This window comes from Mastigoproctus giganteus, chromosome 12 (genome assembly GCF_048544385.1).
Source record: "Mastigoproctus giganteus isolate SK-2022 chromosome 12, ASM4854438v1, whole genome shotgun sequence".
Classification (NCBI taxonomy): Eukaryota; Metazoa; Arthropoda; class Arachnida; order Uropygi; family Thelyphonidae; genus Mastigoproctus; species Mastigoproctus giganteus.
In genome coordinates, this window is record NC_143586.1 from 94,412,660 (window position 1) to 94,556,838 (window position 144,179).

At 38.0% G+C, this 144,179-nt stretch overlaps 1 protein-coding gene across 3 annotated transcripts; it reads left to right on the top strand.

Annotated features, from left to right (window-relative positions):
• The first annotated feature begins 6,065 nt into the window (after positions 1 to 6,065).
• On the top strand, positions 6,066 to 118,377 carry LOC150077285 (FGFR1 oncogene partner 2 homolog). 3 transcript variants are annotated; one of them, XM_090386181.1, is made up of 4 exons: positions 6,066 to 6,130; positions 43,139 to 43,296; positions 66,422 to 66,670; positions 117,949 to 118,377. In XM_090386181.1, the coding sequence occupies exons 2-4, from the start codon at positions 43,162 to 43,164 to the stop codon at positions 118,177 to 118,179; spliced, it is 615 nt and encodes a 204-aa protein (XP_090242307.1). In that variant the 5' UTR covers positions 6,066 to 6,130; positions 43,139 to 43,161; the 3' UTR covers positions 118,180 to 118,377. The 3 variants fall into 3 exon arrangements, with proteins under 3 accessions (XP_090242307.1, XP_090242305.1, XP_090242306.1); XM_090386179.1 differs by lacking the exon at positions 6,066 to 6,130 and adding an exon at positions 6,310 to 6,393 and having other exon boundaries at positions 117,949 to 118,376; XM_090386180.1 differs by lacking the exon at positions 6,066 to 6,130 and adding an exon at positions 6,471 to 6,524.
• The last annotated feature ends 25,802 nt before the right edge of the window (positions 118,378 to 144,179 follow it).

The following is a 144,179-nucleotide window of genomic DNA, read 5'->3' on the forward strand; positions in this document are numbered from 1 at the left end:
GCAGTATTTAATAAAGTAGCCACCTCAGTGTATATGGTTAACAGTAATTGAAAATAAAGCTATTGAAAATTAATTTAAACTGTCATTATTTAATATACATTTAACAGGCATTGTCAAGAAACGAAAACTTAATATTATAAAATACAGTACAGTATATAGTATTTTCGCCTAGGGTTGTAAATGGACGTGAGAACGCTTCTCTGGTTTGTCGTACAGAATGGCGTTAGCTGCTGCCTGTTCTATTATTGTGATGGTGTTGAACATTTCGTTTCGCAATATTTTTCATTTAGAGTGCCTATTTTCAGGGGCACGTTATACACTCATGGGACCCAAGGCAAAATGGAATTTTGGGGCCCCATATAAAGAAAAAACTAATAAAGAACATTTTCAATTTCATTTTATGGTGACAAGAAAAAAAAATTATATGACATAAGAAAAATATCTAATCCAGAAGAATAATTCAGAAATAATACATACACTTCAACTAATAAGTATTTTTATACTACATTGTAGTCAATCCTGTTTGTGATATCATTCTCAATACAAATTATTGCCAAATTACTTAATTTTTCTTGTCCAAGTGCATTTCTAATATAATTCTTAACTCTTTTAAGCACAGAGAACGATTCTTCTGCTGATGCATTCGAAACAGGAATTGACAAAAATATTTTTAAAATTATGTTCACATTAGGAAAAGTTGATATTAATCCTCCTTGAATTGCTTCGTACATTAAAGGTGAACATAAATTTTCATTTTTTGCAAAATGTATAAAATGCGTTAATTCTTGAAAAACATTAGCGTCGATGTTGTTCGAATAAGTATTAATTAAATTACAATGACGGACAAAAAAAACTGCATCACTTGTGAATTTTGCAAATAATTTGTTTTACGCTGCATTGTGGGTTGCAGAAATGTTCGAAATGCATTTGTTAAATGGAATATATATATATATCTCTGTGAATGAAAAAAAAAATTACCCTAATATCATAATTTTTTTTTTTTTTTTTTTGCAGGTTGAATTTCGATTTGTCAGAAAAGATGACAGTGTCCCATTGCTGTTTTGTCCATGAAAGATGCGTTTTAGCCCAAGCAAGTCGCTTCTTCCTCATTTGTTGACTCAGCAGAGGCTTCTTCTTGGGCTGATTGGCATACAGACCACATTCCGAAAGCCGTCTCTGGATAGTTCGTGCACTTGTTTCAACACCGGCCAGTTTTAGATCAGGAGGCACTAGCATGGCGATTACGAAGGCATAGGCGTTTCAAATATCGATCTTGGGAAGACCTAGTCACTCTCTTACGGCCTGATCCAGGTCTTCTCTTCACATCACCGGTTTCACGCTTTAATTTCAGCACCGGGATACTGTTGACTGGTGGCAGCCTATTTTATCAGTGATATCACGAGTAGAAAGCCCTTCCTGGGACAGAGCAACAGCTACACTTTTTTTTTCTTAGTGTCAACTGAACGTATGGAGCCATGCTTACAAAACAGGATACTAATGAGCATGTACACCCTTCCAATGCCGTATTTATAGAAACGGCTGATGCAATACCTTGCCTGTCTGATGCAACAGAAGCTTTATCTGACGCAATACCTTTGCTGCTTTGAGACAAACAAGATGACTATAATCAAACAATATCTTATATATTCAATACAAATATTACTTTTTTTAAGGAGAGGCAGTTTTTTTGTCCACCACTGTATATAATGGTAATGATTTTAAAAGATTTACAGCATGTTGTAAATTCTAATTTTTATTTTGAAGATTTTCAAATTCATTCGCAAAAATGTTTTAATCTTCCACCTTCAATTATTATCATAGTCTGTGAGAAGCTTTAGCTGCATTTCGCTGCTAGTTCCAGATAAGCGGTCACCTGCGTTGTACGTGGAAACACCCTTAAGCATAAGGCTTTCAGAGGCGCTGGTTCCATACAAGGCAGTCTTTACCTTTTCAACGAATTGAACTATTTAAGGAAGAACTAAATATAGAATTTCACAAAAGTCGGTAAAACCATTTTTGAAGAAAAACGTAATTTTCAAATTGATCTTCAAGTTCATTGACCTTCAGGTAGAAACTCAGTTTCCGATAAAAATCACTTAAAAATATTAGTTAAAAACAGCAATGAGTTTTTCAAACAGTGATTTTTGGGTCCCCCTCTGATCGGAGACCCTATGTGTCTTTTTTGCCATTTGGATAATGCGCCCCTGCCTATTTGCTCCTGTTTGTATAGGTACTAGTGCGGGTCTGCACAGTGGTATCTTCACCGGCCTCCACACACCGAGTGGAAAAGGCCCGGGTTCGAGTCTCGTCGATGACGCGAGGAACTTTTATGGGCTTCTTTCACATTGAATTAGTTGGTCTCAGGCGTAGATAGCAAATTTTTTTTTCCGTAAAAACTGTTTTTTTCATCCAGCAAACCAGACAAATCAACTAGAGAACACACAATTTACAGTCACAATACTGTAAATGTATTGTGAATTTTTATTCCAGGTGACCTAATATAATAGTTAAAAATATATATATATGTGCGCCGAGCACGCATAGCGGAAGTTAAGTGAAACTTCTTTAGGCGAACATTTATCACTTGATTGAGTATTCCGTATTGATCGTATCAATGCCGCAGACTAATCTGCATGAATGGGAGCCTCGGAGAAATGAGACGTTCCGTTACCAAATCTAGTTTTGGCAAGTGCTGTGCCATCTGATGATAATTAAAACTATTTGACTTCAATAGCGCTTTAATCACTTTGTTCTTGAGAGAGCCACGACAGCTGTTACAAGTCAACATTTGACTTACTTCGTCATTTGGAAATGCTGCTTGAAAAGCGTGATCTCGACCTGCTACAATCTTCACCTCGTTCTTGAACCAAACCCGATCACACATAGAATAGACTGAACCGAAATCATTATCCAGGAATGTACGTTTAAACTGTGCGTGGATGCTTCGGTGTATCTTAAAATCCCGTTGCTGTTCCGGTTGTGCATAACGTGTTGAACGATTTGGTGGAGTACTGGCAGTCGGTTTAGGCTACTTCGCTCTTTGTTTACAACTTTGTTTCGAGGTTCATTTGCAGTATCAACATTCATGACTCCTTCCAAATTCACTTATAACATTTCTGGGGAGATGTAAGGCTCCGAAGATGTGGATGGATCTTCTCTTGGCTTCTTTGTTCAACTCCATCGCTCGCTGTAAATTCTTCCGCTGTCGAAATAGCTTAGATCTCTCCTTTGTGCTCAATGGAGATAGTTTCAGTGGTCGCATTGCACGTATACGTGCTCTGTACGCCTTTTAACGCACATTAGTCTTCGAGATTTTGAATTATACAATTTTTTTTGGCCGAAATTTTATATTAAATACGGTGGAGAACGATGCAATCTGTAGGGGTACTGATTGGGTCATGCGTCGCTCGTGCCTGGTACGGAGTGGTACAATGGTGGAGTTGGATGAATCATTTCGTGTCGCATTTTCTTGGACGTATTGCACGTGTACTATAGTGGACCCTCGCTTTACGATTGGTTCACTGTACGATCAAATCTATTTTCGATAGACACTCCATAACAAAATACCGTTCACTATACAACGTGTAGTAAGCGCCGGTCATCGTTATCACGTTTACGGATTGAATTTTAATTCTATTAACGGCGATTATAATAAGCTAAATTAGGGGGATATTATCCACAAAGGCATAAAAATAAATATATAAAGCACAGATTTACACTTATTACCTTATCAATTAACAAAATTAAATGATACGTGAAAATCGAAAGAATGTTTTCCACAGGTTAACAAGAGAAAAAAAAAAAACAGAAAGGAAGACAATACACCTCGTATTCCCAGTTAGTTACCCTCCCAGTTACTAACTGGGCTTAAGGTTACTTAATTTAACCACAGTGGCTCACATCTGGTGAGTATAGGCTTGGCACACCCAGGGTCCTGAGCTGGATATCATCATTCTTCTCTTTCTTGGTGATTTCCTTCTACTTTTCTCTCTCTCTCAGGGTAACTCAGAAATTTTTTTTGGCTGGTGCAGCATAAGCCCCAAGCTTCCTTGCACCATATGGATAATAATAATAATAATAATTTTGGCGATCGTACAAGAACCGTGGCATGGACCTAGTACAATAGTTGACTGTTCAGAGTGCCTGTAATGAGTTTACTTATGGCAACGGTCGCATTTCGTTGCATTTTTTGCCAATCCACAAACGCAAGTTACTCTCATCTGAAAACTGCCTGGAGCGCGCCTAAAGAAGTTGCATTTCAAAAATAGATACAACTAGGCCTCGCATAACGCGAGTTCGATTAACGCGATATTTAGTTAACGCTATTTGAAAAACTATACCACTTTTCACTTTACAAGATGCAAATTTCCAGTTAACGCGATCTTTTTTTTTTGTTTGTTGTTATACGATAGTTGAAAAAGATTTGAATCGCGCTTTAAGCTTACCGCGAGTCGTACGGTCAATAAACAAACGTTTGCCTGCTGCGGTGTGTTCCATCAGCCATCGGAAGAAGACGTGTTTGTCTCCTGCTAATAAAGTCAATGCAGACTTGCATTTAAAAATTCAAATTTTTAAATGAGCCAGATGAAAATGTTACCGCGAAGGAGATAACGGTAAAAGAATTAGATGAAATCTTTCGTATCGCATAGAACCCCAAACAAAAGGTTTGATGTTCTCTGCGATATTTATTTCGCCAGGGCCCAGAGAAGATTGTTGTCGGCTATCCGAAATTGATTGATGAAAAGAGAAAGTGAACACTGTTCAAATATTTCCGCAACAGTAATTTCTTCATTGTGTATTTTATGTCAGAGGTTCCCAAAGTTTCTCGGTTCACGGCGCCTTTAATGTCTCAGTAATTTTTTTCAAGGTGCACCCAGACCAAAAGAAATACCTAACAGTTTCGTTTAGTAGTTAGGTCCAAACAACTTAATAAGAAATGCTGAAACTGTGAACTACCTCGAGCTAGTAGTTCGCGCGGTGTCCGACAAACGAGTATCACTGTGCTTCCCTCGAAAATTTAAAATATTCTGCGGCGCACAGTTTAAGAACCGCAATAAACATTTAATTCCATAATTATTTTCATTATCTTTTACATTATATACAGTTAAAAAGTTCTTTTAAAGGTATTTTTAAAATTCTTTATGGACATTCCAGAAGGTCAAGGACCAATTATAATTTTTCCTATTGGTTAATATATTCGATTAATGCGTTTCCGCTTTGCGCGATACGCTCGCGGGACGAATTAATCGGGTTAATCAAGGCTCGCCTGTACTGTTAGGGTGGGTGGATTTCCTCCCCTCAAATTCCCAATGCCATTTTGAGTAGGGCACCGTCGGCATCCGTTAATTCCTTACCAGTAGCACACCCAGAAATTCTCTGTTTGAAGCGTTGGAGGTGGTGGGGGAGTGTTCTCATACGTTTTACTTAGTAGCTTTTACAAGTGTAAAGTGCATGATAATTATATAAATTAAAAACAGTTATATAAAAGGAAACGAAACGTTCAAAATGATCATAATCGCGCCCATGGGGATGTGAAGGATATCTGTCCCCCCCTTGGGTGCTCCTACGATCTTTATCAAATTTACCTGTTTCAAAGTAACTATTTGTTGAAACACCAGTGGCTGGGACTCTGCCATGACGTAAAAATTCATATACAGATTAAATAATGTCTGCTTAAATTTAGACTGTGTTATTTAATTTTCATTTTATACAGTTTAGTGCTTTTGTACATTATTTTTCAACCTTAACCAAAAATTTATACACTCTACCATTTTTCAACTTTATACTGTACTCTATGTTTGTATATTATTTTTTCAAGTTTGTGTACTGTAAACTGATGAATTCGCGTATGTACAGTAAACATATAGCTTGTTTTAATAAGAATTTCAGGCAAGAATGCGGTTCTGCAGTGAAATATTTACATAAAAATTACTGAATTTGAGTCACTCTTAATTTACGTGATACGTAAGTTTAGAAAGCGTGTGAAGCAAGTGAAAGTTTGATTTAACGATTCGAAAATTTGATTAAGTAGTCAGCTGTATGCCTACTGATTTGCTCGCTTGCCATAATTTACTAAGTTATCTACGGAAGGGTGAAAGACCGTGTATGACCTGCAGCTGATGTTTCTGAGGTGAGGTTCTATTTAAGAAATATACTTTGCGATTATGGGGTGTATATATTGCAATGTAATAACACCAATAAAGTGATGTACAAAGTGAAAGTGCAACGGATATATAAAGGCGAAAAAAGGCTAAAGTGCAAATTTATTTGCAGCACAAACTGTCACAAGAGGGTATGACTAATATAAACTTTAAGCCTAATGGTTCGGGAAGCGTCGCATCTTTATGTACAGGTCTGCTAAAGGCATGGAATTTTTATTCTTTTTGGCAAATAGTAAGTGTGCAGTGTAATACGCTGACCGATTGTGTTTGTAATAAAGTTCTTAAAATATATATTGACTTAAAATATATATTGAAAGTAAGAACTTATATTCCGGTCCTGAACGCAATTCAGCCGGTAGTAAGGTGAGGAACGATCCTTACTTCGTATGAGTTTTTTTTTTTTAATTATTAAAAAAATATATATATATTGTAAAAGAACGCCGTAATTTTTTTAATTCGAAAACTTTTTCTTTTTTTTTTTTTTCTTTTCCACATGTGCCCACCACAATTTGACTTTCTGGGGAATTATAAAATATTTCCGTACAAAGGAGTTTATTTAATTTATGTTTTACACAATGTAACCTTACTATATTTTGCAAGTAATCATCCAGTTTCTATTTTTGATTTCACTTCGTAAGATTAAGTTGACTTAGCATTAGCTTTAGTAGAGGCACATGATACAAGAAAGCAAGCTTATACAGCATCAGCCAAAAAAAAAAAAAAAAAAAAAAAACCAATTCCTATTTCATTGATCTATTCATTCTAAACGTTTGTCTAGTTGTGCCTTGAATTTATTTAAGCTATCAACTTCCACAACAGCAGATGGAAGTTTGTTCCAGCAATCAACTACCTGCTGGCTAAAGGCAAACTTCTGCACATCTGTTCTAAAACTGTCTTTCCTCACTTTGAATCTGTGCCCCTCACAGGTTTGCAATCCAAGCAAAAGGAAGAATCCCATCAGCATTGAGCCTGCTCAATCCGTTCAAGGCCTTATACAGCTCAATCAGATCGCCTTGCAGGTACCTAGTTTCCAGAAGCTGCAGTTTGCAGAATTTAAGCCTTTCTTCATAAGAATGGTTTTCCGTAGCCGAGTGGTCAGGAGCGGGAGTGCAGTAGCACACACTCTTTGAGTAGACCGGGGTTCAAGCCCCTGACTGCTGAATATGATCGATCTGCCAACCCGCACTGGACCAGCGTGGCAGATTATGGTCCATTTCCCTCAGCATGAATTGTTGAGGAGGCTTCCATCCTGCAGTGGGTTGATAATGGCTGCAATTTACTTTACTTTTTTTCATAAGAACACCCCTTTGTTCCCTTCACCAGTCTTGTTGCCCTTTTCTGTACTTGTTATAGCAACTCTGCATCCTTCCAAAAATGAGGCTTCCAAACCGGTACGCAGTACTCAAGGTGTGGCCTGACCATTGCATTATACAAAGAGATAATCACCTCCTTAACCCTGTTTGCAAGTCCTGAATATCATTGACCTACTTTGGCACCCTGTCTGCACTGATCAGAAAACTGCATCATCATCATCAGCCATTTTCAATCCACTGCAGGACGAAGGCCTCTCCAGCAACTTTCCAGTTCCCTCTGTTTTGAGCACTGGCCATCCATTTACTACTCAAAACCTCATGAATTTCATCTATCCATCACCGCCTTTGTCTTCCAGGTTTTCTTCTAGCTCCTCTTGGGTACTATTCTGTTATTTTCTTAGTCCATCTGTCATCATGTCTTCGAGCTATGTGTCCTGCCCAAGACCATTTTAGTTCTTTAGTTTTGATAAGAATGTCCTTTACTTGAGTTTGCTGCCTAATCCATGTGTTTCTCTTCTTATCTAACAGTCTGATTCCCAATATAATTCGTTCCATTCTTCGCTGTGTAGTTCTTAGCTTCTCTTCCATTCTTTTGGTGAGTGCCCAAGTTTCACTTCCATAAGTCCTGGTGGGGAGTATACATTGTTTCATTATTTTATGTTTCAGACAAACTGGGATATTGCTCTTCAGTATGTGACTATATTTCCTGAATGCTATCCATCCAAAATTTATTCTTCTCTTGACTTCCAGCTATTTATCATTATTACAGCTAATAACTTGTCCCAGATAAGTATATGACTCCACCTTTTCAATTACTGCTCCTTCAATCATTATTTCCCTTTCCGTGCCATACTTGTTCATCATTACTTTTGTTTTAGCCATATTCATCTTTAGTCCAAAATCCTTACTAACTGTGCATAACTGATTAAGATTTTCCTCTGATTCTTTGGGATCGTGGCTTATAACCACAATGTCATCTGCAAATCGTAAATGGTTTAGGTACTCTCCGTTCACATTGATTCCTTTCTGCGACCAGTCTAATCTTCTGAAAGCTTCCTCAAGGGCAGCAGTAAACAGCTTCGGAGATATTGTGTCTCCTTGTCGAACTCCTTTCTCGATTTTAAATTTGCTACTGTCTTTGTCTAGTCTAATAAAGGATGTAGCACTCTCATATATTTTCTTCAAAATCATAATATATGGAATATCTATGCCTTGTCTTTCCAGTGCCCGAAACATTGCCTTATGCTGTATGGAGTCAAATGCCTTTTCATAATCCACAAATGCCAGGCATAATGGTGTTTTGTATTCATTTGCTTTCTCCATTAGCTGTGATATTACGTGAAGGTGATCCATAGTTGAGAATCCTGTCCTAAAGCCAGCTTGCTCTTTCGGTTGATTCTCATCAAATATTCTTTCTAATCTGTTAGTAATGACCCTTGTGAACAACTTGTAGATGTGGGATAACAAGCTAATTGGTCTATAATTTCCAATTTCTGATTTATCTCCTTTCTTATGCAGCAAAACTATGATTGCATTATTCCACTGCTTAGGCACCACACCTTTTCTAATGCACTTTGTGAAGAGCCTTGCCAGTTTTTGTGTTATGTCTCTTCCTCCCAATTTTAACAACTCTACAGTAACTTCATCTTCCCTCGGGGCTTTCCGATTCTTCATTTTCTTCAATGCATGTTCTACCTCATCAGGAAGAATATCGGGTATGTCGTATGTGTTGCTACTTTGCAATCCATCTTCCCCACGGCTGGTATTATTCCCTCGCTCTTTGTATAATTCTCTATAGTAGTCTTCTGCTATTTGAATTATGCCTTCTCTGCTGTTTATAAGTACACCATCGCTATTCTTCAGTTTCAGTATCATTTGTCTTTCTGTATTACTGCTCATGGCTGCTGATTTAAATCCTTTGTTTTCCCTTAATGCTTGTTCTACTTTTCTTGTGTTAAATCTTCTTATGTCCTCTCTGAGTCTCTTTCTAATGGCTTTGCATAACTCAGTATACTCAATTTTCTCCCTGTCAGTGTTTTTCTTGCTCTTCATTTGTCGTCTTTGATTCATCATGACAAGTGTTTCTTGACTAATTTTTTTTTCTTTGGATTTCTGTTTCCCTATAGGTTTCTTGGGCTTTATCACTTTCAGAAAGTTGTAATATTCCTCGTCGATATCTTGGTCCTGAGCAGTCTGCAGAAGCTCAAACGTGTTCTTAAGTTCCAGTGCTTTTTCTCCTCCTCTGTTATTTCAAAGACCTTTGTATTATTTACTCGAGTCAGTTTTTTCCTTTCCTTTCCTACATCTATATCAAGTGTACATCTTACCATTCTGTGATCACTTCCAACATTTACCTTATTCAGGACGGTAACATCATTCACAATATATCTTCTGTTAGTGAGGATGAAGTCGATTTCATTAGTTGTTAATCCATTTGGACTCTTCCATGTCCACTTTCTGTTCACCCTTTTCTTGAAAAAAGTGTTCATTACTGACAGTCCTTGAGATTCTGCAAATTCCACAAGTCTTTCACCTCTTTTATATTTCTTTCACCAATTCCAAAATTTCCTATAGTTCCTCTTTTTGTGCTGTTTTGCCTTTTTCCAACCTTAGCATTGAAGTCCCCCATAATAATAGTGTAGTGGGTTTTCTGCTCATCTAGAAGACTCTCAATTTCAGTGTACATTTCTTCAACCTCTTCATCATCATGGCTCGATGTTGGTGCATAAATCATTATAATCTTTAGCTTGTACCTCTTAGAAATCTTGAATATTACTCTTGACACCCTTGGTGATGTACTTTTGAATTCCAAAATGTTGTTTTTAAAATTTTTATGGACCAGAAACCCAACTTCACCTTCACTCCTTTCACTGTTTCCATTGGTGTACAGCAGATTTCCACTTGATAAACTTATAAGTGATTCATTTCTTCTTCTTGTTTCAGCCAAACCGATGATATTCCAATTCACATTTTCTAATTCCTTTTCCAGCTCTAATATCCTGTCTTCACTGATGAGTGATCATACGTTATAACAGGCCAAGTTCAATTTCCGTGCATGGCAGCCTGGTCGTACCCAGAGATTCTTAGCACCCTCTGCTTCCACTCTGATCCTCTCGCTGCCGTAAGAGGGAGAGTGAAAGCTGCTGGGGACTGAGGGCCATTTGTATTGTTGTGCTCTCATTGCGGGAGGGTTTGGTCTCTTCCTCTTCATGCTGACCAGGTGTCTTGAAGAGAACCACTCTACACGTTCGTTGCCCCTAAGTGACGTAACAGGGCTTACCATCGAGAAGGTGTGCATGAGTGGATTTTAGGGAGGCAGGCCAACCGGACTTCTAAATCTTCTGTAATAGAGAAATATTGGATCCATCAGTGTTTTAGGCTGAGTGTCTGATAACACACAGGATACCTGTTCCCCTCTAAGCCCCGAAAACTGCATATCTTACTACAACACTTACTACACGATTACCCCCCGGGTTTCTTTCATTCTCCACTACCCGAGTGTAACACCATCAAGTTGGTACATTTCTCTGGGATTACTGCTACTCATATGCAGTACTTTGCATTTGTCAGTGTTAAATTTCAGTTGACACTTCTCAGCCCATCTACCCAACTTTTTCAGATCCTGTTGCAGCAGCAAACTGTCATTACTGTTATTAACAATCCTGCTAACCTTTGTATCATCTGCAAACTTGACATTAAGCCTGATATATCTTCATCAATATCATTGATAAATATGCAAAACAACAATGGGCCCAACACCGAGCCATGAGGGACACCACTAATAACATTATTCCACTTAGAGCAGTATCCATTGATTACCACTCTGTTTCTACCACTCAACCATTCTTTTATCCATGGTAGCAACTTGCCCTTAATGTGATACTCCAATTTGTACAGTAGTCTTCCATGTGCAACAGTATCAAAAGCTTTCCTGAAATCCAAGTATATCAAAATTATTTTTTGCATCCAGTTCCTTTGTGACCATGTCATAATATCCAATCAAACTGGTCAGACAACACTTTCCCTTAACAAACACAGTCTGTGTCAGAATTATTATTGCAGTCTTGTCTAAATGATCCTGCAATGCTTCTTTAACCAGTGACTCCGTTATTTTCCATGGAACAGAAGTCAAACCAACAGGTCTGTAATTATACGTGTCACCCTTTGATCACCCTTTGTGTATTGGAGATACATTTGCACATCTCCAGTCCATGGGGACCTCCCTTCCCCCCCAAGTCCAAGGATGCTCTCATAATTATGGCCAAGGTTTTGCTTACTTCCTTTAATATATCTGGATAGATCCCATCTACCCCAGGTTCCTTTCTGATGTTTAACTTCAACAACTTTGCTCTCAGTTATTACAAAATCATTTAACTTTCTGTTAGAGTTTGATAAACGTCTGGCCCTCTCCTCCTTGAATAATCCTCATGTGTGAATGTAAATGCAGAATGCTCGTTTAGTTCGACAGCTATCTGAGAATGATCATCTACAGTCAAACCACTGATATCAAGTGGACTAATCTGATTCATTCCCTTCCTCTTAGAGTTTATATAAGTAAAGAAGTCTGCTGTTTTTCTTTGCATCCTTTGCCAAAGATTTCTCATAATCTGCCTTTGCTTGCCTAACCTCCTTTGTGACTTGATTACAGACTAGCTTGTATCTACCATAGGCTTCTGTGTCACCTGACAATTTATGTGCATCCCATGTATTTCTCTTTTCTGCCAAGAGTCTTATTAGTTCACACGACATCCATTTGGGCCTGAGCCTAGAGCAGTATTTCTTAGTTGGAACAAAAAGCCTAGTAGCTTCCAAAATTACTTCCTTGAATGCTTCCCATTTAGAATTTGCTGTTGGTAACATCAGTTGGTCCCACTATATAGAACCTAAAAAAATTTCTGAGACTGCTGTAGTTGTCTCTACGAAAGCAAAAACCTTTCCCTTTACCCCTGATGGTAGCTACACCATTAAGTAAATCCCACAATAGTACATTATCATCACTGTCACCTAGTGGTTCTTTTATCTGTAAATTCTTAATCCATGAATAATCACTGCTGATTATCAGATCAAGAGTGTTACTCCCTCTTGTTGTCTCTCTGACATGCTGCTGTAGAAAACAATCATCCAAAAAAATCCACCAATGCCTTGTTAGTGTGTGAGTGACGTTCCAGTATATATATGGAAAGTTACAATTCCCCATTATAAGACACTGATTTACTGGCCCCCCTCTATTTCTTTGCATAATTGTTCATTGTACTCATCAGAGTCATTAGGCCTATAACAAACTCCTACCCTCATTTTTGCTTTCCCAGTGCTTATGTCACACCAAACTGACTCAACATTACACTGTCCATCTATGTCAACTGGATGCACTTCCTTAGATTGTGTGTTTCTTAACTAACAGCCTAACCCCTCCTCCGTCCTTTCTATACACATTGTACTCTCCAAATTCCAATTCTGCATCCCTTATATCTTAGTGGCACCACATCTCTAATATCCCAAAAATATCCACCTTGGATGTCTTAACCAGCACTTCAAATTCATCAGATTTATTTACTTTACTCCTAGCATTGGTGTACATGCAAGTATACATGCACCTGTTCTTACTCTTAGTTACTCCAACACAGTCCATGTATTTATTTGTTTCATGATTTACCAGCAGTTCCTGAAATCCCCAGCAACTGGGTTTCCGGGCTGCTGCTCATTCTAATAGAAGCAGTTCAAGAATCATTTCCACCTCTGCCTGCGGCTACTGTTAATCTATTAGTCTGGGAATCCACCCAAGCTAGCAGTTTTCTGACCCACCTAACATTGCCTCACTAGCATCAGGAAATATTCTTGCCCCCTTTCTATTTAAGTGTATCCCATCCCTGTAGAAGCAATCTCTCCTGTTAACAAGCACAGACCACGCTAAGAAAAATTCTACCCCATGAGCCCTGCACAATCTCTCCATGGCCAAATTGATTGACAAGGCTCTCATCATATACTCCCTCATATCGTGTCTGGACAGGATTGCAGACAGTTACAAATTTAACCCTAACTCGCAACTTTTTTTAAATATTGACCTGACTTCTAATAGATATGCTAGTTGATTTTGATATGCTGCATATGAGACATTGTTATAATTTACTAAGTTATCTATGGAAGGGAAAAAGCCCTTGTATGAACTATTGTACGCAGATTGAATACTGAGGAACAGCAGTACAGTGGTTATTATTATTAGCCGTATGGTGCAAGGAAGCCCGAGGCTTATGCTGCACCAGCCAAAAGAAAAAAAAAAAAAAAAAAAATTACTCCAAGAGAGAGAGTCAGAAGTAGAAGGGAATCACCAAGAAAGAGAAGGTTAAACATTGTTGGAAGGACTTTCTTCATGGATGATACGATAGTAATACATTCAAGGTGTTCTCTAAAGTAAAGTCTTAACATTTGTGGGTTGGGGATGGTAACTGGCTCTTATCTGGCAGTGAATACATTGACTTAATAAAATCTAGAGTTAATCCTTTGCCCATCTTAGCTAGCTCGTACTTCTTGTGGTTGGAAGGATGATAGGGATTTTAGGGCCATGTATCAGGCTGTAGAATCCCTAGCTCACATTACACAAAGATGTCATGTTCCCATGGAGCCAGAATAAAGTGACATGACGCCATAGTTAACGTTGTGACTGATCACTTTTCTCAAAAACAGTGGACAGTCCTCAAAGAGCTGCATTACTACACAATTGATGGAGTTAGAAAACCTGAAATGTATATAGAGTGATTGTGCTGTTATCTTAGAAAACCTGAAATGTATATAGAGTGATTGTGCTGTTATCTTAGTTGCTCAGGTTGTGGGCCATGGAAATGACGATATATCCTCATTGTCTTAAAGCCTGTATTACCAATGTCAGTTTAAAGGACTTAGTTAAAAGTGAAACAGGCCATCTTCCAGTTGTTTCATATATTATAGTTTCTTACAGGGGAGTATGGAGTTCTGCCTCAGCCTCCATTGTGCATACATTGGAACTAACAGCATATGATCTGAAGATCATCTCCATCCATGCGCTGCAAATAACTTAATGTGTTGGAGCATACGTCAGACCATGACCTCTGTACAATTAGTGATAGCTCTACTACATTCCTTCACTTGACCGCATTTGTAAGGCTGCCATAACTAGAATATGGGTATCTTGGAGGAAGAAAAAAAAACAAAAAACTAGATAGTCTATTAGAGGGTATGAATAGGTGATATGGGAAGTGTTTTTTTTTTTTTTTTTGCTGATACTGTATAAGGCTGCTTTCTTGCATCATTTGACACTACTAATACTAACTAACTCTTTCCATAAGATGCAGATATAAAATGCATCAAAATCTGTTTGGTGGAGTCAACTCTTTTTTTATATTCTTTTTATGAATCTAACTGATGTTTCCCTTGCTGGTTGTTTCTAATCACAGCTGACAACTGGGTATCTGTTTATTTATGATTGTAAATTATATACAATCAGAGAAACCTACCATAATCAGAGATGGTGATACATTCCTACCACTTCTTTATCAATTGCTACTGTTGTTACTTTACTGTTAATGAATGACAGAAGGACTTAAGGTTTAACATCTAAGGACTAAGGACAGAAAGACTAAGGTTTAATTTGCAATCTTTGAGATTGCATTTGTTAAATCTCTAAAGGGAGCTGCTAATGCCAAGGAAATGGGTGCTGAAGACATGCAGCAAGTTAGTTCTATGGGCCAAGATCACACTTGCCCTTTCCTCAAGGGTTTGACTGAGAGGTTTCTAGAGTGGTCTCAGATGACTAAAGGTGATTACTCATTACTGAAGTATGTAAAAGGGTGTGGTGGAAGAAAAGTATGACAGGCCAGTGATAGCACAACTTGCTTCAATAATTGCAAGAAGTGTATTAGAGAAATGTGAATGACAATAAAATATAAAGAGTAAACTGTTCATGTATATAGTATTGATGGAGGTGTCGTCAATAATATGGATGAATTTGGGCTACTGGTTAAGTCTACAGACGCTGATATAATAGTGTTAATTCAGACTTGTCACCCTGATGTAGAGGATGGCAAGTTTCATTTTGGAACATGCGTATAGAAAGGAACAGAGGGTGGGGGATTATGCCTTTTATCATACCATGATTTAGAACAGTTTCAGGAGAGTATAAAGTCTGTGTGTAATATACGAGGTGCAGGGCTAAAGTTTATGAACTAGCTGCATGGAGCATTAACCACACATAGTATAGCAGTGTATTTGTAGATACTGCTGAATTCATTATTATTAGCTGTATGGTGCAAGAAAGCCCGAGGCTTTAGCTGCACCAACCAAAAAAAAAACCATTCTGAGTTACACTTAGAGAGAGAGAGAGTCAGAAGTAGAAAGGAATCACCAAGATAGCGAAGAATGATGATATCTAGCTCAGGACCCTGGGTGTGCCAAGTCCATACTTGCCAGATGTGAGCCCCAGGTTTATTTCATGCCAACGTTAGAACGCTGTGCTTTTGTACAGTTGGTGTTTAAATGCGTTTCTGCTGTGTGTATCTTGCAATTTTTTTTGCCAAGTAAGATGGTGGACATTAAGGAACAACATATTTGCATAAAATTTTGTTATAGACTTGATAAAACAGCTTTAGAGATTTATGAAATGCTTAAACAAGCATTTAGTGATGATGCTATGGGTATAACAGAAACTTTTCAATGGTATTGGTGTTTCCAAGGTGACCAAACTTCAGCTGAGAATTTTGAGCTCTCTGATCATCTGTCGTTAAGTGGAACTGACTATAGTGATAGATGAAAATGTTGAAAAAGTGCATCAAGTCATCCATGAGGATGGACAGCATATGATTGACCATATTTGACATTCTAGTCAAATATAGTCAATCATGGTGCATGCAGATGCATTTTAACTGAAAATTTAAACATGAGGTGGATTGCTGCAAAATTTGTGCCCCGTTTGCTGCTTAGTGATGAACAGAAACAGACTTGGCTTTTTGTCTCTAGGGACCTGCAAGGTAGGCTGTAAAGGACAGAAAATTTTTTTTTCCGCATTCATAACAGGGGATGAAAGATGGGTTTATGGTTATGACCCAGAAACAAAGCAGCAGTCCTCCCACTGGAAAAGTCCATTATTTCCACATCCAAAAAAAAGGCAAGGCAGGTCAGATCAAGCATCAAGAGCATACTGATTGTTTTATTTGACAATGAGAGAATCGTTCATCAGGAGTTCCTTCCACCAGGCCAAACTGTAAATTACTAGTTCTGTTTGGTTTTAAGGCATTCAAAGAAGGATGTCAGGAGGAAATGTCCAGATAAGTGGTCCACTCAGGACTGGCTTCTGCATCACAACACTGTGCAAGTTGACATGATTTTGTCAGTTAGCAGTTTTCAGTGAAGAACAAAATGATGACAGCCACACACACACATACACACACTCCCTATTCCCCCAATCTGGCCACCTGTGACTCCATCTTTGAAATGAAAATCATATTAAAATAACAAAGATTTGAAGACATTGTGGCAATTGAAGCTGAATCTTAGAAAGTGTTGGACAGCATCATGAAACAAGAGTTCTAGAGGTGCTTCAAGCAATGGTAGAAGAAAATGAATCAATGTATAAATCTGGGTGTGAGAGGGGCTACTTTGAATGAGACAAGTTGAACATATAACTAACATAAGCCTAAATTAATTTTATTGCCCCAGTCTGAAAACTTTAGTTGTTGTAGTTAGTAGTGAAGAAAGGTTGTAAGTTGAGGTGTGCTACAGACTGCATAATAAAATGCATTGGGTACTATAAGATTGGGCAGGTAAACCTGAGTGCCTTATTATGGGAGATTCAACTTGCCACTCATTGATTGAAAATTGTGGACTGGCAGTTTGACCTATGGGAAAAATTTCTTGAATCAACTTGATGACTGTTATTTGTATTAATATACCATAGAGAGTACAAGGAGGCAGGAATATTTATAATTTGGTCATCACCAGTGATGTGAATGATATTGTTGGCAGTGTTAGGTGGGTCGAAAAACTGCTAGCTTGGGGGAATACAAGTACTAATAGCTTAACAGTAGTGATTCTTCATGCATTAAGAATCTACAGATAAAGGAACCACTAGGTGGCAGTGATCACAGTGTGCTGAAGTAGGATTTACTGAAAGAGGTAACTACCATTAGGGGTAAAGGGAAGGGTTTTTGCTTTCGTAAAGGTGACTATGGTGGTCTGAGACAGTATTTAAATTCTATACTGTGCGACAAACTGATGATGTTACCAACAACAAATTCAAAATGGGAAGCATTCAAAGAATTTTATTATTATTATTATTATTATTAGCCATATGGTGCAAGGAAGCCTGAGGCTTATGCTGCACCAGGCAAAAAAAAAAAAAAAATTCCCTATTACCCTGAGAGAGAAAGAGAGAGAGAAAAGAAAGGAATCACCAAGAAAGAGAAGAATGATGATATCCAGCTCAGGACCCTGGGTGTTCCAAGCCCATACTCACCAGATGTGAGCCCCTGGGGGTAAATTTTTATCTTGGAAGCTCTTAGGCTTTACATACCAACTGAGAAATATTGTTCAAGGTTTAGGCCTAAATGGATAGAATAGAATAGAATAGAATCTTTAATTGCAGCATGATATACATACAATTAGTCCAGTCACGGCATGGTGGTGCCAGGAGTTTACAAAACATATTTACAAAAGAGATACATGAGAAAAACATAAGTTACATCAGATTATTGGAAGGCAACAAAGCACAGTTTTACATTTTCGGTTCGGCGAGGATTCCCTTCCTGTATTTTTTATTATTGACCACTTCTTGGAGGTCCCTGTCGATGGCTTGCAGTGAGGGCAGCATTTGCTTTAGCAGAATCTGTCGGTTAGTACTAGCCGGTTATTACGGTTTGCTAGCAGCTGTGCTGAAGACCGGAGATAAGGGGGAGGAATGTGCCAAGAGCAGTGATCCCAGAAGTTTGGCTCTGTAATTTTTCCGGTGGCCATCTTGATGGTGAATAGCCGCCTTCTTTCTCCGATGTAGGATCAGAGCCTGCGTAGTTGAAGGGCTTCTGCTAACTGCATTGATCTGAGAGCTAGGGGAAGGTGGAGTTTGCTGTTGGCCCATTTTAGAAGCCAGAATTCGACAGAGAATATTCTTTTAATGTTGGATTCGGCAGCCGAGGCCCATATCTCTGAAGCATACAGTATTGTCGGGTAAAGGATTGATTCGATTTATCTTTTTACCAGTTGTGGGTCGGTGGTGTGGAGCAGCTGTTGTTTGGCGACTCAGCGTAGTGAATTCAGCCTCGACTGTATGAGGTTTACGTGATCGTTGAAAGATAGTTTGGAGTCGAAAATGACCCCCAGATTTTTGTGCGTTTGAACACTTGGAACTGAGGAGCCGTTAAGCACAGGCTCCAACGTTGTTGGGCTGCCCTTCAGTGAATAAATTATTTGTGCCGATTTTAGGGGGTTGATTTGGAGGTTGAAAGTATTGAGGTAGTCAGCCATGTCCTGCAGTTTGCTAGTGATTTGCTGAGTGGTTTCGGCTGCCGAGTTGGGTGGCGCTATCCTAGTAAGGAGCTTGACATCATCAGCATATGTGATCCAATTGCACTTGTTGGTCACAAACGGCACCATGATTGCTGAGAAGAGAATGCCAGGCAGGACCCCCCTTGAGGCACACCGGCAGTTATGTGACGCGTGAAGGTCTTTGTTCCGATCTTTAGAACAAGGGTTCTCTTTGATAGGAGAGATTCTAGGAACCAGAGAACATCGCGTGAAAATTGAAGTAGTTTTCTAAGAGACGTAGGAGATTAGGTATATAGATGGCATCAAATGCAGAATGGATGTCAAGATATATAACTGACAATTCCTGTCTTTGTTCAAAGGCTTCTAAGATGTGCAGAGTGGTTGTTGCAAGGTTAGTTATAGTTGACCTTCCTGATATCCCATAGTGTATTTGCTGAGGACTGTCACAGAGAATTTGATGGGTGACAGACGGTAGCAGTGCTTTCTCCAGAATTTTTAGCAATACAGAGGCGCAACCGATGCGCCTATATTGGCTTGGGAGCGTCGATTGTTGGTGCTTAGGAAGGGGCCAGACAGTACCTGTTCCACTGGGGTGGAAAGAAATGAACATAGAGGCATCTGTTGTATAGGTTGAGGAGTGAATCGATGATGAAGGCGCTTAAGCATTTGATTATGAACTGGGGAATGCCATCGTCACCGGTGGTTGCTGTGAGAGGGAGAGTATTAATGGCCTGCATCAGTTGTTGCTTGGAAATTCGGATCGTAGTGAGACTATCAGTGGGATGAGAGTGGTTGAGAAGTGGCAGATTAGGTAGAGCTGGAGGTTGATTAGAAAATCTGGCAACGTAGTTGAGCCAGTCAATTGGGTCGATGTTGTTTGAAGAACTAGCCTTTGTTCTGTAAAATGGTTTTCCCCTTTTTAGGGTTCTTTTGAGGTGCTTTTTAATTGCAGCTGATTTGTTTCTGTTGAATTCGGCCCTGGCTTTGGAGAATGAAATGAAGTCTTGGACATCGCTGGAAGCTTTCCACTTGGCGTGTAGTGATTGTTTGTGATGGAAACTTTGATTGAGCTGGGGAGTTCACCATGCTCTGGAGCACGGAGTAATGGTGACTGTCTTGGTAGCGGTGTGAAGGGCTATGGTATTGATCCATTTGGCCATTAAGTCGATTGCGAGGCTCAGTTCACATCCATCTAAGATGTTCCATGGGACTGTGTATGCAGCTTCAATGCAGAGTGCTGGATTCAGAAATTTTGGAGCCGTGACCTTTTTCACAGATTTGGTTTTGGGGTTATTGAAATATTTTTTTGGGTAGAAGAGCTGTAAATATGATTGGTTGGTGGTCTGACTGAAACATGTCGGCTGTGGTTTCTTCAAGTTGGCATATTGCAGAGGAACAGACAATGTTCAGTAGGTTTTGGTCTCTCGTTGGCTGGTAGTTAACTTGGAATATTTGGATTGATTGGAGAGATTCTGTGAGACGACTTTTGAGGTGTTGGGTAGATGGTGGAAGATTGAAGTCCCCACATACGATATGAGTGGCTGCTGGGTGGAGATTATTTATTAACCAGTTAGTGGCTTCGTCAATAGCCATCATAGTTGGCGTTGGAGGAAGGTCAGGGATGTGACGTCTATAGTGGTACCTTGATGTTCGAGAGTTATCATTAAGGCTTCCACATCTTGAGAGATACTTGAGACAGAGTGTACGATGGAGAACTTTATTGTATTGAAAATTATAGCAACTCCACCCCCTCTGTGGTTATCGTGAGAGGCAGCCAGTACATGAAAGCCTGCAGGAATGGAGCAGTTTATATCTGTCTGGTTCGCTTCTAACCACGTTTCAGCGAGGCACAAGATGTCTAGTGAGTTTGAGAGTAGAATCTCTTCCAGTGTATTAAGTTTATTTCTTAAGGACCTGATATTCTGGAACATTATGCGGATGGTAGGAGAGGTTGTAATGCTTATCCTCACGAAAGGGAACCTTGCTTCCCGGCTGCGAACAAGTAGAGGCTCTCGATAATGAGAGATCAGGACAGGGATGAGGCGACCTTGGGTTCTCTCGCGTTGGAGGACGGTATTACCAACCTTGGGCAGAGTTTGTTCCAGTATGTTAGTGTGGGAAGATTCTGGTGCTGGCATCCTTTCTGGCAGGCAATTATAATCGCCAAGTCAGCTGTGACTGCGGTGGGAGTACTTTTGTCAGATCTGAGTTGTCGCTTTAGGTTTCGAGGTTGATTGATATGAACAAATGGGCTGATCCTCGTTCCGTTTTGACAGGCCAAATGGCGACGCTTTCTATCAGGTCTATTTGGTGTCGGCTACAGTCAATTTTGAATGCAGCGTATTGTTGACTCCTAGTTTGTAGTTTGTGTACAGTTGGCCGTAGATTCAGCTCTTCGTATATAACCTGTTTGACTAGTTCAGGGGTTTGTGCATGGATCCAGTCGAGATACGAAAAGGCTGGTTGTACTGTTTCTGGTAATGTCTTGAGTCCTGAAAGCTCGCAGCTTGGAGTTTATTGCTGTGCCATACTTTGCAGAGTTTCTCTGAGTGCGGGTTTCTTGTCTTGTATCGCCTTTTAGTGAAGCTGCTACAGATTGGACAGTGCTGTTATCGTGCTTGTCATTCGTCTGATTTTGAATTGTGTCGATTGAGCTCGCTTGGGCGTCGACGTGGTTTGATGAGGTTGTCGGTATAGTTTCTTGACTGCGTTGGGAAGTCAGCGACGGGTTTAGGTCACAGTACGGGATTGAAGTTCGGAGGGAACTGTGCGATTTTATCGCAGTGCATATTAGAGCTTGACCTTTAATGGTTTTGCCCCTATTGCTCACCTCGGTGGCCAGGATTTCCGCGTATGACTTATCCCGGGGGGACTCTGAAGATTGCGCATCATGGGTGTTTCTTAGGGCTGTGCAGCCATGTTGGGGTGATGCTGTTGTATCAGCAAATTTGCAGGTCATGCTTTCCAGTGTGTGAGAGTTGGCTTGCAGACTGGCATTGATTTCGTGACTTGTTAGGCAACTAGTTATTTTCCCTATGAGATCATGCACTATTTTGTTGATTTTGCTGTCAATGATATGCTTTAGGGATGACTTTAAGTATTGAGTGTTAATTTCTGGTTCGGTTTGGCACCCTTCGGACCTCCACGCAGGTGCGCTTTGGCTATTTTCAGATATTGGCATAATATAAGCTGTCTGAGGGGTTGCTGAAGATGCATCGATGCTTGCATGCAATGCAGACAGGTTCAGGTGGCCTGGTGTTTGTCTGTAGGAGGCGTCAGTATGAGGCATTATATCTGTAATGATGGTGTCAGTCTCGTAGGTATTATCATTCATATTTTCTTGCAGTTTGGCATAGTGCTGAGTATTATCAAGATGTGACGCGACTTCCATGAAGTCTGCCCTGCTGGGCTGTTTCTGCTTTGCGCTTTGGGTTGTGCGTGGTGAGTTCTGTGAATTGTTGTTGGAAATTTTCGGGTTGTCCTTGTGGCATAATGAGCATAGCTTCTTGCAGCACGATCCCTTGAATTTCAGCCTGGCTGCCATGGAAAGTTTCTTCCAGCTGGATGGGGACAGGCCCGAACATCCTGGACAGATGGGGGTTATCACAGCTGGTACAGAGGATGACGTCACCAGCCAAATGATAGCAGAGGGCACATTTCTGTGTCGAGTTTAGGAGTTTTCCGTTTCTGCTCATATTTGGGAGGATATTCAATAGACGGCGTTTGCATAGTCTACGTGGATGTCTTGCTGTGAGTTTGCTTCGAGCTAGGGGTTGCGAACTTTCCGCACAGTTGAATAGTACGGCAAGCAGAGTCAGGGGAAGCTGAGTGAAAACAAAGGGCGCACTTAAGCTTAATGCTGTGATCGGAAAGTAAGGTTTTCAGCACCCGGGGCTATGGCTGGTGAACAAAGGCTGGCAGAATACAACATGCTATAGCATTTTGTATTCGTTTGCAGTGATATGAATATGGAAAAATACTACCTGAATCAGGTAAATACTATTTACCTGATTCAGGTGGCAGGATGAAAGCTTCGTCAGTGGATCAGTCGCTCGATAAGCATATAGGTGATGTGTACTTCATCCATAGGTTAAACATTAAAACCACTGTAATTAGTATTAAACCGAGGAGCACACAAACTACTGACTGACTCACACAGGCGCACGCACGTAGTGTCAGATGAACTAATGAGACATATGGCAGAGAAGAAAAATACATGGGATACATATAAATTAATGGGTGACATAGAAGCGTATGATAGATAAGCTGGTCTGTAATCAAGTCACAAAGGAGATTAGGCAGGCAAAGGCAGATTATGAGAAATCTTTGGCAAAGGATGCAAAGAAAAACAGCAAAGAGTTCTTTACCTATGTAAACTCTAGAAGGAAAGGGATGAATCAGATTGGTCCACTGGATATTGATGGTTCAACTGTTAATGATCCTACTCAGGTGGCTAACAAACTAAATGAGTATTTTGTATCTACATTCACACATGAGGAGTTATTCAGGGAGGGGAATGCCAGAGGTGAATTAAACTCTGGCAGTGAGCTAGATGATTTTGTAATAACTGAGAGGAAAGTGGAGGAGAAATTGTTGAAGATAAACATAAAAAAGGCACCCAGGATGTATGGGATCTATCCAGTTATATTAAAGGAGGCGCGAAGAAGTAAGCAAACCCTTAGTCATAATTATGAGAGCTTCTTTAGACTCAGGGGAGGTACCCATGGACTGAAGATGTGCAAATGTGACCCCAATTCACAAAGGAGGATCAAAGGGCGACACAAGTAATTATAGACCTTTTAGCTTAACTTCTTTTCCAGGAAAATTAATGGAGGCACTGGTTAAAGAAGCCCTGCAGGATTATCTAGACAAGACTTCAGTTATAGCTCGGACACAGCATGGTTTTGTTAAGGGAAAGTCTTGCCTGACCAATTTTGATTGGATACTGTGATGTGGTCACAAAGGAACTGGATGCAGGGAATAACTTTGATATCATATATTTGGATCTTAGAAAGGCTTTTGATACTGTTGCACATGGAAGACTGCTGAACAAATTGGAGCAGTGTGGCATTGGAGCAAATTGCTGCTATGGATAAAGGGATGGTTGAGTAGGAGAAGACAGAGTGGTAATCAATGGACACTGCTTATTGTGGACTAATGTTATTAGTGGTGTCCCTCAGGGTTCAATGTTGGGTCCGTTGTTGTTTTCTGTATTTATAAATGATATTGATGATGGTATATCAAGCTTAATGTCCAAGTTTGCAGACAATACAAAGGTTGGCAGCATTGTTAAAGACACTAATGACAGTGTGCTGCTGCTGCAACAGGATCTAGAAAAGTTGAGCAGATGGGCTGAGAGGTGGCAAATGAAGTTTAACATTGACAAATGTAAAGAACTACATATAGGAAGGAGTAACCCCAGAATAACGTATCAACTCTGTGGTACTACACTGTCAGTGGTGGGGAACGAAAAGGACCTGGGGGTAATGGTGTAGTCAGATATAAGTTTTCTGAGCAGTGCAGGCGGTCTGTAAGAGTATCTCATGGTGTCTTGTCAATGATATACAGGAATTTTTCTAGCAGGGATCAGGAGGTGATTATCCCCTTGTATAAGGTACTGTATACAGGTCTGGAGGTCTCATTTTGACAAGGATGTAGAGCTGTTGGAACGAGTACAGAGAAAGGCAACAAGATTAGTGAATGGAACAGAGGGTTGCCCTTACGAAGAAAGGCTTAAGTTTTGCAAATTACAATATCTGGAGACTGCAAGGTGATCTGATTGAGGTGTATAAAGGCTTGAATGGTTTGAGCATGCTCAGTGCTGATGGGATTATCCCTCTTTCTCAGAATAAATACCTGAGAGGGTATAAATTCAAATTGAGGAAATACAGATGTAGGCTAGATGTGCAGAAGGTTGCGTTTAGCTAGCAGGTAGTTGGTTGGTGGAACAGATTTCCATCCTTTGTTGTGGAAGTTGATAGCCTAAATAAATTTAAGTCTGAGCTGGACAGGTATTTGGAATGAACAGAGGGGTGAAATGTGATTGTTATTTATTTATTTATTTTTATTTTTTTGGTTGATGCTGCATAAGCTTGCTTTCTTGCATCATATACCTCTACTAGTATTAGTAATGGCCGCATGGTGCAAGAAAGCCTATGGCTTATGCTGCACCAGCCAAAAAAAAAAAAAAAAAAAATCCGAACAAAACAATGATAAAAACAAAAACAAAAAATTTTTTTTTAAAAAAATAAAATATACTAATGCTAATATAAGAAATGTGGCATTACAGATGGCATTACTACTACAGGAACTGTTAACATTGAGTGACCATAGGGTCCTAAAGTGGATGTTGAAAAGTAAGTTTTTGGTAGTCAAGGTAGTCAAGTAAGAGCAAGAATTTTTAATTTCAAGAAAGAGATTAATGTGGAACAAAGGATAATCTTGGACTGGATTGCTTTGGATGAAATAGATCAAGGATATTACAATTGGCCCATGGGATTATTTCAAGATATTTGTCAACTAAGTCAGAAGTGCATTCATTCTATTAAAGAAGTACCACACAAAGAGGATACCAAAATGGATGAAAAGTAAGCTTGATGCAACAGAAGAAGGCAGTGTGGAAAATTATAGTGACTGGCAGTTTAGATGTATATAATAATTATAGGCTGAACGGTTTCCGTAGCCAAGTGGTCAGGAGCGGGAGTGCAGTAGCACACGCTCTTTGAGTAGACCGGGGTTCAAGCCCCTGACTGCTGAATATGGTCGATCTGCCAACCCGCACTGGACCAGCGTGGCAGATTTATGGTCCATTTCCCTCAGCATGAATTGTTGAGGAGGCTTCCATCCTGTAGTGGGTTGATAATGGCTGCATTTTACTTTTTTTTTTTTTTTTTTTTTTATAACAAGACTACAGAAGTGGGAGAGGGGAGACAGGCAAGTAAAGTCTGAGTTTTGACTTTGCTTGCCTATAACTATGAAAAGGGAAAGAGTAAACCAGATAGTAGTACCCTTGCTCAAGGAAATGTCACAATTACAGATAATCCAGCAGATTTTGCTGGTAAGTTGAACAGCTGCTTTGCAACTGAGTGCTAAGATTTGATATTGATATTACAGTCACTATCAATCTTAGCAAACAGAAACATTGCTGAACTTAAATGAGGTTAAGGCCCCAGATACTGATGTTATTTATCTAGTCATAAAAAGAGGTTGCAAAGGAATGTAGAAGAAGTTTATGGTTAATCATGAGGTTATTTCCAGATTCAGGGTGTCCCCCCTTGAATTGAACAAGTGCCAATGGCTTGCCATTACACAAAAGTTGGGTTGAAGGTTGGATGGGTAAATTTGGAAGGTTGGATTTTATAGTAAACTCTGTAAATTTCAGCACTTTACAATACAGAAATATTAAGAAAATAATCTGGCATTGGAATTGATGATCTTATTTATCTTTAAGAATACCTTCAAAAAGAAAAAAAAAAAAGTAGAGTAACATTGTTTTATTTATAAGATGCTTTTAAACAAATTACCTTGGTATTAAACTAGTTTCAAACAGATTTCTCACCAATAAGTTAATTGGCCGTTTGTTTAAAAACTGGATCAAGAGGAAGATAGAATGATGACTTATCCAAAAACCAGTGAACAAAATGTGTAATGGGGTGAAGAAGAGAGGACTTAAACTATAAAATGCAATGGTCTTAATTTTCACAGCTGGAAAAAACTTGTCTTTTCAACAATTTTCTTTGTATTGCACTACAGTAAACCCCTGCTATTCGCAGGGGTTACGTTACTGAGAAATGCCGCGAATACTGAGTTGTGGCTCCCATAGTAATAAAGGGGTTCCGTTCCAAAGTATGAAATATATAAGAAAAACTAGTCTAAAATTTTGTCTATGTATGTAGGCCGACCCAGCTAGCCGGGTGGGTAAAGTGCCTGCCTGGCAACCCAAAGGTCGCGGGTTTGAATCCCGCCTCGGGCTTGGATCAAAGTACTGCAAAAACCTTGGGAGGTGCATTATGGCCACAGAAGCTGATGCACCAACAATTACCAAAAAAAAAAAACATAACTATGTATGTATTGTATGTACCTTCATAATATGACTATGTACATAGACAGTACATAGTGAAATGCAAGCATATGGCATCGAAATGAAAATAAAAAACAATTTAATATTAAACGTAATATTTATTAGAAATTTCAAACAAATCTTTCAAACCAGCGCCTTTGCTAGCAAAAAAACTTATCCCGCCAGTGCTATCACCAGTTTCGCTGAAGTGTTGATAAAGGAGTTTTGCCTTTTCACGAATGATGAGTGAACTTAACGGAATTTTATTTTGAGTTCGGTCTTCTATCCACAGATTTAAAGCTTTTTCCATTTTTTTATAATTTAACTTCACGAGTTACAGAGCAAGTTTTTGAAGCAATTAGCTCATTTTCACAGACACTACTGCGGATTTTTTCTTCCGATTTTTTGATTGATCATACCATTGACTCAATGATTTTATAGTTTTGCCACTGAGGAGACACTTTCACCATTAGAAATTTTGTCTAATAACTCAATTTTATTTGCTAATGTCATCACCTTCTTTGATCTTTTCACATTTCCCTTGTTATTCGTAGCCATATTTTTGTACGGGTTAGAAAGAACTTGTCCACAATAAAGTCACTTTCTTCCATTAACACACTCGAAAAAAAGTCTATTTTACACTGCAAAACGGTAGATTTATCACTTTTGTAAGCATATCAATTTATAAATTGATAAATTCATTCAATTTATAAGCATATAAATTAAAAGCAAACGACGAAACCTTCCACGACAAGCGCATAACACATACTGAACAAGGACTAGCGAGAAACATCCACGCTCGTGATTTTTTCACCCTTCTCCCCCATCAACTGAGCGCTGTTTTGACCAGGAAAGATAATTTTAGCCACACCCATGTTTTTTATGGCGGAAAATATTCACGGCACTTTAAAATTCACGTTTTTTTAGATTTCATTTTGTATTAAATCAGCGACCGCGAATAGCGGGGGTTTACTGTACTTTCAAACAGATGTCCTCTCAAATGGTTAACTGGTCATTTGTTTAAAAGAAGATTGCTATGACAGCCTGTTTCAGGACCAGTTGGTTCTCATTAGATAGGAAGTGGCTTCTAGTGACAACATGCAGGCAAAACAATTGTAAAGAAGTGTCTGATGTGAGCTGCCATATGGCATATGAAATCAGTTTTCAAAGTTGTAATATAGTTTCTGTTGAAAGTAGTGCAATACTAGGGCTACTCTTCTCACAGCAGAACAAACAAAGGAGGCAAGTTTATTCTGCTGTGACAATTAAGACCATTGCATTATATATGCAGTTTAAATCCTTTTGCTTGCAAAAACAGATAAAAGATAAATTCTTATAGATGTAAATAAGTTCAGCTGTTTGTGCTTAATGTTTATTAAAATGGGCTTCTGCATAATCACTAGGTATAGCTCTCAAAAATCTGTAAGATTTTAAAATCTGGCACCTCTCAATTCTTGATGGGGCCAAATTTTAAAGTGTTTACTGTATAAACTGCTCTTAAGTTCATTGAAAGATCATCTTGAACTATGATATCCCTAAGTGGGATATCATAGTTCAAGCAACTGTAATTCATTCAACAGCAGAGCCTACTATGAAATGGTCACACAAGCTGGTTGAAAGAAACAATTTTTACATCATATACTTAATTTTAGCAAAGTATGTGATGTGGTTTCATATGGGAGGGTGCTGTACAAGATGGAGTCTATTGGGGAATGAGCAATTGTCTGCAATTATTCTGCAGCCACTTTCAAAGATATGACAGGAAGAAGTATGAAGAGAGCCTTATCAATCAATTTGGCTCTGGAAAGACTATGCAAGATCCATGGGATAGAATTTTTCTCAGCATGGTGTGTGCTTGTAAACAGGAGAGATGGTTTTTACAGGGCTGGAATACACTTGAATAGAAGAGGGTGCAAGAATATTTGCTGATGATATCAAGGCAGTGTTAGGTGGGTCAGAAAGCTTCTAGCTTGGGGGGATACAAGATTAATAAATTAACTACAACCACAGGCAAAGGTGCAAGTGATTCTTGCACTGCTTCTATTGGGACAACAAGAAAATATATAGGCTGTGTTAGGGTTACTAAGAGCAAAAACAGGTGCATGTATATTTGGTTGTACACTTGTGCACAAAGTATAGCAAACAAATTGGATGAACTTTAAATACTGGTGAAGTCAGAAAATGTGGACATTTTATGACTATTGGAACACTGTGCTACTCAGTCTTAAGGAATGCAGAAATTGAATGCAGTGAGCGCAATGTGTACAGGAAAGATAACCAGAACAGAAATGGGAAAGCGGAAGTTTATGTTCTTGATTAAGAAAAGTACATATAGTCAAAGGCAGTACACTCAGTTAATATAGGCAGCCAGAGTAATGCTGAATCAGTCTGGAAAAACTAAAATGAGAGTAGGAGGCCCATAGGCTAAATGATTGTGATGAATACAATGAACAACTACGCAGAAAAGTATAATAATCTGTTAAATCAGAATGTCTTATAATGGAGGATTTTAACTTTTCGGATATTGACTGGAACTTGCGGGTTCGTCATGAAGGCCGAGCAGCACCATATTTCCTACATGCATCCGTCATGATGCATGTAGTAGTAGAAATTTTTTGGATTAATTGGATGACAGCATCAGCATGTTAGAGAGGCAACAAGAGAAAGCAATCTTGATCTGATTATCAGCAGTGATCCTTCATACATTAAGAATATTAATATTCAGATAAAAGAACCACTAGATGGCAGTGATCATAATGAATTGAACCAGGATCTATTCAAAGATAAAACTCTGTGAAGAATAAGAAGCGATTTTACTTTCCTAAAGGTTACAATGGTTTTAGACAATTTGTAAATCCCTTTCAGTAGGACCAATTTTCAGTTGAATTGAAACTGAAAGCTATTGTTGAAGGTTGAAACCTGTGCAGAAGTCAGATTAACTGACAAGTCTAATGGCAAAGAAGAAAAATTCATGGGAGAATTATGATTAGCAGGATAGTTAGTAGTGGACTCATAATCCTGCTTTAAATATAAACTAGTCTACAGTCAAGTTAGTAAGGGGATTAGTAAGCTAAGGCAGATTTCATGAGAATTTTTGGCTAAGTAAAGAATTTACTTGTGCTCACACTATATAAAAAAAGGATGAATCATGTTGGCTGGCCCACTAGTTATAAATGGTTCAAATATTCATGATCCTGTTCTGATTGCTGACAAATTTAATGAATAATATTTTGTATGTACTTTCATGCAAAAAGTTTTTAGGAATGAAAATACCAAAAGTACATGAAGTTATAACTGGGAGTTAAATGATTTTGTGATAACTGAGTAAACAGTGGAAGAGAATTGTTGAAACTTACTTGTAGCTTCAACAAAAGTAAATAAGACTTTTTTAATTTAAAATTGGGATCTATCGAATTTTAAATTAAAGAAGCATCAAAAAGAGGTAAGTAAACCTTTGGTCATAATTATGAGAGCATCATTGGATTCAGAGGAAGTCCCTATAGATTGAAGATGTGCAAATGTCTCTCCTGTTTACAAAGGAGGATCAAAGGCTGAAGTGAGTAATTTCAGACCTGTAAACTTGACTTCTGTTCCTGGGAAAATAATGAAATCAGTGGTTTAAGAAGTACTGTAGGATTATCTTGATAGGAATGGAGTTATACAAAAATTACAGTATGGATTTCTTAAAGGGTGAGCTTGTCTGACTAATCTGATTAGCTACTGTGATGTGGCAACAGAGAAACTGGTATACAAAGGAACTGACACCATATACTTAGATTTCAGAAAAGCTTTTGATAGTTTTCATGAAAGACTTCTGTATAAATTGGAGCAGTGTGGCACTGGGGACAAGTTACTGCTATGGATAAAGGGATGGTTGATTGGCAGAATATAGTGGTTATAAATGGCATTGCTCTCCTTGGATTAATGTTATTAATGGAGTCCCTCAGGGTTCTATTCTGGACACCTTACTATTTTCAATATTTATTAATGATATTGATGAAGGCATGTCAAGTATATTTATTGTCTAAGTTTGCTGTCGATACAAAGGTGGACTAGATGGTTAATGACAGGAATCAAGCCATGCTATTGCAATAAGACCTAGAAATACTAAGGCAGGTCAGCATAATATTTCTAGATATTTCTAAAGCTGAGAAGTGGCAGTTGAGGTTTAACCTTTCATGAACTTTCATGATCTGGGTGAAAGGTGGGCCTGCCCATTACTAGGTAGGTATCTCATGATTTCTGTCCACTCAGTATACTTTCAGTGTTCAGAGGCCTTGTAGAGTCCATGCCCACTATCAGGTAGGTAGTTATAATGTTTTGACCGGATAGTGTATGTCTTGATTGGCAATTAGGCATTTCTCATTTCCTGGGGGGAAAATATGGATTTTGCTACATAAATTCTTCCTGATAATTTGAGCAGCCATACAATACACAATTCTAGTTTAACAGTGCTGAAAGAACAATTAGGGGAATTGGAGAGATTAAGCTGAAATAGACAGGCATTAATGGATCCATGACCCGTAAGCAAGTATGAGGTATACAGACCTGGATAAAACTAGTTTTGGGGTTGTATTAAAATTCATATGTGGTATAAAGCATCTAGTAGTGGCTCATTTTGTAGTATTGGACCATCTATCCTGCCACTGATTATTAAGTTAATTAAGAATGTTCAGACCATTAAGAAGCTACGATGTAGCCAAGTGGTCAGGAGCGAGAGTGAAGTGGCACGTGCTCTTTGAGTGGACTGGGGTTCAAGCCCATGACTACTACATACGATAAACGTTTGCATTGATGTTGGGTGAAGGAAACACCAAAATAAAACAAGAGCATCAGGCCTGGCCAGCTGGCTTGTAAAAAATTCGGCTGGACATATTAACATGGAGGAATGACAAACATTCCATCCATATTGCTGACTCCTAACCGGAACAAACACCGCAGATAATTTTTCTTTTCTTTTTTTTTCCTTTTTTTTTTGTACTGTTCAGACCATTAAGATTTTCAGACTGTTAAGGCTGTTTAAGAGATTCAACATTTAGATTTTTCTGCCTTGTGATTTGTCAATGGGTTATAAGTGATGCCAGAAAACAAAGAGGATAGCCCTTTCTGATATGGTATGAAAATCTTTTATAAATTGTAAGCAGAAGACAAGCAAGAACTTGAAGAGAATGGGCTGCAGAAGTTCTGTACTCTCTTAATAGGGCAAGCGAAAAGCATTGTTATACATTATTGGGTTTAGCTTGAATGGTAAGTTTTGCTCTATGGAACCAGATACAGAGTTCTGACAAATTCTTTGAAGATGAAAAAGGTCACTGCTAAATGGATCCCACAAATGTTGACAGATGAGAAAAAGGCATGCTGCAAACGAATGTGCATTACCAACTTGAACATGCTGTGTTCCCTGAACATCCATGAAATTTCTGGTCCCAGATTGTGACTGTGGATGAAACATGGGTTTATCACTTTGACCCAGAAACTAAAAACAAAGTTTAATGTAGAAACATCCATGTTCTCTGCCTCCCAAGAAGTTCTGTGTTGCTCTATTAGCTGGGAAGGTGAAGGAATTTTTTTTGGGTAGCAGAAGGCATCATCATGATTAACTACCTGGAAAAGGGCACCACTGTCACTGGTGCATACTACGGCAGCCTTATAAGGCAACTTTAGTGAAGCCATCAAGGAAAAGCAGTGTGGAAAACTAAAAAGTGCCTTGCTTCTTCACATTAAACTCAGTCCCCCCTCCAGATTGTGATGACCACTGTACAGACTGCAGAATTTCAGTTGCTTCAGCATCGGCCCTATTCTTCAGATCTTGGCCCTAGTGACTATTATTTGTTCCCCTAGCAGCTAAAGAAGTATACCATCTGTGGGAAGAGATATGCCTCCCACTTAGGTGGTCACAGCTGTGGGTACATGGTCGAATAAAGATTTTTTTTTTTAACTACTCTCATAAGATCTTGTTTTCTGCATCAGACCAGTTGAGAGTACCAGTGTTGTTCCTACTTATTTTATAAATTAACACATTTGCTGACACCTATATTTGAAGGTGTGCATTCAACATGCAGTAATTTTTGGAATGTTGAGAAATAACAAAATTCCAAAAATTCGTAAATAATAGTTGAAAAGTTAAAAGTGGAATTCATAGCTAAAAGTGGACACTTACTTTTAGCTGAGCTGTAAATCAGAAAAGTCAAGATTTTATCAAATTACATTTATTTCATGTATATAAACTAATCTCAACACAAGGAAAAACCATAAAAATGTGAACAGCAAGCTTTAAACAAAAGTGAAGTGTTGCTGCTAATAGTCCAGAATTTATTCAGTGTACTAACAGAATTAAGTAATTTCATGTGCCTTTACTTCTACACCACTTATATATTAACCACTTAAGAATTACTGCCTATATGCATTATGGAACAGTACTTGGGTGCTTTTCGAGTGCTTAATGCATTACAGCACAGCACAGCATTTGTAGTAGTATTGTAATGTTTATGTACGTCAGATGCAGCGAACATGTTGAGCCAGTGAATTGTCATTCCTGTTTCACAAACAAAATTTGTTAGGATGTAAGTTAAATCTATGATTTCAACTTACATTCTGACAAAATTGTAGATTAACTTAATGCACATTCTTTTAATATTTTCATAGTTGAGATGCAATCTATTAATTTCATTCTTAGGATGTCTTTCTTTTGGCCTTTTGATATAAAAGTTGTGCTTGATTGAACCTTTCCATCTGAGCACTGTGAGTTCATGGCTCCACCACAATGTACATTTGTAATTTTTTTCTTCCTAGTATAGCTAATTGTTGTCTGGATGACATTTTGAATCCATGTGATTAGCTGGCTCTCATCAAGATGGTCATAGATAGTAGTGTCATTGAAGGACGATCGATGACAACTAACATGTCAAAGTTATTCCATAAATTATTCTTCACTGAGTATCCAACTAATTCTTGTGAACAGTTCCCATGATTCTAGTGATACATATGGAGAGTTGAGATTCATAGTAGTGTAAGTCAGTCTATTCTGATTTTTGAGAACAGGGCATTTTGAGTTTGCATTCATAAAAAACTCGAAAAAATTAATTTAATGAATTGTGATACATCTGGAGGTTAAAAATAGTTTAAAAATTTACACGAGCTTGACAGTTTTGTTAATATTCAATTTTTTGGTCAGCAGTGTTTATATAATTGACTTACACCATTATGTTTCTAAGTACAGTCGGACATCTATATAACAAAATCGATCATTCCCTTGAAAAAATTCGTTATACAGAAATTTCGTTTTAAAGACCTTTTCAACAATGAAAAATACCGTAAATTCAGAAATATAGTAAAAGATGGGAAAGAAGTGGGAATGAATAAATTTTCTAACGTTTTAAAACAATTTATTAATACACATATTAAGAAATGACTACTTACATGATGTGTACAATGTATTAGTACACTTTTAAGAATTATGTCGTAAAATATTTGGTTATATTTTGTTGTACCCTGGATTCTACTGTACATGGTTCATAAAAATGTTCGTATTTGTTTAAACTTTAAACACTCAGATATATTTTCTGTTACATTTTCTTCCCACTGAAGGCCCCTATGTAAAGTTTCAAATGCTGCCAACGTTTGATTGGAGGGTTTAATATTACCCTCATTTTAAACCAACTTATTGTTGATATTGTCACTAGTTCTTTAAATACACTCCAAAATGTTGGAGTCACTCGGATATTCAGCTACCATGACATTATCAATTCCTAAAAATTCATCAAGAACAATTTCTCCACTGATCAAACCTCGCTTGGAACTCTTCCTAAGTCTTCTAGTAGCTCGATATCTTCCTTAAGTCTTCTAGTAGTTCCTCTCACTCATCTCTATTAATTAGTTTTAGCAAAACCTGCTTTTACAAAACAGTTCTTAATCGTTGTTTCCGTCACATCATGACTCCACACTTTCGCCAACTCTGATATGCCCATCGACAGATCTATAACAGAATCTATAGGTTGGTTGGTTTCTATTCTCGGTATAATTTTTTTCAGTATGTGCTTTCTGTAGTGCATTTTCACATTCTTGATAATGCCTTGGTATGATGGCTGCAGTTATGGCGAATTATTCAGAAGGAAGAAAACAAGCTTCACGCTTGCAAGTTTCAAAATTACTGAGTGAAGGTGGGCAGGGCAGTTGTCGACAATCAACGCGATTTTTCTGTTTTTCTTTCATCATCTTTCAATCGAAATTTAAAATCCACTGCTCACTCGCCATTCAAGGTTTTTTCGTTGTAGTTGTAGTCCAGCTGTAACTTTACTCCTTTGAAATATGGGGTTATTTACTTTTCCTATTACTAAAAGCTTCAGTTTTTCATTACCAGCCATATTTGCAACCAAGAGTGTAATTCTCTGGTTACTATTTTTACCACCTAAACATTTATCACCTCCTTTAAAAGTCAGTGTCTTGTTTGGCAAACATTTAAAAAATAGACATGTTTCATCAACGTTGAATATGTAATAGTAATAGTGGCATGTGATGCAAGAAAGCAAGCATATGAGCTTATGTAGCATCAGCCAAAAAATTCACACAACCATTCCTTCTAAAAGTTTGTCCAGTTCCTCCTTGAATTTATTTGAGCTATCAACTTCCACAACAACAGACGGAAGTTTGTTCCAGCAATTAACCACCTGCTGGCTAAAGGCAAATTTCCGCACATCTATTCTACAACTGTCTTTCCTCAATTTGAATTTATGCCCCCTTAGATTCGTAATGTGAGCAAGCGAAAAAATCCCATCAGAATTCAGAATGCTCAACCCATTCAAGGCCTTATACACCTCAATCAGATCGCCTTGCAGGTGCGTATTCTCCAGCCTTTGCAATTTGCAGAACTTAAGCCTCTCTTGGTAAGAGGATCCCTCCATTCCCCTCACCAATCTTGTTGCCCTTCTCTGTACACACTAAAGCAAATCTATGTCTTTCCTAAAATGAGGCTGTTGTTTGTTATTTGGTTTTTAGGAGCATTAGCAACTAAGGCCATATTGCTCCGTGAATATGCGGTGGTCATTCCTGACCTTTCCGCATCCTCCATATTTGGTGGTGACGGGCTCGAACCCCGGTCTAATCAAGAAGCGTGTGCTACGCACTGCTGCTCCTTCCCACCTGGCTACAGAGGCGCCTCAAAAATGAGGCCTCCAGACCTGTATGCAATACTCAAGGTGTGGCCTGACATTATCTTCTACAAAGGTATAATTATTATTATTAGCTATATGGTGCAAGGAAGCCTGAGGCTTATGCTGCACCAGCCAAAAAAAAAATTTCTGAATTACCCTGAGAGAGAGAGAGAGAGAGAGAGAGAGAGAAGGAAAACAAGAGTCAGAAATGGAAGGGAATCATCAAGAAAGGGAAAAATGATATCATGGCACACCCTGGGTGTGCCAAGCCCATACTCATCAGATGTGAGCCCCCTGGGGTTATTAACCTCCTTTTCCCTGCTAGCAAAATTCCTGTATATCGTTGACAAAACTTCATGACCTGCTCTTGCAGCCTGTGTGCATTGCTCAGAAAACTTCATATCTCACTGCACAATTACTCCCAGGTCTTTTTCATTTTCTACCACTCTAAGTATAGTACAACACAGTTGGTATGTTCCTCTGGTGTTACTTCTACCAATATGCAGTACTTTGCATTTGTCAATGTTAAACTTCAGTTGCCACTTCTCAGCCCATCTGCCCAAATTTTCTAGATCCTGTTGCAGTAGCACACTGCCATTACTTCATTAACAACCTCGCCAACCTTTGTATCATCTGAAAACTTCGACACTAAGCCTGATATACCTTCATCAATATCATTGATAAATATACAAAACAAAAAGGGGGCCCAACACTAAACCCTGTGGGACTCCACTAATAACATTAGTCTACGAAGAGCGCCATCAATTGATTACCACCCTTTGTCTTCTCCCACTCAACCACCCTTTTATCCATTGTAGCAACTTACCCATAATACCATTCTGCTCCAATTTGTATAGTAGTCTTCCATGCGTAACAGTGTCAAAAGCTTTCCTGAAATCCAAATATATGATATATAATTATTTTTTGCATCCAGTTCCTTTTAACCACATCATAGTATCCATTCAAATTTGTCAGACAAGACTTTCCCTTAACAAACCTATGCTATGTCTGAATTATTGCTACAGTCTTGTCTAGATGAACCTGCAATGCATCTTTAACCAGTGACTCCATTATTTTACCCGGAACAGAAGTTAAACTAACTGGTCTGTAATTACTCGTGTTATCTTTCAATCCCCCTTTGTGCATTGGGGATACATTTTCACTTCTCCACTCCGTGGGGACTTCCCCCGAGTCCAAGGATGCTCTCATAATTATGGCTAAGGGTTTGCTTAGTTTTGCCTCCTCCTTTAATATAACTGGATAGGTCCCATCCACCCCAGGTGCCTTTCTTATGTTTAACTTCAACAATTTCTCCTCCACTTTGCTCTCAGTTATTACAAAATCATTAAGCACCTGTTAAAGTTTTATAAACTTCTGGCATTTTCCTTCCTTAATAACTTCTCGTGTGAATGTAGATGCAGAATACTCATTCACTTTGTTTGCTATCTGAGCAGGATCATCAACAGTTGAACCATCGATATCAAGTTGACCAATCTGATTCATCCCCTTCCTTTTAGAGTTTATATATGTCTTTGGATTCGTTGTCTTCCATAATTTTTTTCAAAGCTGTTTCTTTCCAATGGGTATGGTCTTCTTCGATTGCAACTCCACTTTCATCAGAAATAACTTTCTTGAGTAAGCCATGATGCTCTTTAACACACTACTGGCAGGAATACCAAATTTCAAAGCAATTTCTTTTTCTTTTTTTAACCTTCTGATCTATACTATTAAGCACTTCCATTTTTTACACCACACTCAAGAATTTCCTTTTAGACACTGTAAGGTTACTTGCACAGCAGTTAAAACAAAGCTGAAATTAGGGACCACTTCTAGCTACCGTGTAAACAGAGACAGGTGAAATTTAGTGAAAGTGTGGATGATTCATTTCTACAAAACAACAGATGAGTTTCCGAGATAAAGGAAATCACTCTCTCCTAAGTCTCTAATAGGATGCTTACAGTAGAAAACAGGTTGACCAGAGCCAATGCCCGCATCGGGAATATGTCTTAATCTTTGCCAATGGCTGTGGGCAGCTGACCAGCAAGACTTCTCGGTATAGTAATGTATGAGTTGTATAGGTTTTAGTTCTTTTTAGACATTGCTGACCCACTGCTGGGCAAAGGCATCTCCCAGAACCTTTCATCTTTTTCTATTCTGCACCACGGTTGGCCAGTTTCCTCCTGCAGGGTTTTACAGGCACTATCAAATTGTAAAATGTTTTAGCTCTTAATTTGTGGAATTAACGCCTTTAGCTATTAAAAGCTAAAGTGATTAATGCTTAATCCTTTTATCTCTTAATTTGTGTTTTATACACCATCAGCTTTATTGCCTAAAAGCCAGAGGTGCGAACAGTGCATACCCAGGTCTCTCGAAATCAGTTTGCTATACAGAAATTTTCTTCGTTATACAGAAACCATTTTCAATGTAATGACCAAGGGAAAATCAAAAAAGTTCACTACATAGAAAATTTCACTATATAGAAGTTCGTTAAAGAGAGGTCCGACTGTAGTTTACCTATTTTAAAATGGTAAATTACTGTAAGGAGATGACTGTGTTATCAAAACTATGATTTCATACAGAAGACATTGTAATTTTTCCCTGTAAAAAGTTTACACTATAACAAAATTTTAAAAAACCTGAGCGATAGGCACATTGAGAATTTTTTGTCGAAATAGTTTGTCTTAGTTGTTGCAGACCAAGCACGGTACTAAGTACTATAGGTTCTAATACCTCTCGTGTTTGGGGTTCACATTAAAAAAAAGGCTAAGATGAACATAATAAATTTAATTATAATGTAAAAGATGGTCACAAAATTAAAAAAAAAAAAAAAATTAGTTGCTTTTTGTTGATGTTCTCATTTTTTTAAAAAAGCAGCTACAAAGTCATCATCACTAATTCAATAATCATAAAACACTGTCACTACAAACAAACTACTGTGTATGCTTCTTCTTCCTCATAGTTAGATAAGGGACCTAGATCATTAACTTTTTTTAAGCTTCTAATACCTTTAAAAAAGGCATGGTGAACTGGAGGGATGTATTTGAGAAGGTATAGCATGTCTCTTTTCTTTTCTTTAGAACGCTCAGCTCTCTATGACTATCATGGAACTTTTCTCGTTCAGTACTTTTCAAGCTCTTAGGTTGACCCTCCTTATTGGATTTGACATTCAGTTCCCTGAAAGGGATGTCTTCATCCAGTATACACTTGTAGAAAATCGTGAACAGGTTTTCCTTTTTCATAATGAAGCCACTGTATCTTCAACCAGTTTACATTTTCGCCTTCAACATTGTTCTTCCATTTTGTTATGCCTTTTTCAATAGCTTCTGTTTTCAAAAAGTCATCTTGTTGCATCTTTCATACCATAAACCTGGTGTGTCTTCTGGCAGACTTCATAGTATCATGCTATCCATCTGGAACATAGATAATCATGTTTTTACCAGCTTGCTCAATCAACTCAAAGTCTGAGTCATTTGGAAGGTAAGAGTGGCCAGAAACCATGAATTTGTGGTCCATGGCTTCAACTAAAGTTTCTTGAATCAGTTTCATTAACAATAAGGATACCTTGATGTTCTGATTTTGGCCAGTGCATGTCACTGTATATCATCACATGCTTTTTTTTTTTTTTTTTTGTTCAACTTAATATGCTTAGTTAGGCAAGAAGCAATCTCTTGTGAACCTCTTGATGCAATGGTCAACTTGAAGCCAAGGTTATTTGTGATGTCCTGCAAACCTAAATTATAGCAGTACATATTGTGCCTATAGTAGGCCTCAGAAACAGTTAATTTTGGGAATGGCAGGGCTTTTTGTAAATCTATCGTGATTGTATAGATGTCAGAATTTCTTCAGGCCTTTTTCCCATCAGCCCTTTAGTTGATTTCTTGCTTTCTCTGCTTTTGCCAAATAAAAAACATGTTGCCCCTCTAAATCATCTGTCCTTTTCTATATCAATCGACTGTTTCAGACTATATCAATGCCACATGCCTGCTGTTTATAGAGAAGACTGTCCAGGTTACAGTGTTGTTGCACATTGATATAAACAATTCAGTGCACGACAAAGAAATCTCAGGATGCCCATCAACTGCTTTGATGGGCATCCATCAAAATCAAGGCATTAATTCTGGAAGACCACTGTATTGGCATTAAAGGACTAACTGCAGAGCTCCAAATTAGTGTAGGGTCTGGAATGAACATCAACAGGTGCATATGAGCCAAGTGTCTGTTAGATGGGTTCCCCAGCCTTCTGACCCCTTACTGGAAGAAGGAAAGGGCATAATGTGCACACAAAGTGTTGTTGATGTGCCAGGAAAAGCAAGAGAAGTTTTTTTCATGTCTAATCACCAGGGATGAAACTTAGATCCATCACTATAATTCTAAAACTAAACAAATGTTGAAATAATGGAAGCATGCAGAATCACCAACCCCTAAAAAGGCAAAGGTGCAAGCAAGTGCTGGCAAGGTGATGCTATCAGTTTTTTGGGATCGGCATGGTGTAATACTAACAGATTTTACCTTCAAATGGGCTGTACTGTAATTGCAAAGTATTATTCCAGCCGCCTCCTCATAAAGCTACATGCTGCTATAAGAGAAAAAAAGACAGGGAAAACTGTCAAAAGGTGTGTACCTGCTACACAATAATGCCCCTGTGCATTTCTTGCATGCTGCAGCAAGATGTGCACGTCGAATGTGGGTTTGATATATTGCCGCATCTTGCACTTTGCACCTTTCAATTTTTTCTTGCCTTGAAGTTCTTTCTTTGTGGAAAATACTTTGCTTCTGATGATGATGAGGTGATTTCTGCTGTTGAGTTGTGGTTTAAAGGACAGTCAGAGGAATTTTACAAAACTGGCCTGCAGAAGTGTATTGAGAGGTGGCAAAAATGTCCCATTTTGTTTGTTGACTATGTTGAAAAAGTGTAGTACATGGTGTTTGTTTCAGCCGTCTATCACAACTTTGGATGAATACAAATCTGCTTTGAAAATATATCTTTATGAATTGACGAATTATATATTTTTTTATTTCAACAGGAGAAAATTGCAGAACAGTAAAATTGTGCATAAAACAATTAAATTTGCCCAAAAAGTCTCATGCATCTGAATGTATTGATTTAGTGACATGGAATTATCATCTGGTGCCTAGTTTGTGTCTTTTCACCTAAAGTGCAAGTAGTGACTGATTACATTTTGTGTTTAGAATTTTTTAAAACAAAACATCTATACAAAAAAAAGTAAACTGAAAAATTAGGTCTTGTTTTCTTTAAAAGATTAATAACTATGAACAGGATTATCTGGTGTTATTTAAAATATTTTGATTTTGTGTTCCTTTGATTAATGTTTTCTAATATAAAATGTGTTGCACCTGGATTTGAATTTTTGTGTTCCTAGAGTTAACTGAGTTTTACTTGAAACAAAATGAGATTATAGGTGCATTTTGCACTGTTTTATGAAATAATATTAAGCATTACTAATATTGTGGCACTCTATAGAAAAACCTTGGAGGTAAAACCGTTACCCTGACATTTTTAGCTGAGGCCTGATAGCTTTTTTTTTTTTTTTTTTTTTGTGGAATTCAGTTTTGTTCTGATTAGTTTCATTCCTAAAAGCCTGGTTGTCTTACATATAAATCATATCAAGAGCTTCAAATTTGTCCAAACTGTATTTCTTTGTTTTGATTAGAGACTGAGCCATGCAGATTTTAAATGTCACGAAATCCTGACATTAGTGTAGTTCTTTTAGTTCTTACATTTTATAAGCCTTGAAACAGTGCCGTCTGGGTGGTGGTGGTGCCCACTGAGAATAAGTAACAGTAGTCTTCTCTTTTAGTGAAGTGTTACTTATTCGAGGTAGTGCAGTACGTGGCAACTTGTGAAGGATGAGCACAATATGAGATACAGATAAAATGATGCCCTTTTACACTACAAATGTAGTTTTTTCGTTTAAGAGTTTTCTATGGTATATTTACACCAATATTATATAGATTATTTATACTCTTCCATATGGTGACTTGTTGCATTGACTTTGACTTAAACATTTTTTAGTTCTATAACTTTGGACTTATTTGATGCAGAGGCTTCAATCTTCACAGTCCTACCAAGATCCATGAAAATTGGAGTAGTCAGGTTGTGAGCCTTGTTGAATTGGCATAGAATTATCCAAAGGTAATTTCCAAGTGACTACTGTGGAGACAGCCTTCTCTTGCCTCAATCTAATTTTGTTTTCTATTATTATTAAGTCACTGGAGTGGTCATTCCCAGTTCTATTATATACAAATCTGAATCACTTCTAATTATTCTCTGGCATTTTTTTTTTTTTTTTTTTTTTCAAATATTTATTTTCAAAACATAAATAAATTCAATTGCATGATAGAGGTAACCTAGTTAACTTCAGTTAACAGAAAGAAGTTTGCTATCCTGTTTTATGGGACTCCTGTACTGGTTACGAAGTGAAGGATTCACTTACACAAAACAAAGCTTTATGGTCCAGCTGGAAATGTAGTTGTATATAATAAGCCCTTTATATTTATCTCCTTTTTATCTGTAATGGTATGTAATTGTATTGTATTATCTTGAAATTTTTAACTTTACGAAAATCACTGTCACAAGTAATGATATTTTAAGGACTTTCTTGAACTTTTACTTTTGTAGAGTTAAGTACTTTGAGTCAGAAATAGTTAATAAGGAAAGCTGCGATTTGTTAGATTAAAAAAATAGGATACATAAAAGATTTGCGGTAGCAGTTTTAGATAATAAAATATATTAGAAGAAATTTTATTAGGATTAATAATGAAAATGACAGATCTGCAAATAATTTATATAGTATTAATAAAATAAAATAAATTATATATATGAAAGGTTTAAAATGAAAATTGGATTTTATTAAACCAACGTGTAAATCCAGTGAGTTTTATTTTCCACAGTTTTCCAATACCAATTCTTGTATAAATTTTCTTTTGCAGAAGTTGAGGCTTTACTGTCAGCTATGTCACTGACAGTTCAACAACTTCTTAATGATGCGAAACGCCTTGTTACCCGACTCCGGGAGCATGATAATCGTGCAGATACCCTTATAGCTCAAGCTCAGTCTGTTAATAATAATGTACAAACAATGAAACAGGTTTGTATTTTGGTTGGATTTTCTATTACATTAATAACTTTTAATGTATTTAAAAGATATTGTAGTTAGATCTTCCCGCTCTCCTCATCTATGTGGGTAGATCTTTTGGGGTGATTTTTGGTTTTCTTTTCATTTTTGCTGCATTATTTCCTCATTGAAATTTTAAAAAAATAACTAATAATGCCATAGTACAGAGTTAGATCAAGGTGAATGAAGGTGATAGACAACAAAATTTATTTAAACACAAAAAAACCGATGGACTATCAGTTGTTCACACAAATGTGATGACTGCATTACACATCAAGACTTGGCTCTTATAACATACCTGCCATTTTACCGTTTTCCTGTAAAATTGACAAAAGAATGTCCCTTGCCATTTTATGCCCCCCCCCCTCCCTTTTTGATGTAAAAATATCTATGGCGGTACTAGAATAAAATCAATTGGTAATGAAATTTTCTTATAGCGGAAATGACGCAATTGATTCTTAAATGAAATTTTTTTACAGAAATGACGCAACTTCTTATTAGGTGGCTGTTAGATTTTAAATGATGTTACTTCCTAAATAGCACTAATGATGCTAACTCAGTCGCTAACATTTATTCGGTTGAATAAGTAGTTGATTCGAAATTCATAAAACGTAACTTGGAGATAATACTCGATACTGAAATATATATATAGTGTTATATATTTATATAGATAGTGTTATAACTGCATTGGGATATAAGTTTAGGGTTATATTTTTGTACTGAAATTGAATTGAAATCATGACTTGGCCCAGAGCAGCAAAGCAAAAAGCTCAAGCTAATGGGAGTGCTGTGGCTCAGGGGAGAACTGAGGGGAGAGCAGTTGTCCTCTGAATCACAGCCTTTTGAAATGTACTGCTTGTTTGATGTTTATGGAGCAAACAGGACATGATATTGCCAAGGAGAATGTCTTTGGGTGTGCACGATGTAAGGAGTGTGAAGAAAACGGGCACCAACTCAGCGTTGTTATGGGCCTATATGAAAGCTTGAAGGACAGGGACTTTGATGCCCTTGAAGGATTTAAATTAATGGGCCCATCAAGTTCTCAGCTGCCCAAATCAATGCAAGAGTTTGCACCCGAATGTCACACAACGCAGCGGCAACCCCTAAGGCAGAACGCGCTGGTCCCACAGGAACTAGTGGTCGGTGACTGTATTGTCAGGGAAAAGTACAATATTGTTGTACGATATATTTGGGAATATATTGTACAAAAAGGATAGGTGGAACAGGACCAGGGTATGTCTGCTAGGGGCAAAGGTTCATGATGTTGTAGAGCAGATATTTTTAAGGGCACAAAAGGTGATATTGTTGTACACTTTTGCACTAATGATATTAAGAGTAGGAGGCTGGCAGATTTACTTAACAAGTACAGGTCAATGTTGAAAAAATGCCCTGAGTTAGGGTTGAATTTGAAAGTGTGTGCAATTCTGTCCAGACACGATAGGAGAGAGTATATGATGAGAGAATTGTCGATCGATTCAGTCCTAGAGAGATTGTGGTATTGTGGATTGAGGGGTAGAATTTTTCTCAGCCTGGTCTGTGCTTGTTAACAGGAGAGACTGCTTCTACAGGGGTGGGATACACTCAAATAGAAAGGGTGCAAGAATATTTGCTGATGCTATCGAGGCAGTGTTAGGTGGGTCGGAAAACTGCTAGCTTGGGAGGATATAAGTACTAATAACAATAGCTGCTGGCAGAGGTGAAAGTGATTCTCCCACTGCTTCTATTGAAATGAGCAGCAGCCTAGAAAACAGGTTGCAGGGGATTTCAGAGACTGCTGGGAGCCATTTCGGAACAAGTAAATACATGGGCTGTGTTAGGGTAGCTAAGAAAAGGAACAGGTGCATGTATACTTGCCTGTATACCAATGCTAGGAGTTTGGTAAGTAATTTTGATGAATTTGAGGTGTTGGTCAAAACATTAAAGTCAGATATTGTTGGGATATCAGAGACGTGGTGTCACACAGATATAAGGAATGCAGAACTGGAATTTGGGGAGTACAATGTGTACAGGAGGGACCGACAGGATAGAAAGGGAGGAGGGATTATGCTATTAGTTAAGAAACACATAAAATCCAAGGAAGTGAAGCCAGTCGACATCACTAGAGAGTGCAGTGTCTAGTCAGTTTGGTGTGACATGAGCATTGGGAGATCAAAATTGAGAGTAGGAGTGTGTTATAGGCCTAATGACTCTGATGAGTATAATAAACAACTGTACCGAGAAATAGAGTGGGCCAGTAAATTAGGGAAATTAATGGAGGCATTGGTTAATGAAGCACTGCAGTATCTTCTAGACAAGACTTTAGTTATAGCTCGGACACAGCATGGGTTTGTTAAGGGAAAGTCTTGTCTGATTGATTTGTTTGGATACTATGATGTGGTCAGAAAGGAACTGGATGCAAAGAATAATTTTGATATCATATATTTGGATCTTAGAAAGGCTTTTGATACTGTTGCATGTAGAAGACTGCTGCACAAATTGGAGCAGCATGGCATTGGAAGCAAATTGCTGCTGTGGATAAAGGGATGGTTTAGTGGGAAAAAACACAGCATTGTAATCACTGCTCTTCGTGAACTAATGTTATTAGTGGAGTCCCCCAGGATTCAATGTTGGGTCCACTGTTGTTTTCTGTATTTATTAATATTGATGATGGTATATCAGGCTTAATGTCCAAGCTTGCAGATGATACAAAGGTTGGCAGGGTTGTTAATGACAGGATCTAGAAGAGTTAGGCAGATGGGCTGAGAAGCAGCAACTGAAGTTTAACATTAACAAATGCAAAGTACTCCATATGGGTAGCAGTAACACAAGAGAAACGTACCAACTTTGTGGTACTCACTGACAGTGGTAGAGAATGAAAAGGACCTATGGGTAATTGTGCAGTCAGATATGAAGTTTTCTGAGCAGTGCAGACAGTTTGGAAGAGTAGCTCATGGTGTCTTGTCAATGATGAACAGCAGGGGTGGCCAACGAGTCGATTGCGGCTTTAATTTCGGTTGATAACGATGAATTTTGAAATATACAGTCATCCCTCGATTTGCACAGTCAGGTATACTACCAAAATTTTATATTGTGCAGCTGGTTTCGCTACCTGCACGTATTTTTTTTTATTTATGAAGCTTAAAAAATAGGAATGAAGATCAGATTTTGAACATTTATTTTTGTTTTTTTTTTTTGCATGATTGAAGATTTCATTGAAGGAGAAACACATTTCACCATAATAAAGTAAAATCCCACAGAATTCCAGCTGTAGGTATTATTGCAAATGCAATAAGATTGAGTTTACTACCCATTTATAATTAGATTGCACTAACAGAAAAGGGCAAATTGTTTTTAATGTTTTATGGTCGTGACCTCCAGAAATAGCTTTAGAGAAATATCACAAAGGCATTCAAAACTGATTCTTATAAGGATATAACCAAACAGAGCAATAAACGGTGGTATGTTTGTCCGGTTATTTTTGAAACAACTTCCTCATTTGGGAATCCTCTTCATCAGTTATCCTTCGTTAGTTGTTCAGACAGAATATTTTTCCGCTTCGCGCAACTTAGTGTTTTAATCAGTAAGCATTGCTTTTGCTGATTTAATAACTGGACAGTACTTATATGTTAATTTAATACCTTTTGATTTAAAATGAATGCTACGAAAAAGTGTAAAACGTATCATTTGAGAGGGAACTAGAATACTTTTTTGTTTTGTAATGGTGAAAGAAAAATGTTGCTGTTTGATTTGCAATGCTTCCGTGGCTATACCCAAAAAAGGAAATTTAGAAATGCACTTCAGTGCCCTCCATGGTAAATACTAATCGTATTTTCCACCGAATAGTGACCTTAGAAAAAATTAGAACTTAAATCTAGACTATTCGCACAACAAAATTTCTTCATGACACTTAATTTACAATCTAAAGCAGTAACTGTAGCATCATTTAAAGTGAGTCATCTTGCAAAAAAATGCAAATCATTTTCTGATAGTCAATTCATCAAAGATGCATTTTTAGAAATAACAGATTCTCTAAAAGTGCCCTTCAAGATTTGCAATTATCTCAAAATACTGTGATGCGACACACCAAAAAATGAGTAAAAATGTGAGCGAACAATTGCGTGCTGATATTGCTAATTGTGTGTCCTTTTCTTTACAACTGGATGAATCTACAGATGTCAGTGATACAGCTCAGTTGCTCATTTTTATTCATATGGTTTTCGATGATTCTGCCACTAGAGAAAAACTGCTGGGTATGGTTTCGTTAAAAGAAAGAACTGGAGAACTCTTGATATCTTTAACTCATTCAAACATTTTATTGAAAAAATTAAATTGCCACTATTTAAGCTCGTATCAGTAACAACAGGTGGAGCTAAAGCATTGACTGGGCATCTTAACGAATTCATCGCATTGTGCCAAAAGGATAATGAATTCCCAGATTTTTTTAGTTACCACTGTATCATCCACCAACAAGTGTTAGCCAGCAAAAGATTAAATACTAAAAGTGTTATGAACGTCGTTTTCAAAATCGTGAATTCCATCATCTCTTCAAAGGAGACTTTTCAAAATGCAACTCGATGAAAAAGAACCAGATCTGAAAGTAACACAAATGTGAGGTGGCTGAGTCGGAGTAAGTTTCTACAGAGATTTCGAAATTTGTTGATCAAAGGGGAGATGATTATCAGCAGCTACTAGATACGGAGTAGTTGTGTGATCTGGCTTTTTTGGCAGATTTTACCAGTAAATTAAGTGATCTGAATTTGGAATTACAAGGAAAAAATAAATATGTGGGTGACACGATTAGTAGTATTTCTGAATATAAATATCAATTTTTGGCAATGGCTAAGGATCTCAAAGAAAAAAAAAAATTCTACCATTTTGCAAATATGCAAGATCATTTGCAAAAATATCCTGTTTTTGAATTTAATAGCGAGAAATATGTTTCTGAAATTGAGAATGTTGTGGACGATTTTGAAACCAGATTCAGTGATTTTAAAACAATTGAAGACATTGTTCAATATATTTCTTATCCATTTAATGTCAACTTAGATACGAAACAAATTGCAGAAAAAATCGCTGCAATTTTTCACATGGAGAAAATATTACTTGAAAATGAAATTATTACATTGTGAAACGATATCTTCCTAAAAGCCAGGTCATCAGAAAAAGAGTTTTTTTTTGTAAATGTTTGCCGAGAAAAGTACCCAAATGAAAAAAAATGCAGTGAACTTTTAAATTCTTGTTTTGGTTCCACATATTTATGTGAATTGGCCTTTTCGTATTTGAAACAAACAAAAACAAAGAATCGCTGTGCTCTTAAGTACTTGCATACAGAAGATTCTTTACAGTTGGCCTTATCACATATTCCCGATTTTGAAATATCGGGAATATATGATAAGGAATATTTGATATATTCCCGATTTTGAAAGCTTGGCAGATGACATAAAGACACAAACTTCACATCAATTAAAAATTTAAATTGCAAATTTAAAATAAGAATTATATTGAATTTTAAAATCTATAAACAACATTTTTAAATCTGTGTTGATTAACTTTTTAGCCTTGTACAATGAAATTTTTGAGATGGTAGATTGCGGCACATTTTGAAGGAAAAAAGTAGATCGCATCACAAATTAAGTTGGACACCCCTGATATACAGGAATTTTTCTAGCAGGGATAATGAGGTGATTATCCCCTTGTATAAGGCAATGGTCAGGCCACGCCTTGAGTACTGTTTACAGGTCTGGAGGCCTTATTTTAAAAAGGATGTAGAGCTGCTGGAACGAGTACAGAGAAGGGCAACAAGATTAGTGAATAGAACAAAGGGTTGCTCTTAGGAAGAAAGGCTAAAGTTTTGCAAATTATTGTGTCTGGAGACTAGGCACCTGCGAGGTGATCTGATTGAGGTGTATAAGACCTTGAATGGTTTGAGCATGCTCAGTGCTGATGGGATGCTTCCTCTTGCTCAGAATAAGCGTCTCCATAGCCAGGTGGGCAGGAGCAGCAGTGCGTAGCACACGCTTCTTGATTAGACCGGGGTTCGAGCCCGTGACCACCAAATATGGACGATGCGGAAAGGTGGGGGAATGACCACCGCATTATCCACGGAGCAGTATGGTCTTAGTTGCTAATGCTCCTAAAAACCAAATGACAGCTGAGAATAATTGCCTGAGAGGGTATAAATTCAAGTTGAAGAAAGACAGTTGCAGGATAGATGTGAGGAAGTTTGCCTTTAGCTAACAGGTGGTTGATTGCTGGAACAAGCTTCCATCTGTTGTAGAAGTTGATAGCTTAAATAGATTCAAAGCGGAATTAGACAAAGATTTGGAACCAGTGGATGGGTGAAATGAGAAGGGGTTTTTTTTTTTTTGACTGATGCTGTATAAGCTTGCTTTCTTGCATCGTATGCCTTTGCTAATGCTAAAAAGATTCAGTAGAGTAAGTTTGTACTAAGATGTGGAAATGACAACACTTCCTAAATAATGTGAACTCAGTCACTAATGTTGATTCGGTAGAGTAAGTAGTTTGTTTGTTATTTGGTTTTTAGGAACATTAGCAACTAAGGCCATATTGCTCCGGGGGTATGCGGTGGTCATTCCCTGACCTTTCTGCATCCTCCGTATTTGGTGGTCACTGGCTCGAACCCCAGTCTAATCAAGAAGCGTGTGCCACTCCTGCCCACCTTGCTACGGAGGCACCCAGAGTAAGTAGCAGGTAGTAATATTATGCTAGAATAAAAGCAGAATATTATGCAAGAATAAAACAAAGACTTTAATAAAATCTGCTTCTCAAGACTTTGATCACCATCAACCTTCTAAGTAAGTAAGTTTTGATCAAACCATTAAAAAAATTTAAACGGTTTTACTCTGGTGCTGCCATAAATGTTTTCACATAAAATAACACATCTTTCGTGCATACAAGGTGCACATGCTGATTATGCCATAGTATGTTACTTCCTTTTGTGCTCATAAATAGTGAGGTTTCAGTTAATAAAATAAAAAATAATAAGAAATAAATAAACAGTCTTTTTGTTAGAAATGCAAGCTCTGATTTGGATGTTATGTAAGCAGATCGCCTTTTTACTTTGTTTTTGGTAAACACATATTTTTGGGCATGTGTATAGATTATTTTGGCCATTTAATATAGAGGATATCTGCAGTAACACTGAGTTTTGTGCATCTGCAGTAACACCCAAAAATATTTGTCCCAACATCTGCACTAGCACTAAAAACCATGTAATAGCATGGTTGTATTATGAGGTTTCTAATTAAACCAAAATTTGTGTCATTTCTGTATGCTATTTTTTTTTTTTTTTTTTTTAAATTATTTTCTGGCTATTATTTTATAAAATAAAATAATTATTTAATACATTATAGTATTATAGTTTTACTTTATATTTTAAATGAAATATTTAGAATATCAGTTATAAAACAGCTATTGCTCCCAATTTCAAATAATTTCAGTAAAGCCATAACCTTAATGAAATATGAAATTGGAAGGACTAGCTTATGCTTTCATGTGTTTTTGTGACTTTCATTAATTGCCTATGTAGTTAATGCAGTGGCCTTACATGTATTTCTTGTTGCATAATAGATTTGCCATTAGAACATATTGTCCTGATATTGCACTCCTCCCATGACCACTGAGAGGAGTTGTGCATATGATCAAGGGAATGATGTAGATCCTAAAATGTGCTGTTCTTTATACAGAAATTATTGTGGAGTAATAGTTTTTCACTATTACTTCACAATAATTTCTGTATAACGTATGAAAAAAACTATGATTTTTAATTGTAGTTTTCTTTAAATGATTTATTGCATTTTGTAATAATGTTTAATTTTCCTATATCATTGTGTAATGCATTAATTAATCAATTATTATTATTAATTCAGATAATTTCATAACACCATTGTTTTGTACTCTGGCAGAGAGAGAGAGAGAGAGAGAGAGAGTCTGTATTATTAAAAGTTTCATAGATTCCAATTTATGTTTGCAGGTGTACACTAAGTGCACTGCAAACTTATAACCTATCAGGATAAAGTCATGTGAGATTGGCAAAAGGACAACTGTGCAAGGAAAGACTCCAATTATGTGGGCCTTCTAAACCTCAATCAGGTCACCTCAGAGGTGGCCTGATTGAGGTTTAGAAGGCTCTACGAGGGATTAGTAAAATGAATGAAGGTGGAATTTTCACTGTTAATAAAGAATTTCAGAAGTAGGGGCCATTCAAATTATGGGGGTTGAGGAAGTGTAGATTGTAGGAAGTTTATTTTTAGCCAGTGAGTCATTGATTGCTGGAACAAGTTTCCTCTGTAGGTAGTTGAGGCTGACAGTTTGCATAAATTCAAATTCAAAGGTCAACTGGATAGTTACCTGTGAGGAGGGAAGCATATAATTTGTATTTTCTTATCTACTTGGTGGTTTGTTTGTTTTTTTTTTTTTTTTTTCCCATTTACATTTAATTAAAAAAAATTTCTTGTTTATTAATGAAATTTGTTAATTGTCTTGAGAAATGAGTCTGTCTTATAAATTTCACAGCCCTTTTTAAGCTCAGGCTCCAGTGCAGTTGCATTGGCATATTTATGCCACTGGTTCCATGTACAAGATGTATTTGTTTAATTGCAGTCTCAGGCTTTCTCCTATGTACAGGGTTTGACAAGTAACAGGACTGGGTCCATAGCACCCGTGTAAATGAATGTAGGACCATGATGCAGCATGTCATCCCATCAGCTGACCTACATGACTGTTTCCTTCTTACAAGGTCACTTACTTATTGTTAGTCATCTATACACAGTCATTTTAGTGCTGTTAAAGGCTGGTTCATTGTGTTAAATAATGGAGTGAAGGAAAAACATTATTTTGTTTCAAGCTAAGCTGGGAGAAAGTGAGGTTGAAACCTGTGAATCAAGCTGGGAGAAAGTGGGGTTGAAACCTGTCAATCAAGCTTGGAGAAAGTGAGGTTGAAACCTATGAATCAGTAAAACAATTTTTCCTCTTGCTTGCACATATTTCATGAGGTTGAAAAATTTTGGGATGCCCATGAGAATGTGGAAGATGAACTTATTGGCTGCTCCAAACCCCAGAAATTGTCAAAAAATTTATACATTGATGGTGTTTTGACTGTTGAAAAACTGATCAAAAATGAAGCATGCAAATAGCTCATTCTAGTTGCTGATGATTCCTCCTTGCTTGATTCGATCATAATAGGCACAAATCCGTTTTCTAATACAGTGCACATAGACAAATGATGAACAATGTGCTCAAATTTTGTTTTCAAAAATATTGATCATATTCTCATAGTGATCACTTTCTTTGATAGAAATTTACATCAAAAGGAATTTGTGAGAAAAGTGCTATTCTTTTAAACAAATGATTTGAGTTTTGAATTTACTTATAAGGCCTAGGTTTTGAGAAAAATAGGTCTTGTTTCTGTTGAATGACACTGATAGGCCACATTTTGTGTTCATTACCAAGGATAAGTGTGGGTTTGTAGAGCTAACTCCCCACTTATTCCCTTGATTTACCCCCCCCCCCAACTGTTTCTCTCCTAAATGTCCACACTGAAAGGATTTGATGAGAAAGGATTTGGGGAGAAGACAGAGTGGTAATCAATGGATACTGCTCATCGTGGACTAATGTTATTAGTGGAGTCCCTCAGGGCTCAGTATTGGGTCCATTATTGTTTTCTGTATTTATAAATGATATTGATGATGGTATATCAAGCTTAATGTCCAAGTTTGCAGACGATACGAAGGTTGGCAGGGTTGTCAAGGACACTACTGACACTATGCTACTGCAACAGGATCTGGAAAGGTTGAGCAGATGGGCTGAGAGGTGGCAAATGAAGTTTAACATTGACAAATGTAAAGTACTACATATGTGAAACAGCAACCCCAGAGCAACGTATCAACTCTGTGGTACTACACTGACAGTGGTAGAGAATGAAAGGGACCTGGGGGTGGTTGTGCAGGCAGATATGAAGTTTTCTGAGCAGTGCAGACGGGCTGCAAGAGTAGCTCATGGTGTATTGTCGATGATATATAGGAATTTTTCTAGCAGGGATAAGGAGGTGATTATTCCCTTGTATAAGGCAATGGTCAGACCGCACCTAGAGTACTGTATACAGGTCTGGAGGCCACATTTCAAGAAGGATGTAGAGATGGTGGAACGAGTACAGAGAAGGGCAACAAGATTAGTGAATGGAAAAAAGGGGTGCTCTTACGAAGAAAGGCTTACGTTTTGCAAATTACAGTGTCTGGAGACTAGGCACCGGCGAGGTGATCTGATAGAGGTGTATAAAGCCTTGAATGGTTTGAGCATGCTCAATGCTGATGAGATTCTTCCTCTTGCTCAGAATAATCACCTGAGAGGGCATAAATTCAAATTGAGGATAGACGTGAGGAAATTTGCCTTTAGCCAGCGGGTGGTTGGTTGCTGGAATAGACTTCCATCCCTTGTCGTGGAAGTTGATAGCCTAAATAAGTTTAAGGCTCAGCTGGGCAGGTATTTCAAACGAACAGAGGGGTGAAGTGGAAGTGGTTATTTTTTATTTATTTATTTATTATTATTATTATTATTTTTTTTTTTTTGGATGATGCTGCATAAGCTTGCTTTCTTGCATCAAATGCCTCTACTAATGCTAAAAATGCTAATGCTAATGAAGTAGAAGACAAAGATGATATATGGGTTCTTGAGGAATAAGAAAAGGAACAATGAAGAACCTGGGTTCATAGTCGATATAGGTGAAAAATTAGTCATGGAGAAAGGAAATCAGGAAACAGTGGCAGGCTATTTTGCAACCTTGCTTAATGCTAAGGCCAATGGGAAGGAAGATGTATAAGAAGAGCAGAATCCACAGAGGATGAAGTAAAAGCAATGAAAAATGGAAAATCACCTGGAGTAGATGAATTACCAGTGAAAGTTGCGTGAGGACAAAATTTGGGGAATCAGATTGCTTTTCAGTGTCCAGTGGACTTCGACGGGGTAGTGTATTGTCACCACTATATTTTATTATTGTCATGGACAAAATCCTTGCAGCGGTGGATGAAAAAAAAGGTGGAACAGCGGTTTTTGCGGGTGATGTTGTCCTTTGGGCAAACAAGGAGGAAGAACTTCAAGAGAAACTAACACATTGGGAAAGAGTAGTTAGTGAGTATGGTTTAAAGATAAGTGACCAGAAAAGAAAGAGATGGTGATGGGGAGAGGTGAGTGTAAAAGGTATGAAATTGGGGAAGGAAATGTTGGAAGTGGTGGATAATTTTAATACCTAGGGAGTTCATTAACAAAGGATGGCAGCCTAGATTTGGAAATAACTAGGAGAATAGTAGAGTCAGAGTTTCTTCTGTAATGTTAATAGCCTGTTATGGGCTAGGGAAGTTCCAATGAAGTGTAAAAAGCCGATAAATATGGCATATTTTGGTCCCTGTATTTGACCTATGCTGCTGAGACGTGGAAGATGAATAAAAAGGATGCCTGAAAACATATTGTACTAACAATAGTAATTATATGTTGCAAATGTAATTTGAAGTTCGAAAAAAAAGTGATTACTGAAATAAGTTAGATACTTACATTTGGTTATACAACCTGTGAATTCTGTAAGAATTAATTTGTTCTGCTTTTGTGTACTTTCTGATGTACGAAAACAAAAATGGCTGTCAGAAGCTAGATATCATGTGACATCCCAAATTTATGTGGTAGTTTTTCAAGTGTCTGACAGCTGATTACTGTTTTTGTTTTACAAACAAAATGCAGAGAGAGAGAGAGTGAGAGTGCACAAAGAGTTGTAATGGTTGAATCAATACAGAAAATTTCAGTAACATAACAATAAAAGGTTTAGGAAGTTAATTTTGTGAGTTTAATGCAAATTTTAAAGAAACAGCTGTTTGTTTATTTGCAAGTTTTTAAGGAAAGTTAAGAGAAGTGAATATGCTTTGATACCCTAGTTAGTTTTTGTTTTATTTCATGAAATTAATGTGTATTATGAATGAATAAAGTGTTTCTCATATGAACTAATTAGAAAGATTTTCTGCCAAATGTTTGAAATTATATCCTTCAAATATTTGCCTAAGTTTCCCCCAAAAAGATACAGGACAAACTTGGAGAGACCAGTCACCTGCTAAATTTTGTCTTGATAATAAATTTGGATGGATCTGAAATGTTGACAAAAATGCAGTATTATTAAGTGTATTTGAATGTGCCTGTTAGTAGGAAACAGGTTTAAGACTTCCTATTTTTGGGGTTCAATAAACCATTCTGATCAGAATGGTTAAATTTTGAACATATCAGAATGGTTTAAAATTTTGAACATATCAGAATGGTTTAAAATTTTGAACACGTTCAAAATTTTACATGTCAGAATGGTGGTTTGCAACTTTATAGTGATTAATACTTTTATTTATTTATTTTTGAAAAGTTGCAAGAAGCAGTTGAATGCCAATTGCTCAGGTCTTCATTAATTTCTTGCTTGAAAAATTATCTTGAAGAAGTGATATAAAGCTTTAATGAAAATTAATTTTTTTACCAAAACAAATATGGATGATTTTATAAAAAAAAATAAGAAGAAACATATGAAATTGTAAAAATATCTCTCCACTATGAATATGCAAATACTATTTCGGACACATTTATTGGTATAAAATAATTTCTGTTATCCTGAAAACAGATAATTAATGAAATTTTTATATCATATATCTGTTGTTGCCATCTTTTGCCATTCTTCTTGATGCAGTAGGTCTTCTGAAAAATATTTATCTTATAATTTTGGAACTGGGTTATTGATATTTATTCAGTAACCCAGTTCCAAAATAGTGATACTCGGTTCTGTTGTTACTGAATTTATTCAGTAACAACATAAGTTTAAAGGTTTCAAAAGATACTCTTTTAAGAGTATCTTTTGATAATTGTTATTTGTTTATTATAAGTTCTCAAATGTGAAACTCCACCTGTTATAAAATTTTTTTATTGATATGATATATATCTTATATATTCATATAATGAAGCCTTTTACAATAAAAAAAAATATATATACAAATTCAGTTTTCATTACATAATTTTCTTCTTGATGTTAGTTGTGTGATTTTTTTTTTTTTTTTTTTTTTTGTTGACCCTTTATTCAAGGGTCTATAAAAAAAAACTTTGTTGTCTAGAACAGTTTTCAACCTTTTTATAATAACGGCACCCCTAAGTAATTTATTTTATTTTGCGGCACCCCTACTCAATTTTCTGCCTGGTAGATCCAATTCTCTCTCTGTATATATATTTTTATAATATTAAAAAATATATATGTTATATGATGTTTATTACAATAATATAATTATAAAAATTACATTTCATAATACAAATTATATACAGGGTGTCTCAAAAATATTGGTACATTATTACTGGCACATTATTGGTACATTATACGTTTAGGGGAGTTAGGTAACGTCTAAAGGAATGTGAATCGCATAGGAACCCATAACCGGAAACGTCACCATAAGTCAGTACTCGGCGCTGTTCATCAGTTCGCGAGAAGGAAAATTTCTGGTTTACTCATTCAAGCAGTAGTTGCCACACGAAGAGCATGCATTGATATACGAACTGTGAGCTCGCAGACATGCACCTAGTGCATGGATTAGCAGAGGGCATGGGCAAGTCACTCAACAAATTTATGGAGAACGCTTCCCAGACAGACATGTACCGAACCACCATTTGTTTGCACGTGTGCATCAAAATTTGTGCAATTATGGGTCATTTAGAGGTAACAGGAGTAGTGCAGGCGTCCACGTTCGACGCGAATTCCCGCCATGGAAGAAAGTGTGTTGAATGCCATCCAGAATAATCCTACTACCAGCACACGTGCCGTTGCCTCTGCCTTAAGAGTGTCTCGTTGCAGTGTACAGTGTGTCTGGCACGACGATTCCTTACATCCCTTTCATCTCCAAAGGGTTCAGTTACTGCTCCCTCAAGATCATCCTGCACGTGTGGCTTTTGCGCAGTGGTTTCTCCAAGAAAGTGTACAAGATTTGAATTTTCCAGCCTATGTTTTGTTCACGGATGAGGCTTATTTCACCTGGGAAAGGCTTATTCAATCAGCACAATGCTCGTGTGTGCGCCCCCATGCGGCACAACATCGCTTTGCAATAAATGTGTGGGCCGATATGGTTGTGACTGCTTAGTCGGCCCATACCTGTTACCATCCCGCATGAACTCCGCTAAATATCAGATCTTTCTTGAACAAGTTCTACCAGGGTTGCTTGACGATGTTCCAGCAAATGTGAGACGCAACATTTGATTTCAACATGACAGGGCACCTGCCCAATATGGAAGGTGTGCTCGTGACCATTTGAACAGGCGTTTTGGGCATCGATGGGTTAGCTGTGGTGGATCCGTTGCCTGGCCCCCATTCTCACCTGATTTATCGAGCCTTGATTTCTTTCTGTGGGGTGCCCTCAAACCTGTCGTGTATGAATCGCCTGTGGAGATGGAAATGGATCTCGTGGCAATACTCGTCTGCGCTGCTGCTACTGTCAAAGAAACTCCAGGTGTGTTCGACCGTGTCCGCCAATCCATGCTGCGTCAGTGTCACGCATGCATCGCCTCTCGTGGTGGAACCTTCGAGCATCTGTTGTAACATCATGAAATGCATCCCTTTCATAGCTGCAATTAGGAAGTCGGTATGTTCTGGAACAAAAGTAAGTGTTAATTCATCATCATATACAAGAGATATTGTCAAGGAAAAAATGGAAAAGGCTCTGGTAATATGGATATTCCATTTTTTTTCCATTGGAATTAATGGAAATGATACAAGACAGTAATTAGTGGCAAACATTTATTTGACATAATATTAACAATGGAGTATGAAAGGGATGCATTTCATGATGTTACAACAGATGCTCGTGGTGGAACCTTCGAGCATCTGTTGTAACATCATGAAATGCATCCCTTTCATACTCCATTGTTAATATTATGTCAAATAAATGTTTGCCACTAATTACTGTCTTGTATCATTTCTGCTTCTTGTGCCTCTGCTACTACTTTCCCGTGACGTTTCCGGTTATGGGTTCCTATGCGATTCACATTCCTTTAGATGTTACCTACCTCCCCTAAACGTTTGCACCAATATTTTTGAGACACCCTGTATATACAATACATCTAATTCTGTTTTTGCACAACTTTTTTTACATGAATTTGATTTAACACGAATTCAAAATAAATATTCCATTCTCTTTTTACACGAGTCATTTTGATTTAACACGATTTCTATGAATTTTTTTTTTGCCTAAATTCTAAGAAGAATTTTTTTTTTTTTTTGCCTAAATTCTAAGAAAAATTTTTTTTATTTGTGGCATATTAGTATCATTTCTATATTACACACACCAATAGATTGGATAACAGCTAGTGTGTGCATTTTGAAATGCGTGCTTTTGTTTACCAATGTGTACATCTAGGTATCTATGAATCGTCGTTTTTATTGAATTTGGTACACATCTACGGTATTCATGCATTGTATCTTCGGAAGACATTTAGTAGTCAGCTCTATTTCAAAGTGAAATTTATGCACATATAAATTTATTAATTTTGCCGATAGTCAATAAATTGTAAGTTTACAAATTTTTCATACCTTTATTTATTAATTATAACTGAGAAATTTTTCAGTAACCCTTATATAATGTCGAATAATTTGCCTATTACCAAAATGAAAAGGAAAGCGATTTCTTTGGAACTTAAAATTCAAATATTAGATCATCTTGCAACTGGACAAGGGGCTACGGCTGTAGGAAAGCATTTTGGTGTATATGAAGCTACCGTAAGAACTATTAAGAAAAATGAAGCTGCAATTAGGAAGTCGGTATGTTCTGGAACAAAAGTAAGTGTTAATTCATCATCATATACAAGAGATATTGTCAAGGAAAATATGGAAAAGGCTCTGGTAATATGGATAGATAATTTTGCATGTCACCAAGTGGTCACTAGAGGTGCCTAGTTTCACCATACTGAGTGCCACTGTGATCGGTCTCCTGAGAGCAGCACACAGATAGTTCAAAATGGTGGATGTTGCAGATATACGTATCAAGCAAAGGGTGGTGATTGAATTTCTTACCAAGGAAGAAATGATGCTTACTGGAATCCATATGCATCTCAGAAATGTTTATGGCAACAATACTGTAGATGTGAGTACATTACCATTTTAACCTCCATTCGCCAAATCCGCTCCCTAGGCCGTGGCCTATCCGCGGTCGGTAATATGGATAGAAGATCAGTTACAAAAAAGAGTACTAGTAGATGGAAATCAAAGCAAACAGCACTAAGAATTTACACACAGATTAAAGAAAAGGAGCCAAGCACTTCATCTCAGTTAAACAGAAAGTATGAATTTTCTGCGAGTACAGGTTGGATGACAGGTTTCTTAGAAGGAATGCTCTTCATAATATAAAAATTAAAGGTGAAACTGCATCTGCAGATGAATCGGCTGCTAAAGTATTCCCGCAGGAACTTGCAAAAATTATTGAAGATGGAGGATACACTCCTGATCAAGTGTGGAATGCAGATGAAACTGGTTTCTTCTGGAAATGAATGCTGAACAGAACGTATGTAGCCAAATTGTAGAAAACTGCTGGTGGTTTTAAGGTAGCTAAGGATCATGTGACCTTATTATTTTCCTCCAACGCTTCAGGAGATCATATGTTGAAACCACTGCTGGTAAATCGAGCCCTAAACCCACATTCAATGAAAGGTGTAGATATCAATAAACTGCCTGTTCACTGGATGGCAAACAAGAAGGCTTGGGTGACCACTGCTATCTTTGCAGAATGGTTCAACAAATGTTTTGTCCCAGAAGTCAGACGTTATATGAATTTGAAAGGTCTCAAATTTAAAGTTCTTCTGATTCTTGACAATGCACCCGGCCATCCTGTCTTGGAACACCCAAACGTACAAATTTTATTTCTGCCACCTAATACTACATCTTTGATACAACCGCTAGACCAAGGTATAATTGCGACAATTAAAACATACTACGTAAAACGAACATTCCAACACGTTTTGGACAAACTGAATGATGAAACACTAACAGTCATTGATGTGTGGAAGAAATTCTCAATTATGAATTGTATCAATCAAGTTGGATTAGCGTTAACTGAATTAAAACCAGCAACTTTAAATGTGTGTTGGAAAGCAGTTTGGCCACAATGTGTAAAAAGCAAAGATCCCATCATCCCTAATACGACCGAATTTCCCAACATCATTACAATGGCACACAAAATTGGTGGAGAAGGATTCGATGATCTATCGTTTGAAGATATTGATGAATTATTAACCGACAAAGCCCTAAGCGAAGATGAAATATGGGACTCCTTGTCGTTGTTGTTTTGTTATTTGATTTTTAGGAGCATTAGCAACTAAGGCCATATTGCTCCGGGGATATGCGGTGGTCACTCCCTGACCTTTCCACATCCTCCGTATTTGGTGGTCACGGACTCGAACCCCGGTCTAATCAAGAAGCGTGTGCTACGCACTGCTGCTCCTGCCCACCTGGCTACGGAGGCGCCTTGGGACTCCTTATCCCACAGAACGTAGTGATAATGATCCTGTTCTAAGTGCAGATTTAATAAAAGAATGTCTGGAACTGGCCAGAAAATTAGGTAATCATTTTGTCAAACATGACCCTAATGAGGAACGCGCTGGGAAGTTTCAACGTGAACTGAAGTTGTTGACAGCCTCTTACAGAGAATTATATAATGGCCTAACCAAAACACAAACACAACGATTAATAACTGAATTCGTTCGTAAAACCGGTGAAACATCAGCACCAGAGGAGACTCGTGCTGATTTTGCTCAAGAGATCACAGAAAGAATTTCATTAATAGAGGAAGAAGACTATGTCCACAACATTTCTAGTGATAGCAGTGATATTCCAGTCGTACGCAAACGTATGCGCCATTTATTGTCAGAAAGTGAAAATGAATAAAATCTTATTATGTGTAAAACAGATTTTTTTTGTTCATGAAGAATTTTTTTCATTTCATATGCATACAAATTTACTTTAATACATTTTCATTACATATTATTACATGTGTATTTTATTGAAATAAAATAAGCTTAAAACGAATATTTTTATGTGTTTTTTTAAAATTATTTTTACTGATTTTTTAGATCCGGAACCAATCTTCCTTTCTTCCATAAATACGTTTTTTTTTTAAACGTATTTTTCAGGAACGTATCTACCTTGTATAAACAGAATTAGGTGTATATAATTTTATTCTTTATAAAGAGGTACTAAGCAAACCTCAATTATAGATTACCAAAAAATTAAGAAGATACTGTACACCTTTTTTGTAATGAAATAAGCATATAAATTAAAAAATAAGTTTAAGTAACTTAAACCCAAATTAGGTGGCACCCCTGGAATGTTGTTGCAGCACCCCAGTTGAAAACCACTGGTCTAGAATGATACATATGCCCAGTAACTACAGTACACAAGTTGAATCAGGCATCCTCAGGAAATAAGCACATGCCACATTTCTGAAAATTCCAATTTTTTTTTTGGAACTTACGCATATAGCCTTTTTGTATTCAGTGATAATTTGTATTACGTATTCTGTGCTCAGCGAGATGAAGATATAATTGAATGCAATCACATTGTCGGAGTCAAAATTTTAATTTTACTCCTGTGAATTCGGGCAGAGCTTTCAGCTGCATAATAAAATTGTTTTTGGTAACTAAATATAAAAATACTGACTAGTATTTTTATATTTAGTACGAAACTCCAACCTGACTCTCACAAAAATAACCCAACTATGCACGGCCTGGGCTGCTTGTGCACACATCATTTCACCACTAGGCACCTTTTACATTGGCTCCTTGTACTGCAGGCCAGGAGAGGAGATCACCCCTACAATCAACTGATTGTAGGGGTGACCTGCAGACACTGCTGAATACACTTCCCAACCAGAAGATCATCATCGGGGTAGACGTCAACTGTTGATCACTGGCCTGGCACAGGCAAACACCAAATAGGAGAGGGACACATAATGGGCGGCGACTCGAGGAGTTCCTGATAAATTCTCCTATGGTAGTATTAAATCAACCATGCCACTTACCGACCTTCTGTAACACTATGTGGGAGGCCACAGTAGATGTCTCCTTGGCAACCACCAATGTGGCCGGACATGTGGACTGGGCAGTCCAAGACTCCTGGACGTCAGACCACAGAGTACTTACCTACCAAATCAGCCAGACAGTTAGCAGAACTCCAATAGTCAAACACATGATGAACTGTTTTGCAGTTAACAAGGCTGACTGGGAACTCTTTGGGAGCCTGCTGTGCCAGGTGGCAAGGCACTGGTTCTGACCAACGACTTTACCGGAATGAGATCCAGAGGAGGGTCACAAAAATGATCACAAACGTTAGTGAAACAGCAATGAAGAGGAAGATTCCAACCTCTGGCACAGTCCCCTGGTGGACCCAAGAAATTTAAACATTAAGAAAGCAGGTCATAAAGGCAACAAAAGAGTTTCAAAGGCGAGATGTATCTTGCCGGAGCCGGAAGTAAGACTCTTAAGGAAAAGATACAATATTGTTAGAAACAGCTACACAGACCTGATATGCAAAAGCAAGTGCAAGGCCCGGGAGCACCTGGTCAACACAGCTGGAAACGCTGATCCCTGGGGAGTAGTCTGCAAAGTTTTTCTAGCAAACTCCCAGAGGAGAAATCATAAATGCAACTCGAACCCCGCAGGGCGCACTAGCCACCACCTGGGAACAGTCTATCAATAACATACTCAACCAGATCTATCAAGAACCAGCTGTCCCAAGCTTAATGGAACAGGTACAGATATGTAGAGAAAATGAAGCATACAAAACACAGCAAATGAACAGCCCTTTACCATGGAGGAATTGCACACCACTGCGGCTCTCATAAGGAATAGAAAATGCCCCGGCCCACATCTTCTGGAGCCAGAAATTATAAAAAAGGTAAGAGACACTACCTCGGAACTGCTCCTTAGATTATACAACGCATGCCTAAAAACAGAAACTTGCTCAGCCGACTGGAAACTTCACAACCGTGAAGCTCATACCCAAGGATCCTTCAAAGCCTCCAGAACAACTGGACTTTTATCGGCCAATTTCCCTGCTCCCAGTGGCAAGTAAGCTATTCGAAAGGCTGATAAGTAAAAGAATAGCTCACCACTACGAAACAGCTGGACTAAGCATGCCAACACAATATGGATTCAAGCAAGGAACTTCGACCATCGAAGCCCTCAGTGGCCTTTTGAGGGTGGCAGCAGGGTGTGACAAAAAATATTTCCTTGCCATCTCAGTCGATTTTGCTGGGGCATTTGACGCCATTTGGTGGCCGAGCGTCCTAGCTAGACTTAGAAGGGCAAACACACCTATGAATTTGTACAAAGTTATGGAATCTTACTTAACCAACAGAGAAATCCAGGTAATAGCACCATATAATAAGTTGACCAGATCGCTCTACATGGGCTGCCCCCAGGGTTCAGTTCTAGGGCCACTGCTCTGTAATATGATCTTAGATGAATTCTTGGCCCTGGACCTGGGGGAAATTAACTCCCAGGCCTTCGCGGATGATCTAATACTGACAGTCGCTGCTGAAAGCCGAGCACAAATGGAAGTCCAAGCACTTAAACTCCTTCAAGACTGGGCCACTGTCCAATTCTTAAAAATATCAGCTGCAAAAAAACTAAATCTATACTGTTGAAAGGCAGCCTAAATTTAAGGAGACTACCACAAATTAAAATCCACCTGGGAACAGGCAAACACAAAATAGGAGAGGGACACATAATGGGCGGCGACTCGAGGAGTTCCTGATAAATTCTCCTATGGTAGTATTAAATCAACCATGCCACTTACCTGGCACAGGTAAGTGGCATGGTTGTCCCCGAACTGAAGCATCTAGGTATCATTCTAGACACCAACCTGTCCTTCCACCCTCAACTCAAATACTTGAGAGAAAAAATATAAGAAGATATACCGGATTAATAGCCAGAATAACAAGGAAGGACTGGGGACTCAAAAAACGCATGCTAACACTGCTATAAAGCCACCTTCACCCCGGCGATTATGTACTCTTCCCCCCTGTGGTTCCATAGAGCCACAAAGGTGGTTAACAAAAAGGTCTTGGACACCATACAATGCTCAATTCTCCTGGTCATCACCCGTGCCTGCCATACTGTTAGTACGCATGCCCTCCAAGTCCTGCCCTCGACCTAGAAGTTGTACTCTGCGGAATGATGTACCACCTGACTAAAGATTACCCTACACTCTGGGGGGAATACACTATCAACGTAGCAGGGAACAGAAGAGAAGAAAGGACCAGACTTGAGAATCATGTGCAGCAGGCATGGCAGGAAAGGTGGTCTGTTTCAACAAAAGGGGAAATTACCAGGAAGTCCCTACCTGCAGTCGGACGCATGTATCCTAGAGCCCCCTGTTGGTTCTACCCAGGTCTATTTACAACGTTTCTCCTGACAGGCCATGGTGCCTTCAACACCAAGTTAACTTATTTTCGAATAACAGAAGACCCCCCCCTTCTGCACGTGTGGAGAGACAGAAACATGGTCCCACATTATGTACAGCTGCAACCATTATGAGGACCTCCGCTGTTGACTTATGACGGAACTCGCATATCTACCAGCAGGACTGGAGCATCACCTTCTAGACTCGAGGGAGGAGTTTCTGGCCTTCACAAAGTTTGTGCAAGAGGTGTTTTCTAGGCAGAGGACACTTATTACTATTCATCACAACTAAAGCCAGTAACTAAATGAAACAACTCGACCTAATTGAACAGAAACATTCAAACGGAAAGATTGAGCTAACCACGCTAAGGACCTTTTGCAACAGGACCAGGACCAGACACGGAACTGCTGCAGTCCACTGCTCACCTGTTTCGAGGTCCCTCTGCGGCGGAAGACACCAGTGATCACCAAGTCAGACTTGACTCTACACATCTCCTGAACCTGACCTCTGAAACAAACTCACTGGACATGAGTTTGTTTCATGCAGCTTGCTGCTAAGGCCATTGTCCTGCCATACTAGTGCACTCTTGCACGGTACTTTCTTCCTACTTCCTGGGTGGTAGGGAGGTCAATTGTCTCCTCGCCACCCCATTTTCTTCCATCTGGTGGGGCATGGGCATGCCTCACTGGCCATCTGGGGTCTCCTTCTCTATTGACCTCACCTCTGTCTTACCCTCCCTAGTCTTCAGTCTCCCCACCCTCTCTCTAACTTTGCGACTGCATCTAATGAAACCAAAATTTTCCAAACCCACACTCAAAAACTTAAGTCAACCATGCAACAACCCTATTGCCATTCAGCCTACCCCCTTTCAGCATAAAATAAAGTAACTTTTTTTTTTTTTTTTTTTTTAGGTCCTAACCACCAAAATCTCAGTAAATTTAGGTGGCAGGGCCTGCCAGAGTAAATATAACTATACTGGGTGTACCTGGTCTGCTTCCACGAGGCCACGTGTGGGCAATGGTGGGTCCCATTAGGGGCCCAATGGCTAAAAGGCCAGATGAATAATGGTACAAAACATTACACATATACACGATCCACACACTTTTAAATGTCTGTCCTTTACAGTGTACTGTATCACACAACAATGTATACTATGCGGAGATGGGGGAAACCCCTTGTGCCATATGACCCAAAAACACTACACTTTACACACTTGTACTGTTAAGAACTAAACTATGACCTAGTATTGAATGTCTTGCAAAATTAATGGTTTTTATGTGTTTGCAGATACACAGAAATAATGTCATACAGTCTGGGAAATGTTTAAACAGAAAGTAATTGGTGTTTGGAAATTATTAATGGAACATAAATCCAGCACCTGCAGTGCTATTTTTAAATCTGAGCATCCTATTTCCTTTCTGTTCTCATACAGTCAACTAACCTTGCAGAAATATTCAAAAAAGTTCCAAATTTTTGAGGTTTCATGTATTTTGAATCTTCATTATAACCACCCATAATTAGCTTCCATCTTGTATTTTAATAAAACAAAGTGAGTGATGTATGAGTACTCTAGGTGAAATGAGTTTTGGAATGTTGAGGTTTTATAGTTATGAAGAGGTCATATATTTAAATTGCTTATCCATAATTTTCTTATTGTAGTATCATGAAGAACTAGCTGAATTAAATGCTGTTGCACACCAGCGGCCAAGATCTGCATTAATTCTTAGCATACAGCAGGAAAATCGTCATATTAGAGAACTACAACAGGAAAACAGAGAACTACGTACTATGCTGGAAGAACACCAGTCTGCTCTTGAGTTAATTATGACCAAATATCGACAGCAAGTCAGGAGGCTAGTGCAAACCAAGAAAGCAGAACAGGCCTGGGTATCTAGGGACGAGTCTCAGGTAGTTTGGTCTATTTTCATCTAAGAAATAGCTTATTTTAATGTAAATTTTGATTTGAATCCTTTCCCAAGTGACTTTCCCAAAATGTTTTTGGGCTTGCTGTAGCAAGTTTTTGATAGGAATGGGTTCTGTGGAGAAAATATTTTTGTTATGTTTTGAAGTTGTGCGAAATTTTTTTATCAAAACTGAAAACACAATTTATAAAAAAAAATGAGGAAAAAAGAAAAGAAAGTCAGCATTACTTTTTTATTATTTTATGAAGAAATAATATCCTCTGCACTAGTTTATGAATCACTTATTTTTAGTGGCATATCCAGGTATCATCATGGAGGGGGGGGGGGCATTGTGACCAGGTCCAGGTATCAACGTAAAGGGGGCATCGCAACCACACAGCCATTTCTGAATAAACAGAAAATTTTTAAGGCGGCATCGTTTTAGGTTATATCTCATATTGTGAATACCTTCACAATGAGTTGCCATGATATTGCACTACTTCGAATAAGTAACGCTTCACCTAAGGAGAAGACTAATGTTACTTATTCTCAGATAGGTACCACCACCCAGACGGCACCGTTTCAGGCTATTTGGCCCTTCTTCGGTGAGTGGGTAGGTACCCAAGTGATGCAATAATGGCAAAAACAGTTATGAAGTATAACTCCACAATATGAGAGATGCCTGATGGTGTATGATGTATTTAGACTAAGGTGCATTTATACTTCAGTTTATACTTCATAAACAGTTATACTTCGTAACTGTTTTTGCCATCATTGCATCACTTAGGTACCTACCCACTCACCGAAGAAGGGTCAAATAGTCTTGAAACGGTGCCGTCTGGGTGGTGGTACCTATCTGAGAATAAGTAACATTAGTCTTCTCCTTAGGTGAAGCGTTACTTATTCGAAGTAGTGCAATATCATGGCAACTCGTTGTGAAGGTATTCACAATATGAGATATAACCTAAAACGATGCTCCTGCTTAATTTAATTTCAACAACTTCTGGATCAGAATTCCAGAGAATTTTAACTTTTTGTAAGCCAGAATTAGAAAACAATTGTCAAGGTGTAAAGTTGTCTGATTTACAAAGCTGTTTTCATTCTGCCATCTATTAAAACTGTCTACTATTTAAATGGAAACACAGATGTTTCAAGGCAATTCTCTAAAAAGTTGCACATTATTTGAAGCATACTTGGAATGATCTTCAAAAATGTGGATCTATATATTCATACACCCTAGAGCCCTCACATGGTTAATGGAACCATTCTTTTCTAACAGGTTCAGAGATATGGTTAGCAGATGAGTGAATAAGGAAGCAACAACTTTAAGAACTCACTTTTTTTTTCCTTTTTTTTTTTTGTGATAGAAATATTACATTTAAGATAACAAACAGTTAATAAGTTATGCTCAGCTTTGCAGATTGTGCTAAAAGTAGTGGCATGCACTGTATTTTGCAAAATTATATTTTGTTTTTCTTTTTTTTTTTCAAAAATATTAAATGTGTATATGAACAATATTGTTGTAAACTAATGATTACTGGAAAGGTTGGTGTAGTGACTTCACCCTGCCAAAATAAAGTCTTCAGTTGAGTAACTGAAGATAATTCTAAATTTTTACCAACAGCTCTTGGAGAAGGAAGAAAATTGATTCCACTGGAAGAGCAATGGTACCAGTGTGTTGTCACTATTCCTCTGCTTAGATTATTATTTATTTTATTTATTATTTTTTTTTCAATTAATTTTTTGAAATTTATAAACCACAATTTTTTTAAATTAAACAGCGTGTAGGATGCATAACTGAAATTGATTTATTTATTATTTCTGATAGAATGGTAGTAAAAGGTTGATATAGAAGGTTGTTTGTAAATGATACTAAATTCTATTGGGACGTACAGCAAACTGGGAAGTGAAGTGACAGAAATTACAAAGCTTGCTAGGAGTCCTCACAGGACAACAAAATACATGGACTGTCTTGAGGGTTACTAAGAGCAAAAAAAACAGCACACATGTACTTGCTTGTACCCTCATGAGCCAAAACATTATGATCATTCCACAGCACATAGAGGTGCCTCCGTAGCCAGGTGGGCAGGAGCAGCAGTGTGTAGCACATGCTTCTTGATTAGACCTGGGTTCGAGCCCATGACCACCAAATATGGAGAATGTGGAAAGGTCAGGGAATGACCATCGCATATCCCCAGAACAATATGGCCTTAGTTGCTAATGCTCCTAATAACAAACAAACAGCACATAGCAGTGATGGTACTGGTAGTGCCTGTCAACATAGGCTTTGTACTGATAAAGTTTATCAGTACAAAGCCTATGTAATGGAGAAAGGAAAGGATCGGAAAGGACTGGGAAGGTGGGTCAGCAACTGCGAGCATAGTGAAGGTGTGGCAAGAATAGTTTGAAGAATGTGACACAATAATATAGGTGGGCATGATGAGACGGAGAGACCAACACTCGTTGACAATCAAGGTGAATGGCAGTTGACATGTGTTGTCTGAGACAACAGACAGATCACCCAGTTAATGGCAGACCACAATCAGGGTGCACAAAGATGTGTTTCCAAGCACACCACTGCCTTCAGTGATAATGGAGCACCATTCCTGGACATTGTACAACTGGAAAAGAGTCGGCTGATGGATGAGTGCATATTCAATGGCAAAGAGGCAAACAGCTGCAACCAGACTGCATGGATGGACAGAAATAGGCCGGCAGTAGTGGTATCACAGTCTGAGAATGTTTTCATGGCCATCACTGGGTCCCCCCACCATCCTCACTGTCAGATCCTACCTTGCCATTGTTTTGCATCAAGTTACCTTACATGGTGACCACGTATCCAGGTGGCATTGGACTCTTTGAGTAAGACAACACCCATTGTCACAAGTCCCACATTGTGCAGGAATGGTTTGAGGATCATGTCCAAGCATTTTGTGTGCTCACCTGGTCATCAATCCCATCAGAACATTTGTGGGATGTAGTGAAAAATAGCATTTATCTGTTGCAGTGCTTTGTTGCCAAACTCCGGGAAGTCCATTCAGTCCAGCCGGTCAAGGATATCCAAGGACACTTTCCACAATATTGTGGAGTCTGTTTGACACGAGATTCAAGCAATTATCAAACAAAGGCAGCTCAACACACTATTAGTTAAGTGGGCATAATATTTTGGCTCATGAGTACAAAATCTTGTCACCAATCAAGAACATATCAAAGTATGCAATAATGTTCTGCATATTTCATGAATAAATACTGTGCACTTTTTTTTTTTGTTGTACACAAAAAACAAAAATTATCCCACAGAATATCGTACCCTGTGCCATCTAAAGTGTTGGTGATGCAACATTTCTTAAAGGAATGCTACACTATTGTCGCTGGTTTTTCTTCCAAGCCACTGACACCCACTCTGCAAGTTTTAATGCCGGTGCTTTCTTTATCTTACCAGGTGTCTACAGAAAGTTTTCAATCAACAACCAGCATTCACATTGGTTTGTATTCATATTCATTTTCATTCCTCAACTGGTTTGTTGAAGGGTTGCAGTTGGCTAGTCATGCCGCCAGTTATAGCAACCAGGTCACTACACTTTTCGGCCAGTTTATTCTTTAACTATTCAAATAAATGTCAACAAAACACATCAAGAACTAACATGGGTTACGTAGAGCATCTGGTTGATGGTTGACTTTTAGCCAGTTGTCATCCATGCACAATAACATCTTTGGAGAAGATCTTATTCCTTGGTATAGTGTTGCAGTTTAAAATTATATATGGCAGCAACCTTCGGCCATCAGCAAATTTTCATAGATGCTTTTCATGATCCATACTAATGACCTTGATTTCTTTTGCACCTTTAGCATCGACAATATAATTTCGAGGCATATTGATGAATACCGGGGTATTTCTAGATGATTGTAGATTAATTTTTAGCTAGATGATTTTGTAATAACTGAGAGGAAAGTGGAGGAGAAATTGTTGAGGATAAACATAAAAAAGGCACCCGGGGTGGATGGAATCTATCCAGTTATATTAAAGGAGGCAGCAAAGGAAGTAAGCAAACCCTTAGCCATAATTATGAGAGCTTCTTTGGACTCAGGGGAAGTAACCATAGACGGGAGATGTGCAAATGTGACCCCAATTCACAAAGGAGGATCAAAGGCTGACACAAGTAATTATAGACCGGTGAGTTTAACTTCTGTTCCAGGAAAATTAATGGAGGCACTGCAGAATCATCTAGACAAGACTTCAGTTATAGCTCGGACACAGCATGGTTTTGTTAAGGGAAAGTCTTGCCTGACCAATTTGCTTGGATACTATGATGCAGTCACAAAAGAACTAGATGCAGGGATTAACGATATCATATATTTGGATTGTAGAAAGGCTTTTGATACTGTTGCACATGGAAGACTGCTGCACAGATTGGAGCAGTGTGGCATTGGTGGTTGTTGCTATGGATAAAGGGATGGTTGAGTGGCAGAAGACAGAGAGTGGTAATTAATGGACACTGCTCATCGTGGACTAATGTTATTGGTGGAGTCCCTCAGGGTTCAGTATTGGGTCTATTGTTGTTTTCTGTAAATGTTGAGGGTTGATGACCCTCCTATGTGTGTGTCCTGTGGCACAATTTTAACTATGAGACACATTTTAATTGATTGTCCAGATTTTAGTAATATCCGTTTTACTGCTTTTAATCATCTGACTGAGCCGTATACACTGTCAGATTTTATCCGACAATGACAATGTGTCTGCTATTTTTAGATTTTTAAAATCAATAAATATTTTTACTCATTTATAAAATTTACATTTTTTTTATACTTCTTGACATAGTGACCTAACTAATTAGGTCACTGAAAGTTTAAATTTTTTTTTATAAATGACATGGTCTTGGCGCATTATAGCCTTAGTAGGTAATGCGCCAATAAAACCAAAACAAACAAACAAACAAATCTGTATGTGTCATTTATGAATATTATAAATATGATCAATATCATTTATAAATGATATTGATGATGGTATATCAAGCTTAATGTCCAAGTTTGCAGACGATACAAAGGTTGGCAGGGTTGTTAAGCCACTAATGACAGTATGCTCCTGCTACAGGATCTGGAAATGCTGAGAGGTGGCAACTGAAGTTTAACATTTGACAAATGTAAAGTACTGTATATGGGAAGCAGCAACCCCAGAGTGACATATCAACTCTGTGGTACTACACTGACAGTGGTAGAGAACAAGAAGGACCTGGGAGTAATTGTACAGACAGTCTGCAAGGGTAGCTCATAGTGTCTTGTCATTGATATACAGAAATTTTTCTATCAGGGATAAGGAGGTGATTATCTCCTTACACAAGGCAATGGTCAGGTCACACCTTGAGTACTGTATACAGGTCTGGAAGCCTCATTTTAAGAAAGATGTAGAGCTGTTGGACGAGTACAGAGAAGGGCAACAAGATTAGTGAATGGAACAAAGGGTTGCTCTTACAAAGAAAGGCTTAAATTTTGCTAATTACAGTGTCTGGAGATTAGGCACCTGCGAGGTGATCTGATTGAGGTGTATAAAGCCTTGGATGGTTTGAGCATGCTCAAGGCTGATGGAATTCTTCCTCTTGCTCAGAATAATCATTTGAGAGGGCATAAATTAAAATTGAGGAAAGACAGATGTAGGATAGATTGTGCAATAACAGGTAAGAACTCTGCTTGATAGATGATTGCCAGGGTCTTTCTTTTAAGCTCCTAGTCTGCTGTACTGATCCTGGCAATCATGCCTGCATGATTTCTGACTTTTTTTGCCAGATATGCCAAATAGGGATACAAAGTTAATTTTGAATCAAAAACAACCCCCTGAGGTATTTTAATTTGTGTACCATTTTGATTGTTGTTGCATTAATTTTATTTTGCAGAGGTCTCCTAATGTTTAAATTTTCTTTCAAAAGTATTGATTTTGTTTTATCGGGCAATATCCTGAGCATATGCATTTGTGCCCACCTTGCAGTTGCATGAGGGTGGCATTGGATGTTTACTCTAGTACCACTCTTGTGTTGCCTTTTATTAGGAGAATCAAATCATCTGCAAAAGCTAGTCTGTCCACTGCTCAGATCCAAGGCCAAATATGCATCTAAGACAATTGTCCAGAAGAAAGGGCCAAGGATTGAGTCCTGCGGGTATCCTTTAGGGTGTGTCAATTCTTGGAACCCTCTGTGAACCGAGACACTTCTGTCTGTGAGATAGCTCTTACTTAACTGATAGAGGTTTTGTGGGGCATTTTTCTGGTGGAGTACCCCTGAGGACATTATGCCACCAGATGAGTCAAATGCCCCAGCAAAGTCTGCTGAAATGGCCAACATGTATTGTACTTCTATTTTCTGTACAAGAAGTATTTGATCTGAGGAAAAGGTATCAAAGACACGGGGGATGGAGTCTTACTGAGGCATTGGTTTATAAGGAGTTGTACAAAATTACGAAAAAGCAATACCATAAAGCTATTTATAATCATAAGTTTGAAGCTTGGAAGGATTTGGTTCCCATGGAATAATGAACCTTGGGGCCTTTTTTTTAAACTTACAAGAAAAAAATTGAATATTAATACAGTAGGCTCTCGACTTAATGGACTTCAAGTTTAATGGACAAAAAATTTCTGTCCTAAAGGAAAAATTTAGAACCTATTTATATCTGATAGTGTCACACATCAGACAGATGTGCTGAAAATTCCTTCTCATGAAATAAAGGTGTTTTATTGCTAGATAATGCATCTGCTCACCCTAACGTTGAGAGGTTAGTTAGCAGGGATGGGATAATTAAATGTGTTTTTCTGCTTCCTAATACTACTACATTGATACAGCCGATAGATCAGGGTGTAATCGTTGCATGTAAGAGGTTGTATAAGAAGAAGTTTTTGGAAGAGGTGATGGTTGTTTTGGAAGAAACAGAATAAGAAGACACAAGAGGCACCAAGACACGGCCAAATTTATATACATTCAACATCAGATCTGCTATCTTCAACTTAGCAGCTGATTGGAAAGATATGAAGATTACTACCTTGGACAATGCTTGGAAAAAGTTGTTGTGCGACGTAGAACCTGAAATGGACTTTGAAGGAGTCGAGGCATCTAATTTTCGGGACACTCTTCTAAGGGCCGGCAACAAAAATGCAACTGAGAATGATGTGGAACAGTGGCTCGAAAATGATAAAGGTGATTTGGGCTATCAAATTTTTTCTGAGGTAGAGATTGCAGGAAATGTTCTTCATGGAGAACAACGATGATGACAAAGACGAAGAATCAGTTGCACCTCATCCTAAATTGTCTGTTATAAGACAACATATGGATGATATCATACATTATATTGATTCATCATTAGATCCTGATGTGCTTCCTTATTATGAACATTTTAGAGAATTTTGATCTACAGTAATAAGGAAGCAGCACCAAGGTGTAAGGCAATTAAAGCTTGATGATTTCTTCAAGACCACTTCAACTGGACCTGTTTCACCAGAACCCTCTACCAGCAAGGAATTAACATCTCTCCCTCATATGACAGTTGTTTCTGACTCTGAAAATTGATTCTTTCAATATAAGTTAATATTAATATTGAATGTTATTCATTTTTTAACGTTTTTTTTTTGTTTTTTTATTCAATAGAGTTTAAGAATTTTAAAGTATTTTTTTCTCCCTATAAAATGGATTTAAATGAAAAAACTAACATTCACGTTGAAAACAACTGTGTGATCTTTAAAAAAAAATTTTTTTTTTTTAAAAGTGGTGGAAACACTCGATTAGTTACATTGCATAGTTTTTGACGTGTTTAATTAAAATAAAGTTTGGTCCCTGTCGTAATTTTATTTTTATATTTTTAACAGATGTTTTAGTGGCGTGTATAAATTACAATAATATTTTATTCATACTTATGCATTTTAATAACATTTTAATACATCCTGTACATTGTAAGTTCGTTATTAATATATGTTTTTAAAATACATTTGATTTAACAGATTTTCAGCAATAGTGGACACCCCTTCCCCCAGTTAGTCCGTTAAATCGAGGGCCTACTGTAATTTAATTAGTACAGTTGTTTCTGACAATAAGAAATCTGTTGATTGGCTTTCCACTATCACAACAATAACTGACAGATTGTTTTTGGTTGACTGTGTTAGTGAGGAGACAGTTATGCAGAATAAGGTTAGAGAAGAGAATATAAATTATATTGGCTGTCATGATAGTGAATTATTCAGTATTACTGAACTTAGGATGGTGTTCTAAGTTAATTGTGAACAAAACACCTGGTCCTGATAAAATTGAAAATAATAAATTTGTTGAGCTGTTTCCTGAGATAATGTTATATATGTTTAATAAATGTTTCCTTCAGGGTATATTCCCAAGATCTTGGAAGAAGCCCTTTTGAAGCTGCTTCATAAACCAGGGAAACCGTTGACTGATCCAAGAGGTTATAGGCCTATATTGTTGGTGGCAAACTTTGGGAAGATATTTGAACAGTTACTGCTTGCGAGACTTAACGTACAAGGAAATTGGATTTTCCCTGTCAATACGGATTTAAAAAGAAATGTTCCACACAGAATGCAATTCATTATCTTGTTAATTTTGCTACTTGTTCTAATTGTAAGTATGTCCTAGCTCTCTTCATAGATTTTGAAGGGGCTTTTGATATAGTTTTGGTACCCCAGTGTTTTGGAATCTTTGAGAACTTTGAACTGTCCTGATTTATTTAAGACAATCAGCAATTACTTAACAGATAGAAGAATTATAGTTAATTCTCAACATTTGAAATTTGAGAGAGGAATTAATTGGGAGTGCCCACAAGGTTTGGTTTTGGGACCGACTTTTTGGAATCTGGTCCTTAACACTCGGTTAGAACAAGATTGTGTGGATTGTCTCAAGGTCGCATATGCGGATGACTTGGTGCTGTGTGTGCAGGGGAAATCCAGATGAGTAATTGAAGATAAACTCGAAGGGGTAGTCAGTAGCCTGATGAATTGGACTATGAATAATAAACTTAGAATTTCTTCTAATAAGACTGTAATGATGTTATTAAAAGGTAAACTACGGGAGACCACCCTGTTTAGTTATTAATAGTAAACAGATCCAACATAATTGGATGACAACTTAGGGATTATGTTGGATGACAATTGATTCTTTACACCCCACTTGGAATACTTAAGCAAAGGAAAGGAGCAGTAGTGCATAGCCCACGCTTCTTGATTAGACCAGGGTTCGAGCCCGTCACCACCAAATACGGAGGATGTGGAAAGGTCAGGGAATGACCACCGCATATTCCTGGAGCAATATGGCCTTACTTAGTTGCTAATGCTCCTAAAAACCAAATAACAACAACAACTTAAGTAAAGAAATACAGTGTCTATAGTCTGGATTACCAGGAAAGACTGAGGGCTCAGTAAAAGGGTCCTCAGTCTTTATTATAAGCAGTGGCGGATTTCTGCACAGGCGCACAAGGCGCGCCTGGGCCCCCTCTTAAATAGAGGGGGCCTCAAATCTCAGGTCTCAAAAAAAAAAAAAAAAAAAAAAAAAAAAAAGTTTCATTTTTAATTTTTACACTCATCTTTATTACTGTTACTGAATAAAACTATAATTTAATATGAGAAGTTAGTAAACTCATATGCGAATATCCCTACATATTATATGAAATATCTATGCGAACTAGGTGAATCCGAAGTAGAATACGTATTATCATTAATGCTTAGTTGTGCCATTTTTTCATTTAAACATTAGTTAAAATATGTATGAAAGAATTGCTTTTATAATTTTTTTTTCTCCTCTGTTACAGTTTCAAGCTTTGATTTTAAGACTATTTTCTGCGTAAGTTCAATTAATCTTTGTTCCAAGATGGTCCAACAGTTCACAATCTGCAGTCTGATGGCAGATGTAATCCTCTTTGTCTGTTTGTGCATGTAGTCCTCTCTAAGAATAATTTAAATTCCTTGGCCTATTTGATTGGGTTAGTTATACCAGTCAAGATGTCTAATTTCTTCAATGCTTTGTAATTCGTTTCTGTTTTCCTTGTTTTCTCCCCTTTCTTGCCCTTTTAGTGCTCAGGGGGGCAGCATTCTACATCTTTTGTAGTATTTTTGTTAGTACTTTCCCTGAAAACTTGATTAATCTCAATCTCAGGGAGGTCCACTAAGTCACTGGCATGATCAGTATTTTCATTTTTAAGTCCCTTTTCTGTTGAAGTTTGATCATGGTTTACCATTTTCATATTATATTCCTGTTTCTGAAGTTCTAAGGAGTATTTTGATATATAACTTATATCAGTAGGACTATTAAAACCCAAGTTATATGGGTTTAGGGGATGGAAGAAATTCTTGCCCATTGTTGATCTTCACAATAAGGAATGCAACTTGAAATAATAAGGATAACATTAAATCACAAATCTCAACACATTCCCCATGATCTAAAATATATCTAGAACTATATGTCATGTCCAATATCCAAAAATTTGTTGCAATTTCTGAATGGTCGAAAAAACGATACCTTCGTCATCGCTATCACTGCAGTGAACCTATTGTGCTGAAACACGTTCGAAAGTCCAAATTACACACTAAAACTAATTAATAAAAATACACTTACCTCGTTAATTATTGCTCCTACCATCTGTAACTACTTCCAGAATGTAAAAATCCATCTTGGAAAAAGTTGATAAAATCCAAAATCTGTTATGGTACCAATCAAGCGGTCCTCCTTTTGTGCATGTCCACAATGGACGATAACCACAGGTGAACTGTTGAGATTCTGCACAGTGTAGAGTGTGTTTAGTGTCAATCTCCGTGTAGCATACATTGTAGGTGTGAAACAGAACACTGTCAATGCCAGAGGTTTAAAGGTGTATGGATCTTGTATATGTCATGTACCATTGTTCCTCTGGTCATTTGGCCGCTGGGCCTCCAATGGGACTCAATGTTCTGCACAAAGTGATAACAGCAGATGAGACATAACTTCATTGTTTTCAACCAAGAGAGTAAGCAACCAAGCTCTGTTTGGAAGTCTACGTTATCGCCAACACCAAAAAAAGGCAAAAGTTGTGGCTACTGCAGGAAGGGTCATGGTCATCTTTTTTTTTTTTTTTTGACATTCAAAAAATGATTTACCAGCATGTTGTGCCATGTCATATGACTGTTACGGGACATTACTATACAACTATACTTTGTGGGATCCACTACTGCACACAGGTGGGTAGATTCTGCATCATGACAATGTGAGACCTCACATTGCTCATACCGTCATTGAGCACTTAGCCAGCATTAATATCAGATGTTCCTCATCTGCCCTACTATCCTGACTTTGCACTCTGCAATATTTTTTAATTTCCAATGTTAAAGGAACTGTGAGGGAAAGCGTTTCCAGTTGTCAGAAGTTGTAAAGACATCAGAGGCAATTCTCAAACGCATGTCAAAAAATGGCTTCGACGAACAGCCCTCTTATGAAGACTAGTTTCCTTCTCAAATGGCAGCATCAGCAAAAGAGCTGTTCAACAATGGAGAGTTTAATTTTCAAGATGACGCCGAGTGTGTGGATGAAGATAGAAAGGAGGGGGAAAAAAGGATCAAATGGAGTAAACTGTCATGCAAAATGCGAACTGGAGGCAGTAGAGTATGGTATCATGAAAACCACAAGGAAGATTAAAATCTCCGGTATTTTAAAGGTACAATCATACATTGTGGATATTTTAAAGGTATCAGTTTTTCTCATTTAGCTTCTTTTTTTTTTTAAGTTTTTTTTTTTTCCTTCTTGGAAATCGGTATTTTATTCAGTGAATAAAATACCGATTTCCATCCTGAAACATCCAGAACAGTATGAATTTCATAATTACAACAGCTTTGTTCATAAAAAATTTAATCTATTTTTTAAGCAAGGAGTAAATTTAAATGGATATTAAATGCAACTTGATATGCAAGAGTAGATTTAATTATAATTAACGTAACAGAGTTGTTTTGATAATGAGTGGATTGGGTTGTCAATTTGGCTGTGGGTGGGTTCTCCCTCATCAACAGACAAATCGACATGAACACATACAAGTAACTTGTTTTTAAAATGCATTTTCTCAATATGTCAAAAGTTCTTCACCATTTACATATCAATAAAATTAAGAATCGACACATTTTTGAGAACTATTTTCTTACTAATCTTCTCATGTATGAATTTTTTTGTCTGGATCAAGACTAGGCGAATAAGTTATTTATGGAATTTTGAATGGTAAAAAAATTATAATTTTTTACCATTAAAAAAATTTACAAAACCCTTCATGGTACTAAGCCAGGGGTTAACAAGCAGCAGAGACATCATCTTGTCAGAAATATAATACAGGATACATACAATAGTCTTAACGCATTTAAATTAAAGAAAAATTATGTATAAATAACATAAAGCAGATTATACTGACTTAAAAGTAACAAAATAAAATAATAATAACAATACATCAAATTAAAAAAAAAAAAAAATATATATATATATTTCTTTTTCCTTGGCGATTTTAAAGTTCACAACTCCAGCTGGCTTCCACTTTCTAGTCACACTGACCCAGCTAGTCAAGATGCTGACGCTTTGGCAATTACTAATGACTTTGCACAGATTGTTCATTTACCTACAAGACAATCCTTACCATACAGCCAACACGCATGATCTTTTTCTCACAAACAACCCTTCGAAGTGAGTGGTCCTTTAGGCACCTCAGCTCACAATTTAGTGATTGTCTCTTCTCCAATGGAGCCTTTATCTCATGGTTATTCCCAACCTCGTATTGTTTGGCATTACAAGAATGCAAAATGGGATGACCTGCGAGACTTCTTTTCCTTGGTCGGATTACTGTTTCAAACCTTCTGATGTCAACATTTGCTCAGATCGTGTCAGTGAAATTATTCTTGTAGGAATGGAATCCTTTATTCCCCACTCTACTTTAAAATCTCGTACTTTATCTAAACCTTGGTTTTTCCAATAAATGTGCTAAGGCTGTTCAAGAGAAGAATGTTGCATATCGTAATTTGTTTGTTTCCAATTCTTCAGTTTCATTTTCTGCCTACACCAAAGCTTGCAACAATTCTAAAGCAGTTATTAATCAGTCCACACTTTCTTCTTGCCCATCTCTGCTCCCACCTCTGTCAAAACCAGATGGTTCTGTTGTCACTTCAGCCAAGGGTAAAGCTGACCTGCTAGCATCCCATTTCTCTTCCAACTCATGTATTAATGATCTTGGTAAAACACCTCCCACCATTCTCAACACACTCTATTCAATGCCTCCTGTGGCCTTCTGTCAAAAGGATTTTGACGAATCTTGATGCTAAGAAAGCTCCAGGACCTGATGGTATTTCTCCGCTTGCTTTGAAAACGTCCTCCTGAACTTATTCCTGTTCGTTACCACCCTTTTTTACTCTCTTATTCCAAAGGTGTTTTTCCTTCTGCTTGAAAATTTGCTCATATCCAGCCAGTTCCTAAAAAGGGCGACAAATCCATCTCATCCAATTATCGTCCCATTGCAATTATTTCTACTCTTTTTAAAATAATGGAGAAATCAATTAACCGCCAACTCTTAAACTACCTAGAAACCTTCCGTCTGATCAACAATCGCCAGTATGGATTCCGTCAGTGTCGATCCACTGGTGATATCCTGGCATATGTTACCCATTTATGGACAAATTCAATGGAAAAGTTCGGTGAAACACAAGTGTTGCACTTGCCACCTCAAAGGCTTTTGATCATGTTTGGCATAAAGGTCTTGTAAACAAGCTTCCATCGTATGGTTTGCCAACTGTTTTTCGTAATTGGTTATCCAGTTTTATCTGATCGCTGACTGAGGGTGATGGTAGATGGCTCTCTGTCTTCTAACTTCTCCACTAATGCTGGTTTCCCCCAAGGTTCAGTTCTTTCCCCCACTCTTTTCCTCATGTATATTAATGACCTTCTTCCACTGACTGGAAATCCTATCCATAGTTTTGCCAATGATAGCACACTGCATTCCACCTTCCATTTTGAGAAAACTTGCCCTGCTCAATCAGCTTCAATTTCTCGAATATCCGCTACCAATTCCTTAAATGCCAATCTCCAGGTAATTCTCCAGTGGGCAAAGACAACTTAGTTGATTTCAGTCCTTCTAAAATTCAGTCTTGTCTTATATCTCGCAAAAAGGATTCTTCTGCTCCTATGCTTATTTTAATGACACTCCGATTTCTGTCCGATTAATGACACTCCGACTTCGGAGTGTCCGAGATCTGACACTCCGAAGTCAGATCTTGCCGATCTGACTTCTAATCGCTCTTGGCACAAGCACATTACAAATATTGCTTCCTCTGCATCGAAAAAACTTGGTTTTCTCTTTTGCTCTCAGCATTACTTTTCTTCCAAACAGCTGTTCACTCTGTACAAATTGCAAATTCACCCTACCATGGAATATTGTTCCCACATCTGCAGCAGTGCCCTCAAACCCTCTCTCAGGCTTCTAGATTCCATTCAGAAGAGGGCAGTTAGGTTAGTTAATGACATCTCTAACAGAGTCTCTCCACTTGCTGTCTCATAGACGTACTGTTTCGGCTGCATGCCTCTTCTACAAGTACTTCCACAGACACTGTTCTTCTGAATAGGCTTACATAATTCCCGCTCTCTCTTTCAAAATAGTCCGAACACATGCCACCACCAGCCAACTTCCTCGTTTATTCATTCAACTGCCGTTTTCTGGAACCTTCCTTCATACATATTTCCTGAAAATTAAAGTCTAGAAGTTCAAGGCTAATATCAACAAATATCTTCTTTCATCTTCTCAGCCTCCAATCCAAGCACAGTACTAAATACTACAGGTTTTCATAAAAAAAAAAAGCCAGGGGTTAACAAGTGGCAGAGATATCATCTGGTCGGAAATATAATACAGGATATATACAATAGTTTTAATGCATTTAAATTAAAGAAAAATTATGTATAAATAACATAATTCAGATTATATTGACTTAAAAGTAACAAAATAAAATAATAATAATACATCAAATTAAAAATTAATAAAATAAATTAAAATAACACAGGACAGTTTTCTTGAGTTTGGTTTTCCTTCAAATTCTTGGCGAGCTAGAGCGATCTCACATCAGTTGATGGTTATGGAATAAACGTGCAGATCTAGGATGTGACGTCTGTATACGTCTTGTCATCTACGATTTTACACAGGTCGGCTCCATTTAGGATTGGGCTAAATGGAGGATAATCCAAGGATTGGGCTAAATGGAGCTTTTGATAAGGGAGGAAGTGATCTTTAAGATACAGCCTCGAAGGAAGAGCAAGAAGCTTGGGAGTGGAAAGCCGGTTGGGGGATCTGCCAATACAGTGTTCCACATGTTGGGTGCTGAGATTCTCCGAGCAATCATTTGTATGGTGAAGATGAGTCATCTTCCATGCATTAATGCTGAAAATCTGGTTACATTTAGTGCTTTGCCCATTGGTGTTGTGTGCTGCTGTGATGGGAGGTGACACTTCCAGGTTGCCCACTTCAGGAGCCAGTATTCTGCAGCATTTAATGGTTTGATTGTGGTGTTTGCAGCTGAGCTCCACAACTCTACTCAATACAGTACACCTTCGAAAATCATCATCCTGATATATATTTTTATCAGATTTTTGTTCTGGATATGTAGCAAGTGCTGCTTGGCAACCCATCATTTCCTGTTGAATTTGGCACAGAGTTTTATGCGGTGATGGATCTCTTCTTTTCAACACGGGGGATCAGGACTCCCATCAATTGCAGGCTGAATTGTGTTGATGTGGGTTTAAACGAGTATATCATGACGGCAGATTTTTCAAGGTTAATTTGCAGACAGACCAAATCTCATGAGTTACTGCTGTATATCTGACTGTTACTGTAGTGTCTATTGCTTCATGGGCTGATTTTATTTTTAAGAGCTTCAAGTCATCCGCACATGATATCTGTTCTCTTGTGTATTAGCAGGTTAATGATAGCTGTAAAAAGAATTCCAGACAGGATTCTCCCTTGCGGCATGCCTGATTGTATTTGCCTAGTATATACGTTTTCTTTCCTATGGACATTTGGATGGTTCTATTTTGAAGAAGGGATGTCAGAAACTTCAATATTTGGCCTGTGATTTGATAGTGATAGCTTAAGCAGGGCTGGAATGTTGACACTATCGAACACAACACAGTTTGTAGATCTAGATATGTGATTGCAATTTCTCATTTCTCCTCAAATGATTCAAGGATGGCATTCGTAGTCATAAGCAGATTACTAACTGTTGATCTATCCTGCAGAGCATTATGAATTTGCTGAAGCCTGTGAGGGTGGATGTGCATGGTAAGCGTTTTCAATAATGTTTTCTTGTCTATGATACCCGAAGCGTCACTTTAATGTATAGTAATGCAGGCAAAAAGCTTAATAAATTTGGTATTAATGTAATAATAGCCTCAAAGTAAGATACATATACTTGTGATTGCAGTGTATCTAAATATCTCTGGAAAACACCGTCGATTGAGGTACCCGATCTTGTAGTTGAAATTGATGGGTTAGTGTTGAGAGTTAGATCGCATGTCTCTTGCAGGAAAGTAATTAATGGTTTAGTTTCTTCCAATCCAAAGTTAATGTTGAAACCACTGCTCATGACCATGGGTGTGCAATATGCTGGTACGAGTACAGCAACAAAACAAAATGAACGAAGTCCATCATATCTGTATGTCACTGTTAGGAGATATATAGTCAACTATTATATCACTTGGCCATTGGGTAACACTTAAGGTCCTTGTTCTTAAGTGATCCTCTACAGCTATTACACACAAGGATCCCATCGATGCAACATTGGGAAATGCAGTGCATATCAGTGGGGTGTATCTTTATCAGCTGGTTCTTTGTGTCGTTTTCGAACCATAGACAATCTCTAATATAGCATACAGAACAGAAATCATTTTTCATAAATACCCTTTCAAACTCTGTGCATTCTTATGCAAATAGTAGTTAGTTGCTGTAAGGAAAAGGAACTTGATAATTTAAACTCATCTGTTCTGCAATTGGAGAAATATTCTATTGTACATACATGTAATTAATATTCACTTTGGATACATCATTGTTAGATGGAGCAGCATTGCTGGTTGAAAGCACTGCTAAATCCAACGCTTGATTTTCTGCTTGTCTTTTTCATTCTCACACACTCATTGCTATCTCCATCTTTCTTTTCTTCAGTTGGCTTACTCGATACTCTCAACAATGCTCTACATTTGACTTCGGCATCGTCGAACACTCAACTATAGCAGTGTGGCATTCAGTCCCTTTCACTAATCAGAAAAATATTGATGTGCAAACTATAGCGGCACCTAACAATGGAATGTAAAGAAAATGTGGATTGCAACAATACAAATACTTGTATTGTTGCAATCATACTAGTCAACAAATGACTACAATCAGATGGGTAATTAGGCTGTTGGCTTGTATTTTGCTTACCTCTTTCAAACGTTGATTCGGTAGAGTAAGTAGCAGGCGTGAGCATAAAACGTTACGGACTGAAGTATGATCTAATGTTGATTTGACAGAGTAAGCAGCGGGTGTGAGCATAAAATGCTACATCGTTCAGAACTTCAGTTCTAGCTGTTCGATTTTAAAACAGTTCTGATTTTGGTCAAAGATGTTTTCACATAAAACGTCTTTCGTGCATACGGGTACACACGCATCCCCCCCCTCCCAATGTTACAGTGGTTTAATATTTTACACTTGTTTTACAAGTTTATTAAAAAAATTTTACAGATCTGTCCTGTATACTCAGTGGAGGTAGTTCAGTGGTGGCACTGCATGTATATGTGCTCTATACGCCTTACAACGCTCACCCAAGGCTCCGAGCAAAACCTGCAATTTTGGCTACTTGTAGGTAGCACTGAACGCATTTCGCTTGACTCAGTTTGCATCATAGATTAGGTAGACACGTACTCGGCAGGTCAGCGTGCAGTTTATTATTAGTCATTCTTAGTAAATCATGTTTAATCATGTTTTAATTAATAAAACATGATTAGTGTTTCTTTTGTTAATTATTATTAAATTTTTAGCTCTGATGTATATTTCGTTATTAAATATAAAATATTAAATATATTAAATATAAATATAAATTAAATATAAAATATATTAAATATTATTAATAAATAAATTTATTTATTATTAATAAATAAATTCACCTTTATGAAAACAAAAACCCTTCCCTTTACCCTTGATGGCAGTTACATCTTTAAGTAAATCCCACATCAGTACACTGTGATCATTGTCACCTAGTGGTTCCTTTATCTGCAAATTCCTAATGCATGCGTCTTCATTGCTGATAATCAGATCAAGGGTATTATTCTCTCTGGTTGTCCCTTGAATTTCTGTTAGCTTTCGTTGCCAAGATATTTTAGAATCTTCTGACAAAGAAATAGACATGAATTTCCAGAACTAATTTTCATGGATTGTATATTCGTGACTGTTCATCAACCGAACTATAAAAGCCAATAAAAATAAATAAAAAATATTAATTGTTGGGTGGCTACTGTAGCGTGCAATCTACCAGACGCTATAGTGTGAGAATACACTACAGCTTGCAGACTACCAGCACTATAGCATGCAGTTTACCGGACGCTATAGTGGATGCTAAAAATATGATATATGAATGGGTTAAAAATGCAAAATTATGTGCTAAATGATTTTAATAAAGACTAAATATTAGCTTAAATGATATCCTTAATACACAAACAGAAGTATGTCATTTAAATTAATGACTTATACTTCTTATACTTTTTAACGATATGCACTTCGAATATCATTTAAAAATGCCACAAATAAATCACTGCATCTTTTCTTAGCGCTTTCCAGCAAAAGTGATGAAGATGAGATAGAAAAAGCTTACTGTTAATGCCTCTCATTTTCTTTAGAATACGTGTTTTGAAATCCATTCGTCCACATAATTTTCTTGATGGTTCATTGTAAAATTGCTGTAACCCGTGACATTTAGACTGCTATACACAGGCCATTCATCAAAATGAACCATTGAACCAGATTCACATTCCCGTTCAATGATGGGGATCAAGGTGCCTCTGTCATGCTGTTGTTGTTGTTATTTGGTTTTTAGGAGCATTAGCAACTAAGGCCATATTGCTCCGGTGCGGTGGTCATTCCCTGACCTTTCCGCATCTTCCGTATTTGGTGGTGACGGGCTCGAACCCCGGTCTAATCAAGAAGCGTGTGCTACGCACTGCTGCTCCTTCCCACCTGGCTACGGAGGCGCCTCTGTCATGCAATTGCACATAAAAATACTAACAATCAGGGCCTTGCTTGAGACCAAAAACCCAAGGCCCATCAATTCTTGGTCCATAGTGAATGTTGTTTTGTACAACTGCATTACTATCTTCGGAGAGAGGAGCTTGGGCGCCATTTAGTATGCTCTGTACCAACCATCTTACCTCGTGCATTGTGAGAAATAGTGGCTCCACACACTTCTCTGCACATGTTATACTAGTCAGTTATAGAGTGCCATGTCCATTATTTGCAGTACTTAAAAGGAACACCAGTTCTAAAATTTTGCAGAAACTCATATTGCAATGTAATTTGTTATTCATGTCCACATAATGGAAGAATGCATTGCCTTTCAGACAGAACATGAAGTTTGGCACACTATTATGCAGACAACGAAGTATAGACCTATATTCTCCACCTTTGTTGTGTTTTCTTTTTTCTTGCATGAGCTATCACATTGATGACAAGAGACCACATTGAAATGCAACTAAGGTGTCTTCTCACGATGACACTTCTGTAGAAATCTTTCAGTAGCATTGCATAGGGTGAAATTTTTAGACTTGTATTGTCCAACTTGTGTTTCTTATTTTTAGCTGAATTCAGACTGCATGTTATAGTGTAAATGTCGCATCAAAAATCATTCTGCACATCACTTTGTGTTTTTATCATAACACTGCACTACATAAAATTAGAGTAGTTAATATTGAGTCTTTATTAAAAATCATTTAGCACATAATTTTGTGTTTTTATCACATTCGTATATCATATTTTTAGCATCCACTATAGTGCTGGTAAATCGCACACCATAATTTGAAAAACCTCACTCTGCTCAATCAGCTTTAACTTCTCAAATATCTGCTGCTGATCTCCAGTGGGGCAAAGACAACTCAGTTGATTTCAATCCTTCTAAAACTCAGTCCTGTCTTATATCTCGCAAAAAGGATTCTTCTGCTCCTATGCTTATCTTTAGTGGCACCACGATTTCTAGGCAAAATGATATATCTCTTTTGGGGATTACTCTAATTCCCAAAATCTAATCTGATCTCTCTTGGCACAAGCACATTACAAATATTGCTTCCTCTGCATCTAAAAAACTTGGTTTTCTCTTTTGCTCTCGGCGTTACTTTTCTTCCAAACATCTGCTCACTCTGTATAAATCGCAAATCCGCCCTACCACGGAATATTGTTTCCACATCTGGGGTTGTGCCCCCAAAACCTCTCTTAGGCTTCTTGATTCCATTCAGAAGAGGGCAGTTAGGTTAATTAATGATTCATCTCTAACAGTCTCCCCACTCGCTTTCTCATAGACATACTGTTTCTGCTGCATGCCTCTTCTACAGATACTTCCATGGGCACTGTTCTTCTGAATTGACTTCTATAATTCCTGCTCTCTCTCTTTCAAAACAGTCCAAACACGTGCCGTCACCAGCCAACGTCCATTTACTGTCCAACTTCAAAGTTACAGAACCAACTTTTCATCTTCCTTGCGTATTATTCATTCAACTGCAATTTTCTGGAACAACCTTCCTTCATACATATTTCATGAAAATTACAGTCTACAGAATTTCAAGTCTAATGTCAACAAATATCTTCTTTCGTCTTCTCAACCTCCTGCTCATGAATGTTACTAAGTACTATAGGTTCTAATACCTCTCGTGTTTGGGGTTTCATTGAAAAAAAAAAAAAAAAAATATATATATATATATATATATATATATATATATATTTTAGTTTGATTGCTTAGATGAATTAAATTTGATTGTTTTAATATTTTATCCCTTGCTACGTTAATGCCATTGCCGTTGGCAATTCGACAATTATACGTGCTTGATATGTTTTAGTTTGATTGCTTAGATAAATTAAACTTTAGTGTCTATTTTCCATTGGGTATTAGGGTGTATCCTGAACAGGAGATTTTGTTAGCATTTCAAGTCTAACATATTCCTAGGGGTCTGTGGTGGCGTTCAAATTATATAATAAACAATAATAAAAAATTAGTTCTAATACTAATTATTTAATTTTAATTAATGTTATTAATCAATACTAAAAAATACTAAATAACATTCCCTCATCTGGTCATCTATCCGCTACTTCTTCAGGGGCTTTGAGCGGATCGATAGCCAGTTTTAAAGGAATGTCTCATAATTACCCGTTTCTGTTAACTCCTTATCAGTTTTGCCTTTTTAGTGAGATTTTTATCTCCTTTAGATTATTTAATTTATTAAACAATGATATTTTTATGATAATTGGTCTTTCAGTTTATTTTTAAATTTTTGAAAATTTTAATACTTAATTTAGGAATTCAGCAAACTGGTATAGGAGAAACAAAGCCCAACGGGTAATTATCGGAATAAGCGAGTGGAGCTATACTTATCTGTCTGGTGGTGGTGGTGGTCCTTCAGTAAAAGAGGGGTTAGTTCTGTTCACTGTTTGTTTCATCCTTGGTTTGGTTTTTAGTGCGCAGTCGCGTCTATTGTTGCTTGATATTGTTGTAAGGTGATATTTTAGCAAGTCATCCGATGAGTGGGTTGGTTCCTACGTCAGCCGGGGTGCGGCCTGGGTAGGGGGGTTTTTGTTTCCGTTTTAAACTCCGTGGTGAACATTAATTTGAATAAAACGTGATATGTTTTTATTTTATTTACAAGCGTTATTTATTGTTATTTACATAAGTTGGTTTGCTATCCCTTTGGACTGGGCCGGTATAGCTTTTCTAAGGCATAACAGCCCGTTTTGCCCTCGGGGATAGCTATTTACATATTTACAGCCTCCTGTAAAGTGAATTTTACCTTGCGACTGGTTACCCATAAATTAATTTTTTATTTTTATTTTTATTTTGAAGGGTGGGTTAATATAGGAAACCGGATTATAGTGCGGTCAGAGGACGAGCCTCCTCTGAGCGTAAGAGATCCGGACCTTAATTTAGGTTTTGGTATTGCTTTGTGATTTAGATATTAGATTTTTGTTATTAATAAGTGTGGCCGCTTTTATGTGGTGTTTGCTGTAATTATAGGGTATATTGTTTTTTGTGAGTGTTTCTATCAGTTTGTTAATTGCTTTTGTTGTGTTTTCTGCATTACTGCATATTTTTATTATTCTGGTCGTTTGGTTCCTAATTGTGTTTCCGTATATGTGTTTTGCAATGTTGCTATCCCAGTGGATGAGTTTTATAGCTGGGAAGTTGAAGTGGTCTCTTTTGTCATAATGTTTAGTTTCGATTTTGTTATTGTTGATAGTAATCTGGCTGTCTAGGTAATATGCTTGTAAGTTGCTGTTTTGGTTGGTACGTTCTATGCTGAGGTCGGTTGGATATATTGCTTGGGCTAGTGTTTCAAATCCGTCGTGGTTGATGATTAGGACGTCATCAATATATCTGAACATGTTAATTTCTTCTGTTATGTTATTTTCGAAGTGGTGTAAATATAGGTTGGCAATCGCACTGGAGCAGCACGATCCCATGGCTATTCCTCTGGTCTGTAAATAGATTCTGTTTCCCATCAATTATGTAGTTATTTTTGACGTTGAGATTGACTAAATCGTTCCAGTATTGTTTTTTACAGTTTAAACTAATTTGGTGGTTTTGAAAATAGACTGAAAGGACTTTGATTAAATTGTCATGTGATATGCTGGTGAATAGGTTTTGGAAGTCGTAGGTGTATAGGCTACTTATCTTATTGCTTTTGTTTTGGATGTATTCTAGATATGTTTTGTTGCTGGTGATTATTTTGGTACTGGTTATTTCGTTTAATATAATTTTAAGTTTGTCTATAAATAGGTTACTGGAAACTTTTGTGTAACTGTTTTTCCCTGCTGTTATGAACCTTTTGCCAGTGGGTATTTTGTGGAATTTTGGGATCCAGTAAATGAATGGGTATTTTGTGATTTCTATTTTCAGTTTTAGTTTTTTGTGTAGTGCTATCATCTTCTTATTGACGCTGTTAGGTGTGGATACTATTTGTTTGTAAGTTTCACTGTTATCCATTTCTTCTTTAATAGTCTCTATGTAAAGTTTTTTGCATATTATACTAAAGTTGTTGCTGGCCTTGTCTGTGTTCGTTATAACGAATTTCTTCTGCAGTTCTTTGGTCTTATATCTAATGACTTTCAAATTGTATTGTTTGACTTGATTTTTAACTGTTAAGACATCTTGGATTATTTCCATGATTTTTTCCGTGGTAATGTTTATCCATATTTGGAATGCCTCTATGGGTGTGTTAAATTTGTTTGCAGTTTTGAATGCGAATTGCAGTAAATCCTTGTATATGGATTTACGTGTGCTAAATAAATTGGTTGGGCTATTGAGTCTGAATTTTGTTCCTTTTTCCATTATTTCTTTTAGTGTTTGATCTTCTATAATGCTGAGGTCTATGTATGATGTGGATCTATGTATTTTCTATATTTGCTATCATTGCAGTGGCAAAGTTGTTCCGTACTATTCATATTTTCGATTGTGTTTTTATAGTTACACATGGTTATGCCTATTGGTTTTGTGAAACGATATCTGACTTTAATATTAATGTTTTGAATAGGTAAAAACCCTTTTGTGTTTTCCATAATGTCACGGAAGTTGACGTAGTCGAATGTTCGGTTCAGGAATTTAATGATGCAGTATTCTTTAGTGTCAATGTCTTTGTAATCATCGCCGATTCTGAATTTGAATACATCTTCTAGTGTATGGTTGAGGTGTATGTTCTTAATCTTCAGTTTCTGGTGAATTCTGCTTAGTGCTTTAAGTTTGCTGATTTTAAGTGAAAATAGGATGTTGTGTATGCTTTTAACGTTAATAGGTTCCGTGTCCCATTGTGTGATGAGCTTATCGAAGTTGTTTAGGCTTTGTGCTTTGCTTTTATTATCTTCGTCAATTTCTTGTTTGATTATGTTGAGTTTTAAACCATTTTTTTGCCAGTCTTTGTAGAGCTGAAAAATAGTATATGTACATTGTCCGGGGTTTGTATATGTGAAGTTTCTTCCATTGAATCTGTTATTGAGTCCGTATGGGTATAGTGTTTTATACATTATTATTAACATGTCCTCCATGTTTTCTCTTTTAGCGGTATTTTCTATTATGGCTAAGATCGCAATAGTTATATTGGTGAATTTGTGTTTTTGAAAGTGTTTGTATTCTATTTCATTGGTGTATTTTTCTGTGGTATTGGCTTTTGTGGGGTTTTCTCCGTGTTTCTTTATTTGTGACCGATGTAGATTTATTCTTATGTGCAGTTCTGTGCTGGTTTGTCCTATGTATTGTATTCCGCATGTTTTACAAGTAATTAAGTAGACTACATTTTTGGTGTGACAAAAGTTTGGTGCGTTATCATCGTTTTGTTGGTGTACTCTGTGGGCATGTTGGAAAACACAAAAGGGTTTTTACCTATTCAAAACATTAATACTAAAGTCAGATATCGTTTCACAAAACCAATAGGCATAACCATGTGTAACTATAAAAACACAATCGAAAATATGAATAGTACGGAACAACTTTGCCACTGCAATGATAGCAAATATAGAAAATACATAGATCCACATCACAAACACATCATAACAGGCGACCTCAGCATTATAGAAGATCAAACACTAAAAGAAATAATGGAAAAAGGAACAAAATTCAGACTCAATAGCCCAACCAATTTATTTAGCACACGTAAATCCATATACAAGGATTTACTGCAATTCACATTCAAAACTGCAAACAAATTTAACACACCCATAGAGGCATTCCAAATATGGATAAACATTACCACGGAAAAAATCATGGAAATAATCCAAGATGTCTTAACAGTTAAAAATCAAGTCAAACAATACAATTTGAAAGTCATTAGATATAAGACCAAAGAACTGCAGAAGAAATTCGTTATAACGAACACAGACAAGGCCAGCAACAACTTTAGTATAATATGCAAAAAACTTTACATAGAGACTATTAAAGAAGAAATGGATAACAGTGAAACTTACAAACAAATAGTATCCACGCCTAACAGCGTCAATAAGAAGATGATAGCACTACACAAAAAACTAAAACTGAAAATAGAAATCACAAAATACCCATTCATTTACTGGATCCCAAAATTCCACAAAATACCCACCGGCAAAAGGTTCATAACAGCAGGGAAAAACAGTTACACAAAAGTTTCCAGTAACCTATTTAAAGACAAACTTAAAATTATATTAAATGAAATAACCAGTACCAAAATAATCACCAGCAACAAAACATATCTAGAATACATCCAAAACAAAAGCAATAAGATAAGTAGCCTATACACCTACGACTTCCAAAACCTATTCACCAGCATATCACATGACAATTTAATCAAAGTCCTTTCAGTCTATTTTCAAAACCACCAAATTAGTTTAAACTGTAAAAAACAATACTGGAACGATTTAGTCAATCTCAACGTCAAAAATAACTACATAATGATGGGAAACAGAATCTATTTACAGACCAGAGGAATAGCCATGGGATCGTGCTGCTCCAGTGCGATTGCCAACCTATATTTACACCACTTCGAAAATAACATAACAGAAGAAATTAACATGTTCAGATATATTGATGACGTCCTAATCATCAACCACGACGGATTTGAAACACTAGCCCAAGCAATATATCCAACCGACCTCAGCATAGAACGTACAAACCAAAACAGCAACTTACAAGCATATTACCTAGACAGCCAGATTACTATCAACAATAACAAAATCGAAACTAAACATTATGACAAAAGAGACCACTTCAACTTCCCAGCTATAAAACTCATCCACTGGGATAGCAACATTGCAAAACACATATACGGAAACACAATTAGGAACCAAACGACCAGAATAATAAAAATATGCAGTAATGCAGAAAACACAACAAAAGCAATTAACAAACTGATAGAAACACTCACAAAAAACAATATACCCTATAATTACAGCAAATACCACATAAAAGCGGCCACACTTATTAATAACAAAAATCTAATATCTAAATCACAAAGCAATACCAAAACCTAAATTAAGGTCCGGATCTCTTACGCTCAGAGGAGGCTCGTCCTCTGACCGCACTATAATCCGGTTTCCTATATTAACCCACCCTTCAAAATAAAAATAAAAAAATTAATTTATGGGTAACCAGTCGCAAGGTAAAATTCACTTTACAGGAGGCTGTAAATATGTAAATAGCTATCCCCGAGGGCAAAACGGGCTGTTATGCCTTAGAAAAGCTATACCGGCCCAGTCCAAAGGGATAGCAAACCAACTTATGTAAATAACAATAAATAACGCTTGTAAATAAAATAAAAACATATCACGTTTTATTCAAATTAATGTTCAACACGGAGTTTAAAACGGAAACAAAAACCCCCCTACCCAGGCCGCACCCCGGCTGACGTAGGAACCAACCCACTCATCGGATGACTTGCTAAAATATCACCTTACAACAATATCAAGCAACAATAGACGCGACTGCGCACTAAAAACCAAACCAAGGATGAAACAAACAGTGAAGAGAACTAACCCCTCTTTTACTGAAGGACCACCACCGGACAGATAAGTATAGCTCCACTCGCTTATTCCGATAATTACCCGTTGGGCTTTGTTTCTCCTATACCAGTTTGCTGAATTCCTAAATTAAGTATTAAAATTTTCAAAAATTTAAAAATAAACTGAAAGACCAATTAGCATAAAAATATCATTGTTTAATAAATTAAATAATCTAAAGGAGATAAAAAATCTCACTAAAAAGGCAAAACTGATAAGGAGTTAACAGAAACGGGTAATTATGAGACATTCCTTTAAAACTGGCTATCGATCCGCTCAAAGCCCCTGAAGAAGTAGCGGATAGATGACCAGATGAGGGAATGTTATTTAGTATTTTTTAGTATTGATTAATAACATTAATTAAAATTAAATAATTAGTATTAGAACTAATTTTTTATTATTGTTTATTATATAATTTGAACGCCACCACAGACCCCTAGGAATATGTTAGACTTGAAATGCTAACAAAATCTCCTGTTCAGGATACACCCTAATACCCAATGGAAAATAGACACTAAAGTTTAATTTATCTAAGCAATCAAACTAATATATATATATATATATATAGTAGCACTAACTGATTCAAACACTATTATAGTATAATCTTAATTACACTATTAACACACACATATATATATAAATGTGTGTGTGTGTGTGTGTGTGTGTGTGTGTGTGTGTGTGTGTGTGTGTGTGTGTGTGGGGTCCTTGAGGTTGTCACAGACATTCTCTCAGATATGCCAGACGAGCTGTACTTGTTATCTGGGGGTCAAAAACGCTGATAGAACTGATATTCGGGTGACACTCAAGTCAAGTGGATCCAATTTCGGCGAAGTCCGGATGGTCTGTGACAGCCAAATCCTCTGCTTGCACCTTCACGATGGTGGGACTGTTAGTAATCCTGGGTATAACCTCCATGCACAAGTACATGGTGGGTGATCACCCAGGTGTGAACCAATATAAGCAGAGGTCAAGGTGTGGTGCCCACACCACATGGAGGAACGCCACCCCTCTATGTTACCAGGCGGCAGTACTAGGTGGTAGATGACTCTCATCAACCGGTGAAATACCACCACTTTGCTTATTGGAGGCTTGAAGTGGTAGAACCCATGTTTAGTCTCTAGAGCTAAGTTCTGGTCAACCCTTCCCTATCTCTTCCATCATGCAGTATGATTGATGACTTTTGCGGTTATAATGAACATCGTGGCGAGATCCATTATTCCTTACATTTCGAGGGTACAGCTCTAAAGCGGTGTTCGCAGGCCGTCCGCTAGTTAGTACACTGGACCGAACCTATTGGTAACTCTCTAGGAGGCTTCCGGATCAGCTAGTGTATAATCTTGCTACCTCTACTCTGCCAGATAGTGACTGGAGGGAGTCTGAGTAGTGTGTATGAGGGGAGCATTGTCGAGGCCACGTTATGTCAAGGATCTGGGTATATATTCTTACGAAGTGTACGCCATATCCAAAAATTTCATTATTTCATACAGCATGTCCCACCCACTTTTTCTTACTCTTGAATACACCATGAATTGCCAAACTAATAGAGCAAGCTTATCTGCGAAAAGATCTAAACCTCCCAAGCCATTCCTAATTCATTTCACAATTATACATGGTCTCAGTTCTAATCTCAAAGATGTCCATTTCCACTTGCACTCTGCCAAACTCCATGTACTTTTTCTGACAGAATCTCAGTTATCGGTTGATTCAACTACTGCTCATCTCAGATGCCAAATTATTCGCTGTATGATTCCTTTCGCCTCAAAGGCGATACTTGCGCATATGTCCGTTCTGATATTCCCTGTCAGAGACTTGGCAATTTGGAATCTCCTCTCTTTGATCTTCTCTGGCTGAAAATCTCTCTACCTCATTGTGTCAAATTCATCTGTTGTCTCTACCGTTCTCCCAACTCCACTAATCACTTGGAGCTCTTTGACTTCCTCTCTTTGCAACTTGACTTTCTCCAGTCCAACTTTCCTAACAGTGAGGTATTTTCCTTGGTGATTTTAATGTTCACAACTCCAGCTGGCTTCCGTTTTCTAGTCACACCAACCCAACAAGTCCAGATGCTGAGGCTTTTGCAATTACTAATGACCTAGCACAGATTGTTCATTTACCTACAAGAATACCGGACAGTCCCAATCATACAGCCAATATGCTTGATCTTTTTCTCACAAACAACCCTTCTAAGTACACGGTCGAAGTGAGAGGTCCTTTAGGCACTTCAGATCCAATGGAACCTTTTATCTCATGGCTATTCCCAACCTCGTGTTGTTTGGCATTACAAGAATGCAAAATGGGATGATCTGAGAGACTTCTTTTCCTTGGTCGGATTACTGTTTCAAAACTTCTGATGTCAACGTTTCCTCGGATCATGTCAGTGAAATTATTCTTGCAGGAATGGAATCCTTTATCTAAACCTTGGTTTTCCAATAAATGTGTTAAGGCTGTTCAAGAGAAGAATGTTGCATATCATAATTGGCTTGTTTCTAATTCTTCAGTTTCATTTTCTGCATACACCAAATGTAAAGTAGTTATTAATCAGTCCAAACTAGAGTTTGAACAGGCTAAGAGTAGAAAACTTGCTTCTTGCCCTAATGGTAGCCGAGCATTCTGGTCTCTTGCCAAAGCTATTGGCCGCAACTTTTGCCCATCTCTGCTCCCACCTCTATCCAAACCAGATGGTTCTGTTGTCACTTCAGCCATGGATAAAGCTGACCTGCTAGCATCCCATTTTTCTTCCAGCTCATGTATTAATGATCTTGGTAAAACACCTCCCACCATTCCCAACAGGCTCCATTCAATGCCTCCTGTGGTCTTCCGTCAAAAGGATATCAGAAGGATTTTGATGAATCTTGATGCTAAGGAAGCTCCGGGTCCTCATGGTATTTCTCCACTTGTTCTCAAAACCTGTGCTCCTGAACTTACTCCTATTCTCTGCCGCCTTTTTTCACTTTCTTATTCCAAAGGTGTTTTTCCTTCTGCTTGGAAATTTGCTCATATCCAGCCAGTTCCTAAAAAGGACGACAAATCCCTCCCATCCAATTATCGTCCCATTGCAATTACTTCTACTCTTTCTAAAGTAATGGAGAAATCAATTAACTGCCAACTCTTAAACTACCTAGAAACCTTCCATCTGATCAATGATCGCCAGTATGGATTCCGTCAGTGTCGATCCACTGGTGATATTCTGGCTTATGTTACCCATTTATGGACTAATTCAATGGAAAGGTTCGGTGAAACACAAGTGTTGCACTTGCCATCTCAAAGGCTTTTGATCATGTTTGGCATAAAGGTCTTGTAAACAAGCTTCCATCTTATGGTTTGCCAACTGTTTTTAGTAATTGGTTATCCAGTTTTCTCTCTGATTGCTCACTGAGGGTGATGGTAGATGGCTATCTGTCTTCTAACTTCTCCACTAATGCCGGTGTCCCCCAAGGTTCAGTTCTTTCCCCCACTCTTTTCCTCTTGTATATTAATGACCTTCTTCCATTGACTGGAAATCCTATCCATAGTTTTGCCGATGATAGCACATTGCATTCCACTTTTCATTTTGAGAAACCTTGTCCTGCTCAATCAGCTTCAACTTCTCGAAATTTTGCTACCAATTCCTTAAATACCGATCTTCAGGTAATTCTCCAGTGGGCAAAGACAACTTAGTTGATTTCAACCCTTCTAAAACTCAGTCTTGTCTTATATCTCGCAAAAAGGATTCTTCTGCTCCTATGCTTATCTTTAGTGGCACCACGATTTCTAGGCAAAATGATATATCTCTTTTGGGGATTACTCTAATTCCCAAAATCTAATCTGATCTCTCTTGGCACAAGCACATTACAAATATTGCTTCCTCTGCATCTAAAAAACTTGGTTTTCTCTTTTGCTCTCGGCGTTACTTTTCTTCCAAACATCTGCTCACTCTGTATAAATCGCAAATCCGCCCTACCACGGAATATTGTTTCCACATCTGGGGTTGTGCCCCCAAAACCTCTCTTAGGCTTCTTGATTCCATTCAGAAGAGGGCAGTTAGGTTAATTAATGATTCATCTCTAACAGAGTCTCCCCACTCGCTTTCTCATAGACATACTGTTTCTGCTGCATGCCTCTTCTACAGATACTTTCATGGGCACTGTTCTTCTGAATTGGCTTCTATAATTCCCGCTCTCTTTTTCAAAACAGTCCAAACACGTGCCACCACCAGCCAACATCCATTTACTGTCAAACTTCAAACCCATAGAACCAACTTTTCATCTTCCTCATTTATTCATTCAACTGCCGTTTTCTGGAACAACCTTCCTTCATACGTATTTCCTGAAAATTACAATCTACAGTAGTTCAAGTCCAATGTGAACAAATATCTTCTTTCGTCTTCTCAACCTCCAACCCAAGCATGGTACCAAGTACTATTGGTTCTAATACCTCTCGTGTTTGGGGTTCACATAAAAAAAAAAAAAAATATATATATATATATAAAGAAAACAGCAGTTATGGGAACATGAAAAATTTACAGGGCACAAAATCAGAGAGCATGGTGTATGTTTGAAACACTTTCTTCTTATGTCAAGAATCATCCCACAAATTTTCTTCAGAAAAGGCAGAAATACCAGTGTTGGAATCTCTACCCTCTTGATCCAAAACTGAGAAAACAGTGTTAGAATCTCTACTCTCTTGATCCAAAACTGAGAATATTGAAAGGGCCTAATTCGTGGAGTTAAGGCTCTAAAAGGGAAGGAGAAGTGTAGTTAAAAATGTAATTAAGAAAATGTGTACTTGTGTTTGTAGTCTGGCAAAATTAGCCTCATTATTTTTAGCAGTCTCAGTGCCTCAGCTTTTTCGTTGTGATACATTTTCCGAAGCCCAAGGAGATCTAAAAAGCGAATATTTAGCCTTTATGCATTGAACTTTTTTGAAATGATACTTGCTAGCCTTTTTGAGTTCCTACCGTACCTGTATGTAATCAACAGTTCTTCCTGAAGTAACTAAAACACTGTTCTAATCTGAGGAACCTCAAAAATACGGTTAGTAGCATTCTGTTGACATGGCTAATTATAAACTCTGATCAATGTGAAGTACTGTATACAGTGAAACTTCCCTTGAACGGACAGCCATGGGGAACGAAAATGTGTCCGTTAGAGAGAAGTGTCCGCTAACAAGAAGTCTGAGGGAGAAAAAAAAAAAAAAAATCGTTAAACGTTTAATGTAAAATTAAATTAAAATATATACAGAATTTGAACAATATTTTTGTAAATAATATACAATTACATACACAAGAGATAAAGAAAAAATCGTTAAACGTTTAATGTAAAATTAAATTAAATTATATACAGATTTTGTAAATAATATACATACAATTGTGCTATGCATATTTATGACTTTATCTTATGAAAAATACATACAGTAATCACTTATTTTCTTCTGCACCTTCTTCCGGCTGATAATTTTGTTTTCAACATTTGTTTGGAGTGAAGAAACCATCGAAAGTCCTTCAGTAAGATACTTCAGCGGCGAAAAACATTTTTAAACGATTGATTTGTATGAGCGCTTCTTCTATTTTCATCGGTGGTTTGTCATTAATATGTTCTTCGACAGAATGACCTCCTTCCATTTCTTCATCCTCATGAGGAACTTCTTGAAAAATATCGATGATAATGTCGTTGATATCTATAGCACCATCTTCTGTAGTGAGGTTCGAGTCTATATCTTTGTAGCCAGGGTCACTTGTAGCTGAAGTATCGTACATTATCAATAGATGAAGTTCTTGTTCTTCTTGGTGCTCAACATTTCTGTTCACAACTTCAATTTTTGCGTTTGAGAAGCCAGACTTTACAAAACAGTTCACGGCAGGTTGTTTTCTAATTGCATTTACTGAAGAGGAAATCCATTGAATCGCATCTAGGATGCTGATTTTCTTTGCAAGGTCACTCGCACATGTTACATCGTTCATGTTTGCAATGAGATGTCTTAAAACATGTTTTCTGTAGTGAAGTTTAAAATTTTTTATTATCCCTTGATCCAAGGGCTGACACTCTGCAGATGTGTTTGGTGGCAGAAAAACGATTTGAATGCTAGACAATTCAATGTGCGGGTGAGATGCAGCATTATCCATGAAAAGAATAATTTTTCTGTTTTGACAAATCATGTTTTGGTTCAAGTGACTTATCCATTCTCTCATGATATCTCGTGTCATCCAAGCTTTTTTATTAGACTTCCAATCAACATTCAACTTTATGCCCTTGAAACAACGAGGATTTTGTGGTTTTCCTATAACAAGAGGTTGTTCAAAGTCTCCCAGCATATTTGTACACAACAGTACAGTCAAGCGTTCCTTAGAAATTTTTCCGCCCTGGCACTTTTTGTTTTTTAGACTCGTTGTTTTTTCAGGAAGAACTTTAAAAAACAACCCTGTTTCGTCACAGCTGTAAATATCCTTAGCTTCAAAATCACCACATAAATTTTCCAATTTGACGGTCCACTCTGTTACAACCCCAGTATCAACAGATCCACCTTCACCACTTACGGTTTTCCAAGAAATTTTATGCCGAGTTTTGAACTTGTCTAGCCATCCCACAGAAGCTTTGAACTCATTTACTCCCATAGATTTCGCAACCTCCAAAGCCTTTTCCCTAATAATAGACCCATTAATGGGAATTTTTTTAGCACGTTCGCGACAAAACCACTCATACGTAACATTGTCAATTTGAAGTCCAACAGTTTTCGGGAATGATTTTTGAACCTGATCATTTCCGTGTTGCCAAAATTGTTTGAGCAGTTAATTTTTTTTTCTTTAGGATGTCGCTTACCTGCGTCTTCCCGATTTTGAATTTTGCAGCGAGATTGCGAACACTATTTTTTTTTCCGATCATACGCATTAATGAGTTCGACTTTATCTTTTAAAGTTAAATGTTTACGAGAAGACATTGTGCACTTCACACGACACTGAACAAAACTGAAACTGAAAAGACGAAAGGCCGACCATATTCCTCCCCCCCCCCCTTGCACACAGCGAATTCATCAGAAGTTTTACACGTGCCTTAAAATTCTTGAAAAAGGGTTTAGAACCGCGACGTAAACCTTGATAAAATTCAGAGAATCGGAAATAGAAATAAACACACAATTGAGGCAATACGTGGAAGAAAAGTTCCTAGAAAAAGGGCCGTAAGCTCGCCCGCTGTCCGTTATGAGGAGATCAAATTAAGTGCTAATCTAAACGAAACAGTGCAGATTGCCTGTCCGCGTCCGTTACAGAGAATGTCCGCTAGACAGAAGCTGCAAACACGTTAAAACCAATAGAGGTGAGTTGGGGAATTTGAAAATGTCCGTTGTAGAGAGGTGTCCGTTAGGAGAAATTTCACTGTATATATATATATATATATATATTTTTTTTTTTTTTTCTGTTACAATGGAAATAACCGAAATGCAAATGTTGTGGTCAAATATTTGTATTGTTGCAATCATACTACCTGCAGTAATAGCTGCAGGAATTATGACTGATGTCATAATCATACTTATGATTGTGCCGATGTAGTCTCAATGTCACAATCATTCTATTCTATAAATGGATTTCCATAATCTTTCCAAGCCAACGATGTTTTCATCACATCAAAAAAAAAAAAAAAAAAAGGTAAACTGTAGCCATTACCAATCCACTGCTGGATGGAAGTCTCCTCAACGATTCATGTCGAAGGAAATGGACCATAATCTGGCACGCTGGTCCAGTGCGGTTTGGCAGATTGACCATATTTAGCAGTCATAAGCTTGAACCCCGGTCTACTGAAAGAGCGTGCACTCCCACGCCTGACACTCGGCTATGGAGGCCTGCTGCGTACGGGTACACACGTTTAAAATTTTTTTTCTTTAAGTACCAAGTCACGTGAGGAGGGTTTCCCCCTAACCTGCAGACAAATCGACCTTTAGAACACGTACAAATACAGACAACAAACACCTCACTAAATTTGAAATTTATGCAAATAAGCTGATCGCGTAACTCACGCCTTGAAAAGAGACTAAACTTAGTTTACATGAATAAATTTTAAGAGTTGTTACTATCTTTCAATACTTGCAAATTAGTTCAAGTACTTATTATTAATAATGAAAATAAATAATATGTAAGCTAAAATTAATTCGATTTTTTCGGTACATTACTACATTGTGTGTTTGTTTTAACTTCCCTTCTGCTTTCATAGCAAATCCTTGAAGCTGCTTCAGTTCATCAAGCAACTTCTCAGGGTAGAGTGGATATTTTGGTGAGCAGTCCCGTGAAAAAAGGGGGAGGGGGTTTCCCCCTTCACTGACGGACAAACACACACACGCGTACGTTAACTTCTCTCGACTTACTTCCCAAACAAATGTTACTTAATTTATAATTAAACCTAACTTACTGTTTGTAAATGCAAAAGTGCGTATGTAAATGGAAGTTCAAAATGTAATCATTGAATTACATACACGTTTTCTTATTGGACCGTAGAAAATACCGTATATATATATATATATATACATACATGTATATAAATAAAAGTAAGCATACATACCTTAACAATGCACCTTCATCACGCCTGCAGCCCGCAACAACTCAATTTTCATGAAATTTATATTTGGACCTTTTATCAAGATTTGTTCAGCATTCTAAATATCATTAAAATCGGATTAATAGAAATGCCACAATTATTTCTTCGTCCATCTGTCTGCATGTAATAACCCTTCCCAGTGGATGGATTTTAAGGACATTTTATTTTTCGATCTGTAAGAAAGATATGTCGACCCTTCCTAAGTTTCATTAAAATCACACCAATAGATTTCCAGTTATTATTTTCTTTTTTTGCTATATATATATATCACATGGGCCATCCATAAAGTGACCAAATCCTTAGTTTCCAATGCGGGACGTCTGGGGGTGGAATTTTACACCCCCTAGGAACAATATACACACATTTATTTATAACAGAAATTCACATAAAATATAAAATAAATTAGTACTTAAAGGAGCAGAACTGTTAAATAGACTACCTGCAACCCACCGTATGAGGGTGGGTTGCAGGCAGTCTATTTAACAGTTGCCCTACTAACCCCCTTCCCTCAAGAGTAAAGTCCGCAGCGAAAACGCTGCGGAGTTTAGTCTACTCGCGTCCCTAGCCCTATCAAATTTTCGTATACCCCTCCGTGTCGCGAAGGGCGGTTTGCCTGTTGTAAGGGGAAAACCGGAGTCAATCCCGGTGAAAAACCTCACGACCACGGTTTGAGACCGCCAAACTCAATGCTGAATGAAAAAACCCGTGGGAAAATTTCCTTAAGGATAGCGGCTGGAATCGAACCGCGACCAGCTATTCAGCAAGCCAGCAACATTGCCACAAGGCTACCGTGGCCCCGTATGCTATCGCTTTAATTTCAGTATTTCACGTCGCGTGGCTAGTGTCACGTGATTACTAAACTTCAGTTTCAATCCATTGTTAGTTGCCACATAAAATAAAAAGATGAACGGCAATCAGTTTATTATAATTTTCTACTTATATTTTGGAATAGGATTGGAATAGAAACCAGGTTAAAAACCAATTTTCGGTGAAAGTAAAATTTCATTAAACACAAACAGTGAAATTCCCTTTCCTTTACTTTCTGTAAGATTAATTCTTGAAAATTCACTATACCCAAAAACGGGTGATCTGAATTGAATTTAACCCCCCCCCCCTTGTACGTCTCTGTGATGTGCGCCCAGGAAGGATAGTTTCTGTGAGAACAAACCGGAGTACCGGGCAAAACCTTCACTCCACGTCTTGAGACCGGGTGAGCGTACAAGGCTAGAAAAGCTTCCTAAATGCCTTTGCCTGGATTCGAACCTTGGTCTCTTCCCTGTACTACCACGGGTGTAAGTGTTTTCAGTGTCTAACGGCTCCGCGTTGCTTTTATTGTGGGTGTACCAGTTCACTGGGAAGGCCAGAGATTTAAAAGTGTATGGATTATGGAAGTGTGGTGTTTTGTGACGCTGGACCTCTTCTGAGGCCCAACGTTTCCCCACTTACGCCCCGTGGAGGCAGACCAGGTACCCGATAGTCTTTAGTTCACTCTGGCAGGTCCTGCCACCTAATTTCCTGAGATTTCAGTGGCTAGGACCTTAAAAAAAAATTTTTTTTTACACATATATGTATGTGTGATATCTCTCGATTGCGTAGGGTGATGTCGCTTGAATAAGGATAAACCGAAATATGGGCGTAAGTTAATTTGGATTCATTGAATTTATGTGTGTGGGGGAATTCGCTTGTGTAAAGTTAGAGAATGGGGGAAGAATGAAGACTGGGAGGTTAAAGGAGGAAGGATAAGGCCACTAGAGTAGGAGGCCTCAATTTGGTGTCAGCAGGGCATGCCCATGCCCTGCCAGAAGGAAGAATGGGGGTGGCGTGGAGGGGAGGAAACAGTATGACCGTCTCCTTCCCCCTGCCGGGGTGGGATAGAAAGGGCCGGACAAGGGAGCCGGCACAGGTCGCCAATATGGCGTGTGTGCAGAGTGGTGGCTAGGCCAGCAGGGTCAGGACAGCATCACATCACTGGCCCCACCAGGAGGTACATCCAGGAACAAGGTCTCTATCGACTTGTTCAGAGATCGGTTGAATGCCGGCGTTGGTCATGGTTCTTCTATTTCCATTTTGGGTGGCCATTGTTGGTATGTGGTCACTTTCACTGTTTGGTCTGTTATCTGGGCGTCGATGCAGTGCTGTCACTCCTGCATATGGTGATTGTCACATTCTAGGGTAGTTCGTTGGGTAAATTACATGCGCTGTCGGTCCAGTTGACAGGGTGTCCGTGTTTGATTGTGATGTTCGTGGGAGCAAAGTCCCGTCCGATATCGTGGTACTTCGATCTTTCTGGTACAGTTGACAAAGTAATGGCACTCATGAGAGCAGAGGCCCGTCGGATGAGTTGTAGTTGTAGTCAGGTCCTGCATCAAGCCTGGGGAGGTTGGGTTATTGCCCTTAGCCGGGTAAACAGTTCATGTGCAAAGCACGAGAGGGCCTTGTAGTGCTCCTCCTCATGTAATATAAGGTGCTCCCACATCTTGTCTGTTTAGTATCTAGGTTATTTCTTCACATTTCACCGTAATACGATGCGATGCTTTCGGGAATCGCCATTGGGAGGTGAGAGATGTTCTAAGCTGGACGTCTCCTGGCAAGGCCGCCTTGAATCAAATGAGAACGAAATTCTGTTCTGGAAAAATTATCGGTCCTGTCATTTAAGGGTTTTCCTCGAAGTTTAATTATGTAAGGATTTCCTTTGAAAGTGGGAAGAAGTCAGCACCCAATTATCACAGCAAATATCCAGGAAAAGTCAAAATTACTAACCCCTCCCCTCCAATAGTGATTATCAACCGAGGTGCCACACAATTTGGGTTTAACTAAATAAACATCAATTGTAGATGTTTATTTAGTACCTCTATATAAAGAATAAAATTATTATATAAGTATATACAACCCCAGGGGCTCACATCTGGTGAGTATGGGCTTGGCACTCCCAGGGTCCTGAGCTGGATATCATCATTCTTCTCTTTCTTGGTGATTCCCTTCTACTTGTGACTCTCTCTCTCTCAGGGTATAACTCAGCTGGTGCAGCATAAGCCTCAGGCTTCCTTTCACCATATAGCTAATAATAATAATATATAATTTGTATGATGAATTGTAATTTTGTTTATGGTTATATTATTATAATAACTATCATATAACATCAGATATATATTATAGAGAGAATCGGATCTAACAGGCAGAAAATTGAGTAGGGGCGCCACAAAATAAAATCAATTACTAAGGAGTGTCATTATTAAAAAAAAAATCGAAAACTCACTGCTTCAGAGTGATGGATATCGCTACAAATATTAAATGCCTTTCTAATGATTTAACTTCTCACTGTTCGGATAATATAAAGAAACGAAATTTAACTCGCAGACGCTCCTTGCAACGCTAAATATCTAACATGACAAAAGGGAAAACAAACAAGCCCAAAAATAAAAATTAAAGGATTCAAGTTCGAATCAAGCAGGCCTGGAAAGATTTTTCTGTCTTCGGCTTACATCTGAAGCTGTGCACGTGATAATTTTCTCGCTCAGAAGGTGGTGAACAAAGAACACGTGACTTTAAAGAAAACATTCCTCAGTAGCTTCAATGTAGTTGAAGTGTATATACGGTGTGTATACTTATTACTGAATGTTTTCGCATTTTTATCGTTAAAAAAAATTATTAAAGCGCAGCAGCAATAAAAGTTGGGCTACTGCCACAATGCTAGTTCCTTCCGCCACTTATAAAAAATTTTTATAAGTGGCAGTTTACTCCATGTCAACAACGTCATATTATTGGGGTCATGCGGGAACCGTTACATAGAATAATTTTGTCTAAAATAGCAATAAGAAAGATTACTTCAACTTTGAACGGATCTATGAAAGCCATTCTGTTTTGGAAAAACATCATACGAAAAAAAAGCAATTTGCAGTCGCATCCTTACGGGATCAAAAATATGGTCACTCAGAAAATTCCTGTCCTACACCCGCAAATTAGAATTTTCCTTCTTAGCAAGAAAATGTATTACCACTATGGATTAATCGTGTGTGCTTACTTCTCTACCCGAAATACGATGCAAAGTGCCACCTACAGGTAGCCGACGTTTCAGGCTTTGTTTGAAGCCTCAGTGGCGTTTAGTGCAGCTTCGGCCTGCTGATAGAAACAACCTGGGTTTAAGTCCCGCTGGAACAATTTCTAATTGAAAACATCTATAGCACCTATCAATGGAATGTAACGGAAGTTTAGCGATCACGTGACATTAGCCACGCGACGTGAGAATTGTGATGTAAAATACTGAAATTAAAGCTATGGCATATGGGGCCACGGTAGTCTTGTGGCAACGTTGCTGGCTTGCTGAATAGCTGGTCGCGGTTCGATTCCAGCCGCTACCCTTAAGGAAATTTTCCCACGGGTTTTTTCATTCAGCATTGAGTTTGGCGGTCTCAAACCGTGGTCGTGAGGTTTTTCACCGGGATTGACTCCGGTTTTCCCCTCACAACAGGCAAACCGCCCTTCGCGACACGGAGGGGTACACTAAAATTTGATAGGGCTAGGGACGCGAGTAGACTAAACTCCGCAGCGTTTTCGCTGCGGACTTTACTCTTGAGGGAAGGGGGTTAGTGGGGCAGCCGCGCCACCATCAGATGGTGGGTTGCAGTCTATGTTCTGCTTCTTAAAGGAAAGGAATGCAGTCTATGTTCTGCTTCTTAAAGGAAAGGAATGCAGTCTATGTTCTGCTTCTTAGCTGTTGCTGAAATCCAGGCAGTGGATTTCAGCAACAGCTAAGATCCATCGAATAATTATGTTCAGAAAAAATCAATTGCTGGGGTTTGCACCTGCTGCAAAATATAAGTTCATTACAAAAAAAAAAAAAAAAAGGCGCCTCCGTAGCCAGGTGGGAAGGAGCAGCAATGCGTAGCACACCCTTCTTGATGAGCCCGTCACCACTAAATACGGAAAGGTCAAGGGAACAACCACCGCAATATGGCCTTAGTTGCTAAAAAAAAATAGTTAATATGCAGAGCATTTCATCGTGCATTTGAAAACATTAATAATTCACGATTTACAGCCAAAAAGTGCTATTTATGCGCGAACAAAGAAATTTTCATTTCTGTCAACAAGCATTATGAATCTAGTGCTTCGGCTACGGTATATGGATAGCCCATGTGATATATAATAATTGGTGTGATTTTAACGAAACTTCCTATGTTTCGAAACAGATCTTTCGAAGTTTCGAAAAATAAAATGTCCTTAAAATCCATCCACTGGGAAGAGTTGGTACATGCAGACGGACGGACAAAGAAATAATAATTGTAGCATTTCTATTAGACTGAATTTAATGATATTTGGAGAGGTCCAAATATAAATTTCATGAAAATCCGTCCTCAGAGTTGAGTTGTTACATGCTAGCGGCGGCAGGCGTAATTATTATTAGCCGTATTGTGCAAGGAAGCCTGAGGCTTATGCTGTACCAACCAAAAACATTTTTGTCTGAATTGAGAGAGAGAGAGAACAAGAAGTAGAAGGGAATCACCAGATGTTAGCCCCTGAGGGTTGATGAAGGCAAAATAGGCGCATTATGTATATATGCGTTCTTAAAAATGGGACCATATTTTGCAAATCAGGGAGTTAAGTGCATAGTAAGGTATGATGCTTACTTTTATTTATTATTCCCCCATTACAATGGAAGGTAACAGAAATGCGGACAAATATTTGTATTATCGCAAATTTTGTAGTATTCTACAAATGGATTTTTTTAACCTCGTCCAAGCCAAGGATGTTTTCGTATATAATGTCTGTAGTGCGTACACGCTCTATTTTTTTATTTTCGGCAGATGTAGAAAAAGTGCACTTCCTTGCACCATATGGCCTTAATAATAGTAACCCCAGGGGGCCTCACATCTGGTGAGCATGGGCTTGGCATACCTAGGGTCCTGAGCTGGATATCATCATTCTTCTCTTTCCCTTCTACTTCTCTCAGGGTAACTCGGAAATTTTTTTAGCTGGTGTACCAGTTCCTCAGGCTTCCTTACACTAACTATAATTATTTTCTACACTACTCAGGTGCGTGCCGTATGCGACAAGAGTTTGCAAATGCAGACTAGGAAATCCTTGATTTATTATTGTATTAGATGTCTAAACCTTGCTTCTACTGTGCAAATTTTTCAGCTGCCTAAAAAAAAAGGGCACTACCGATTCTATTTAAGAGAACTATATTAATGCGAGAGCATTGTTTCGGAAATGGGGTGGATATATATATATATATATATATATATATTTTTTTTTTTTTATTGAACCAATCGTAGTCTGTGACCGTTAAAGTCAGATTTATGAGTTTTTATTATTTTTGGACCCCTGGACTACTTACCAGAATCTTTTGAAGTATGAAATCCGATTGGTAATTTCATATCGAAATAATCAAATTAACTTTTCTTGAATTTTAGTTTGAAAATATATTTATTGTTATAAGTACTTATCATTAAAAAGTGTTGAAAGATAACAGCACTAACTCTTAACATCTACTCTCCTTTTAATATGCTGGTTACGCGATCAGCTTATTGGCCCAAGATGACTAACTTGGTACTGAAAAAAGAAAAAAAAAACGCCTTTTCAGAAAATATTCCGGCGGGGTTTGTACCCAGTTTCAATCAGGAAGTGCAGGCCGAAGGCGCTACGCTATCGTAGCTCCGACAGAAACTCGCGACTTCGGCTGTTTTACATTCAGTATAACGACTTTTAAAATAAAAAGATATAAAAACAACCATAAATTTTACCTCTTAATTAATCTGAGTTCTTAATCTTTTTTTTTTTTTTTATTACAATATTCGCGCTTCAAAAGCTGACCGTGAGAAATCATTTGTTCAGATTGGTCACGCTCTTTTGTCGCAGTGCGGTAATGAAATGAACGTCGGCTAGAAGTTAATCCATTAGTTCGAGTGTGTGGCTCCAAGAAAGCGGATAGCTGTGCCAATCGCAGATAAAATTGGGATTTTGTAACTGTAGATAATGGTACCGGAATTCCACTTGTTGGAATCCCACGTGGCTAGGAACAGGAGTCGGGATGCAGGTAGCTTGCTCCCTGCCTCCCAGCTGCTAAGACTCCAGGGCCGGCAAACAACAACCATCATAACACACATATTATTAATAGCCATACGATGCAAGGAAGCCTGAAGCTTATGCTGCACCAGGAAAAAAAAAAGCTCCCGAGTTACCCTGAGAGAGAGAGAGAGAGAGACAAAAGTAGAAGGGAATCACCAAGAAAGAGAAGAATGATGATATCCAGCTCAGGACCCTGGGTGTGCCAAGCCCATACTCACCAAATGTGAGCCCCCCGGGGTTTATACTTACACACACTTGCCGGCTATAAATAACCTACAGATGCTACAGCGGTATATAGGGGTAACCCTGGAGGCCGCAATCAATACAAGAATACCTTGTCCCTTGTCCTTGAAGATATTGGTGTACATTCTAAGATTGACATCGCCTAAGAGTATTCTGTCACTATTCTGAAAGATCGGAAGTTTGGAAAAATCTGCTGCACGGGTCGGATTCGAGCACGAAAGGCAAAGTACCCGGACTTAAGAAGGTATTTTTAATTGCTAATGACGATGCGTGCAAAAAATGTTCCTGTAGATGGTGATCTTTTAAAAGCTAATCCTCTACGAATCGAAATATTGAGAAATTTAAGCCTCCTCATGGGGCCAAAGGCAAAATGGTATTTGGGGGGCCCACATATAAAGAAAAATATCTAATTCAGAAATAATACATACACTTAAACTAATAAGTATTTTATAGTAACGAATGGGCCTGGAATACTGGGGTCCATAGTTTATAATTATACGTAAGTCAGTTATAATCCAGTTTAATACAAATATATATACTAACAAAATCAGTAGCTTTTGAGACGCGTGTCTCTTTGTCAACTGACCAATTAAATACGAGCCTCACTCAGCTCGTATTTTCGTATTTAATTTGTCAGTTGACAAAGAGACACGCGTCTCGAAAGCTACTGATTTTGTTAGTATATATTTGTATTAAACTGGATTATAACTAACTTACGTATATTATAAGTACGTATTTTATATGGACTTTTTTGGCTGAGAAATTGTATATCAATTCATTATAATCAATCCTGTTTGTGATATTATTGCCAAATTACATCATTTTTCTTGTCCAAGTGAATTTCAAATATAATTCTTTTAAGCACAGTGAACGATTCCTTCTACCGATGTGTTCGAAACGGGAATTGACAAATTTTTTTTAAAATTATGTTCACATTAGGATAAGTTGATATTAGTCCTTGAATTGCTTCATACATTAAAGAAGGTGAATATAAAGTGTTAATTCTTTAAAAACATTAGCGTCAATGTCATCTGAATAAGTATTTATTAAATTACAGTGGCAGACAAAAAAAAACTGCATCACTTGTGAATTTTGCAAATGTGTTTTGCACTGCATTGTGGGTTGCAGAAATGTTCGAAATGCATTTGTTAGATGGAATATATAGCTCTGTGAATGAAATCCAATAAAAAGACTCCACCTGATATACCTAATTGCCATAAATATCCTGCAGCTGAATCTTATTTGTTGGCTTCTCCCGAGCAATTTTAGACGACATTATGTACCAGAAATTTTCAATAGGGTTCAAAATCTAGAGTGTTGCCAGGCCAGTCCAACATTAATGCCAGCATTTCTGAGGTATGACTGCACTTAAGGGAGAATATTGGTGTAAGTATGTTTTAAGCCTTGTGAGACAAGAAGACAAACTCATCATTAAATCTAAATAGCATAAAACTTACCAATTTTGCTGTGTGGCAAGGTGCTGAGTCCTGTTGAAAAATGCAGTTTTGGACATCTCTGTGGTGATCCCCAATAATGGGTTTCAGGCACTTCTGCATTCAACGTTCCCTTAATAAACTCAATTGCTTGTTATGCATCCCCAGACCATCTGACTGGCGGGGAACTTTACAGTTGGTGTTATGCAGTCAGGATGGTATGCCACAGATTTTCGTCTCCTGACATATCGCTTCCCATCTGAGCCATTCAGGTTGAATTTTGTCTGCGTGGATAACACAGTGGTATCGTTCCCGTCCACCCCACACCTGGTGGAAAAGCTCCAGATTTGAATCCCATAGCTGAGTTAATCTGTCTCAGGCATAGATAACAAGGTTTTTCTTTTCTTCCAGTAAACAGGCAAATTGACCAGAGAACACATGCAATTTACAGACAAAATAAATATATGGGTAGATATAATCATTTACAGAGGACCCTAATATCATAATTTAGTATTTTTTTCCTTCCCCAGAAAAGATGACCCCATTGCTCTTTTGTCCATGAAACATGCGTTTTGGCCCAAGCAAGTGTCGCTTCTTCCTCATCTTCTTGGGCTGATAGCCATGCAGACCACATTCCAAAAGCAGTCTTTGGATAGTTGGTGCACTTGTTTCAACACCATTCCAAGACCAGTTTTAGATCAGGAACACTAGCATGCCGATTACGAAGTTTCAAATATCGATCTTGGGAAGGCGTAGTCACTTTCTTACAGCCTGATCCAGGTCTTCACTTCACATCACTGGTTTCACACTTTAATTTCAGCACCCGGGATACTGTTGACTGGTGGCAGCCTATTTTATCAGTGATAGCACGCATAGAAAGCCCTTCCTGGGACAGAGCAACGGCTACACTTTTTTTTTTTTCCCCTTAGTGTCAACTGAACGTATGGAGCCATGCTTACACCTCCGCAAAACAGGATACTAATGAGCATGTATACCCTTCCAACGTCGTATTTATAGAAACTGCTGATGCAATAGAAGCGTTATCTGGCACAATACCTTTGCGACAAACAATATCTTATGTTTCACTACACATTACTTTTTTTTAAGGTGTTGTAGCTTTTTTTGTCCGCCACTGTATATAATGACAATGATTTTAAAAGATTCGAATGTTTATTTCGAAGATTTTCAAATTCGTTCGCAAAAATATTTTTCTCTTCCACTTTCAATTATTATCATAGCCTGTGAGAAGCTTTAGCTGCTAGTTCCAGATAAGCGGTCACCTGCATTCTACGTGGGACCACCCTTAAGCATAAGGCTGTCAGGGTCGCTGGTTCCATACAACTTTTTCTTTACTTTTTCAATTAACTTAACTATTTAAGGAAGAACTAAATATAAAATTTCATCAAAATCGGTAAACTATTTTTGAAAAAAACGTAATTTTCAAATTAATCTTCAAGTTCTTTGACCTTCAGGTAGAAAGTCAGGAAAAATGTTTTGCTGACATACGACCAAAATGCTGATGAAACTTTTTTTAAATTGCTACCTAAGTGGTGGAAAAAAAGACAAACAACAGATTACCATTCTCCTAGCAGCAAACATGTCTGGCACAAAGAAACTTCCATTAGGAAAGCCTCGATGGTTGAAAAGACATTACCGACTATGTCAGGGTAGGCAAGGTAAGCGTTGCTTGTGGGAGGCAGTTCAGGAGTGCACCAAAAAAAAAAAACATTTGACATATACAAGTTGGACTCTGTTTAACGAACTGCTTTATAGAGAAATTTGATATTTAGCGATTTTTTTTAATTCCTCTCGGTAATTACATTTATAATAGTTTCAGTTGAACAAAGAAAATTTCCATATAATGACCGGAAATGTTCTCTTCTACTTTCTGCAAAATCTCATTCTCACTCTGTCCACCCACACATCTCATCTCCTCTTTCCCAGTGTCCATGTCTTGAAGTCATATAGTACAATAGTCCATATTAATGTTTTCATCATTTACTTTCTTAATTCCTACTTGAAATTTCTTCTCAATAGTTCTTTTTTATTACTAAATGCTTCTTTCCCATTGTAATTCTTGTTTTTATTTCTTCCAGGCTTTTCCCAATTTCTGTCATTATGCTTCTCAAGTATCTGTCGACCTGTTCCAATATTATTCCATCTAATGCTGTTTTGATTCTTCTTCCTGGCCACGTTGAAATTAACATTACCTTGGTTTTACTGTTGTTAATCTTCATATTTTACTCCTTTATTGTGATGTTCAAGGAGATCTGTAATTCTCATTATTAGCAGTCAGTATCTAGTCATCTGCAAATATTATTGTCTTTATCTTCCCCCTTTCCTATACCTCCCTTCTGCTCTTCTTTGAACTCTTTCATCAGTTTGCATATAAATCAAATAGTATGGGGGGCCATGGAACACCCTTGCCTTACACCCCCACCAATGAGAAATCACAGAATATTTTCAAGAAAATAGAACAGAGGAAGCATTCCAAAAAAATTCTTGATTTGACTAATAATATGGCTACTATCATTGGCATTGCTGCTTCGTTTCCAGAAGCACTGTAAGGAAAAGAATGAAAAGACGTCATTTTGATTATGAAAGTAGAGGAACCACAACAAAATTAATTTTTTTTCTTTCAAATTATGGGCACAATTTTCTCGTTAACTGAAAGGTTTACAAATATGAAAAAACATGTAGAAATATTTTATGATATTTCTGAATTTAAAAAAATGGTAATATAACAATTTTTTTAAATAAATTAAATGACATTGATCAGGGGCCTACATCTGGTGAGTGTGGGCTTGGCACACCCAGGGTCCTGAGCTGGATATCATCATTCTTATCTTCTCTTCTTGGTGATTTCCTTCTACTTTTGTCTCTCTGGGTAACTTTGGAAATTTTTTTAAAGCTGGTTCAGCATAAGCCTTAGGCTTCCTTGCACTATATGGCTAGTAATAATAATGAGTCTGATATTGATGGTTTAGCATTATTTGAAGATCTTAGAGTACTTCAAATTTATATTAAAGACAATGTTACTTCATTTGAAGTGCTACAATATATTTTTAAAAACAATTTTACAGATACTTTTTCTAATGTAACAGTTGCATTAAAAATTTATGCAAGTGAGGGGAACAAAGGGGGGTGCTCTTACAAAGAAAGGCTTAAGTTCTGCAAATTGCAGCTTCTGGAGACTATGCTCCTGCGAGGTGACCAGCTTGAGGTGTATAAGGCCTTGAATGGGTTGAGCAGGCTCAGTGTTATTATTATTAGCCATATGGTGCAAGGAAGCCTGAGGCTTATGCTGCACCAATCAAAAAAAAATGAATGGGTATGCTAAGCCCATACTCACCAGATGTGAGCCCCTGGGGTTATATAGAGCTTCCACTGTATATTCTTCTTTAAACATATTAATTTGAATTTTAGAATATTATAAAGCAAAATACTCACTCTCTGGGTTTTTTTAATGTCCCAGCTCTTGCAAAAGCATCTTGTTACCTTAAATTAGATATTAATCATTGTTTTTCTGCTAGCAGTAAAAAAAAAAAAAAAATTTTCTTTTTTATACTCTCCAGCTGAAACTTAAAAGTAACTTTCAAAAATAGCATTTTCTTTTTATTTATATGCAGTAATAGCACATTATTAAATTGGATGGTGTAATCACAGCTATGTCTAGCATAAGTCTGACAACATTCATATTCTGCATAAAACTATAAGAATTTGATTATTTCAACAATTTGTTTGCACATTTTCTAATGCGAGAACTGAAGGGTATTATTATCAATCATGAATGTAGAAGGAAAACACTTCACTGCATGTGATAACAATTTATTATATTTTGGTATCACAAAACAGTAACATGTGGGGGAGTCCATAACCTTTAAGTGAAAACAAGATCTGCACATTGCCTTTGTTTGATGAACGATACTAGTTCTCTCCTTACTGGTGGCCTAGTTTCAGTCTTTGTTCAAATTGCATGTTTTGGAGGGTGGAACATGACTGGTTGTATACCTGTTTTTTTTTTTGCTGGGCAAGTCTACTGGCGATGTTGAAGAGTGAAAGGCATTTAGTATCCTGTCCTTCCCCTTGTTAACAGCCATTCTGGTTGGTCTCTAGAGGCTACTATAGTTTAAGATGACTAGTGGTGTTCTGCCTGTCCTCCTCCTGGAATTGGGTTGGTGGAGGGGTGGGAAATTGCATTGCAAGACTCTTGAAGCGGGTCTCACTGGAATGAAGAACTATAGATAGGATTTCCAGTCAATGGAAGGTCATTGATATGGGAGAAAGAAGTGAATCTTGGGGAAGATTCACTTTCATTATCAGAGAAGTTAGAAGACAGAGAGAAAACTGGATATCCAATTAAAAAAAAAAAAAGATGGAACTTACTTAGACTTTTATACTAAACCTGATCAAAAGCCTTTGAAATGTCAAGTGTAATTGTTACCTTGAATTTGTCCATAGACATGTAAAATAAGCTGGTATGTCACCATTGGATCAACACTTACGGAATCCATGCTGGAAGGCTTCTAAATAGTTTAGGAGCTAGGTGTTAATACATTTCTCCATCATTTAGAAAGAGTAGAAGTCTGTAGGAACTGACTGGAACTGAAAGAGTAGGAACTGGCTGGATATGAGGAAAAACACCAGTGGAATAAGAGAGTGTGAAAAGGTGACACAGACCAGGAGTAAAACGACAAGTGGAGAAATACCACCAAGGCTATTCAAAAGTCTTCTGACATCTGTTTGATGGAATGTACTGGTAGGAGGTAGTTCAACAAGATCATAGATTCAAGAGTTAGAAGAAAAGTAGGATGATAGTAGATCAGTTTTATCTTTAACTTAGGTGGCAATAGAACCATCAGGTTTTAACAGTGGGCAACTTGTTGCAGTCAATAGCTTTAGCAAGAGACGAGAATGCTCAACTACCATTTGGACTGATTAATAACGGCATTAAAATTGTTGGAGGCAGAAAATGAAGCAGGAGATTTGGATGCAAGCCAATTGTGATATCTAACATTCTTATCTTGAATAGCCTTAGTGCATTTATTGGAAAACCAAACTTTAGATAAAGGACAAGATTTTAAGATGAGGTGTGGAATACAGGATTTTATCCTTATAAGAATAATTTCACTGACATGATCTGAACAAACATTGACATCAGAAGATTTAAAACAGTAATCCAACCAAGGAAAAGAAGAAGAGAAAGCTTGCAGATCATCCTTTTGCATTCTTGTAATGTCAAGCAACATGAGATTGTGGATGCCCACAAGAGAAAGGCTCTATTGGATCTGAAGTTCCTAGAGGACCACTCATCTCGATCATGTATATACTTGGATCGGGTTGTTTGTCTGGTTTTCTGACTGAACAAAATCATTAGTAATTGCAAAAGCCTCAGCATTGAAACCAGCTTCTGTTTTCTCCTTGAGTTGAGAACATTAAAGTTGCCTCACTATTAGGAAATTTGGACTGGAGAAAGTAAAGTTTCAAAGTGATTAGTGGAGTTGGGAGAATGATAGAGGCAACAGATAAATTTAACAGAATGGGACAGAGAGATTTTAAGCCAGAGGATATTCCAAATTACTAAATCTCTGACAGGGAATATTAGAGCAGACATATATACACGTACCACCTTTGAAGCAAAAGGAATTGTACAGCAAATAATTGGGACAACTGAGATGAGCAGTGGTTGAATCAACCAATAATTGGAATTCTGTCAGAAGAAGTAAGTGAAATGGACATCACAGAGAACATGTATGTTTGGGAGGTTTATATCTTTTCAGATAAGTTTGTTCCATTAGTTTGACTATTCATGATGTATTCAGTAGTAAGAAAAAGTGAGGGGGACATACACAAAGTAATGAAATTTTTGGATATGGTGTACACATGGCCCCAACAATATCCCCTCCAGTTACTGTCTGGCAGAGTAGAGGCAGTGAGATACACTAGCTGATCTGGATGCCTCCTAGAGGTTTAGACCAACAGGTTTAGTCCACGCTGCCTGCGTGGACAGTTTTCAAATGGCATCCAAACACCATTTTAGAGCTGTACCCTCAAAATGTAAGAAAGATTGAATCTCTCCATAATACTGCACAACGGAAGAGATACCCCCCCCCCATCTCTATATAAAAAAAAAAACAAAAAAATGGGGTGCTGGAGCTTTTCTTTTGAGATTAAACATGGGTTTCACCATTTCAGGCCTCCAATAAGCAAAGTGGTATAGCACTGCCAGGTAACACAGAGGGAGTGGAATTCCTCTGTGTGGATGCCACACCTATACTGTTATAAGCTTCTTGGGAAAGGTAGAGTGTGTTTAGTGTCAAACGGCACCAGGGGTTTCCCCCATCTCCGCGGGCTATACATTGTGGGTGTGAAACAGAACACTGTCAATGCCAGAGGTTTAAAAGTGTATGGATTTTGTACATGTGTAGTGTTGTGTACCGTTGTTCCTCTGGTCATTTAGCCGCTGGGCCCCTAATGGGCCCAGTGGCTAAATGACCACTCTTCCTGAGATTTCAGTGGCAAGGACCTTAAAAAAAACAAACACGTTATGGGTCAGCCAAAAAGAAGTACTATTTATGCAAATAAATGTTGTTAAGTTTTTGGGTGTAGGGCTCAAGCAATTTAACAATGGTTCAGACACTAGTAATTATAATTAAAAGAGAGAGAGAGAGGGGGGGTGGGGAGACTGAAGGCTGGGGGGAAAAGGCAGAAATAAGGGGTCCATAGAGAAGATGACCCCCAAATCAGTGGAGCAGGCCCATGCCCCACCAGAGGGAAGAGAGGGGCGGCAAGGGGAGGAGGAGCCCAGAAGTCACCTCCCCCCTCCCGCCCAGGGAGTGGAGGCAAAGGGCCGTGCAAGGGAGCGTGTCAGGGTCCATTATATTTTCCTTCCCCATGAAGAACACCTGGACGTTGTTTCTCTTGGCTATCTTGAAGTCACTTCAGTTTGCCAACACATATGATACACTGGTAAAATCCTTCCATAGAATTTGTCTGGTCCTAATTCCTTGAGACTAGTTTTATATAAGATCTATGCTGGCTCTAAAGCTGGGTGGATGATTGGATTAGCAATTCAGGACTTTCAGTTGATGCCATTTTCTGCTTCTGTTAATTGTACACAGTGAACAGTTTTATTTTCATAACATCTTGTTGTTGCATTACTTAGTCTTGTATATATACACACAATGTAGCCTCATACATGTATATATTTTAAATGGATTTGTTTTCTTATGTAGGAACTGCAACAGAAAAATAATAAAATATGTGAAATGGCAGCAATTATGAAAAAAGCTGTTGAGATTGACGATAGCAGTTATGTTAAGGAACAAGAGAAGCTTTTACAACTCATTACAGAAAACAAGCTCTTAAGGGAACTACTGGAAATAAGTAACTCAGGATGCAAATATCAAAGCGGACGTCGGTTTATTGTAGAAAGAACTGATGAAAGTGTACAGACAGATTTATGACACGTCAGAACTTCTGGTAAAATAGTGTAAAATATGGTGTAACATAACATGAATGTTTACTGTGTAAAATACTGTAGTGGATATAAATGTTTGCAAGTATTTGATTGAAAATCTCATAAGCCATCAAACTCATTGGATAGTGATAATCTTAAAATTATTGTAGGAATAAAAGTTGCATATTACAAAAACCTCTATTTTTGCTAATTGAAATATGAAATGACTAGTGTTCTTGGAAACTTCAATATATGTGCTTTCATCAAAGGATAAATCTTTGTACTTGAAATGCATGAAGTAAATGGGTACTTGCAATAAATTTCTTTTTTCCATTAGATGAAAATATTGATTCATACTAATAAAACTTCAGTTTTATTTTACTGAATAATTATTACTACTGTTAGTTAACCATGACTTATTCTATTAATCGTTAAGTTGGGAAGGGACTAACAACTTATACTTTTGAGTATACTTTGTATCCATCACTTCATTTCACGTGCAGATTCATTAATTTAATAATGTGTGTATAGTTAGCAGTCCAACACAGCTTATTTTGTGTTGAATATATTATTATTATTTTTTTTTTAGTATTTGTGTATGATTTAAAGTTTTTTCTGATAAAATATGTGCAGATCATATGACTAATACATAGGAATATCATATTTTTTATAGTACTTTCAGCAGCTGCAAATTATTGTTTATATTATAACCCTTCCACCAATATGTGGAAATGTACCCACAGTGGCATGATACTGTGCATATGTTCAAACACCACATTCATCATTGTAATGCAGTGGTTCTCAAACTTTTTAATGTGAAGACACCCTAAATCCATTATTAAAAATTCCCAGCACCCCAAGCATTGGGAGCTGGCAGAATATTTTGCAAGGTGGTGCTGTTTCAACTACACTGTACGCAATGGATGGTGTTCCGTGTATTTACATAAACACTAACTATGACGCGGTCAAGAATTATTTCATGAAGACTTCAAATTTACACAGTTGCATGAAAATCAACGACCACGATGTAAGCCAATGCTAAATTTGACATTGCGGCACCCATTTTGAGAACCACTGTTGTAATGGATTACATAGAAAAATTGTATATAATCAACAAAAAAAAAAAACTTATAGATCAAAACTCTTGTTCTTTTTTTCACAGAGAGGGGGGGGTGAAGTCTTTCACACAAAAAGGCATTCAAATGTATCTACATATTGAGTTATGTGGATAAAACTTTTGCTCATGGAAGGTACAACAAACAGTGTTGGATTAATTGTGCTATATTGACCAAGATAGGTCTTTATGTCTAAAATGCAATTTTGTCAGAGAAAACGTATGTTTTTAATGAATTTCTGAATGATTGCATAATCTTGTTATAACAAATTTGATAAATTGTACTGTAACAACATATTCTAGTATAGATTGAAGTTCTCTTAATCAAGAACAAGGAACATATGAAAGAATGATCTCTTATATTGTTGATGTTCTTCAATGAGCCTGCTAAAGAAAATTATTACTCATAAAATAGTCTTAACCACATGCTCAGTAAACTGTACAAAATATGGCACTCTTGCAAGAATCTAGCTGAGTTTATAGCAAATACCCTTTCTGGTATTAAATTTCTTGGATTGAGGTCAACTCTTACAGTTTTAGCAATTAGAAGTCACAAAAAACAGTAATTGATGTTTATATCATCCTTGCTCATGATTAAGAGATAGCATAATTCTTGAAGTGTGGAGAGCTCCGTTCTGTACAGTAAATAAGAATAAAGGTATGTTTAAGAACATAAAGTTATACTGTAGTTTATAATATAGCATTAGTAGAGGCATTTGATGCAAGAAAGCAAGCTTATGCAGCATCAGCCAAAAAAAAAAAAAAAACCACTTCCACTTCACCCCTCTGTTCGTTCAAAATATCTCTCCGGCTGAGCCTTAAACTTATTTAAGCTATCAACCTCCACTACAAGGGATGGAAGTCTGTTCCACCAACCAACCACCCACTGGCTAAAGGCAAATTTCCGCACATCTATCCTACATCTGTCTTTCCTCAATTTCAATTTATGCCCTCTCACGTGATTATTCTGAGCTAGAGGAAGAATCCCATCAGCATTGAGCATGCTCAAACCATTCAAGGCTTCATACACCTCTATCAGATCACCTCGCTGGTGCCTAGTCTCCAGACACTGTAATTTGCAAAACTTAAGCCTTTCTTCGTAAGAGCACCCCTTTGTTCCATTCACTAATCTTGTTGCCCTTCTTGAAATGAGGCCTCCAGTATACAGTACTCTAGGTGTGGCCTGACCATTGCCTTATACAAGGGAATAATCACCTCCTTATCCCTGCTGGAAAAATTCCTGTATATCATTGACAATACTCCATGAGCTACTCTTGCAGCCCGTCTGCACTGCTCAGAGAACTTCATATCTGCCTGCACAATCACCCCCAAGTCCCTTTCATTCTCTACCACTGTCAGTGTAGTACCACAGAGTTGATACGTTGCTCTGGGGTTGCTATTTCCCATGTGTAGTACTTTACATTTGTCAATGTTAAACTTCATTTGCCACCTCTCAGCCCATCTGCTCAACCTTTCCAGATCCTGTTGCAGCAGCATAGTGTCAGTAGTGTCCTTGACAACCCTGCCAACCTTTGTATCGTCTGCAAACTTGGACATTAAGCTTGATATACCATCATCAATATCATTTATAAATACAGAAAACAATAATGGACCCAACACTGAGCCCTGAGGGACTCCACTAATAACATTAGTCTACGATGAGCAGTGTCCATTGATTACCACTCTGTGTCTTCTCCCCCTCAATCACCCCTTTATCCATAGCAGCAATTTGCCTCCAATGTCACACTGCTCCAATTTGTGTAGCAGTCTTCCATGTGCAACAGTATCAAAAGCCTTTCTAAGATCCAAGTATATAATATCAAAGTTATTCCCTGCATCCAGTTCTTTAGTGACTGCATCATAGTATCCAATCAAATTGGTCAGGCAAGACTTCCCCTTAACAAAACCATGCTGTGTCTGAGCTATAACTGAAATCTTGTCTAATGATCCTGCAATGGTTCTTTAACCAGTGCCTCCATTAATTTTCCTGGAACAGAAGTTAAGCTCACAGGTCTATAATTAATTGTGTCAGCCTTTGATCCTCCTTTGTGAATTGGGGTCACATTTGCACATTTCCAGTCTATGGGTACCTCCCCTGAGTCCAAGGAAGCTCTCATAATTATGACTAAGGGTTTACTTACTTCCTTTGCTGCCTCCTTTAATATAACTGGATAGATCCCATCCACCCCGGGTGCCTTTCTTGTGTTTATCTTCAACAGTTTCTCCTCCACTCTACTCCCAGTTATTTCAAGATTCTGTAGCTTACTGCTAGAGTTGAATACACCTCTGGCATTCCCCTCGCTGAATAACTCCTCATGTGTGAATGTCGATGCAAAATATTCATTTAGTTTGTTAGCTACCTGAGCAGGATCATCAACAGTTGACCCATCAATATCAAGTGTACCTATCTGATTCATCCCCTTCCTTCTAGAGTTTACATAAGTAAAGAACTCTTTGCTGTTTTTCTTTGCATCCCTTGCCAAGGATTTCTCGTAATCTGCCTTCGCCTGCCTAACCTCCTTTGTAACTTGGTTGCATATCAACTTGTATCTATCATAGGCTTCTGTGTCATGTGTTAATTTGTAAGTATCCCATGCATTTTTCTTCTCTGCCATATGCCTCATTAGTTCATCTGACATCCATTTTGGCCTAAACCTTGAACAATATTTCTTAGTTGGTATGTAAAGCCTAGTAGCTTCCAAGATAAGTTCTTTGAATGCTTCCCATTTTGAATTTGCTGTTGGTAACATCATCAGTTGGTCCCACTGTATAGAATTTAAATACTGTCTCAGTCCATTGTAGTCGCCTTTACGGAAGCAATAACCCTTCCCTTTACCCCTAATGGTAGTTACCTCTTTGAGTAAATCCCACTTCAGCACACTGTGATCACTGCCACCTAGTGGTTCATTTATCTGCAGATTCTTAATGCATGAAGAATCACTGCTGATAATCAAATCAAGAGTATTACTCCCTCTAGTTGCCTCCCGAACATGCTGATGTAGAAAACAATCATCCAATAAATCCACAAAAGCCCTGCTAGTGTGTGAGTAACCAGCCCCCAAATTCCAGTCAATATCTGGGAAATTAAAATCTCCCATTACAAGACTCTCTGATTTACTGGCCCACTCTATTTCCCTGTACAGTTTCTTATTATACTCATCAGAGTCATTAGGCCTATAGTACACTCCTACTCTCAATTTTGATCTCCCAATGCTTATGTCACACCAAACTGACTCAACACTGCACTGTCCGGCGATGTCGACTGGCTTCACTTCCTTGGTTTTTATGTGTTTCTTAACTAATAGCATAACCCCTCCCCCCTTCCTATCCTTTCTGTAGACGTTGTACTCCCCAAATTCCAGTTCTGCATCCCTTATATCTGTGTGACACCACGTCTCTGATATCCCAACAATATCTGCCTTTGATGTTTTGAGCAATACCTCAAATTCATCAAATTTATTTACTAAACTCCTAGCATTGGTGTACATGCAAGTATACCTGCACCTGTTTCTATTCTTAGCTACCCTAACACAACCCATGTGTTTACTTGTACCGCAATGGCTCCCAGCAGTCTCTGAAATATCATGCATCTTGTTTTTCAGGCTTCTGCTCATTCTAATAGAAGCAGTGCAAGAATCTCTTTCACCTCTGCCAGTGGCTACTGTCAATCTATTGGTCTTTGTCTCCCCCCCCCTAACATTGCCTCGATAGCATCAGCAAATATTCTTGGACCCTTTCTATTTAAGTGTCTCCCATCCCTGTAGAAGCAATCTCTCCTGTTAACAAGTACAGTCCAGGCTGAAAAAAATTCTACCCCTTGAGCTTTGCACAATCTTTCCAGGGCCGAATTGATCGACAAGGCTCTCATCATATACTCCCTCCTATCGTGTCTGGGCAGAATTGCAGACACTTTCAAATTCAACCCTAATTCTCGGCTTTTGTTCAACAGTGACCTGTACTTGTTAAGTAATTCTGCCGGTCTCCTACTCTTAATATCATTAGTGCCAAAATGTACAACTATATCACCTTTTGTACCCTTAAAAGATGATATTCGCTCTACAACGTCATCAACCTTTGTCCCTGGCAGACATACCCTCGTCCTGTTCCACCTATCCTTTTTACAAAGCATGTTCCTCGTTTCCCTGACAATAGAGTCACCAACAACTACTAGTTCCTTTGGGAACAGCGCATTCTGCCTTGGGGGGGGGGGTTGCCTCTGTGTCACGTGATGCCAAAGCGCAAGCTCTGGCATTGATGTGGGCAGCTGAGAGCTGATGGGCCCCTCAATTTAGTTTCTTCGAGGGCATCCACCCTGTCCTTCAAGCTCTCATGTAGAACTGAAACAACTAATCTTGAATACACAAAATATATTTTACCATTTACCAAATCATTCACATAAGGGGAAATTACCGTATTTGTCGGCTTATAATAAAAATGCACTTTTTCCCCTTAAAAATACCTTTAAAAAAATCACCATCTTAGGAGCCGAAAGTGGCAATACAGCACCTGCACAAAACAGAGTTAACATTTAATTAACTACTATATGTTAGTACACTTTTCAGTAATTACCAGGCTGTTGTTGGAGTAATAAATGAATTCCAGTTATACATTTAACTAGTGAATTTAAGCTAAAAGTAGTACAATATGCCAAAGAACATGGGAACAGAGCAGCAGAACAAAATTTCAGACCACCGGCTACTGAGATGATGATTTAGCAGTGGAGGAAGCAGGAAATTTTGTTACAAGAAGCTGATAAAACAAAGCACAAACTTTGTAAAATTCCACTTAAATGGCCAAATGTGGAAAAAAAACTTTTCAATGCTCTAAATTAAGTGATTTGTCAATAATGGAGAACAGTATATCAGAGAACTACTGAAGCTGAGTGAAGGTAAGACTCCAGGAGTGGGTGGTATATATCCTGTTATACTTAAAAAAAAAAAAAAAAAGGCTGCATGTGAGCATTATCCATTTGAGAATGTTAAATGAGAACATCATTAGCCTCCAGGGAGTCTCCCCCTAGACTGCAGAGGTACTAATGTCACCAAATCTACAAAAAAGTGCAGAAGATGTGTTGGACACCTACAGTGGTGGGTAAGATCAGAAGTCTATGATTAAGGATCATCTTAATAGGAATGACATCCTTAATGGAATGGATCACAACATGGATTTGAGAAAAGGAAATCTTGCCCATCCAATCTAGTTAATAATTATGATGAGGTCATAAAACAATTGGATGCAAGAAACAATTTTGACATTATTTACCTTGACCAAGGGCTGGCTAAAAGATAGGTAGAGTAGTCATAAATGAACATACCTCAGAGATCAGTGTCGGATCACTTCTGTTTCTTCCTTAATGACATTGATAAGGGAGCATTCCAATAGTGGAAGTTATCAGTTTTCTAATGATTTAAAGTAAAGAAGGACAATTAATGACCAGAACCAGGGCTTTACTTCAAGATGACTTAGGTATTACGATTCACTCGGACATGGAATTTTCCATGCAGTGTAAATAGATGGCTAGCAAGGTATGTGCTGATATGTAGGACTTGTAAGTAGGGAAGAGGATGTCATCCCTTTCTATAAGACAATAGTGAAAACATATTTAGAATATTCAGGTCTGGAGACCGCGTGGGAGGAAAGACAATGTCCAGAAACGGTTCAAGAGAATGACAACCAACTTAGTAAAATGGTACTAATCAATGTCCATACAACGAATGGTTTTGAAAGTGCCGACTACAAAGCTTGGAAATTGACATCTTATAGGAGGATTGATAGAGGTACATATATAAGGCCAATGTTGGAATGAATTACCTACAACAGTGGTTGAAGTTGATAGTTTGGTAAAGTTCAAAGTGGACAAATGATAGTTTCTTTTTGCAGGTGTAGAAAAAGCCAGCACTTGTACATCATTTAGCCATTATAATGCTAATGAAAGAGTATGAACCTGAATTTAACCATTAACTAAAAAAATGCTATTTTAAAATTAAGCCAAAGGAAATAAAGTAGAGTGTTTACACTGGTGTGACTAAGAAGTTCATGTTGCTACTGCCAAGGGCAGCTTGTGGGGCTTTGTCTATGATATACAGGATCTTTGCTAGCTGAGATAAGAATGTGATTGTTCTATTGTATAAGGCAATAGTTAGGCTGCATATAGCCCTGGAGATCTCATTTTAGGAATGTTGTAAATCTGCTGTAATGAGTGCAGAGTGGGGCAAGATTGCTGAAGGGGACAAAAGGGTGGTCTTACCAAGACAGGCTTCCATTCTGAAAATAGCAGCATATGGAGACTAGGCACCTGCGAGGTGATCTAATTGAGGTCTTTAAGGCTTTGGAGCAAGTTGATGGAATTCTTCCTCAGACTATACACATGAGGAAGCATATGGAGAAAAGACACCTGCAAAGTGATCTGATTGAGGTGTTTAAGGCTTTGAATGGTGTGAGCTTACTCACACCATTCAAAGAGCTAAGTGCATTCTTCCACTGAGGAGGAAAATTCAAATTAAGGAAGGATGGTTGCAGGATAGATGTGCAGAGGTTTGCCTTCAGCTAGTGGGTGGTTGGTTATTGGAACAAACTTCTATATGTTGTGGAAGTGGGCAGGTTGAATAAATTTAATGAAGAATTGGACAAATTACTAGAGAGGATGGTGATGTGTTTTTTTTTTTTTGCTGATATTTTGTAAGTGCACGTACCCATAACAGTAACACTCATCTAACAAAAAAAAAAAAAAAAAAGCTGGCAAATTCATGTAGCTAGCATCCTCTATGTCTCAAATAACTGGACTTTAATTTAGTTTGAAACCAGGTCTCAATCAGATATGAAAAACAAATCTTGCTTAGTATCCACGTATTTAAATCATGAAGAAACTCAATATAGTGTTTAATTGTCCATTTATCATCTAAAATTATACCTCAATAAATGTCTTTTCTTCCTTAATATAACAATTCCCTTCTAATTAGAGTTAATGCTCAATGAGAAAGAAGTGCCAGGATTTATCACTAATCTAACACATTTCATTAAACACTGATTTACCTTGTGAAAGGCATTTCTGGTTTATATTACTCTTTGGATCTAATAAGAAAAGAATGGTGACTCATCAGCATAAGAAGGTATAATAGTTCATGCCTATAATACAGGAGCCATTAAAGCTTAAAATTTATGTGGGTTAAGAAATGGTGCTCACATATTAATAATTTTGTAAATTGAATATATTATAATTTATTATTTATGTGTTGGTTGTGATGAGGGTTTGAAAGAAAACAGAACTAATCCACTTATTAAATAGTTAGTGATGTCATCTCGAATAATACATTTGCATTAACAGTCAGATGCCACAGACATGTCTTGGAAGATAATTGCAAGTTGAGTTTTATCCAGTAAAGTGTTTCTTGTATTTTCTTCTCTGAAAAATTAATACCAGCTGATCTACTCAGTGATATGTATTGATTCAGGCTGCACAGAACTGTAATACCAAATACAATACAGTTCTTCTAAAACGAATCAAGGTTTTTTGTAAAGAAACTTATAACCCTTACTACAATCTGTGAGATTCTATCAATCCCCCTTAAATTTAGTTTCATTATTAACATTAGTAGAGGCATACAATGCAAGAAAGCAAGCATAAGCAGCATTGGCCAAACCCTCCCTCTCCCATTTCACCCCTCCTTCGTTCCAAATGCCTGTCCAGCTTAGCCTTAAATTTATTTAGGTTATCAACTTCCACAACAAAAGATGGAAGTCTGTTCCACCAATCAACTACCCGCTGGCTAAAGGCAAATTTCTGCACGTCTGTCCTCAATTTGAATCTGTCCCCCTCAGGTTCTTAATCTGAGCAAGAGGAATAATCTCATCGGCATTCAGCTTGCTCAAGCCATTCACAGCCTTATACACCTCAATCAGATCACCTCACAGGTGCCTACTCTCCAGGCATTGCAATTAAGCCATTCTTGGTGAGAGTACCCCTTTGTACTCGTTCTAGCAACTCTACATCCTTCCTAAAATAAGGCCTCCAGACCTGTACACAGTACTCTAGGTAAGGCCTGACCATTGCCTTGTATATTAGGTATGTTCGGGGTCTGACGGCACCTGGGATTTCTCCCATCTCCGCGTGTGTTCTCTGTATCGGACAAGCCAGAGATTTAAAAATGTGTGGGATATGTACTGTGTAGTTTGTTGTACCCATTGTTCATCCGGCCTGTTAGCCGCCGGGCCCCTAGTGAGACCCGACGTTACCAATACCCGCCACAGGGAGGCCGGCCGGGTGTTATCAATATTTGTACTCTGGCTGGTCTTGCCACTTACTTTCCTGGAATTTCAGTGGCTAGGACCAAAAAAAAATAAAAATAAATAAATAAATAAATCGAGGTTGATATTAGTGATACTTAGCAAGTTAGTATTAATAGTACACGACGTGGGGCTGTGCCGTGAAAGTGAGTTTTAAAAACTCAAATAGGTTCGGGCAAGAATTTTGATGTTCTCTTTTGATTTCGAAATGTAGGGCTAAACGCTGTGCAAGACAAAAGTTTGGGGGAAGGATGAAGACTGGGAGGAACAAGTTGGAAATAAGGGGCTGACAGAGTAGTAGCCCCTGCAGGTAGGGAGGCATGCCCGTGCCCCACCAGAGTGAGAAAATTGGGGAGGCAAGGAGAGGCAAGCCTCTCCTCCCCAGGAGTTTGGAAAGAAAGATCCGCTCAAGAGAGTACGGATTTGGGTTGCCAATAGGCTGTTCCGGTGGGAGAGTGCCACCGTATGTCGTCTCCATCAATTTGCAGACCCTAAAAAGCTGGCCGTTGAGTCTCATCTAGGTCGGACACTAATAGGGGGTTAAATCTGGGATGTCATCCTTCCAGACTGCATGTGGTCTGGGTCCTATTTTCTGGTCATTATCTTGGGGTCATAATCAAGTCTACTGGCTGTCATTATGGGGTTTTATCCCTTCCGTGATGTTTGATAGTCCTCACACTACCTTTTGTCATTATATAGTGGGTCTATGCTTCAAGGTCTGGGGGCAGTGTCCCTTTGTTCTGATGTCACAACTATTTAAAGGTGTTTTTTTTTTTCTTTTTTTTTTTTTTTTTTTTTCGCTTCCAGTGGCGGTAATCATGACTCTTGTGGTTAGACAATATATTGTCACTTGTCTTTTCCCAGTTCATTTTATACTCAGTCCAAGGTCTGTATAGTCGGCTCCTCTGTGTCATCTCGCTGCTATTTGCAGGTTTGTTTTGTCTCATTCCTTTAAGGTCTTCTGTATATGGCGGTTAGTGTTTGGCGCCTGGTAAATAATCCCTGGGCAAAATCAGTTAAGGCTAAATATTCCTCTTGTGTATCTAGTACATGTGACTCAAGATCCCTCGGTAGATAGTGAACTTTAGTTATTAGTCTGCATCTAAGGTCCCTTCCGTGATGTTTGGCACACTATGTTTGAGTGTGCCCAATACTTCCGTATTGGGCACACTCAAACATAATGTGCACCCAGCTTTCTTGTTCCCCGCAAGTACAACGCGGATCCTCCACTATTCCCAATGCTGTAAGCTTTGCATTGAAAGCCCCGTGACCTTAGGTGGGTGCAAGGCGTGGATCCTCCACTATTCCCAATGCTGTAAGCTTTGCATTGAAAGCCCCGTGACCCGTAAGGAGGTAGGTCATGTAAAGTCCGGGTTGCAGCCAGGTTGGAAGAATGGGGTAAACTCTGTCTACGTCCGGGATGAACTTTTTGGTGATATTCCCTTTTGTTGTGTTTGTCCAGCGGTATTGCCAGGTTTCTTTTAAGTATTTCTGCAGCCTGTTCTTTTCAGCCTTGTGGGTTGCACTGTTATCCACTGTGTAGTCTAGGTGGGTGCAAGGCATTCCTTTGTTTATATAATAGGCTATTCCAGTACGTATGATGTCCAGGTCAAGCAGAAGGGCTCCAGCCAAGACCTGTAGGGCAACAGTGCTAGTGGTGCTGCGCGCTCTGGTAATGGTTAACAGGATAGTTCTATGGATTGAGTCGATTATGCATCTATTTATGGCGGTTGATGCCTTGTGATACCAAACCGCAGAGGCATATGTTATAGCTGGTAGGAATGTCGTTTTATAATATAAGGAGAGTACGCGACGTTTAAGTCCCCAGTCACGACGGACCACACGTGCTAACAGTGCAGAGTACTTCCTTATCTTTGTTCTTAGATGTGCGAGATGCTGCTTGAAGGAAAGATTGCAATCTAATATCACCCCCAGGTACTTAAGCTGGCTTTGGAGTTTCATTGTGGTGTTGTTCACCTTTATTTGAGGCAGCCTGTGCAGGTCAAGGGTGCCTTTCAGTAAGATTGAGGATGTCTTAGTTGGTGAGATTTTTAGGCAGTGTAAGGTGGCCCAGTCCTGTAGTATCTTGATGGCATTGTTTGCTTTTACCTCCAACTGGGTTCTACTGTCGGCAGCAATTTTCAAGATTAAGTCATCGGCAAAAGCTTGGGTTTGGACGTCACCAAGGTCCATGGCCAGGAACTCATCCAAGACAATGTTCCACAACAGCAGCCCCAGGACAGAACCCTGGGGGCAACCCCTGCAGACACTGCAGTTTACCCTACCATAGGGTGCCACGACACTAATACTCCTGTCGGTAAGGTAAGACTTGATAGTGAGATACAAATTGCAGGGAAGGTTGGCCCGCCTTAGCCTTGCCAGGACACTTGGCCACCAAATGGTGTCGAAAGCCCCGGCAAAATCTATGGAGATGATTAGGTAGTATTTACTGTTGGAACTGGTCACACCGTACAGCAGATGTCTAAGTGCCTCTACTGTCGAAGACTCAGGCTTAAAGCCAAACTGGGTAGACATGTGCAGTTCAGCACTCTTGTAATGTGTGTCAATTCAGGCATATAGCATTCTCTCAAATAGTTTGCTGATCACTGGTAGCAAAGCTATCGGTCTGTAGGTGGTTGGCTGTTGTGGAGGCTTCGTGGGTGTTTTTGGGATCAGCTTCAGTCCCGCAGTCTTCCAGTTTCTTGGGAAGATGCCTTGATGCAAACAGTTATTAAACAGATTTAGGAGGAGTTCGGGGGTCAGATCCGTTACTTTTTTGATAATTTCCAGTTCGAGATAATCGAGGGCCTGGGCACTTATTATTTCTTACGTGATTTGCGCGGATTTGATGTCATCTAGCGTGAATGGTGGTTCACGGGAGTCAGTGGTGTATATGTCATTTTCTTGGCATATTCTATGCTGTTCAGGTGAAGTAGGTATGGCAGTCTCCGGGAAAATAGTGCCCAGAATATTTGTGATTGACTGTTGCCATGTGGTGGTTTGGCTCCCCTGTGGTGTCAATGTGGTAGAAATAACTTCCCCCCAGAGGAGTTTGTTTGTGATTATCCTATAGACTACCCCCCATGGCTCTTTGTTTGCTCTTGTTTATCGCATCCGTATATCTGTTTCTTGCTTCTCTATAGCGCTCCTTTAGTATCTGGACCTCAGCAGCAGGCCATGTGCGTCTTGCCCGTTGAAAGAATTTTCTTCTTCTCATGGTCTCCCTTCTGAGTTGCTGGATCTTGCGAGTCCACCACGGGACTGCTCCTGGTTTGGGATTTCTCCTCTTCATTGATGCTTCACTCGCCGCAAGTATTATTTCCGTTACCCTCTTTTGATTCTCGTCTGGGTCCCCATTCTGGTTTGTTGTTTCCATGTGTTGGGCTGCAGCAGGCATTAAGACCTCTCTGAACCTTTCCCAGTTCACCCAGCGGATGGCGAAGCGATTTAGTATTTGTTTAGGTATCAGTAGCCTGTTTAATGATCTTCTGATTTGGCAGGTAATCACCCTGTGGTCGGAAGTCGTCCACGAGTCTCTGACGACCCACTCATCAACGTAACCTGCAAGGTTTCCAGTGGACAACGTGACATCGATAGTCGCCTCCCACAGGGTATTACAAAATGTAGGCATCTGGTGTGGTCTGTTCAGGATAGTGAACCGAGAGTTCAAGAGAAAGTCCTCTAAAATCTGTCCATTTCTGGTACCTCTCCTGTCTGGGGTCAGGCTGGTGAGCGGCAGTTTACATCTGCCCCAATTATGATCCTTTGATCAGGGAGCATGTCGGTCAAGGCCTGCAAGTACCTGGTGATGGGTGTGATGTCCTCGCCCGGCCTGCTGTAAAGGGCAACAGCATAGATTTGGCCCAATGGCGTTAAGATGTGGGCACAAGCCGCCCAGGGGGCACAAAGCTGTGTTACTTCAGTCACAGTATAATTGGGATTGTGGACCACAACCGCAGCCCAAGGGGTGTCACTCTCTTCATGGACTAATTTGTATGCAGCCGGATATCCACACACTCGTTTTGAGTGGGTATATGGTTCCTGTAGTAGTAGGACGTCAGCTGCTTCCTCGTCCGCTATGACCCTAAGTTGCTGGGCCACTGCTCTAGCTCTCTGCGCGTTATGCTGTATTATTGCAATTTTGGATCTGTTGTACTCTTTATGGCGTCTCTCCATAATCGATTCGTGACTGGTATAACCCTTTTACTTTAAGATAAACTGGACAGTTCGGGTCTCTGATAGAATGCGAATGGTCCATTTTCCCTGCCTTGCAGTTTGTACAGATTGGATCTTGCTCCTTGTTTGGACATGTTTTATATTCATGTCCCCTGCCAGAGCAGTGACCGCAGATTGATTCTGGTTGTGTGGCCGTATTTACAACACCGGAAGCATTTCGGGACTGCCACATGCTCCCGGAATCGGTGGGATCCCCATTCAATGTAGATTCTCTCTTGATTCTTTAGTTGCTGCCAGACAGTCGGGGCAAGCTCTAGAACCCAGTTTCTGTTTGGTCCTGCCCTAGATCTGGTGGAGTACCTGGGCTGCACCAGGGTTCGCTGTTCCTGTAGTTGCTGGGGGGGTCGGTCTCAGATTTCTGTTTATGATCTCTGTGGCTAACTGTTCCGGGGTTAGGTCTTTGTCAATGTCAAAGACAATGATAGCAGGTCCTCTCTTTTTTGGCAATTCAGCAGTCAAACCCAAGGTGGCAATTTTTGGGTTATCCATTATCGTCTGTATGTCTTCGTTTCCCTCCGTTTCAATAACGAGTCCTACATTCCTCGTTTTCCGGATGGACTTTATCTTAGTAGTTTTGAGGTCATCCTTTAGTTCCTTCATCACAGTTGTCTTTATTTCTTCCCTAGTTCTCTTTTCCTGGGGGCCATCTGTGGCCACAGGTCTAAACACAACCAAGTTGGGTGTCATCAAGAGAGGTTGCTTCCTTTTTGGGGTTCCGTGCTGAGTTTGTTTTCCCTGATTTTGGTTACTCCTCAGCGTTTCAGCATATGTGGGAGCACGCTGTTGCATTTTATTTGCCCCACAGTCTTTATAGGCCTGCAGCCTCGCGGTGACCTTTTCATTTTCAACATGTCTTGAAAAGGATAGTCTCCATTTTGTTAAAGATTGTGGCGATTTGAGGCCTCACAAGGGTGGTTATCCTGTTATTCGGTTCTTTAAATATTGATTCCAGTGCTGTTTTGAGTGCCAGTGACTTTTCATAGACAGTGCCCACCGGTAGGGAGGGATCCATGGGGAGAGTTTCCTGCTGCTTTTCGTTGTTTGTTTCTTTGTTCGCATTGACATTTTCCTGAGTGTCGTTATTCTCAGTTTGGGAGCGTGTTCCCCGCTCTATTTTCGCTGTTAACAACTTTTTGTTTTTACGCTTGCTTTGTGTTTGGGGGTCCCTGGACAGGCGTCTTCTGTGTCCTCCTGTTGTTCTAGGGGGATTATCTTGTCGTCCTGCCCCTTCGGCTGAGTTTCTTTCAGTTTGTGATTTTTGCTATCCATATCAGCAAAGGTTCCGGATAATCGGATGTGCGGATTATCGAAGTTGTCAATCTTTTTATCAGTTTGTGGCTGTAATATGCTGGTGAACAATACCTGCTACACGCACATTGGGCAAAGAGAGATTATTTTGTAGGTTTTTAGGGCTTCCAAATCAAAACGATTATTCTAAACATATGCTGCCAGCATATTTGCTGTACTGGTTTACATAGGAAAATTTCTTAAAAACGTTCATATCTCTAAAAATAGTTAACGAAAAGTCACAAAAGGTCACCTGTATATCCAGTCCAATTTCCTCTTCTTCCAACACCATTTGCAATCAGAAATTCGATGTTTTTCACAATAAAAATAACTTTTTCCACGGAGCTCACTATGTATTCGCGTGATTACACTTGTATAATGGGATAATCACCTCCCTGTCCCTGCTAGCAAAATTCCTATATATCATTGACAAGACATTATTAACACTGCCTGGATAGCATCAGCAAATATTCTTGTACCCTTCTTTCTATTTAAGTGTATATTAATAGCTTCAGCTAAATTTGATTTATCAGTATATATTCCAACTAGCACATTCTCTAATTCATGTTAGAAATTTGGAAGTCGACCTTGTACATAATGTTTTGAGGTTTATATTAGGGAGGGAAAAAAGCAGTCAATGAAATACAATGTTATGAGTTTTTAATCACTTAATTTTTCCTCTATCTAAAGTACTGCCTGATTGACAGCATTTTGAATCCTTACTGGCTGCTTTAAGGGATGCTAATAGTAACTATCTCAACTGAAAAAAAAAAAATAAATAAATAACTGGATTGACTGCAACCATAATAAACTAACTACTATTGACCTTGTGTGATTTATTCATATAACTAACAAAAAATATCAGATTAAACCTGACCATACACCTAACAATCTTTTCCTAATCAATATGCTTAAATGTTAGTTGTTCTCTTAGATCCCTAAGACCACAATTTTAATGATCTTTTCTCCAGTGGAACCTTTGTACCATGGCCATTGTCAGTGCCTTCTCATTTGGAATTACAACAGTATGAAATGGGATGACCTGAGTGAGTTCTACTCCTCTTTTGTTTGTTTGGATTACTGTTTTAACCTTCCTGACTTGGATCATGTCACTGAAATTATTCTTCAGTGAATTACGAATGCAATTTTATTTTTAATTCCATTCTAAATTTTGAAATGTAAAAAAGTAGAAAACTATTAGAGTAGGTTCCTAACCAATTTGTTCTTGGTAAATCATCCCCCTAACACCATACATCTTTAAGTGAACAGCACTGATGCCAAGAAGTCTTCAAATCCTGATGGTATTTCTCCACCTCTTCTTGAAACCTGTGCTCCAAAGTTTACTCCTGCTTTGTGTCTCCTTTTCAATCTTTTGTTCCATTGGTGCTTTTCCTTCTGCATGGAAATTTACTCACATCTGCCATTTCCTTCTTCAGAGGGAAGGGTTGCACTTATATCTCCTCACAAATTTGAAGTACTGGATAAGTCATCAAATGCAGACATTTTGGAGTTGTCACTCAGGTATAATGAATTCAGAATTTGAATATGGGAATACACATACAAAGAGACCATGGGGAGGGGAGGGTATGCCTATTTGTTACAAAACAAAATCAAAGGCAGTGCATCCAATGGGCATGGGTGTCCAGTCAGCTTGGTGTGACATAAGCACCAGGAAAACAAAAAAGAGAGTAGGAGTGTGTTACAGGCCTAAATAATGTGATGAGTATAATTAACAATACTACAGACAGAGTGCACCAGTAACTCAGAATGTCTTAGAATAGGGGAACTTTAACTTTCCAGAAATTGACTGGATCCTGTGGAGGGTGGTTACTCAGGCATTAGCAAGACTTATGTGAATTTACTGGATTACTGTGTTTTACGGCATTACTTTAATGGCACTCATACATTAAGAATTTGCAGTTAAAATAATCACTCAAACAGTAACAAAACTTTTGTGAATTTAGTACTAGCAAATGATGCAAAAAAGCAAGCTTATACAGCATCAGCCAATAAAAGGACCATTTCACACATCCATTCACTCTAAAAATTTGTCCACTTCTTTCTTGAATTGATTTAAGCTATGAACTTCCACAATGACAGATGGAAGTTTGTAACGGCAATCAACTACCCGCTGCCTAAAGGCAAATTTTCACACATCTATTCTACAACTGTCTTTCTTCAATTTGATGAGCAAGAGGAAGACTCTCATCAGTATTAAGCTTGCTTAAACCATTCAAGGCCTTATACACCTCAATCAGATCACCTCGCAGGTGCCTAGTCTCCAGACACTACAATTTGCAGAACTTAAGTCTTTCTTGGTAAGAGGGGGGGCCTCCATAGTCAGGTGGGCAGGAGCAGCAGTGCGTAGCACACATTTCTTAATTAGACCGGGGTTCGAGCCTGTGACCACCAAATACGGAGAATGCGAAAAGGTCAGGGAATGACCACCGCATATTCCTGGAGCAATATGGCCTTAGTTGCTAATGCTCCTAAAAACCAAATAACAAACAACACAACAAACATCTTGGTAAGAGGACCCATTCGTTCCCCTCACCAATCTTGTTACCCTTCTCTGTACTCGTTCTAGCAACTCTACATCCTTCCTAAAATGAGGCTTCCATACCTGTACACAGTACTTAAGGCATGGCCTGATCACTGCCTTATACAAAGGAATAATCACCCCCTTTTGTCTACTAGAAAAATTCCTGTATATCATTGACAAGAAGCCCATGACCTGCTGTGGCAGCCTGTCTGCACTGCTCGGAAAACTTCATATATGACTGCACAATTACCCCCAGGTATTTTTCATTCTCTACCACTCTGAGTGCTGTACCACACAGTTGGTACGTTTCTCTGGGCTTACTGCTGCCCATATGCTTGTACTTTGCATTTGTCAATGTGAAACTTCAGTTGCCCCTCTCAGCTCATCTGCTCAACTTTTCTAGATCCTGTTGCAGTAGCATACTGTCATTAATAACCCTGTAAACTTGGACATTAAGCCTGATATACCTTCATCAATATCCAAAACAACACCGAACCAGGGTGGGGGGGACTTCAAGAATAGTCAGAAAAGTGGCAGCTGTTTTAATGTGGCTAAGTTCAAGGTCATACTTCAGGACTAGCAATCTCAAAATAGTTTATGCACTTGGTGAGACTGAATTAAAAAAAAAACAGTAGAAAAAGATAGGGATCTGGGAGTTATGACATAGACAAATATGAAGTTCTCTGCAATGTAAACAAGTGGCCGGGAAAGCTCATGGTATCCTGCTGATGATTTATCAAATAACCTTTAGAGATAGGGAGGCCATAATCTCACTGTACGACTGCACTTGGAATACTGTGTCCAAGTATGGAGATCTCATCTAAAAAAAAGACATTGAGCATCTTGAAAGGGTTCTGAGACTGACAAAGTTGCAAAAGGATGACCATACAAGGAAAGACAGATTATGTGAGCTATACAGTTTGGCAACAAGACACCTTAGAGAGGACCTGATTAAGATTTATAAGACTCTGAGAGGGATTAGCAAAATGAAGAGTTCCAGAACCAGGGACCATAAATTCAAATTGCAGGGGAAGAGGCTTAGATCAAAATATAGAAAGTTTTCTTTTAACCAACGAGTTGTTGATTACTGGAACAAGTTGCAGGTAGCTGAGACACAATTTAAAGAAATTCAAAGGTCAACTGGATAGTTACCTATGCAAGAAGGGAAGAGCATAATCTGTATATTTTCTATCTACCTTTTACTTGTTTTGGCCAGTGCAGCAAAAACCTGTGGCTTCCTTGCACTATATGGCTAATACTAATATAATGTAAATAAAATTAACAAGTTGATTTTAGAAACTTCTCTATATAACAATATTAAATGTAACCTTTAAATACATAAATTATTATTGAATAAAACATAAATGCAGTCTGTTTTCAAGAAAATGCAAGAAAGATTACTTAAAATTACGGATTATGTATATTAAGAACAACAGCTTGTGATAGGTTGATTTTCAAATCATTCAAAAAACCATTAAATGCAGTATAAATCTAGTGCTCCTCTAAATTCAGGTCTTTTAAAATGTTCAATTTAGTTTCCAACAAAAAGTTTTTCTGATAGCCTTTCACCTTTTTCACAATATTAGTGCTGACTCACTTGATCTCTTTGGGAACATTAAAAAAAAAAAAAGGGTTGAAAGCTAGCAAGCAGATAAAAGCAACTCCCTGTCTGGAAATAACACTTCAATAAACCTCAGCTAATGAGAACCCCCCCCCCCAAGTGGGCATTCCCTTTCCCTATCAAAGGGTCACTGCACCATAATGGTGCAGGACCCTTTGATATATTTAACAGCTGTAGCATTGAATGGCCATAGCATCTTACAGCCACGAAAACGGAAAACTTCTGGCAGTATAAACAGCTACTTAAGCAAAGAGATGTAAAAATAACTTTGGGGGCAATAAACAGACAGCTTTTAAAACTCATCATAAATTGGAAATGCTTTGACGCGTTTTTTCCCATTTTGGGCTATTTTCTTGTTAATTACAGTATTAGTTAAAAGTCTATTTAAATCAAAGAACATTCATTTGAAGGCAGACACTGTGAAATGCAGTTAAATGGAAAATTAAACTGAAGAGCATTAAAATTTTTTTTTTCCAAAGGTGCTTGGAGTGAAAGTGAAAAGGGTTGTTCAGGGAGAACAAAGTGTAACTCTGGAGAAGAGTGTCAAAAGATCATCACTTTCCATTGTTGCAACATTTACAAAGTTACAACAATGTACAGAAAACTGTGCAGTGTTTTACATTATAGTAAATAAGTAGCTCAAAGGTCCTAATCATATAGGCTGGTAATTTTTGTATATAGATAAGATTTCAGAAAGTCAGCAGTGTTATTTAGAAACATAATAGTGTAGTGTGAGCTGTATATCAGAATCTGGGAATAGTACTGCATTGTTATACTCTTAGTTTTTGTGGTAATTTTAAATTAAATTTAGACCAGAATCATATCTCAAACAAGATCAGTAAAGCTCAAACAAGTTTGTCTTGGGACAAAGCATTCAGTGTTCTAATGTGCTTATATGTGGTCATGAGGAACAGGGTTGGCCATTGAAGAAACTAAAAAGAGGGACCCATCATCACGCACTCAGCCAACCAGCACAATGCTGGAGAGTACACTCCCGCAACTAGATTCTAATGCTGGTCTCACATTAACTAGCCATTCTGTCTATTCTAGGAAACAAAATAAATTTTGTAAAAAAGGAGAGGTGGAATAAGACCAGGATATGTCTGAGAGGGGCAAAAGTTGATGATGTAGAGCAGCTATCATCTTTTAAGGATGCAAAAAGTTGATACTGTTGCACATATTGGCACCAGTGAAATTAAGAATAAAAGATCTCAGGATTTACTTAACAAGTGCAGGGCAAAGGTGAAAAAAAAAGTTGTGAGTTAGAATTACAATTGAAGGTTTCTCCAATTCTGCCCAGACAAAAGAGGGAGTACAGATTGATAGCTTTGTTACTCAATTCAGCCCTAGAGAGACTGCAACTCATGGAGTAGAATTTTTTCTTAGCATGGTCTATGCTTATTAGCAGGAGTAACTGTTTCTGCAGGGATGAGATACACTGAAATAGAAGGGGTGAAAGAATATTTGTCAATGCTACTATTAAGGCAGTTTTAGGTGGGTTAGGAAGCTGACAGCTTGGGAGTATACACAGACTAATAGATTATCAGCAACTACATGCAGAAGTGTAAGTGATTCTTACACTGCTTCCATTGGGACATGCAGTAGCCTGAAAAGCAAGATGTCAGGGGTTGCTGGTGATCCTCAAGGGGAAAAAAAAAAAAATAGGGCTGTGTGTTAAGGCTACTAAGAGCAATAATAGGTGCATCATCATCATCAAATGCAAACATTGTAGGGAAACAGAATTTGAATATAGTGAGTATAATGTGTACAGAAAGGACAGGAGGGTGGGGAGATAAGGAGTTATACTCTTGTTTTAAAAGCACACGGGATCTAAGCTAGTACTAAAAGCGGCGCCTCCGTAGCCAGATGGGCAGGAGCGGCAGTGCGTAGCACACACTTCTTGATTAGACCGGGGTTTGAGCCCGTGACCACCAAATATGGAGGATGTGGAAAGGTCAGGGAATGACCACTGCATATCCTCAGAGCAATATGGCCTTAGTTGATAATGCTCCTAAAAACCAAATAACAACAACAACAGTACTAAAAGTTGAAAAGGGTGGCTGGCCAATACAACCTTCAGTCAGTTTGGTATATAAGCACTGGGAAAACAAAAATATGAGTGGAAGTATATTATATGATCAGTATAATGAACCATATAGACCAGGGGTTCCCAAACTTTTAGAGAAACAGGCCATATATGAATATTTGGCGGACCGGAGAAAATCCTTATTTATTGAAAATTATGTTCAATCATATTTATGCAGAGAAACAAATTTTATACCTACCTATATCTACAGATTCAAAAATAAATCAATGGATATGTAATATAAAATATTACCAGTTTGTTTATATCAAATTTTAATTATTACTTATTTATTGTACTAACCACAAAAATAGTTTGTAATACAGCAAAATTATAATTAATGCGATGAATATGGTTGTAGAGTGTGACTGAGTTTCGTAATATCGGGTTTTAAAGTACTAGTTCCAATTCTTAAAAAGTCATGCAAATGCAGGTCAGTTAGATGTGATCGTATTTTTGATTTTACATATTTCATTTTTTAAAAGGTCTGCTCACATATATATATGTACAATAAACCCTCGCTAATCGGGATTAGTGAAGAAAAAAATAGCCCTAAAAGAACAAAAACTTAGAACACAAATAAATAAAATATAGGTAGTGCTGATGAAAATAAATAAATGTATTGTCTTTTTATACGTTTCCAAGTGGCACTGGCATCGCATTCTAACACCACTTGATCATTGCTCTGAATACCACTTAAATACAGCGTCTTCCAGCAACACTTTTTTTTGGCTTTTTTAATGTCTGTCAATTTGATACACTGCTTTTATCACTTCCCACATCACATTTAAAGCAAATGTCTTTATAGATTCTTTTTGTTTTTTAATATCTGACACAGTCTGTTGGCCAATACCAAATTCTTCAGCATTTTTTTTTTTTTTTTTTCCAGGAACACCATTTTCAAGTTGTTCTATCACTTTGAGCTTGTTAGTGATAGTTAAAGTAACGTGTTTTCTTTAGGACCAATAATTATATAAAATATGTTAACTTATGTACATATATACGTATAAAGAAGTATGCAAATGAAGCGATATAAGCTTCATTTGCATACTTCCGACTCGGAGCCAACAGCAATACTGAACAACATGCAAGACAATGTAATGTTTATTCCATCTCTCTCTGCATAGTCAGAGTGACTTATCTGCCTTCATGAATCCCATGTGTCTTTCAAGGTACTCAACTTCAAAATATGAAAATATTTTTCATATTTTTAAAAATCTGTTTACAGTTGAGTACTCACTCAACTGCGAACACAGTTGAGTGAGGGTTTACTGTACTTCCGAGAGTTGATGTAATGTTTCTTGCAAAATTTTTAATTTGATGATCTGACTCAGATAATGTTGAATTAAATTTTCATTTTTAAATATTATCTTCAGTGCATCATTAGATTGAAGATCTACCAACTGTAATAATTGTAAATTCTCATCAACATAGTTGAAGCGTATGTCAAACGGATTTTGAAAAAGTTCAAATATCTTTGAATTATTTTTAAAATCTATCGGCAAAAAACTAACATTGTGGACAAATTACAACTAGGTATATTTTTAGAATGTGAAAAATTATTCTGACTTTTAAATAACTCCACTTTTGTTTCAAATACAATTCATTGAAAAGTTTGTCTTGTCCTTGTTTCATATTAAGAAATTCGGGAGTTCACATATATCTGTTAAAAAGGCAAGGTTCCACAATCGTTTGAGATCTGACAGTTCCGGAACAGGTTTCAATTTTTCATTCTATTTTGATCCCAAGTTTAAAAAAAATCACTTCAACATGTTACCAAGACTCAACCATTATACTTCAGTGAGGTACAACAAATCACCGTATTTCAACCTCAATAGTGTCAAGAAAACTTTTTAATTGCCAATGATTCAGACCAGTCTTGCAAATAAAATTTACAGTTGATATTACAAATGACATTTAATCTATGCCCAAAAATTTTCCGCACAAAGACTGCTGGTGAATTATACAATGGAATTGCATTGGTATTTTAATATTTTTACTCCCAAGATATTTATGAAACTGATCCATGAACCCAATTTTAGTACCATCCATCGTAACCGCTAATAGCAAATCCCAATTCAATTTGAGGCCATCAATTGCTCCTGACACACTCAAAAATATATTTTCACCTGTTGTATCGTTCAAGCTTTTTTAATGCAACTAGCTCTACAGTTACTTCAAAACTTTGATTTACACCTCGGATATAAATGAGTAATTGAGCTGTATGGCTTGTATCTTCACTCTCATCAACTGCTATTAAAAATGTGTGAATTCACAAACTTTTTCTATGAGTTGATTTTGAACATTGGCTCCTAAATCTTCAATTCTCTCATTACAGTTGATGAAGATAAACTTACAGACGCAAAATTCTTTACTTTCTCAGGACAATTTTTTTGCAATTGCCAAACAAATTCTCCATCCGTAAAGGTCCTTCCTTCAGCAACAATTTGGGAGGCTCAAAAACCTGCTCTAACTGCAGATAAATTTTTATGAGTAAAAGTTCTAATTTTTTTGTTAACTTTGAAAAGTGAGTTAGTTCCTGAAGTTTTTTCTACCTTAAAGCTCCTTGAAAATTTTCATAATTTGAGGCATGAAACGTATGTACAAGACTAACAAATGTTTAACTTAGGACTTAACAAGTGAATTGCTAACTTAGTACTAAAAAAATATATTTACAACATGATGGGCAGAAAGTTACCCCCACTACGAAAGGGGTAGGTCTCTGTGGAGGGAATGCAAGCGTCACCCAAGCCAAGAGAAAAGGATCCCTAATTGCTGTCTCTAACGACTATTGATATTTAATAACAGAATTAAGATTAACGGATTATTTTTAACAATGTTTCAAAGAATAACAAGACTACGCTGACGACACAGAGGCAGCAACACTATTAATCAACCAATGAATGTTAAAATAATCTGTAAAATGTGTTTTTCATACATTTTATTGTGATCTAATATAAACATTAATTTTTATGATCTGAATGAAATATCCACAGGCCAGTTTTGGCCCGCAAAAGAATTTTGGGCAATAGTTTGGGGACCCCTGATATAGACAAACAGATTGGACCAGTAAATCAGAATATCTTATAATAGAGGATTTTAACTACCAGATATCAACTAGAACTTGTGGGCAGGTTGCTCAAGCAATAGCAAGACTTTCTGAATTTATTGGATGATAGTTTCTACATCAGTGTGTTAGAGAAACAATATTCCTGATCTTATTATCAGCAGTGACTCTGCTGATAAGATACAATAAGAATATGCAGATAAAAGAACCACTAGGTGACACTGATCACAGTGCATCAATTTACTTAAACCTGTAGTACTGTAAAGGGAAGGAACTGTGTTTTCATAAAGGCAACTACACTGGTTTTAGACAGTTTTAAAATTCAAGATAACCTAATAACATTACCTAATACATTGCAAATTCTAAATGTGAAACATTTGGCAAAGTAATCATAGAAGTTATTAACCTTTTTATGCCAACAAATGGCTGTTGTTCAAGGTTTAAACTAAATAGATGTCAGATGAACAGATAAGCCTAGTAGCAGAGAATTAAAATGTATGGGATGATTGCAAATTATCAGGGGATTTGCAATCAAGTTACAAAGCAGGTTAGGCAAGCAAAGGAAAAGTACAAAAAGTCTTGTGATGCAAAGAAAAGTAGCATATACTTCTTTATTTATGTAAAGACTAGAAGGAAAGGAATAAATCACATTGGTCTGCTAGATATGAATGATCTGACAAACTGAAAATAGATATGCATCTACATTCACATATGGGTAATTTTTTTTAGTTCAAATTAAATTACGGAGCTAAATGATTTTGTGATAGTTGAGACAAAATTGTTAAAACTAAAAGTCAGTAAGATAGCTGGGATGGATGGATTCTACCCAGTTATATTAAGAGAGGCATCAAAAGAGGTAAGCAAACTTTACCATAATTATGAGATCATCCTTGGATTTGGAGGAAGGAAGTCCCTATGAACTGAAGAGGTGTGAGTATCTCCAGTTCACAAGGGGGGGGGGGGATCAAAGAGTGAAGTGAGTAATTACAGTCCAGTTAGCTTGACTTCTATTCCAGGGAAAATAATGGAGTCTGTCACTGGTTAAAGAAATAAGGCAGGACCACATAGAGAGGAATGCAGTTATACAGAAGTCACAACGTTATTTTTGTTAAGGAGAGATCCTGTCTGAAAATCACTTTGGATACTATGATGTAGTAACAAAGGAACACGATGCAAAAAATTATTTTGACACCATATACTTTGATTTCAGAAAAGCTTTTCATACTGTTCCACATAGATGATGTACAAATTGCAGTAATGTAACATTGAGGACAATTTACTGCTATGGATAAAGGGATGGTTGAGTGGGTACAGATAGAGAATGGTCATCAATGGGCACTGCTTTTCTTGGACTAATTTTATTAGTGAAGTCCCCTCAGAGTGCTACAGCCGCTATTGTCTGCAATATTTAATAACCTGCCAGAAGGCACGTATATACACACTGGCCAAAAAAAAAACATGAACCTTCGTATTAAGACAGAAGAAATGAAAAACAGATACAAAGAAAACTATAGCGTGGGATAATAATGGGTAGCCTTGTTGAGTATAACCCCAGGGGCTCACATCTGGTGAGTATGGATCTCTCTCTCTCTCTCTCAGGGTAATTTAGAAATTCAGGTTTGCTTGCACCATATAGCTAATATTAATAATAAAGACTGCATAGGCTGAAGCCAGAATAGGGAAAACGTGATTTATCAGACCAGGAAAAAGGTCTTATTATGGGTGTATGTTTATAATGAGTCACGATTCAAGAAATGAAAGACATGACTGGTTT

Excerpts from the sequence above, each read along its gene's own strand:
- LOC150077285 (XM_090386179.1), top strand. The coding sequence starts at position 6,345 with ATGTACAGGTCTGCTAAAGGCATGGAATTTTTATTCTTTTTGGCAAAT. Across the intron at positions 6,394-43,138 it reads TTTATTCTTTTTGGCAAATA|AAGTTGAGGCTTTACTGTCA; the intron begins GTAAGTGTGCAG and ends TTTCTTTTGCAG. Across the intron at positions 66,671-117,948 it reads TATCTAGGGACGAGTCTCAG|GAACTGCAACAGAAAAATAA; the intron begins GTAGTTTGGTCT and ends TTTCTTATGTAG.